At 48.2% G+C, this 142,128-nt stretch overlaps 4 protein-coding genes and 1 long non-coding RNA gene across 6 annotated transcripts; 3 read left to right on the plus strand and 2 right to left on the minus strand.

The window, feature by feature from the left end:
• The first annotated feature begins 25,228 nt into the window (after positions 1-25,228).
• Positions 25,229-49,220, plus strand: TNFAIP8L1 (TNF alpha induced protein 8 like 1). The gene is made up of 2 exons (XM_077331955.1): positions 25,229-25,491; positions 43,159-49,220. Exon 2 carries the CDS (start codon positions 43,164-43,166, stop codon positions 43,722-43,724), a length of 561 nt encoding a protein of 186 aa, XP_077188070.1. The 5' UTR covers positions 25,229-25,491; positions 43,159-43,163; the 3' UTR covers positions 43,725-49,220.
• Positions 49,221-53,518: 4,298 nt separating this feature from the next.
• Positions 53,519-64,054, minus strand: MYDGF (myeloid derived growth factor). Its single transcript, XM_077331956.1, has 6 exons — positions 63,806-64,054; positions 61,716-61,766; positions 59,602-59,663; positions 56,974-57,055; positions 55,264-55,336; positions 53,519-54,078 (listed from the first exon to the last, which is right to left on the minus strand). The coding sequence occupies exons 1-6, from the start codon at positions 63,971-63,973 to the stop codon at positions 53,999-54,001; spliced, it is 516 nt and encodes a 171-aa protein (XP_077188071.1). The 5' UTR covers positions 63,974-64,054; the 3' UTR covers positions 53,519-53,998.
• A 2,735-nt stretch (positions 64,055-66,789) lies between these two features.
• LOC143834962 (procathepsin L-like) lies at positions 66,790-83,236 on the minus strand. Its single transcript, XM_077331954.1, has 8 exons — positions 82,918-83,236; positions 78,757-78,893; positions 77,944-78,066; positions 76,395-76,550; positions 74,468-74,692; positions 72,006-72,174; positions 69,157-69,271; positions 66,790-67,178 (listed from the first exon to the last, which is right to left on the minus strand). Exons 2-8 carry the CDS (start codon positions 78,883-78,885, stop codon positions 67,079-67,081), a joined length of 1,017 nt encoding a protein of 338 aa, XP_077188069.1. The 5' UTR covers positions 78,886-78,893; positions 82,918-83,236; the 3' UTR covers positions 66,790-67,078.
• Positions 68,244-94,793, plus strand: LOC143834966 (uncharacterized). The gene is made up of 3 exons (XR_013229940.1): positions 68,244-68,376; positions 70,494-70,623; positions 94,298-94,793. It is a non-coding gene; the product is annotated as an uncharacterized LOC143834966 (long non-coding RNA).
• Positions 94,794-103,002: 8,209 nt separating this feature from the next.
• Positions 103,003-122,065, plus strand: CCDC124 (coiled-coil domain containing 124). Of its 2 annotated transcripts, none has more exons than XM_077331957.1 (5): positions 103,003-103,092; positions 107,806-107,981; positions 114,910-115,090; positions 116,312-116,426; positions 118,680-122,065. In XM_077331957.1, exons 2-5 carry the CDS (start codon positions 107,823-107,825, stop codon positions 118,882-118,884), a joined length of 660 nt encoding a protein of 219 aa, XP_077188072.1. In that variant the 5' UTR covers positions 103,003-103,092; positions 107,806-107,822; the 3' UTR covers positions 118,885-122,065. The 2 variants fall into 2 exon arrangements, with proteins under 2 accessions (XP_077188072.1, XP_077188073.1); XM_077331958.1 differs by lacking the exon at positions 103,003-103,092 and adding an exon at positions 103,196-103,386.
• Positions 122,066-142,128: the final 20,063 nt, after the last annotated feature.

The raw sequence follows: 142,128 nt of genomic DNA on the forward strand, positions 1-142,128 counted from the left end.
CCACTCAGCCAGGAAGTTTTGTCTGGGTCCTCGTGGGCCAAACATCCTCAGCCAAATTCACCTCATAAGGGTGTGGTGAGCATCAATGGGAAGGAACTCAAAAGTTGAGCTTTCCAATAAAATGATGTAAAACTTGTTGATTATTTATTATAGTGCACAATTCAAAACAGAATAAAAACTTTATAAAAACTATACAGAACTAACAGCACATTGGACCAAATGTGTTTTGATCCTACTGGGTCTTCCTCAGTGGTCAGAACTGTGTTGATACACTCTATACAAAATACCTATATTCAGCTCTTTATAAAGTGTAGCTGAGTGGTTGAATGGGATCTGTAAATTATGGCTCCAACAAATATATGTAAATTTTATCCTTTTTGAAGCCCACCTCCTATGATATGTACCTAGGGTCACCACTCTTTGCTATTGTTTAATTTCGTGCAGAAAGTGTATCACATGTGCATCAGAAAAAAAAGCTATCAATGGGAAGACAGCCTCTCACACGCCAACCCAAACTCCTTGGAGGAAGATGAAGATAAAAATCGAATGAATACATTATTAACAGAACAAAGTTTCGAGTCCAACAGCACCCTGAAGACCAACAAAATTTATTCAAGGTTGTTTTGTTTGCACGCACACTGCTTCAGACAGTGAAATGGAAATCACCATTTATTTTCATAGAAGCATAGATTCATAGAATGGAAGGTCATGGGTCATCTAGTCCAACCCCCTGCGCTATGCAGGACACTCACAACCCTGTGACTCATCCACTGTGCCTGCCACCCCCTTGAGCCTTCACAGAATCAGCCTCTCCATCAGATGGCTATCTAGCCTCTGTTTAAAAATTTCCAAAGATGGAGAACCCACCACCTCCTGAGGATGCCTGTTCCTCTGAGGAACTGCTCTAACGGTCAGGAACTTCTTCCAGAGGTTTAGATGGAATTTCTTTTGAAGTAATTTCATTCCATTCGTTCTGGTCTGTCCCTCCAGGACAAGAGAACACCTCTGCTCTATCCTCTTCATGGCAGCCTTTTAAATACTTGAAGATGGTTATCAGATTCTCTTTCAGTCATCTCCTCTCCAGGTTAAACAGACCAAGCACTCCACATGAGACCGAACCAGAGCAGAGTAAAGCGGTACCATTACCTCCCATGACCTGGACACGCTACTCTGTTTGATACAGCCAAAAATCCCATTTGCCTTTTTAGCCACTGAGTCACACTGCTGTATAATGATTTTATAATCATTTATAATGATTATGATGATAATGATTATTCTAATGATTTTATAATCATTTATTTACAATGGAGAATAAATTGGAGAATAAATTGGCAGCTAATTAGTAGACAGCATCAATGAAAACATCCAACATCTGTAGAAGTGTGCTTGCACACGAAAGCTCACATCTTGAATAAAACTTGGTTGGTCTTATAGGACTCCAATAATGTTTCGCTCTTAAGACCAACATGGCAACCCAGCGAAACATCCCTGGCCCCAAGGAGGTAGGTCTGGCCTCAACCAGGGCCAAGACATTTTCGGTCCTGGCCCCTGTCTGGTGGAATGAGCTCCCAGAACACATCAGGGCACTGCTGACTTGCACAATTCCGCATGGCCTGTAAGATGGAGCTCTTCCGCTGTACAGTTCCACAGGACCTGTAGTAAGATGGAGCTCTTCCACCGTACAGTTCCACAGGGCCTGTAGTAAGATGGAGCTCTTCCGCCATACAGTTCCACAGGGCCTGTAAGATGGAGCTCTTCCACTGTACAGTTCCACAGGGCCTGTAAGATGGAGCTCTTCCGCTGTACAGTTCCGCAGGGCCTGTAGTAAGATGGAGCTCTTCCGCTGTACAGTTCCGCAGGGCCTGTAAGATGGAGCTCTTCCACTGTACAGTTCCGCAGGGCCTGTAGTAAGATGGAGCTCTTCCGCCGTACAGTTCCGCCGGGCCTGTAAGATGGAGCTCTTCCGCTGTACAGTTCCGCAGGGCCTGTAAGATGGAGCTCTTCCACTGTACAGTTCCGCAGGGCCTGTAGTAAGATGGAGCTCTTCCGCTGTACAGTTCCGCAGGGTCTGTAGTAAGATGGAGCTCTTTTGCCGTACAGTTCCGCAGGGTCTGTAGTAAGATGGAGCTCTTTTTCCGTACAGTTCCACCGGGCCTGTAAGATGGAGCTCTTCCGCTGTACAGTTCCGCAGGGCCTGTAAGATGGAGCTCTTCCACTGTACAGTTCCACAGGGCCTGTAGTAAGATGGAGCTCTTTTGCCGTACAGTTCCGCAGGGTCTGTAGTAAGATGGAGCTCTTTTGCCGTACAGTTCCGCCGGGCCTGTAAGATGGAGCTCTTCCGCTGTACAGTTCCACAGGGCCTGTAAGATGGAGCTCTTCCGCTGTACAGTTCCGCAGGGCCTGTAGTAAGATGGAGCTCTTCCGCTGTACAGTTCCGCAGGGCCTGTAAGATGGAGCTCTTCCACTGTACAGTTCCGCAGGGCCTGTAGTAAGATGGAGCTCTTCCGCCGTACAGTTCCGCCGGGCCTGTAAGATGGAGCTCTTCCGCTGTACAGTTCCGCAGGGCCTGTAAGATGGAGCTCTTCCACTGTACAGTTCCGCAGGGCCTGTAGTAAGATGGAGCTCTTCCGCTGTACAGTTCCGCAGGGTCTGTAGTAAGATGGAGCTCTTTTGCCGTACAGTTCCGCAGGGTCTGTAGTAAGATGGAGCTCTTTTTCCGTACAGTTCCACCGGGCCTGTAAGATGGAGCTCTTCCGCTGTACAGTTCCGCAGGGCCTGTAAGATGGAGCTCTTCCACTGTACAGTTCCACAGGGCCTGTAGTAAGATGGAGCTCTTTTGCCGTACAGTTCCGCAGGGTCTGTAGTAAGATGGAGCTCTTTTGCCGTACAGTTCCGCCGGGCCTGTAAGATGGAGCTCTTCCGCTGTACAGTTCCGCAGGGCCTGTAGTAAGATGGAGCTCTTCCACTGTACAGTTCTGCAGGGCCTGTAGTAAGATGGAGCTCTTCCGCTGTACAGTTCCGCAGGGCCTGTAAGATGGAGCTCTTCCACTGTACAGTTCCGCAGGGCCTGTAGTAAGATGGAGCTCTTCCGCCGTACAGTTCCGCCGGGCCTGTAAGATGGAGCTCTTCCGCTGTACAGTTCCGCAGGGCCTGTAGTAAGATGGAGCTCTTTTGCCGTACAGTTCTGCAGGGCCTGTAAGATGGAGCTCTTCCGCTGTACAGTTCCACAGGGTCTGTAGTAAGATGGAGCTCTTCCGGCGTACAGTTCCACAGGGCCTGTAAGATGGAGCTCTTCCACTGTACAGTTCCGCAGGGCCTGTAGTATGCGCTTCGCTGGAATCTCTCCTTTCTTTCCCCTTAGACTTCCTGAGTCCCACCTGACACGAATGTATAAGATCATAGTGTGAGAGAGCCAGAAAGGTGCAGAAGTCTAGGAGAAGGGAAAGGTTGTCAACCTCTAGGAGGTACCTGGAGATATCCCACAATTAAAAGTCATCTTTAGATGATCAACATCTGGAGAAAAAGGCTGCATTGGAGAGCATTATAGGGCATCGTGCCCTGCCCTTCCTCAAACCCCACCTTCACCAGGCTCCATCCCCCAATTCTCCAGGTGTTTCCCAATCCAGAGCAAGCAACCCTAGACTAGGAGCTTGGGGACTCAGGTCCAAAGCTCCCTTCTTCCATGAACGTTTGCTGAGTCAAGTCAGAATCATTTATTGACCGTCATAAACCAGTAGTCATAGTACAGAAATAATACAGAAAATATCAAATTTACAAATAAGAACAATCTAATCGTGTCATCCTGAAATATAACATTAAAATAGCAGAGCCAGCTTGGTGTAATGGTTAGGAGTGCAGATTTCTAATTTGATGAACCGGGTTTGATTCCCCGCTCCTTCCCCACATGCTGGGTGACCTTGGGCGTGCCACAGGACTGAGAAAGCTGTTCTGACCGAGCAGTAATATCAGGGCTCTCTCAGCCTCACCCACCTCACAGGGTGTCTGTTGTGGGGAGAGGGAAGGGAAGGCGACTGTAAGGCACATTTAGACTCATTCGGGTAGAGAAAAGCAGCATATAAAAATCACTGATTTCTCTTCAGATCACAGAAATCTTTCCCTTGTTGGGTTACTGGGGGGTCAGTCACACACTCTCAGCCTAACTTGCCTCATGGGGTCCCTGTGGGGTTAAAACAAGAGAAAGAACTGTTGAGTCCCCATTGCGGGGAAACGTGGGTATCAATGACGTAAATGAACCCAAAGTTTCAGGAGGCATTGTATTATCTTCACCACAGCCCTGTGAGGTAGGGCAGGGTCCTTGCTAGAAGAAGGAAATTTGTAGGCAGGCAGGGTTTGAACCAGGATTCTTTGAGGTGGCAAAGATAATGGCACGAAGAGGCCTCTCTGGGCCCATGTGTTCAACAATCCACCGCTTGGAACAAATGGGAGGAAACACGACGCTCTCTCTTTCTCTCTAGCACCTGTCAAATCCAAAGAGATCACATGTGGCGCACACCTGCCAGAACAGGTGTACCGGCTCCTCCGGACGCCACTTCCGATATTTCCTTCCCAACTGAGCTGTAGGTCTGATCTCACCCCCACCCCCACCCCCACCCCCACCCCACCCAAACCTCTCTTCCCTCTAAATTATGGACACATTTTCCAATGTAAAGTGATATCAAAGGCGCAGAGAGAGAGAGAGAGAGAGAGAGAGAGAGAGAGAGAGAGAGGGATGGTGGAGGGGGGACTGTGAGTGAAGGGGGGGGGGTTGTATTAAACTGACAACCAGGAGACAGAAACACAGGCGAGGAAATTAGAAAAAGAAAAAGAAAGAAGGACCCTTTTCTTGCCTGGCAGCAAAGGCTCAGAGAACTGGTGATGGAACAGCAGGGGGATTCTGCCCCCTGGTGGGGCTTTTGATTTCCTTCCCCATCACAGCCCTGCTTCCGAGGGGCGTCCGAACAGCAAAAGGAGTGGTCGGGACAGCAAGAGGGGATCCCTCGGTGGCAAGGCACCCGGGATCTCGTCTGTTCTAAGGCAGAACTCGAAACAGACACGTCACCAAGGTGCTACTGGACTCTGATTCAATGGCTTGGTTGTTATTGTTTCGCAATTCCTCGATTGCTACGAACCATCCCGAAACGGCAGGAGTGGGTTATAAATTTAATAATAAATAAATAAACAGGCAGACAGAAGTAATCCCCAACTGGAACGGTGCATTCTGGATTTGCTTTAAGGTGCCGGTGCGGACCATTCAGGCCGTACTTGGCCAGAGCGTATCTGAGGGGCCGCTGAACGGACTGTGTGAGTTGGATGACTAAGATCATCCAAGCCAAATCATTCGGTGATCCCTGGCCCCAAAGAAGTACGTCTGGAGTCAAACAGGGCCAGAAACTGGAAACAGAGGTGCTCTGGGCTTGCCGCAGAGGGGCTAGGATTGTTCTGTTGCATTTTTAGCAGCTGTTTTTATGTACTATTTCATATAATAACTAGAGGTAAAGCCCAGGGCATTCAGGAACGCTCCGGGTGCCAGTTAGGGTCTGGGGGGGGGATTTAAAGGGAGCGGGCACAGAGAGGCATCTCTCTGAAGCTATCGGGGGGGGGGTAAAGATCCTGACAGGACTTCTCAGCACTGGGAGAGGCGGCGGCTAACTCCTTGGTCCCAGTAGCACCCTGCAGATTGAAGAGAGACTTCTCTCTGTACCCAGGGAGGGGGGGGGGGGGACTTGAAGAGCCAGGCAGCACTTATCCCCATCCCCCAGCCCTGCTCCTGCAGGCAAAGAGAGCCTTGTCTTTGCACCCTGGGGTGGGGGCTGAAAGAGCCGGCCAGCGTCTCTCCCCATTGAGAGAGGCCCTTGCCAACTCCTTCGACCGGCACTGCCCATGCAGGGTGAAGAGAGGCTTATCTCTGCAGCAAGGGGTGGGGGCTGAAAGAGGCAGCCAGCATCTCTCCCCATTCAGAGAGGCACTGGCCGCTCCTTCTCCTGGCGCCGCCCCTGCAGGGTGCAGGGAAGCTTGTCTCTGCCCCCTGAGAGGTGGAGTCCCAGCTAGCCTCTCGCCCTGTGCTCCACAGGGGCACAGGACTCTGGGAGCTACACAGCGTCCCTCCCCAGTGGGAGAGGAACTGCCCAGCTCCCTGGTCCTGGTGCCACCACCATGGAGCACTGAGCGCTTTCTCCCCGCACTCCATGGGGGTGGGGGACTTCTCCCGGCACTCTGAATGTTCGGAGGGCTCCTGGAAGGCAGAGCTAGCTCTGGAGCCTTTCAAACGTTCAGTACGTCATCGGAAGTATGAATCACACATTATGTATGGGATGTAGTAAGTTACCCTGAGCTGACGTGGCCAGGAGGGGCGGGGTATAAACAGAAACATTAATTAATTCTCAAGAGTTTTTAATCAAGAGCTGAGTTTCAACTCTCCTCGTTGTTATAGTCAAAAGCGGCTTAATGACTTGTGGGACCTTGAAGATCGCAACTCCCTCTCAGTGTTCAATACACATGGAGCGCACACCAGCACACGAGGGAAGGGTGGCAGAGCCCGAGGCAGCCCCCAAACACAGATTCAAACGCCCCCACCCCAAATCCGACCAGCCCGACACACCCCCATGCACAGATGCATGCGGCTGCATCCAGATCCTCCTTGGGTTTCTTTCAAAACCAGAAGCACACGAGCAAGCTCTCCACCAGGCTGACTGGCACCCAGTTTGGGGGCTTCACCAAAAAGGCAATGCTCAGAGCCCCTGAAACCACAGGGCCTGGAGCATATGCTACAAGTGCTACATAGACAAAACCGCTTCTGGCTATAATACCCAGTGTGCTGGCATGTTTTCTTTCTGCCCCTTTTCTGCTGTGACGCTGGCCTCTGGTCTCCCCCTCTGCCATTCCTAACCTTCCTTTCCTAGGCTCTGCTAGCTTTCCGACCCTTCTTGCATCTGCAGCAGCTAGCTTAGCCAAGATCAGAGCAGGTCAGCCAATGCCCCTTTCTGGGATCAGAGAGCTAGAGCAGAACAGCTAGCGGCAGGTGGCGTCCTAAAAGATTCTTGGGGTCAGCGATCTCAAAGCACAGAAGCCTGACAGGTCGTTCCTGACTTCCCGCCTCCTCCGTGACTATCAGGCAGCGAAACCAATAGCTGATCGCAATGTCTTTACCGTCCCCCCCCCCCATCATCAGAGTACCACAATACAGATTTCAAAGCATCACAACTCTGTTCTTGTTTTTTGCCTCCTTTGCTCCAAGCTCCCCGACAGGGATTGTGAAGTGTTTCCATTGGGCAAGAACCTGAAGAATAGGAGGCCAGCACCTAGAAACATTTAGCCTCCAGGTTCAGCGGTCTGCATCGGATCTAGTGCCCTACAAGGGATCACAAAGAGGGCACCATCAGTGTGTGGAAACTTGCCAAACAAGTGGAAGGGTAAGTGGATGTGGTTTAATTCACTTTACTCCAAAAAAACCCAGAATCAATGCCAATTTGAGGGGGAGGGTCGGCCTCCCCTAAGCCAGGGGTGGCCAAACTGGGGCTCTCCAGATGTCCCAACTGGGAGGGGCTCATGGGAAGTGTAGTCCATGGACATCTGGAGAGTCACCCTTGCCTTAAGCCAAACCACACCTCCCCCCACGCAAAACATGTCCCAAATAACTGACCTCTGGATTGATTCAAGTTTCAGTTTGATTAAAAAGCTTGAAAAGTTCCAAGCCATTTAAGTGAACTTTTTCATCTCCCTCCCTTTGGAAGGTGGGAGGAGAAAAACGAAGCCCTGAAATGGCTGCTGGACATTTGAACCATTTTGACTGTTGAGTTTAAATGGACGGCAGCCATTTCCCCCCCTACACACACATACACACAAACCAGCCCAAATGATCCACAGAGAGGTTTCTTTAGGTCCCTTTATATGCCTCCGACCCCAAAAATGCATCTTTCCCAAATTTTGCCAATCCCAACACCAATATTGATATTATTTTATGCCAATAAAAGGTTACTGACTTACTGGCAATACTGACATTGGTATTTGGGTGTATTCACATATACCAATTTTTTTCGGATTGAATCGACCTGACCTCGACACCAAATGATTCCTCCTCCCCTCCTTGAGTGGAAGGAGATTTTCAAGATTGATCAGGCCTGATACCCAGGACCACACAGCAAGAGGAAGGGGGGATACTTTTCACAGGGGGCAGATCAAGCTATTTCTTTATTGCATTCTTTTACAGCAAGCCTTTCCCCCAAGAGGGCCCAATGCAGCTTACATCCTTTGCCTCACCTCCATGTTACCCTCACAACAACCTGATGAGGTAGGTTAGAGGGAGAGAGTAGAGCTGGTGCAAGGTCATCCAGGAAGCTTCCATGGTGTGGGTGGGGATTCGAACCTGGATCTCCCAGATAGTCACCAGACTCTCTTAACCAGTGCACCATGCTGGTTCTCCCAGGCCGCAAAAAGAAGAAGACAAAGAGTTGGTTCTTATATGCTGCTTTTCCCTACCCAAAGGAGGCTCAAAGCGGCTTACAGTCGCCTTCCCATTCCTCTCCCCACAACAGACACCCTGTGGGGTGGGTGAGGCTGAGAGAGCCCTGATATCACTGCTCGGTCAGAACAGCTTTCTCAGTGCCGTGGCAAGCCCAAGGTCACCCAGCTGGTTGCATGTGGGGGAGTGCAGAATCGAACCTGGCATGCCAGATTAGAAGTCCGCACTCCTAACCACTACAGCAAACCTAACCACTACACCAAACTTTGGGTAGGTTTGCAGCTACCCAAAATGCTTTGTCAAAGGGAGCGCTCGGCACAAAAGCAATGAAGGGGAAACCAGAAAGGGAAGTAAATGTTGCTTGGTCTCCTTCATATCGCATTCTTGCATACGTCCCCGCCTACTGGGCAGAGGAAATGCGACAAAAGGCAGGAGGTCATAGAATAGTAAAGAAACAGCCTCAAAAGATGCTCTTTGACAAGGATTTGTTTAAGGGCTCTTCCTTTTTAGTCCTTCTTGTTCTGCTCCAGACATCTCCCTCTTTTTTCTCCTTCAAAGTACCCCCCACGCATTCAAACACACACCTGCCCATGTCCTTGCAACAGGGAGCAGTCATCTTCCCAGAATTCCTGTGGGTGCTCAGATGACTGAGGTCAGCTCTCGAAGGTGGCCTCTACGGCATCCGGTCCCCAAAGAACTCCCTCCCCCAGGCTCAACCCCCAAGTCTCCTGGAATTTTCCAGCCCAGAGTTGACATCCCAAGTAAGACCAGTAGATTTATTTGATTTATTATTTGCATTTTACCCCTCCATTCCCCAGAAGGGCTCAGGGCAGTTCACAATAAAACTGGATACAGAGCAACGAAAGTGATGCAGGTTTAAAATGAAAAAGCTGGATTTAGAATTCAGCTAGTCCAAAGGAAGATTAAAAACCCAGAGCTATCTCTTATCAACGTCTGCCCGAGGAGACATGCGGAGTTCTTAGATCAGGCTTTCTCCACCAAGGTTTTGTGAAATTCTGGAGTTTCTTGACAGCCCTGGAAGGGTTTCCTGAATAAGTGAGAGTTAATTAATTGCTTATATATTTTTTTAATTTGTTAAACATTTATCGGATGATATGACCATATATAGTCATGTTGATCTGCCCCCCCCCTTCCAAAATGGACAGTAATGGGCCTACAGGGGGTGTGTAGGGGATGTCCACAGCTCTGCTACCCAACCATATTCTGCATTATCGTGCCACTTCTGGGGTTTCTTAAAGCCTGAAGAATGTTTTAGGAGCTTCTCAATGGTAAGAAGTTGAGAAAGGCTGGCTTAGATGCTACCAACAGAGGGCACCACTATTGATATTTGCTCACATGCCAATAGCAAGACTTCTACTGAACTGGTCCATCTTCCCCAGTACCAGCGACTCTGATTGGTGGTGGCTTATGGTCTCCCCTCAGGGGGTGTTCAAGGCAGGAGATGAACATATCCCTGGCCCTAAAGAGGCATGTCGGGCCTCAGCAAGGGCCAGAGCCTTCTCGGTCCTGGCCCCCACCTGGTGGAATGAGCTCCCCGAAGAGATCAGGGCCCTGCCAGAACTTCCACAATTCCGCAGGGCCTGCAAGAGGGAGCTCTTCCACCAGGCATTTGGTGGGGCTGACTGAGCCACAACACCTACAGGTGCCCCCCAGACCGAAGGACCAAACCTACTGAGAGATTGTCAAGTTATTGTTGAAGTGCCGTTCTAATTGCTCCAGTTGATATGTTGTTGTTATTGTTATACTGTTATATTTGATTTTGATAGTGTTCTATGTGAATGTTCAAAAATGTTTTATGTAAACCGCCCAGAGCCATAGGGAAGGGCGGTATAAAATATAAATAAATAAACAAACAAACAAACAGACAGACAAATAAATAAATAAACAAATAAATAAACAAACAAACAAATAAAAAGTGGTTTGCCATTGCCTCAACTTCTTTGGTGGTCTCCTGTCCAGGTACTCACCTGTAACCTCATAGAAATGAAAGTTTCTTTAAGAAAATGAAAGCATCTACAATGAAGGCATAGTCAGGACTGAGATACAAAACACATATAGGGGTTCGTTCCCCCTTCCATGGGAATTTGACCAGGCACAGTTCAACGGAGTCAAAACAGGGAGATAACCATTTGGCCTTTCAGAACAACAAGTCTGGGAAATATGGATCCTAACAAAAGGCAGGGGGAGGAATGTGGAGAGAGGATAGGGAGTCATAAAACATAGCAGAAGGAAATGACCTTGAAGTATCAAACCACAGCATTTTTGTTACATCAGGGCCAGACAGGTCAAAGCAACACCTTAGCAGGCAACAGAATCAAATCAATGAAACAGAATAAAATCATGCTGGAAAACCTGGGGATTCTGACACCAACCCTGCTTAGTTTCCGAGATTTGACAAGATCAGGCTAGCCTAATCCAGAGCAGGGTGCTGATGGATCTCTTGCAAAGAAAGGTCCTTCCCTGCTACTGGAGGTCTTCATAAAAGGGCATGCCAGGGATTGAACCAGGGACCTTGGGTTTGCAAAACAACTATTCCATCACTGCCTTATGGACTGACCCAATACATTCTGCCTTACTGAGCATCCTCTCCCTTCAATTGGCATAGCAAAGAAGGAATATTTAACAATAAACTATGGAACAATGGTGGGGTTGCCAGCCTCAGGTTGGGAAATAACTGGAGATTTTGAGGGTGGAGCCTGAGGAGGGTGAGGCTTGGGAAGGGATTTCACTGGGGTATAATGCCACAGAGTAGGGGTCCCAATCTTTGGGCACATGAGGGCTGCATTAGTATGCCCAGTGCCTCAAAAGGGCCACATCTTAAACCAAAATGCAATGAAATTATTAACCTGCTTATTTAAAGCAAAAGTAAACATTCAAAGGTCAACGAAGAAACCTTAACTTTAATGCAATCCATTTTTGAACAATATTTTACAGTGGAATCCTTTTATTTAGCTACATACGCTCACTGTGATTTTTGTGGCTGTTTCCTGTTAGCCAAGGTATTGATGTCCAAGTCAAGGTTTGTGACACACTCTTAAAACATCATGTAGATGTTCATCTGGAAGCCTTGACCGACACTTCAACTTCGTTCATTGTGGAAAAGGTTTGCTCATGGATGCATGTGGTCTGCAAAAGCAGACCTAACATCTCCCGAACACAGAGACTTTACCTTCCTAATATACATACCTAGCTTCAACATGGTGATTCGTGGAGAGGGGGAGTTAAAAAGCTGAGTGGGATGGGTGCCTGAGCTTTGCCGGCTAGCAAAGCACCTGGAAGGGCCAGAATGCTATTAGGGAGGATGAGAATAAGAGGGGGCTGGCAGAGGGAACCAGGGAGACCCAAACAAACCATGCTGCTATTGTCTTTTTTGCAAGAAAGGGACAGGATGAACAGCAGTAGATGGTGCCTCCTGAGGCAGGAAGAACAGTATGGGTCTGAGAGAAAATGCCCTGAGGGTGATAACAGCAGACAAGCAGGTTGGAGGGCCACACAGAAAGAGGTAGGGGCCTGCACGAGGCCCGTGAGCTTCAAGTTGGGGAATCTATGGCATAGAGTCCACCTTCCCAAGTGGCCAGTTTCTCTAGGTGAATGGATCTGTTGCCTGGAAATCAATTGTAATCAATTGTAATCCCAGGAGATCCCCAGCTACCACCTGGAAATTAGAATGGGAAAGAAAAAAGGTTGAGGCAAACATGTACAGTTGAAATATTTAATAATCCTTTTGGAGTGGAAACTTTTCCCTCGAAATGATAAACTTGTACAAATGGCTTTTCCTTCGGAGTCAAGCTCCCTGCCATTGATTCTTGGAGTCTTTTAGTCTCCCTCATTCCAATATTGGGAAAACGTAAAATAGAAGCAAACAAACAAACAAACAGTCAGTATAGCTGATTCCAGTATAGTTGATTTCGGCTAAGATTCTAGTCTTCTTCAGGACGTATTTCTATAAAAGGACAGAAATAAACCCTTACAGTAATTCCTAATAATGTACCAAGTTTACAAAAGTCTAACATAAACACCTGGAAAGTGGCATCCCTAAATGGAGATTGGAATCCCCACTGCACCAATTCAGATTTGGAAATGCAAGATCTTGTGAGAAAGTCAGAGGAGGAGAATTTCAGAAACGTCCCAAACTTAAATCAAGCCCGTTCCCATCCCCCGGTGCTAACACGCTACAGAAAAAAGGCACTTTATCTAACAGATATTTCAGTGCAGCGTGAAATCTGGGCTAGCCTTGGGCAAGAGTCAGATATCTGTGCAGAAAATCTGTTTGGTCCGCAGGGGCCGGAGTCGTGTTTTGGAAGCTCCACCCTGCGGCTCTGTTTCCGTTCCGGCAACCCTTTTAATCCGGTTTCTAATCCCCCGTAAACCCCTGCCTGTAATCCGTTTAGATGCCACGGCTCCAAATTAGCCTTTTGTACGGCACAGCTTCTGCCTCCAAACAAGGGGCTGGGGGTGCAGGGTGGGGGGGGGAAGAGATAAACATATTGAGCTAAACAAACTGCTGCGTTGGGGAAGGGGGGGAAGTGTTCGTGGAAGAGTCAGAATTGGCTTGTCAATGTGCATTCTTGGTAAGGACTGAGAAGAAGCTAGGTTGTTTCTGGAGAGTTCTCTCCCAGGCCACATTGTGGGTTTATGATGTGCACATGAAGAAGTTGATTCTTATATGCCGCTTTTCTGAGAGAGCTCTGACAGGAACTGCTCTGTGAGAACTGCACTATCAGGGCTGTGCCTGGCCCAAGATCACCCAGCTGGCTGCATGCGGAAGAGAAGTAGGGAAGCAAACCCTGCTCCCCAGATTAGAAGCTGCCGCTCTTAACCACTACAACCAAGGTGGCTCTCCAAGCTGAGCATTATAGCATCCCCCCCCCCCTCCTGGTACTGTAGAGCAGTTTTATTCCTATTCAGTTCAAGGAGTCCCAGACTGGTGTCTGCAGATTTTCCCTTCCTGCTTTAATGGACTCAGTCCTAAGCTAGGGAACTGGCCATATCTAGCCCTCCCTCTCCTGAATATGCATGAGTTCACTCATGGTTTCTGCACCTGGGAAGAGCCTGAATGCTGTCTCCACCTTAAACTACCTCCTATCTCTCCCCTCCCAGTCCTCCTTGAGCTTGCCTGCTAAGGTGGGTGGTGATGGGCATCTGCTGATGTCACTTCCAGGGTGGGGCAGGGAGGCGTGGCCAGATGGCATCACTTCCGGGTCTCCTCGAAGCCTGAAAAAGTATTTCAGGGGTTCCTTGATGGTCAATAGGTTTTAAAAGGCCAACAGAAAGGGACAAGGTAAAGGTAAAGGTAAAGGTATCCCCTGTGCAAGCACCGAGTCATGTCTGACCCTTGGGGTGACGCCCTCCAGCGTTTTCATGGCAGACTCAATACGGGGTGGTTTGCCAGTGCCTTCCCCAGTCATGACCGTTTACCCCCCAGCAAGCTGGGTACTCATTTTACCGACCTCGGAAGGATGGAAGGCTGAGTCAACCTTGAGCCGGCTGCTGGGATTGAACTCCCAACCTCATGAGCAAAGCTTTCAGACGGCTGCCTTACCACTCTGCGCCACAAGAGGCTCATTAAGGGACAAGGTACCCCCCCCCCAAAAAAAAATCTAATCAACACTTTTACAGCCATTACATTTTTTTCATGAATTTTCTTGGAACATGAAGGCTAAACCAACACCTTGGAATATTTCTTCCAGACCTCCTGAAGACCAAACCCTCAGTCTCCCCCCTGGAAGAATTTCAGCTTGCAGGTTTTTTACTCTCCCCCCCCCTCCCCCTCCCCATCCCCTCACCTAGCATGGAGCCCTCCTTAGAAAAAGAGGTGCTGAAGTGCCATCTGCTGGTGAAAAGGATCATCACAGCCTCCACAAATCTGATACTCCAAAACCTGGCTTTCAACACATGGAGCAGGGGTAGTCAAACTGCGGCCCTCCAAGATGTCCATGGACTACAATTCCTATGAGCCCCTGCTAGCGTTCTGGCAGGGGCTCATGGGAATTGTAGTCCATGGTCATCTGGAGGGCCGCAGTTTGACTACCCCTGACATGGAGGGAAGAAGGGAGATGTGATCCAGATGTGATCCAGTTCACCCATATATTGCAGTTTGCACTTGGAATACATGACCTTAAAGCCAACATTTCAGATATATATATATATATCTTTTTTTTTAAGCATTTCTAGTCTGCCCCTCCAGCGAAATAGGGCCCCCAAGGCAGCGAACATCAAACGCAAAAACATTTCAACATTCAAAACATTTAAAACTAATTATATATACAATCTTAAAACACACACACACAAAATATCCATAGACATGGTGCTAGAAACCAAGGAGAAAGGCAGTAACAGTTACTGGAGGGTATGCCAAACAAAACATTTTTTTTCCCCTGCATGCTGGTAGAAGACTTTGGGGGAAAAATGTCAATGTGAACAGAGGCCTGCTGGATAAGAGGAAGGGCCGACTAAGTCCTGCATCCACATCCCCGAGAAACTAGCAACCAATCTGGGAATTCCACATGCAGGGCATAGAGGCAACAGTAAGGCCCGTGGGTCATCCCTAGCGACTGGCATTCATGACAGCAGGCTGTGAAATTGGGCAAGGGATCTACTGGGGTGCCTGACAAATGTCAGACAGAAAAGCTGACAAGTAAGAGTGGAAACATCCTCTGCCACCCTCTTCACTGTTGTTTCATGGCATATAATATTCAGAGGTATACTGCCATGAAACATGGAAGCTCTGCTGCACTAACAGCTGTGGATAGGGATGAGGCGAGTTTCATTCACAGTACAAACATATCCAGATAGCAATTTGGAAGCAAGGTGCATAAATAAATGTGTTTGTGAGCATGTCTGAGGGGAGGGGGGGGGGAGTTGCACAGAAATGTATTAATATACTTCATTTATCCCTTCTCTGTTTCCCCCGAAGGGGATCCAAACCAGTTTACCTAATTCTGTTCTCCATTCTATCTTCACAACACCCCTGTGAGGTAGTGAGGCTGAGTGCGACGACACCCAGCAAGCATCCACAATGGAGTGGGGATTTGAATCCGGGACTCTCAGATCTCAGCCAAATGCCGTAATCCCTACACCGCGCTGGCTCTCATGACGACGGTCCAGGGAAGAATTCTTGATGCACTGATGACATCTTGTGCATCAGAGCGTATTGTAAGGAACTCTGCACAGAAATTCTGTGGATTTTCAAAAGACCACTTCAAAAGACCACCCAGCCCCATTACCAGAGGGGTCTTCCCCTGTTAGCATCCCCAGTTAAACATGGGCTTTCCCATGAGCTATCACAGCTGTTAGCGCTTGAAGGACTTTTGCTCCATGAGAACCAAAGATCTACCTACCCCTAGTGTCCTTCTTCCTGCCTCTGGGTAGCTCACTGGCATGACCCGGAAGGAAAAGCCAGCCATTTATTTGGTCTTCAGCCACCTTGGTGTTGTGGTGGCTTCTAATCTGGAGAACAGTGGCTCCTAATCTGGAGAGCCGGATTTGATTCCTCACTGTTCCTCTACATGCTGCCAGTTGGGTGACCTTGAGCTAGTCATAGTGCTGGTAGAGCTGTTCTCACAGAGCAGTTCTGTCAGAGCTCTCTCACCCTCACTTACCTTACAGGGTGTGGGGAGAGGAATGGAAGGCAAGTGTAAGCCACTGTGAGGCTCCTTCAGGTAGTGAAAAGCAGCATATAAGAACCAACTCTTCTTCTCCATGTTGCAAGAGAGGTTGTCTTTAGTTATCAAAGCAAATAACTAGGACTCATATTGCCCTCTGACATAAATAATTCCTCTCAAAGGCCGAATCATGCCTGTGGCCATCCCGCAGAAACAAATTATTCAAGATGATTATGGGTTGCATGAACAAGCACTAGTTTCCGTTGCATCTCAATCCTGTAATTTCCAGAATGTGTGCTGGACCATGCTACTGAGATATGCAAAATACATACAGGAACTAATCAGAGATGTCTTCGGTGCCTGTTGCATCTCTGCAAGAGTCTGTGCTCAAAGATGACATCCTTTTGATCTACCTCTGTTGGGAGGAAGGGAGAATTCTGTACCATCTCAGCAGGAACGGGCCCAGCAGAACTTGCCCCTCTCTGAGGAGGCTGCTTGTTCCCTCTCTGCATGAGTCACCGCTCTGCCCCTCTTCTTCTTCCTGTCCAGATGCACAGTCATCAAATCTCTCAGAAAGACAGCGTGGTGCTGGATGACCTCAGCTGTGCAAGAAACAGCAAAGTCAGTGTGACCAACTTAAAACCTGGGGGTTGAGTTTCTGAACGGCATTTATTGGGTGACATCTGGTATAGCCTTGTTAGTCAAGAAATTAGTTTACATAGTCCCCTAGAGACAGCAAGTTCAGAAACACAAACACACATTTAAAATCTGAAAGAAAAGTGCTTCTTATGAACGGAAGGTGATGTTCTAGAACAGGGGTGGCCAAACTGCTGGCAGAGGCTCATGGGAATGGTAGTCCATGGACATCTGAAGAGCCACAGTTTGGCCACTCCATTTTAGAAAAACACAAAGGTATGGCCTATTTTAGTTAAGGTGATTATGGGTTGCATGAACAAGCACTAGTTTCCGATACATCTCAAACCTGTAATTTCCAGACTGTGTTTAGTCAAGAAATGAGTGTGCTCAAACACCTAGAGACAAAATAGCAAGTTCCGAAACGCACACACGTATTTAAAATCTAGACTGTATAGTCCATTTCCAACTAGACAAACATCCTTCAAGGTTTTGGTACTGACCTTTAAGGCCATTTGTGGCTTGACCCCTGCCTATCTGAGGGACTGTTTGCTTGCTTATGCCCACCGCAGAACACTGCTCTGCAGGTATGAATCTCTTGAAAGTCCCTGGCCCTTTAGGAAGCTGGGAGAGACTTCGATTCTAAATAAGGACACTCTTTGAATAAAGTTTCTTTATTAAAAATGCAAGCATCTACTTTGAAGGCATAGTCAGAACAGACTCACAAAGAACAGGGAAGGCAATATAGGGGCTCCCCCTCCCCTGAGAATTCAAACCAAGCACAGTTCAAAGGGAGTCATAATATGGAAATAAAAATCCAGACATCAAGGGATGGGAAGATGTGGGAAACAAGGAAAATCAAACAGGGGAAAGGAAGAAGAAGAAGAAGAAGAAGAGTTGGTTCTTATATGCCGCTTTTCCCTACCCGAAGGAGGCTCAAAGCGGCTTACAGTCACCTTCCCATTCCTCTCCCCACAACAGACACCCTGTGAGGTGGGTGAGGCTGAGAGAGCCCTGATATCTCTGCCCAGTCAGAACAGTTTTATCAGTGCCGTGGCGAGCCCAAGGTCACCCAGCTGGTTGCATGTGGGGGAGCGCAGAATCAAACCTGGCATGCCAGATTAGAAGTCTGCACTCCTAACCACTACACCAAACTGGCTCTCCAGAGGGGAATAAGGAAGGAGAGGTGACGAATGTTTGGAGAGGCTGGCATGCATGAAATACAACAGCAGGAAATCAACCTTGGGATGTTAAACAAAGGTATCTGGGTTACATCAGGCCATATGGGTCAGGCTAGCTAGACACACCGAATTACAGCAAAATGTAATCATGGCAGAAATACATGGGGGTTTCTGACAGACGCATGCTTGGCCTCAACCAGGGCCTTTTCGGTCCTGGCCCCAACCTGGTGGAATAAGCTCCCGGAAGAGCTGAGGGCCCTGACGGAGCTGTCAAAATTCTGCAGGGCCTGTAAAATGCAACTCTTCTGCCAGGTCTTTGGTTAATCCAGCCCTCTTTTTTACACAGGTCTTTGGTTAAGGCCAGTGCTGTTGCTACGAACAGCATGGCCCCTCCTTGGACTTACTTGTTACATCTCACACCTCTAGCGAGGTATAATCAGGGGAGGGATATTAGGTAGCCAATCTTTTTTGGGGTAATAGAGGGCTTAGAACTCTGAGGATAATGAGTTTTATGTGGGTTTTCATTGGGTTTTTATATTGTAAGCGGCAGTGAGTCTTCAAAAAACCACAGGATACGTCTAATAAGAAAAATAACTCAATAATTAATATTTTGCAGTGTCCATTTTACCCTCTTGCTGTATGTATTTCATGTTAATGTTCACATTTGGTTGCAAAGTTTTGCATTCAAAGGAGGCCACATGTGCCCGTGTGCCAAGGGAAAGTGCCCTGGGATTGATCCACAGACTTCACAGAATCCCCCACCTACCACAAAGGCACAAACCTGCTTAATTCGAACAAGGATAGGAGCATCAAAAGAGCTCTATGGCACCAAGATCAAGGCCAGCGTCTAAGCTAGGCATAAAGACAACAGCCTCCCCCAGGGTATTTCATCCCAGAATTTAGCGCTTGAAGATATACTGCCTCTGCACATGGAGGGCACCTAAAATGAATTTTCATTTTTAAAAAAAGAAATAGTATCAAAGGCAAAGCACTGCATGACCTTCACACACCAGTCCAAATTGCAGACAGGAGCTTATTAGGGTATTCGAATATGTGCCGTCACTAGCCCAACCCTTACAAGGAAGCGTACCCTCACTTACTGTCATCCACCGTTTCCTGCCCACAAAATAAACACAAGTCTGTTAGCTTAAAGACAATTCAGACATAGTGGAAGGTGCTGAAGCAGGGCAGGGAGAAGGATGTAGATGTTTGCAGTCCCTTTTAAAAGCAGAAGACTCATTGAAGTCTGTTTGCCAAGGGCTGCCGCACGGAAGCCCATGGGCTCATGATCCAGCACATGAGTCTTCTGCCGATAAGCAGGCATGTAGACTGATAAAACAAGCTGGCATATAGCAGGCATATAGGCCGACAAAACGAAGTCTGTTTGCCGAGGGCTGGCGCACGGAAGCACATGGCCGCATGATCCAGCACATGAGTCTTCTGCCGATAAGCAGGCATGTAGACTGATAAAACAAGCTGGCGAAGCAGACAAACCAATGTAGGGTCTTCTTGAATCAAATGCAAAAAAATATATAGTAATATAAAATATAAATAAAATTAAAAATATAAATATAATAAAAAATAATAATAAAAGAACCAAGTCTAAATGAGTCCCAGTATATAATTAATTATTTTCGACAGCACCTTCATCAGTGGCTATGCTGTAAAAATATACAACATCTTATCTTATATTATCATCTATCTATATACATATATTATCTATAGATACATATCATCTATATCCATTCATACTTCTGACAATGTGCTGAAGGTTTCGGAGGCTCCTATTGGTGGAATCCCCCCCCCTACAGGCCAATTGCTGCTCTCGCTCAGGATTCCGCACCCCCTTCCCTTCAGGCCTGCTGTGAAGAAGCCGCAAACAGCCCCTGACTGAGGGGAGGGAGGCGTTTCCGAGAACAACGCAGGGGAGACGGCAGACATGGGTGTACATCCCTTTTGAGGGGGAAAGCTTTCACCTTCTGCCTAATGGCTGGCTGACAGGGAGGCCACAGAAAAGCCTCTTCACACTTAAAATACTGCTGTGGCCGGCCTTGCTGCAGGAGGGAAGAGGCAACAAAGCCATGCGTGTCTCTTCTTCTCAACTCTCTGAACATTTGAGGCCTACCACACAAGGTTGCTCGGGATATGAAACACATGAGGCCTACTGCACAGGGTTATTGTGCAAATAAAACCATTGCAGGGGTTCTTTTGTCTCCTGCTTCATCTGCACAACAATCCTGTGCAGTAGGCTTCAAGTGTTTCATCTCCACAACAATTTGTGTGGGAGTCCTCAAATGTTTCTTTTGCACAATAGCCCTGTCTACGCCCCCCCCCCCCCCAAAAAAGCAGCCAATTCTGCCTGGAATGCTGATCTTTATAGTGTGGAGGTAAGATTTCCAGGCCCCACCTGGAGGTTGGCTACCCAGGGTTGGAGATATTCCTTGAGGTTTGAAAGAGGGGCTTCAAAAGGGTGCAATGCCTCCACAGCCCCCCCCCCCCCCAGCCACATAGTACCCCTGGCCTATTTCAGGACAAGAAAACATTGCAGAGAGGACATCAGGCTGCCTGATAGTTATGGGTTTATGGTCTGGAATTCCGCACTTCCTAGGTGTACTTGAACCTGACTTGGCACAGGAATGTTGTATACAGAGAGACATCCTCTTAGGGTTGCTAACTTCCAGGTGAGGCACAAAACCCACACCCAACTGTAAATTTGTGCCCGTTGTATTACAGCATGCAACATGCTTTACTTCTAGTAAAACACATAAAAACTTGTCACTGAATCATTTGTCGATTTCATTTTGCAGGTCCTATCTTAAATTAAAGATTCTTCCTAAAGAATTCTCTGTGTTTCTTTTCACACTTACTATATCTACAAAAGTAACAAATCCAATGAATACTGAGACACAAATTTCCATAGTCAATTTCATACATCACCCAGCAACTAACAAATGAACAAACAACAGACCTTAAAATAACCAAAAGACCAAAAGGATCAAACTCTTCACTATTATTTTTGAGAGATCATATGGCCAATGCTCATACAATTATGATCCTGGGAGCTATAAATGTGGAACATGACTTTTGTAATTATATTACAGAGACTAAAGAATTTCAGCATCCCAGTAAAACTTATATATTGTCAAGTCATTTATTAATTTTAATTCTATTCATGTATCAAGAATATGTAATAAAATCCAGGACGCTTCTCTGACTGAACAGATTGCATTAAAAACCCTCTTTGTCCTTTAAGGCTGCTTGGAGTGCAAATTAGACCTCCAGTCTCCTTTTATTAAGTTCATGGTTTTTATCAGAAACATGAACTATAATTGTTGTCCACTGTCCTGAGCTCTAATAATAGAGCCTCTTGTGGTGCAGAGTGGTATGCAGCAGAAATGCAGTCTGAAGCGATGTCCATGAGGTTGGGAGTTCAATCCCAGCAGCCAGCTCAAGGTTGACTCAGCCTTCTATCCTTCTGAGGTTGGTAAAATAAGTACCCGGCTTGCTGGGGGGTAAACGGTAATAACTGGGGAAGGTACTGGCAAACCACCCCGTATTGAGTCTGCCATGAAAACACTAAAGGGCGTCACCCCAAGGGTCAGACATGACTCGGTGCTTGCACAGCGGATACCTTTACGTTTACCTTTAATAATAATAATAAAGTTATTGGACTGAATGTATGCCCTGGGCCCGAAAACCAACCATTCTGTCATGATACAGGGCCTTGACCCTGGAGGAAGGGTAGAGGTCTTCCCTCCCCCCACACTCCAAAAAATGGGACTCCAAGGCTGCTTGTTAAGCCCCTGTAAAAGGGAAAGATCCACACAACATGGGGGCGTTTATTTTCCCTCCTAATGGGAGCATGGAACCTCCAGGTTTAAGAACAGTGTACTCCCGAATACCAATGGCTGGGGGCAGAAATTAGCTCCATCTGGCTTTCCAGACAGGCGGGATGGCTGGTGCGACTGTCAGCCTTCGTGCTTTTTAAAAGGAAGAGACGGTTATTTAAATCAGAGCCTATTCTTCCTTTTTCGTCAATGAGGCCAGTGATGGCTGAACCACGCTGGCAGGAATGGGGCCCCTGGAGAGGAGAGGAGGGATCTTTATAGTGTGGAGAGAGGCTCCTTGGGCTGGCCTGGAAATTCCTTCCTTCCTTCCTTCCTTCCTTCCTTCCTTCCTTCCTTCCTTCCTTCCTTCCTTCCTTCCTTCCTTTAGAAAAGAAAAGGAGGCAGGAAAGAACAAGGGTGCGGGAGATCTTTTCAAGCAGCTGGTTTGGAAGGCACAGCCCGGATCTCAGATTACTTCATCCACTGAAGCTCCTTGGCCCACCCCTCTTCCAATTCCTCCTGACCACAAGCCTGGGAGGCCGAGACTTGAACTCAGAGCTTCTCCCATGAAAGGCCCTTGGGCGGCATGGTCTGAGCTTCTGGGAACATCCTTTCTAGGGCTGCCAACTCCAGGCAGGGAAATCCCTGGTGGTTCAGCAAGTGGAGGCTGAGGAGGGCAGGGTTAGAGGGGGGAGCTCAACATGGTATGATGCCATACCCTGCACCCTCCAGAGCAGCCCTTTTCTCCAGGGGAACTGATCTCTGTCACCTGGAGATGAGCTGCAATTCCAGGAGAGACCCAGGCCCCACCTGGAGGTTGGCAGCCCAGATCTCTGCCCTGCAGTGCCGCTATCCTGGAGAGGCAATTCTTGGAATGATGGTCACCAGTGAGCAAAAGACCAATCGCCACACTCCAGCCGTCCGGGATAGCCTCTGCCAGTTCTCTCAAGTAGGCCTGGCCTCCAAACCAGGCAGCCTCTTCTAGCTCTGGTCCCTGAGTGAGGTTCACTCTGCTCACCCCCAGGGCCTCCTGCCCTTGAACACAAGGACTGTGGATCTCAGAACCAGTGGCTAAAACTGGGCCCGGAGGCCAGACCTCATAGACTGCCCAAGCACAGATGGAACCTCCCAGTAGCCTCCAGTTGTCGTCTCTGGCTTGGGAGATTCCCGGAGATTTGGGGGTTGCATCTGGGGGGCAAATCTGTTTCCCCTAGACTGGGGGTGGCCAAACTGTAGCTCTCCAGATGTCCATGGACAACAATTCCCATGAGCCCCTGCCTGGCAGGGGCTCATGGGAATTGTAGTCCATGGATATCTGGAGAGCCACAGTTTGCCCACCCCTACCCTAGACTCTGTCTCTTCTAGATGTGAGGAAGGCAGCTTGGGTTTTGAAAAGTGCATTCCCCGAATACCTTGGAAGTCTCAAAGGCGCTGCTCGAATCGAACCGAGCTGGTCTACTGCAGACCAAAACAGCCGCAGACGGAAACTATCCGAGACTCTCTGGCATACCACCCTTTGACGTGGCCTTCGTCTCCAGGAGAACCGATCCATGTCGACTGAAGATCAGTCATCATCTGACCATTCCGGGAGGACTCCAGCTACCACCTGGAGGTTGGCAACTTTAGTCCCTGCTTGGTCCACCGCTCAGGAACAGCAATGACCTTTCGGCCTCCAGAAGGAGCTGGCTTGCCAGGCGGGGGGGGGAGGGGGGTTGGGGTGGAGGCAGCTGAGAGCAGCCAGGATCGTGTTCCTTCACTTCCGACGTGGGTGAGGAAAGGGCGCAGCAGGCGGGGAGGGGATTCACGCGAAGAACCAGAGCAGGAGGCAGCGGAAACCAAACAGAACAGCGGAAACAGCCGCCTGAAGGCGGATATAAAGGGTCGCCAAGCGGCCTTGACCTCTGGCTCTGAGCGCAGCGTGTTGGTGCATGGCTTGTTTATGGGGAGGAATGGGTCTTTTGCACAGTCAGCCTATCTGGGCTGGGGAAAGGCAGAGGAGGAGAGGAAGGAAGGAAGGAAGGAAGGAAGGAAGGAAGGAAGGAAGGAAGGAAGGAAGGAAGGAAGGAAGGAAGATTTCCATCAGTTTGCAGATGTGGTATGGGGAGGGAATGAGGAGACAATGCAAGACACCCAATCCTAACCAAAAGCAGGTTTCTTGGTCCCTGGCCCATTGCAGCTGCCAGGCTCCAGGAATACACTAGTGCAGGGGAAGTCAAACTGCGGCCTTCCAGATGTCCATGGACTACAATTACCATGAGCCCCTGCCAGTGCTGGCAGGGGCTCATGGGAATTGTAGTCCATGGACAACTGGAGGGCCACAGTTTGACTACCCTTGCATTAAGGGGTTGCACAGTTCGTGGAAATAACACAGCAGATGAAAAATTGCTGTGCCCAGGAGCCTGGCATGTTTAATTCATCCATACCCCATTGTTTTTTGTATAAACAGATTATATTCCATTTTTAGAATATTTGGTGACAATACATAGAAAGTTACAGCGACAGTTACAATATTACTGTGAGTCTCTCGTTTCGGACCGCACCCAAAGATATTCTGGCAAGATTCTTGCTTTTTCAGCAGACCTGAGAAACCAAATGGAACCTAATAGGGGACTGAAAGAAAGGACCGCACCATTTCAAAGGCCCCAGAAGTATCTTTCCTTCTATTCAGCCCTTCCAGCTCAAAAGAACCTCTCTTATCCTAGAAACACCAGGCTGATCTCTGAAACAAGAGATTTGCAGCGATTTTGTCACTTTAGTTGCAAGTTTCTATGCAGATTCGGGTGGGTGGCTATGTTGGTCCGAGGCCGAACAAAAATTAAAACCAAGTTTTATTCAAGGTGTGAGCTTCTGTGTGCGGGATCGCGCTGCATATTTGTTGGATATCTCCACAATGCTGTTCACTGATTTACTCTCTCCTTGTCTACGTAGTCCGATGATCCCTTCTTTCACTGTATCTGGGGAAGCGTGCGCGCCCACGGAAGCTCCCACCCGGAATACGCCTTCGTTGGTCTTAAAGGTGCCACCAGACTCCGACTTTCTACGTAGCGTCCTTAAGGAGTCTCAAAACCGAATGCCATTTTTTTTTTTAAAAGATGCCATGGCGAATGGATTTCTCATAAAAAGCTTCTTGGGATTCTGGTGATTTCTGGTCGGCTGGGTCATCTCCAGGCGAGGCCTGGAGATCTCCTGGAATTGCACTAAGAGAGCAAGAACTCTGGAGCCAATGGTTGCTTTGGAAGGGGGGGGGGCGCCTTTCCTTCTCGGAAGCTATTGAAATGTGCCAGCCGGGAGTTGGCACCCCGACGCCCCACCGGGCTCCCTCTCGAAGACAAACCTGGACGGAGACCAAGAAGCCCGGCGCCTTCCTCCCGCTCCGATTGCAACGGCGGGCCCGCCCACCTGCCCCTCCATTGGCTGCCTCGTAGGTAGCTCCTCACGGCCATTGGCCGCTCTGCCCGTCACCCTCCTCTCTCCTCCCTCCCCCTCCACCCCGCCCGCAAGTCCGGGCAGAATTTGAAACTTTTCCTCCCCCGCGGGAGGCGTCGGGTTTCGCCCTCGCTTTGCGCCGGGCAACGAGAGCGCTGCAAACAGAGCGGCCGCAGGAACCACCGCCGGCCTTCCCGGAGGGGGGGAAAGGAAAGAAATAGATTTGTATTGCACTTAGAGACAGAAAAGGCATTTGTCTCTCCCGGGAGAGGGGCGGCTTTGCAGGGAGCCTTGCGAGTCCGAGGGGCCGGCTGGCGGGGCCTCTGGATGCCCCAGAGCAGGTAAGGGCTGGAGGGGGGCCAGGAGGAGTCCCGGGAGGGTCGGGGGCGAGGCGAAGAGGGGCCCGGGTTCCGCAGAGTTGTGCGCGCCCGCCAGGCTTTCTCCTTTTCCCTTTACGACGGGCGGGGGAAGAAGCGGGACAAGCGCCTCCGGGACTCAGTTCTCTTTGCCATCTCTCGGCTTGCCTGTAAAACTTTTCAGAAGAAAAGAGGATTTTATTCCGCTTTCGCATATTCAACCACATGCCTTTTGTCCTTTGTGTTTTTTGTTAAAAATGGTTCGAGAGAGCCGGGAGAAAGCACTTTGTGCATGCTCAGAAGTCAGCGGCCTTCTGTAAAATAGTGCAGAGGCCTGTGGATTGCGCGGCGGGGGTGGGGGCGAGCCTGCTATAGAGCAGGCCCATTTGATGCATCAAAACGGATTTTATCTAAGGGGGGGGGGGGTTCCTGTACATTGGAGGTGTTTGCATCAGACGTTTATTTATGTTTTGGTCCGCAGCACACATTTCATTTCATACATATATTATAAAACCACAGTTAAAACATCAGTCAAAACCGCCCTGAGCCTCAGGGGAGGGCGGTATATAAATGTAGTAAAAAAATAAAACCTTGACCTCCTCCATTGTTCCTTAATAGTTAGCCAATCCACCTCCTAGTCCCCCCTAGGGACAATATATATAATATTATGCAGTTTCTGGTTTAGTGAAGGGAATAACCTAGAGTTGAACGGATGGAGGCCCAGATATTTTATTGGCTATAATAGCTTGTTCCGGCCTCAACCAAAGGCCTGGTGGAAGAGCCCCGTTTTGCAGGCCCTGCGGAACTTGAGTAGTTCCATCAGGGATGGGTCTCAATTGGCAGCTTGTTCCACCAGGCTGGGGCCAGGTCCCAAAAGGGCCTAGCCGCCAGGAACCACCAAACATGTCGGTATTAGATCTTGAAAGTTCAAGGGGCCTCCTGGGAGAGGTGGTCACTTAGATCCGCAGGGCCCAGACCGCATCTGGCCTAGAAGGTTAAAGCCAAAACCTAAAACTTGATCTGGAATTCAACCACGGACCAATGCAAGTTGTTGGAGGGTAGGTTGTGGATGGGCTTCATGCCCATTCGCCTAACATCAGACCGGTTGAGGTTAGTCAAGGGAGAGGAAACGCACTCTGCACGTGCCCAGAAGCCCTATTAGCAATACGTTCTTCCTTTGGCAAGCACTTGTCAGTGCCTCCAGGGCCAGATCTCTCCTTCCTGTTCTTCCCATTCCTGATTTGTACAGGTCTTCCTTTACACGATCCATCAAAACAAACGGGCAGAAAAGAATCTGTCTACAAAAGGAAGGACAGAAACCCCAGAACATACACATGTCACAACATGTGCAGTTCTCACATTCCTGACCTGGGAACTCGATTAATGAAAAGGGAAACCAGGTAGATCTGTGGTTTAATTATCTCTCTTTTGTCTGCCAAATATGCAAAGCAAACATTGCACAAAGGGTGAATCACTGCTTAGCAACCAAAACAATTTCTCTCCTCTTCTGCTTACAGATATAATGACTTGCTAATGATCTGAGCCATATCAGGGGTGATAGTAGGAATTCATAGCCTTGAGTTATATTATTATTATTATTATTATTATTATTATTATTATTATTATTAAATTGTGTATGTGGAGATAGGTTGCAGTTAGAAGAAGAAGAAGAGTTGGCTTTTATACCCTTCTTTTCACTGCCTGAAAGAGCCTCTTGTGGTGCAGGGTGGTAAGGCAGCCGACATGCTGTCTGAAGCTCTGTCCATGAGGCTGGGAGTTCAATCCCAGTAGCCGGCTCAAAGTTGACTCAGCCTTCCATCCTTCCGAGGTTGGTAAAATGAGTACTCAGCTTGCTGGGGGGTAAACGGTAATGACTGGGGAAGGCACTGACCAACCACCCCGTATTGAGTCTGCCATGAAAACGCTAGAGGGCGTCACCCCAAGGGTCAGACATGACCCAGTGCTTGCACAGGGGATACCTTTACCTTTTTCACTACCTGAAGGCGTCTTAAAGCAGCTTACAATTGCTTTCCTTCCCTCTCCCTTGGGAGGGAGGTGGGCTGAGAGCTCTGACAGAACTGCTGATGAGAACAGCTCTAACAGGACTATGGCTGGACCAAGGTCACCCAGTTGGCTCCATATGGAGAACAATCAAACCTGGCTCTGCTAATTAGAGCCTGCTGTTCATAAGGAGCCAAGACAGACAGGGGCAACCACCTGTCCCCTCGATCCCTGTCCGTCTTGGCTCCTTAAGGGGAGGGATGGACGGATAGGTGAGCAGCTCAGGGATATTGTTAACTGCTCTCTCCAGTCGGGGGAGTTCCCTGAGGTGCTGAAGGAGGCGATGGTGTGCCCTCTCCTCATGAAGCCATCTCTGGACCCGCATGACCCTGCAAGCTACCGCCCAGTAGCGCATTTAGCGTTCCTGGGTAAGGTGGTGGAAAGGGCTGCGGCGGACCAGCTCCTAGCGTTCCTGGAAGATACTTCGGCGCTCGATCCATACCAGTCTGACTTCCGCCCTGGTCATGGGGTGGAGACTGTGTTGGTCTCCTTGTTGGATGACCCCTCCGTCGCCAGCTTGATCGAGGTGGCTCTGCTGTGCTAGTTCTTTTAGATCTGTCGGCCGCGTTTGACGTGGTCGATCACGAGCTGCTAGCGAGCCGCCTCGCCGGTACGGGGATAAGGGGTACAGTATTACGCTGGATACGCAGAGGGTAGCCGTAGGAGAGGAAGTATCGGGCCCTTACCGGCTCACTTGTGGGGTCCCACAGGGCTCGGTGCTCTCTCCTACATTATTTAACATCTTTATGCGCCCTCTGGCTCAACTGGTACGGAGTTATGGGCTGGGTTGCCACCAGTACACTGATGACACCCAGCTCTTTCTCCTCATGGATGGCCACCTGGACTCCCCCCCAGATCCATTTGCCAGATTTTTGGAAGCCGTAGCTGGATGGCTCGAGCAGAGTCGCCTGGAACCCAACCCCTCCAAGATGGAGGTCCTGTGGTTCGGCCGTAGGGGGGCAGATCAGGAAGCGCGCTTACCCTTTCTGGCCGGGACGCAACTTAATATCGCATCTCAGGCCAGGAATTTAGGGGTGACCATTGATGCCTCACTAACACTCGAGGCACAGGTTAAACAGGTAGCTAGCCGGGCATTTTTCTATCTTCGCCAGGCTCGGCTACTAGCGCCCTATCTGACCTCCGAACACCTGGCCACAGTGATCCATGCGACGGTCACCTCCAGACTAGATTTCTGTAACTCGCTCTACACTGGCCTGCCTCTGGGCTTGATCCGGAAACTGCAACTCGTCCAAAATGCGGCTGCTAGAGTCCTCACAGCTACACCGTGGAGGGCTCACATCCAGCCAGTTCTGAGGCAGCTGCATTGGTTACCGGTCGCCTTCCGGATCAGGTTCAAGTTTTTGGTTTTGACCTTCAAGGCCATCCGTGGTCTAGGCCCAGCATATATGAGGGACTGCCTTTCGCCCTATATCCCCCGCAGGGCTTTACACTCTGTGGGGGCTAACCTATTGGTCGTTCCCAGCCCCAAGGAAACCCGCCTGGCCTCGACCAGGGCCAGGGCCTTCTCGGTCCTGGCCCCAACCTGGTGGAATGAGCTCCCGGAAGAGCTGAGGGCCCTGCGGGAATTACCAGCATTCCGCAGGGCCTGTAAGACGGAGCTCTTCCGCCAGGCTTATAACTGAGGCCGGGCGGAAAGAAGATCAGCCCCCCCCTCACAAACTGGCGGTAGAGAGTGTCACCCTCCCCCCTCCTGTAGTTGAGGATGCGGAGACTAAATGAGTAAGATTAAGCCATCGTTGTTGCCACTATTGTAAATTATTGGATCTTATTGTTATTTTATGGTTTTTAGGGGACGGGGTTATGTAAGCCGCCTCGAGCCTTCGGGGGGAGGCGGGATATAAATACAATAATAATAATAATAACAACGACATCATGCTGGCTCAACAATGCGGGGAAAACACTTGGGGTATGGCCAGGAGTGTTGTACTAGGATCACATGGTTTTCTACTGAGCCCCTTGGCATTATTGACAGCTTCTTACTTTCAGAGAGGTGGGCTCAGCATAGCCTGGCTTGTAGCATTTGCCTTTCTGTTGCTCTGCCTGAAGGAACTGCCGTACAGCATGAATTGAGGAAGTGGGAAAATGCACATTTAACGGCATGTAGTTGACATCGTATTATTCTTGGATCTGATTTGGGGGATCCCTGGAGGTGTTTTTCAGGCCTACGTAGCATGGGCCGAGCCAGGGCAGAAGCACTGCTTGAGCGGGGTTGCAGTGGGATGCTACTATGCCGTCTTGATTTATGGGCCAATCTGTTATGGTGCCTAATATTTCCCCAGCTTGGTGTAACTAATTGGCTCATTAGCCGTGATATTGATGCTACTCTGGGGCCTGACTGCTGCAGAGTGAGTGGCCTGCCTCCCAACTGTGACCTGGACTGGCAATCCGGGCCAGGTTTTCCAGGAGAGTCCACCTCTCTGGCCCCATACCTGTTTGCCAGGTTGCAGTCACAGGAAGTGGAGGTGAGCCTTGGGGAATCCCTTGATCATTTATTCCTTTATTCTTCTGGCATTGCAAGGTCAGAGTGATTTCGTGGGAAGGCAGGAAGGGATTTGAGCCTGTATCCTGATAATTCATGACATATTTCATAGGGTCAGACCAAATCTGGTGTTGTTTCCTACAACCATTAGCGAGATGCTTCCAGAAAGCCCAAAAGATGGTTGCAGGTGTGCTGGCCTTCCATTGTGCGTCATCCTTGGCATTTGTTATATGGAATAGACTGCCTCTGAGCATGGGGGTTCTACTGGGCTTTGAGACTAATGGTAGTTCCTCATCCTATAATATCTGGTATCCAGCAACGGAAGGCTGCTCCTGAACATGGGGGTTCTGTTGACCATTAAGACTCCTGGCTGTCAATGGGCCTTTATCCCTTAAGAAAATAAGCTTGAGTTACAAAAAATCAGATCCTTGTAGAGTTGATCTCTCTCTTTGGAAACGCAGAAGCAGAACTGGGGGGACAGCAACCTTACCTTTTAAGATTAACCTCTGACCTCCAGCATCTTGTATTCAAGGGTAGACTGCCTCTGAAAATGGAGGTACTGTTGAGCTATTCTAGCTCACAGCTATTAATAAGGTACTTCTCCAGGTACATCTGCCTCAAAAATGAAATTTCAAAACCCTGTGAGGTAAGCTGGCATTAGATGTCTCACATTGGGGACGGCTATGAGTGCGAAAATGCATTTTGCAAAAGGCCATCTGTAATCTATCTGTAACAATAAAGCATGACTAGGGTGATGGGAGGAGTTGTGACAGACCGATCATCTACCTGATTGGGCCCCTGTGGAGTCACTCACCCCGGTGCACCAATCAGGCTGGGCATGCCCCGCCCCTGACTGCCTCCACCTCCCTGATTGACCCTTGGGGAGGGCACTTGCCTCCCCAGAAGACCAATCAGGTAGGGGATGCTCCGTCCCAACTGCTTCCCCCTCTGCCATCCAGCCACAGGAAGAGGCAGCAGCTAGAGCCTGTTGTGTTTTTAGTGCAACGGGCTTTTCTGCCTGGCAGACACCCACTGCTCTCTCTTTTAGCCACCACGCTATGATCACTACAGTCTACCTTGCAGGACTGTTGTACTGACATGAGCAAAGGGTTTTATTTAGACAGCTCTATGGGAATAACAATTAATGAGCATGCCTGCAATATCGCCACTTGGAATTCCCCTTGTGAGGGACTTTGGACCCAGACCCTACCCTGCAGGGTGGCAGACAGTGGAACCTAATGGGAGCAGAAGAGTCCCATGAACAAGGGGGTAGAACAAAGGGCCACAGTTCTCAAGCTAGGGAAACACCCAGCCTTCCCCCTGTGCTGAAAATGAAAACCAGCGGCAAAAGACCTCGTTTTGCACGCAGAAGGTTCCAAGTTCAGTTTCTGGCATCTCCAGCTATAGGGTTTTGGATGACAGGGTAAGTGGATCAGTGGTCTCACTTGGAGGTAACAGAACTCCATACACAGTCTAGCCCTTTTACTCCTCCCAGGGATCCCACTGACCTGGATGGTGCAAACAAGCCTGGATGTCAACAGACCTGGGAAGCTAAGTAGGGCCTGGGTGGGAGTCCGCCAAGGAAGCCCAGGGCAACTGTGCAGAGCCAAGCAATGGCCAACCACCTCGAACGCCCTGTGGGGTTGCCATAAGTCGGTTGACAGCCCAGGAGAGGTTTCCCAAATGGGTGGGAGTTAATTTTTTGATATATTTTTTTATTTTAACATGTTTAGGCTGATGCAGCCTGGCTGGCGTAGGATGGTGGAACTGAAGAGCAAAGGGGAGGTGCCTTCAGAGCCAGGGGTGGAGCTTAGAAAGCTGGGGCGGGGCTAGTGACCACGGGCAAGTCAGTGGAGGAGCTGGGCTGTGGTGGAGCTTGCTGGGCCTGGGTGGCTTCCCACCCCAGGTTTATTTCCTTTTTGCCCCTCACCAATCCTCCAAGGCAGTGGTCCCCAACCTTTCTGAGGCTGGGGACCGGCAGGGCATTGGGCCACTGATTGGGCCCTGATTCCCTCTCCCCGCCCTCCCGCAGTAAGAAGCTTCCCGGGCTGCAAGCTTGCAGCCTGGGAAGTTTTTTACTGCGGGGGGGGGGGGCGGAGATAGGGAGCCGCGGCCCGGCGCCATGTGCCAGGCCGCGGCCCGCAGGTTGGGGACCACTGCTCCAAGAAACTCATGTGGTTCCCCCCTCCATATTTTCCCTCACATCAACCTTGCAAAGTAGGTTAAGGATGAAAAAAGAAGACCCAAAGACACCCAAGAAGCTTCAGGAACGAGTAGGGGGATTTGAACCCATGGATTTTTCATCTGGGGACCCCACAAAAGGTGGCTTAAGAACCTTGCCATGTGTCAAATCTATTGTAAGGGATTCCAAGATAACCCCCCTGGCTAAAAAGACAGGCTCACATCTTCATCAGGCTCTTGCCGGCGGCTCCTCCGTGTGCATTCTGTCCCATCTCCCCTTCGCAGTCTGGACCGGTAAATTATTTACGCCCTTTTTGTGTTGCCCCATGAAAAATTCATCCCTGCCACTGAGAGAGTTTCGTCTGCGGTGGGGTTTACGATTGCAAAGCTCAGGTAACCGAGCCGGAGATTGTAGCGGCCAGAGCTAGGGGCCTAGCAGCTGTTGAAAGAAATTGGAGGGGAAGGAGAAAAGGCGGGTGCGTAGGGTGGAGGATCTTTGTACAGAACTCCAGGACAGTAATAGAGGTTTTTCACTTGTGTGGATTAATTACGCACCCAATCAATGTGCGTGTCAGCTGAACGGAGTGTGCGCACCAAGTGGGGTATAAAACCCATCTCTTCTTCTCTGTGTTGCCCTAAAACACATGAACACGGGAAGTTATTAATTTATTTTTTTCTTTTATACCCTGCCCTTCCCTAGAGGTGCAGGGTGGCTTACCCCCCAAAAACTTAAAATATGCCATTAATAAAATTAAAGACCATTGTAGGGAGGAAAATAGCAAAGAGAGAGGGAGGTAGAAAGGAAGAGAGTGATTAAGATAGAGAGAGCTTGGCATTGGGAAGAGTAAGAGGAGGGGTGGTCTAGTTTGTAAGATCATGAGGTTGAATATGTGTGTTGTGTGGGAGGTTGTGGTGGTGTGGTGGCAAATGAGGGTGTGGGTGTGGAGAGATGGGTGTCAAGAACCTGTGGTTTGGAGTGTTGTTGAGTGTGGGAAAGAATTGACCTTTGGGAATTGTGGCATAGTGGTTACAGATGAGCTTTCCAGAGCCGTTTCTTCACATATGTGAAGGGAAAAATCAGACTGGAGACTCTTCTTAGGGGGAGACTGCATGGCAATCAATTCCTCCCAGTTCTGCATTCAACCTCATTTCCCTTCTTGTGGGAATTAGGCCACGGACACCGAAATGTCCCCCTGCCCTAATACACATGGGGTAGTACACAGGCGGGCTCCTTCTGCCTCCATTTTTTTTTTACTGTTGATATATTGTTATGTGTCCACATGCCTCTTTTACTATTGCCCCTTAGAAGAAGAAGAGCTTGATTTTTGTACTCTGCTGTTTACTACCTAAAGGAGTTTCAAAGCCGTTTACAAACACCTTTTTCCTTCATCTCCTCACAGTGGACAACCTGTGAGGGATGTGGGGCTGTGAGAGAACTGGGACTGGGCCACAGTGACCCAGCAGGCCTCAGGTGCTTCAGAGTAGTTTCCAGTTGCCTTCCCTTTCTCTCCTCATAACAGACAGTGAGTGAGGTGGAGCTGAGAGAGCCCTGTGAGAACTGGGAATGGTCCACAGTCACCCAGCAGGCCTCAGATGTCTCAAAGCAGTTTAGAATCGCCTTCCCTTCCTCTCCCCATAGCAGACTTCCTGTGAGGGAGGTGGGGGGGGGGGTAGAGAGAGCTCTGAGAGAACTGGGGAGTGGGCTGCAGTCACCCAGCAGGCCTCAAGTGTCTCTAAGCAGTTTAAAACTGCCTTCCCTTCTTCTCCCCATAGACACCCTGTGAGGGAGGTGGGGCTGAGAGCTCTGAGAGAACTGGGAATCGTCCACAGTCACCCAGCCAGGCCTCAGGTGTGTTTAAGCAGTTGCAAATCACCTTCCCTTCCTCTCCTCATAATAGGCACCCTCTGAGGGAGGCTGCTACGGTGGTTGGCATTTCATAAATATATAGAGGAACCATGGATAAGGATTAAATACGTTTTAAAAATTCATAATTGAAATGAACCCCATTTATTCAATCTACAGGGCGCCTCCTCTTTATAAGGAGCTTAGATGGCTACAGAATTGGCGTGGTTGTGGGTTGGGAATTGTGCAGGACTTTCAAACAGGGAGGTTCAGCTCTGTTTTACAGGCCCTGCAAAACTGATTAGAGGGCAGGCTTCCTCAACCAGGGCTTCATGTAACCCTTCCTGACAGCCCTGGGAAGGTTTCCCGAATGGGCAGGAGTTAATTAATTTTAAAGATATTGTTAAATATTTATCTGGAGCTATGACAGTATATGGTTATGTCGATCACCCCACCCCCATGGCCACTGATGGGTCTGGAGGGTTTTGGGAAGGGGAAGGGCTGTGAGTGGGCATGTAAGGAGATATGCTTTTGTGACATATTCTGCAAGATTGCATCGTTTCTGGGGTTTCTCAAAGCCCAAAAGGTTTCTCAGTTGTCGAAAAGTTGAGAAAAACTTTCCACCAGGGTGTCATCAGTGTAGGGGTGACAGCCCAGCCCAGAAGTCTGGATCAGCTGGGTGAGGGGGTGCATGTAGATGTTAAAGAACATCAGGGAGAGAATAGCTCCCTGTGAGACCCCACATACCAGGGCCTGCCACTTGGAGGTTCTTACCCCGTCTGTCCCCAGCCTTGGAAAAAAGATTGCAGCTATGTCACCTAGGCATTGTGCTTGCAGCGACTGTGTAGAACATGGCGATTATCTATGGCAGGGTGGCCACATTGTGGCTCGTCCTGGCAGGGGGCATTGGTAATTGTAGGCCATGAAGATTTGGAGAGCCACAATTTGGCCACCTATGGGTGGTCTCATCTTCTCAGATTGGCAGCAGCTGTCCAGCATCTATGCAGTGGTCCTGCACATTACTTCTTTGCAGATTGCTTCACTGGAGGTTTCAAGGATTGAGCATGTGACCTTCTGCATGCCAAGCAGATGCTCTACCAGTGAGCCAAGGTTCCTCCATTAAAGCAACCTCCTCCCTCTTCCCCCATCAATCTAGTAAACATTTTTCTAGCCCTTTGTCGTAAGGAGCTTGTGGCTGTGCTTTCCCTGTTTCATCCGCGCAACACCCCAGTGAGGCAGGCCAGGCTGAAGGGGTAAGTTAGAGAGTGTGATTGCCATCCAAGGCCCCTCAGCAAACTTAATGGCAGGGCAGGGATTGCAACCTGGTCTCCCAAATCCTAGTATTTTTTTAAAATTAAAATTTAATAGAAATGACAAATTATAAATTGTACCTTTCTTGCTTGTCAGCTAACAGTGCCACAAAAAAATTTAAATCCAAATCTGCTGTTTTGCTTTTAACTGTCCATTTGGATCATTTCATACAAGACGTCAATACAGCAGTTATTCTCTCTCCCCTCCAAATCTCAGTTCAGGAATCCCCAGCCTTTCTTGAGCCTGCAAGCACCTTTGGAATTTGGGCACAGCAACAAAATGGATGCTGCAGGAGGCGATGCCAGTCACAAAATGGCTTCTACCCCAGCTTACCTTCAGTCATGCCATGAAGCTCTTTGTCCCTTGGTGGGAGCTGCTGCCAAAGCAACATTTTTAGAAATTTGCAGTCAATCAAATATCCAATGGCCAATCAGAAGACTTGCTGGGCAAAAGCCATACCCTGCCCCACCCCCTTTTTAAAAAAAACTTGGTGGCCACCTGGAAAGGTGTTGGCAGGCACCGCATGTGGGGACCTCTGAAACTCCAGCCACTTGATTGTATTGGTGTGCTAATCTGGAATGAAGATTCCTAAATAGGGACAACCACGTGTTCATCGTCTAGTTCAGGAGTGGTCAAATTGAGGCTCTCCAGATGTCCATGGACTACAATTCCCATGATAATTGTAGTCCATGGACATGTGGAGGGCTGCAGTTTGACCAGCCCTGGTCTAGTTCCTTTTGACCTTTGTATTTTTGTTAATGGGTTCAGTTTTCTATGTTTTATAGTGTGTTTTCTAGATTTGTTTGTTTGATATTGCTGGTATTCTGTTGTACAGGATATGTCATCTCTCAGTACAATACAGCTAGGGTAGTGAGGGGATTCCAAACCAGGGTTCTGGGGGACCCCTATGGTTACACGAGAGCTGCCCAGGGGTTATATGACCTCTCCCAGAGGTTTGGATGGACACTGACATCACTAGATGCCACTGGAGCCCATGTTCCCTGTTGCTGCACAGGCCTAGTCTCTTTCTCCAGAATGGAAACATGATTTTAAAAGGAGATTGATTGGCTGGCTGGCTCGCAAATCTTACTTCTGTGCCCACTTCTCTGAAGGGGCATGTCGCGCTACTTGTAGGGTTCCTCTAAGCCTGAAAAATATTTTAGGAGTTCCTCCACAGTCATAAGGTTGGAAGATGCTGGTGGAGTGATGAGAGGGTGGGACTAGAATCTTTGAGACCTTGCCATTGGTAGCTCTCTGGGTGAGCTTAGGCCAATCACCGACTTTCAGCCTAACCTGCCTCACAGGGTTGTTGGGTGGATAGAATGGAGAACAGGAGAACAGCGTCAACCATTTCCGGTGCCAATTGGGGAGAAAGCTGAGGTTTGAATAAAGTAAATAAATCATAGAGTTAGAAGGAACCTCCAGGGTTATCTAGTCCAACGCCCTGCACAATGCAGGAATTCACAACTACCTGCCCACCCACAGTGACCCCAATTTCATGCTGAAGCGATTCCCCCCATGAAAAATCTCCAGAATCCAGCCTGGCCTGGAGGGAATTCACCTGCCATCTCACAGTGGTATGCAAGGAAGGGTCAGAAGAGACAAACACTGGCACACACCTTCCTGCCCACCCACTCACAATCCAACTAACTTCATAAAATCAGCATTTCTGTCAGACGATTATCTGGCCTTTGCTTAAAAACTTCCAAAGAAGGAGACCCCCCCCCCACCTCCCAAGGAGGCCTGTTCCTCTGAGGAATTGCTCATACACAGTGCTGATTTATTGCCACTCAAATGGGTGCTGCTCAGATACATAAATATTATGATAAGGTTTGGCATTAAAAAATTAGAAAATGGAGAACTAGAGAATTCTGGGCCCGCCAGGGGGACGTGCTAGTGAGAAAATAGAACTCATTCCCACTGAAGTTCCCCCCTTCCTAAACACTGCCTGTTTACCCATGGACAAGCGCAGACAGAAGAAGAAGAAGAAGAGTTGGTTCTTATATGCCACTTTTCTCTACCCGAAGGAGGCTCAAAGTGGCTTACAGTCACCTTCCCATTCCTCTCCCCACAACAAACACCCTGTGGGGTGGGTGAGAGAGCCCTGATATCACTGCTCAGTCAGAACAATTTTATCAGTGCCGTGGCGAGCCCAAGGTCACCCAGCTGGCTGCATGTGGAGGAGCGCAGAATCGAACCTGGCATGCCAGATTAGAAGTCCGCACTCCTAACCACTACACCAAACTGGCTACTTGAATTAGCAAGGAACTGCCCCCTAAAGCAGGGGTAGTCAAACTGCAGCCCTCCAGATGTCCATGGACTACAATTCCCATGAACCCCTGCCAGCATTCGCTGGCAGGGGTTCATGGGAATTGTAGTCCATGGACATCTGGAGGGCCACAGTTTGACTACCCGTGCCCTTAAGCCTCAAGGATATGGCCTTGAAATGACATGGAGCCCCCCACCCACCCACCCACACATTTTTCCTTTGAGTACTTAAGCCCTGATTGTCACCTTTCCATCCACCTCTAGTGTCGAGTCCTCTATAGGCATTCTAATGATCAAAGTCACCCCAATCCACCCTGCAGGTTCACGGAGTGCCAGTCAGCAAAATAACCCAGCTAAAACTGGTCCCGTTTTTGCCAAAGCACAATGCCCCCATTGGACCCCCAGATTGCAGTCATTTTGCTATCAGAGGAGTACCAACCGCAGTTCAAGGGAAATTAATTACGTGGCGCGGTCCTTTTATCCATACGGCCATCTCCACCAAGTCCTCCGTTTCCCAGTAATTGCCTTCCAGATCCGGTGCATTTGATTGCAAAGTCTTATCCTTCCCCCCCCCCCCCTTTAAAAACTATTTTTTAAAAGCTGGAGCGCAGCTGGAATCGTGAGCCGTACCAGAAAGGAAGCTGGCTGCTTTGTGGTGTGTTGACTCCAGCCCAGCGGAGGAGATACGGGTGGGGCCGTCTGCTTGTCAAGAAAACAGATTTTCTCTAAAAAAGCAATAAATAACTGAGAGGGTGGGGAGGCAGGAGAGACTTACAGCGATCTCCAACAGACACAAGCTCGCTTCGGAAGAGAGAGAGAGAGAGATTTTTTGGACACAAAGCTACACCGAGAACGGCTGAACTAGAAGTATGTGTCAAAGAGGGAAACGGGTATCCTGCCTCGAAAATTTAGCAAGCTAGATATTAGGACACAGTTTGCCATAATTTGCTTTTGCCTTGCCTCTCCACAGTTACGATGGTGCTTTATTTAGTCTGAGGAAGAGTGCCTGCACTTGAAAGCTCACGCCTTGAATCAGTCTTTGTTGGTCTTAACGGTGCTCTTCGACTCTATTTTTTCAAGTAGTGCTTGATAACATTCTGAGCAGCCCGTTGGCCAATGCGGAGGTCGTCGCTTGGTGGCTGCACCCATGACGTGGGCCTGATTTCTTTGCTTTTTTGGGAAACCTTTTCTCTGTTCCACATAATATATTTCTGGTGAGGCCTTGGAGGAGGAGCATGTCTCATGGCTTAAGTGCCACTCAATGCTTAAGAGCCACTTAGGGTGGCTGTCCCACCCCTGAGTGCCTCCTCCTCCAACCGGCTTGCCTGTCTGTCCAGCGGCCAGCCAATCACCTTCGGTCCCCCACCCCTGACCACCCCCTTCTCCTTCCACTTCCCTCCAAGACTCGGAGGCTACAGATCCATGCCGGTGAGTTCCCTAACAGCTGCCTGCAGCCTTTCCAGGTCCTGGGGGGGAGAGGGGGAGGCTGTTCTTGTACCTAATGTCCAGGTGATAAAGAGCAGCCACTCTGGCGAAAATGCATGCTTTGGAGTGGGGACTCTGGCATTAGATCCAGTTGAGATCCATGTCCTCCCTAAAGCCCGGTGTGCCCCCAAGATCTCCAGAAGTTTCTCATCCCAGTGGTGGGGTCCCTAAACATCCTATGTTTCTTCCTCCGTTAATGTGTTTTGGGTACCAGTTGCAGGGAAATACCTTCATCTCCTGAGACTGCCACTGTCAAACATGATAAAATTCCTTAAAACATCAGATACCTAGGGTTGCCAACTCTGGGTTGGGAAATTCTTGGGGATTTAGGGAGAGGGACGGGACTTCATTGTGATCTAGTGCCAGAGGGCCCAACTTCCAAAGCAACTGTGTTGGGGAATTCCTGGGGAGGGTGAGATTTGGGGCAGGGTAGTAAATTCCAGTATATCTCCAGCCACCACCTGGAAAATGGCAACCCTGGCTCTCTGGACAGCTGGGTACTGAGGAGAACCTTCAATTCCTGTGATCAAAACACTGAGTGGGGGACCAGATGCAATTTATGTAGATTTAGGAATCCGCCCCAGAGGGACAAGGGTTTTCGTATGTGGGGTGTGTGCTTCCAGGTCTGTTTCCTTTCCTGAAAGACCGTGCCCTAGCTGGACTTCTTTGCCATATACCTGTCCTGCTGAGAATAAGACTGGCACCAATAATTTTACAATTTTATTAGGAAACCTTGCGGGCTTCATCTCAGGGGCTCCAGCTGTTAAAATCAATGTTTTCACATAAAAAAGCAACTCATACAAACGTTTGTGTTTTCCAGGGGCCGTATATATCACCAGCTAGAACAACCCTGGGCTTTCTCTGTGTGCTCCATTAATAACGCACTTAATTTATGGTTCCCGGGAAGCTCTTCCACCAGCTTTTCCATGACTAAGCCATACACCAGACAGGGCTCACGCTGGCAACTCCCTGTTACCTTGAGAGACCTCCTGGTTAGACTTGGCAGCATCTTCTTCTCCATCCCTATTCTCCACGGCAACCCCTCGCCCCCAGGTTGTGCATTTTTCCTCTTGAGGATTTGATTCAGGGGCAGTCCAGCAGTGGTTTCACTGCTGAAAACGGAAGGAAGAAGAGTTGGTTTTAATACCCTGCTGTCCACTACCCAGAGGAATCTCAAAGCAGCTGACTTATCACCTTCCCTTCCTCTCTCCTGGTAGGCAGGTGGGCCTGAGAGAGCTCTGGGAGGACTGTAACTGACCCAAGGTCACCCAGCTGGCTGCATGTGGAGGAGGAGTGGGAAATTGAACTCGGCTCTCCAAATTAGAGGCCACCACTCTTAACCGTGGCACCAAGCTGGGAGATCTGCCCTCCCAAGTTTCAGATACCCCTAACCTAAATTAACTAGGGATTACAGTGAATAGGAAATGTTTTACAGAATATTTTTTACATGTTTTGATGCTTGTAATGATTGTTGGCACATGGTGTTACCTGCCCTGAGCATTTAAGAAAGACGGGCTATAAAAATAAAGGTTTATATTATATTTTCCATTTGTGGAACTCTTTGATGTCTATCAAAGCCGAGGAATATCGCCGTAAAGCAGGCTTTCTCAACCAGGGTTTCTTGGCGGCCCTGGACAGGGTTGCCGAATGGGCAGGAGGTAATAATTTTTACACAACTCGGAGATCAATTCTTTGGGAGAAAAGGGATATGTCACAGGGTCAGTCCTGGGGCATCATACCTCACTGGAGCCCCTGTCCTCCTCAGCCTGCACCCCCAAATCTCGAAGTAGGACATGGCAACCTTGTACAGGCCGTTTGCTTTGATCAGCAGTCACAGTTTCAGATCGGGAGGCTGCAAGTTCATTTCCCCCATTCATGGTTATCTGAGGCCTGCCACTTGCAAGCTGACCAGCCTCACAGGATTATTGGAAAGATATAATGCGGAAAGATATAACCTGGCCATGAATCACTTGGAAGGAGCTCAGGGGAAGAATATACTACAGCAAGAGTGTCCAAACTGTGGCTCTCCAGATGTCCATCGAGTATGCTGCCAGGGGCTCATGGTAATTGTAGTTCATGGACATCTGGAGAGCCATAGTTTGGCCACCCCTGTACTAGAAGGCTACAAGAGGGTGTCCATGTTAGTCTGTAATAGTAGAACAACATTCAAGTCCAGTAGCGCCTTCAAGACTTCCAAGGAATAACTTTTTATGAGGTTGCCAGCTCTGGGTTGGGAAATACCTGGAGATTTTAGGAGTGAAGCTTGGGGAGGGGGTCTTGGGGATGGGGATGGACCTCAGAAGGGTACAATGCCACAGAGTCCACCCCCCCCCCCCAGCAACCATTTTTTCCACATGAACTGATTTCTGTAACCTGAAGTCAATTGTTAAAGTAGGAGATCTTCAGGGCAAACCTGGAGGTTGGCAACTGTTATGGTAGGCTGCTCTTCCACAGAAAATTCGGGTAATAAATCCTATGCTCCACTGTCAGCCCTTTTTTGTTGTTTTAAAGCAGGGCTGTCCAAACTGGCTCTCCAGATGTCCATGGACTACAATTCCCATGAGCCTCTGCCAGCACAGCTTACTTTTGTCTTCTTGTTTCCTTCCTTTGGGTTCCTTTTTCCATACCTGTCCCCAGACAGCTCATTCCTGGATTCCTCGGCCTTTAGCTTCCTGTCTCCCCAGATATCTCTCTTTGCTTATCTCTCCCCCCCCCCTCCGAAAGCACTTGGCTCTTCGAATTCCAACAGGTTGGTTGTCCCTGGCCCGAGGGAAGTTTGTGTGACCTCTTTAGTTCTGGCCCCTACCTGGTAGAATGAACTCCCAGGGCCCTGACGGAACTGGCTCAGTTCTGCAGGTCCTGAAAAATGGAGCTCTTCCGCCAGACCAGGATACAGACATAAATGTCAACCTGGGCCCCTCTAAGCCAAGACACCCCTCTGATGGTCAGCTGCAAAGTGTAATCATTCTTCTCTTAATTCTGTAGAGGATACTTTTGTTATTGGGTTGGTTTTAAATTTTATTGCATGGTTTTAAGGTTTGTGTATTATTTAAACTGTTGCACGCTCCCATGGGCCAGTGACGACAGGAGTGATGGGAGAAAAATCAAAAATATAAATAAATTAAAAAGTATTCAGCCTGAAAGGTATTTCTGTCATTAGGGCCTATGTGACACGGCCTCAGCCCAAAGCCTATTTTCTCTCGTGGTGCCCTCCCACCAAGTCTCTCTGCTGCAGAATAAATATTAGATGCATGTAGTGCTCAAAAACCAAATGTTGGAATCCAGGTCCTAGTAATTGGTGCCTTGACTTTGGGTGGCCCAGGGTAGCCCACTTTAGTGATATCTTGTAATCTAAGCTTGGTGACCTCCCATCTCAGCCTTCCTTGGTGACCACTACACTGGCCACTACACGATTGGCTAGCCACTGGACAGACAGGCAGGCAAGCCAGTTGGAGGAGAAGGCACTCAGGGGCGGGACAGCTGCCCTGAGTGGGTGTTAAACGTTGAGTGGCACTTAGAAGAAGAGTTGGTTCTTATATGCCGCTTTTCCCTACCCGAAGGAGGCTCAAAGCGGCTTACAGTCGCCTTCCCTTTCCTCTCCCCACAACAGACACCCTGTGGGGTGGGTGAGGCTGAGAGAGCCCTGATATTACTGCTCGGTCAGAACAGTTTTATCAGTGCCGTGGCGAGCCCAAGGTCACCCAGCTGGTTGCATGTGGGGGAGTGCAGAATCGAACCTGGCATGCCAGAATAGAAGTCCGCACTCCTAACCACCACACCAAACTGGCTCTCTTAAGTCATGAGACACACTCCTCCTCCAAGCCCTTACCAGAAATATTCAGTGGAACAGATATATATATATAAAATTAAATCCCCCCCCCAAAAAAAAAACCTGGAGTGACCCCTCTGTGACTCTGGAATAAACCTGGTGTTCTGCCACCATAAGTCAGCTGCAATTTGACTGCACTTTCCAGCAATAATCCATGTTCATTCCTGTTTCCAGACAAGATGGACACCTTCAGCACAAAAAATCTGGCTCTCCAGGCCCAGAAGAAGCTCCTGAGCAAAATGGCATCGAAGAACATGGCCAGCATTTTCATCGACGACACCAGCAGCGAGATTCTGGACGAGCTGTACCGGGTAACCAAGGAATTCACCCGGAATCGCAAGGAGGCCCAGAAGATCATCAAGAACTTGATTAAGATTCTCATGAAGTTGGGCGTCCTCTACCGCAACGGACAGTTCAACGCAGACGAACTGCTCCTGATGAATCGCTTCCGCAAGAAGGCCCACACCCTGGCCATGACCGCCGTCAGCTTCTACCAAATAGACTTCACCTTTGACCGTCGGGTCATGGCCAGCATGCTCAACGAGATCCGCGACCTTCTCCACCAGGCGGTCAACACCCACCTAACCGCCAAGTCCCACGGCCGCATCAACCACGTGTTCAACCACTTTGCAGACTTCGAGTTTCTCTCGGCGCTCTACGGATCTTCTGAGCCCTACCGCACGCACCTGCAGAGGATCTGCGAGGGGCTCAACCGGATGTTAGATGAGGACAACATATGACTCAAAAGTCACACCGCCCCTGGCGGACTTTGTTTCGCCGAGAAACATCCATTGACTTTGACGGTCTCCACTTTGTGCCTCCGTACGGTGCTAAAATCTCACCCTCCTGCTTTGCTTCTGTGGTGTTTCGGGACTCCTTGCTCCAACAGCAGCATCTGGAATCTCTTCCTTTCCCCTCCACTCAGATTGAATCTGCTCCGCAGCAGCTTCCTTCACCAGATGGAGCCGAGGGAAAGGAAACAGTTCTGAGCATCTGTGGATTTGCTTATCTTGGGTCTTGGATAAAAGTCACCTTTGCAGATCACAACGAAGATCCAAGTAACCCAACATCCTGGCCTGTGCCCTACCAAACTGTTAGTTGTTGTTTTTTTTAACGGTAGAAAAGCAGTTTCTTCACTCACCTTCTCAACGTTTTTCATAATCTTGGCAAACTCTCCCAGGCCTTCTCCCTGCAGATCCCTTTTTTTATGAAGCAATATAAGGAATATGGTTTGTTGCGTGCTGTACATTGAATTGAAACCCCCTTTGTTTTTGGAGATCTGATTTGATCTCCACTCACCCCTCATGATTGACAGAATCACCTTTGCCGCTTTCACAATGCAGTCCCAAAGTAGTTACTCCTTTGTAAGCTCATTTATTTTGGTTGATTTAGAAGGGCTTAAGTCTGCTCTGGATGGCACGCTTTAATAGTTCTCTGTGTTTATCGTTTCGGAAGAGTGCAACAAGCTGTACCACCTTCCATCAGGCGGTATAGAATCATAGAAACATAGAGTTGAAAGGGGCCTCCTGGGTCATCTGGTCCAACCCCACTATGCAGGACACTCACAATCCTATCGCTCATCCACTGTCACCTGCCACCCCCTTGAGCCTTCACAGAATCAGCCTCTCCTTCAGGTGGCTATCCAGCCTCTGTTTAAAAATTTCCAAATTAGAATTGTGCTTGTTTTCTTTCTGAGCATGGGTTAGTTCTCAGGGCTCCTCTTTCTATAATCAGTTCCAAGGGCAGATGAAAAACATTCAGATTTTTTACTTATTGGGATGTCTCTGCCATAGAGCCTGTAAATCCCTTGTAGCACTGGTTAGGATCCTTGACAATATTCCAGGGTGCCCAATAAGTTTCTAGTCCCTGCCAAGGACCCATACCCTAAGACTCAAGAGACTGTCAGTAACTGGGCTTGCCAATGGAAATATGAATATTTTCATACAACAAACAGCCTTTTCTGACTTTTTTACCATTGAGAAACCCCTGAAACATTCTTCAAGTTTGGAGAAACCCCAGAAGTGACATGATCATGCAGAATATGGTTGGGAAGGATAGCTGTGTACATGCCTACCCTGGGTCTATCTCCTCTAGGCCCATCATGGGCCATTTGGGGGGAGGGGGTAGGCAGGTCACCGTTCCATCAAGAAAACCCTGGGTTTCACAAAACCCAGTTTGAGGGAGACTGAATTAGACTGCTAAGCGGGCCTATGACATCAGTCATAATAAACACCTTGATACATAAACAGTAGGTATACTAATGAGAGTGAATGCAATTCCAAAGTGCAAACACATGAATATTTAGGACAGAAATAGCCCAGATGATTTCTCAACCCGACATGCATGTCGCTCTGTATTGAAGGTGCTTTCATTTATGGAACGGTGAAGAACACAAATGAGTTCCAAATGAACCGATCTGTTTAATCCATTCTAAAGCCATTTAGGTTGTTCGCAAGAAATATTCTCAGAAGGGAAGAAGCTGAGTAACGGCCTTTTTGACAGATGAGAAACCTCAAAATCCTTCAATAGGCGTCAAACATTGTACATATACTAAATTCAGTATTAGACAGGAGAGGACCGTCCCCTGAAGAAACCCCAGGGGAGGATGAAATGCCCTTTGGGTTGAGAGGTTGCCCTGGTTTGTTTCTGTCCTAAATATTATGCAATAGGTTGCTTAACATTTTAATGGGTGTGGAGCCCAATTTGTGGCTCTCTCCATCTCCCATGGTAGCTATTTTGTGGCTGCATCCCACCAGTGTCAGAATTCGAGGCACTCTCAGACAAAAAGACCATGGGCCTCCTGTCCCTACAGAGACAGTGGAGGTAGCAGAGCACAAGAGACTCCTGCCTTACCTCTTTTCTCTGAGCCTGTTTCATGATCTGGTCTCTGTAATACTGCCATTTTCCTTGTTCCTTTCAGACTCCCTCCCCAGTCTAGTCCCTCTTCAAAGCTACAGTGGGAGATTGATGGGATTTGATATTTTTGGAGTGGAAAAAGCTGCACCGGATACCATTGGACATGGCAGCCGATGCCTGAAGGCCAGTAAACCCCTGCAACCAGCTCTGGCCTCATTGTGCAAATGGGGGTATATGCTTCACATTGGCCTGCATCTGGGCTGTTCTTGATGGGGAAATGATCTTAAGGCTGCGTTGAGTACCCTTCCTTGACAATCACCCGTCTGAGGAGCTTTCAGAGCATGCCTTGAACAACCACCCATCAGCAGCTGGGAAATGGCCAGTCTCCATGTCCCATCACAGTCTGGAGCTGCTCAAAAGTCCATAAGGAAACTCAGCAGACCAAATCTGACTCCAATTCAGGTCTGTAGACCAAAGTGAAGCAACTGGAATGGGGCGGTGGTGGAGAGGAGGCCTGAATCCTGCCTCACGGAGAGGCCGAAGGAAGAGATTTTGATCAAATTCGATTCCCTGGATGCACGGAATTACTCCATAGAAGTGAATGGCTGCCATTCACGTTGGTGTAAATAAATTAAGCTCGACACAGTTTCCAGATAAAGACTGAAGAAATACAGGTATGGCTTTAAACCAAATAAACTTATGTTTATACAAAAGCAGTTTGTGTTGTTGATTTATTGCTTGAAGTATCAGCATGTAGAACTTGCGGTGTTTAGCAATAAACATCTGGATGGCTGGATTTTCTGTAGCCCTTTGGAGACCCAAAATCCATGTCGTCTGTGATAATTCCTGCATTAGGTTTGTTGTAGCCAGTGTTTTGATTTGATGCACCTGGTGAATGCACTTAAGACTGATGGTTTTCAGCCGAAATGTCTTTATCGCTAAACACTATGAATCCTGCGTTGAGGTTTTGAGCAGTAAATGGACAACACAACCTGCTTTTGTGTAAACCTATCCTTGTTAAGGGTATTTCGTTTCTAGCCATGCACAGTATTTCGGCAGTATTCACATTTGTGCAGTGGCAGAAAGGCAAAGTTCACATACAAATGACATTAACTCATGAAGCTGCCTTTGAACCATCTAGCTTGGATCATTTCTTTTGTCGGTCAAATGCTTTCCAAGGCCTCAGTCTGAAAAAAAGGACCTTTTCTTTGAACTGGAGGTGCCACCTGAGACCTTCGGTGTGCAGAGGAGGAACTCAAAACTTTGTGCCACAGCTCTCCCCCAAGGAGGGAGTCAAAACATTCCAGGAGAGGACACCAACCACCCCTAGTTGTTGATGGACCACTTTGTTTGGGTGAAGACCAGAGGTTGGGAGATCCCTACATGTCTCTCCCTGATTCAGTCACTGGGTCACCTCCACTTCACCAGTGGGTCACCCAGCTTCCTGGGACGGTGCCCTGGCAAAGATGGCATGATTTCCAAGTTCATTTGGCTCTCCTGACATTACATCCTTAATATTCTTCCACCCTGTCCAGATGTTCTTCACTTGGTTGGAAAGACGTACCAAGATCGATGAGAAAGCTCTTGCCTTTACAAAATCCTTGTAGCTGAGCCGTTTGGGGAGAGACAAAACTCTCTTTTCCTGCAAGACGATTTGCAGCTTTCAAAAATGGCATCTCATCACTGCATTACACCAGCCTTTCTCAATTTTTTTTTTACCGTTGAGAAACGCCTGAAATATTCATTGGGCTTTGAGAAATCCCAGCAGTGGTACAATCGTGCAGACTATGACTGGCAAGCATTGCTGTGTACACACCCACATGAGGCCCCTCCCACCCCCAGGCCCATCATTGGCCAATTTGGGAGGGGGTGGTCGACACGACCGTATGTGGTCATATTATCCGATAAGTGTTTTAACAAGTTTTTAAAAATATATTAAAAATTAATTAACTCCTACCCATTCCGGAAACCCAGGTCTGTCAAGAAACCCCGGGGTTTCGTGAAATAATTTCATATTGTTTCTAAAATTATGAGTCGTTATGACTGCAAAAGATGCATTTTAAGTCTTAAGAGCAAAAGTTTAAAACTTGGAAGACTGTGTGCCCTGTGTAACTTCTTTCTTCCTCTGCTAAGAACTGGAAGCAGATTTCTGTACTGAGGCAGTACAGTATAGTGGTTACAGAGTTTCCGAGCTTGAAAGTTTTCCGTGGATTGAAGATTGTTTTAGAAGTAGGAAAAATGTATGTGTTTTGTAGATGCGAAATAAAAGAGGGCTTTTAAAACCTACCTAGTGAATCTTTGAATCATATTTTCGCATGACATGGGTGGCATAATGTATCCGGTAGGGGGTTTCATATTTTAGCTGGAGATGCCACATCTGGAGAGATTCAGTCTTCCCTACAGTGAAAGAATCAGAGTTGGAAGGGATCTCCAGGGTCATGTAGTCCAACCCTCTGCAAAATGCAGGGAATTTGCAACTACCTGCCCACCCACAGTGACCCCAATTCCATGGCCAGATGATTCCCCCCCCCCAAAAAAAAAACAGAATCCCTGGCCAGTCTGACCTGGAAGAAATTCACATCCCGATCCTGAAGCGGCAATCGGCATTTCCCTGGCCATGCAAGAAAGGGCCACAATAGCCAGGCACGAACACAATCCCTTCTGCCCACCCACTCACAATCTGCCTAAGTTCACAGAATCTGCATTTTTGTCAGATGACTAGCTTCGGCTTAAAAACCTCCCAAGAAGAAGAACCCACCATCTCCCGAGGAAGCCTGTTCCAGTGAGGAACTACTCTAACTGTCAGGAACTTCTTCCGGATGTTTTCATCCCATTGGTTCTGGTCCAACCCTCTGGGGCAACTCTGTTTTAAAAAGGTAGCTTTTGTTCTTAAGATGTATTCCCCTATTTTTTCCCCTAATTCCCCTAAAGAAAACAACTCTGCTCCATCCTCCATGTGACAGCCCTTCAAGTACTTTAAGATGGCCATCATATCGCCTCTTAGTTGTCTTCTCACCAAGCTAAGACCAGTCTTTCAACCTTTCCTCAGATGTCTTGGTCTTCATAGCCATCACCATTTTCATGGCCCTCCTCTGGTTGCAAATGGTGGAGAGGGACATGCCCGCCGTGCATGGTTGAGGGGACATTGGAACCGAAGTCTGCCAGCCCAAGTCCAGGGTCCACAGTGGTGCCAAAGGGGCCCACCAAGTGTTTTTGGAAGGTGGGAGGAGGCCAAGTTTCTGACTGGCGTAGCAGAGTTTTGAAAACATCGTATGGGCAGCAGCTGTCACCACAGCTCAAAGAAGGTAAGCTGCAGCAGTGGTTTTGCAGCTGTGCCCCCCACCCTGCGTCAGAATCCCAAAGGTGCTCGCAGGCTAAGAAAGGTTGGATGGAGACTACTCCTCATTTAGCATGCAAGCAGCACTATCCTAGCACAGACACAAATGAAGCAGGTAGGATCTGTAATGGAAGGGGCCACAGATGCTCTGTGGGCAAGGACCCCTAAAAACCTGAAACCAGCCCTCCTGTATATTATAAAATGAGTCTGACAAATATTAGCCCCCTTAGGAAACCTCTGATTAAGAGGATGGAAGAACTCACTCCTCTTGCAAACTGTTTGTCGCCTAGCGGGAATTTTGCCCCACTCCCCTTAGGCCAGGGGTAGTCAACCTGTGGTCCTCCAGATGCCCATGGACTACAATTCCCATGAGCCCCTGCCAGCAAATGCATCTGGAGGACCACAGGTTGACTACCCCTGCCTTAGGCGACCGAGCGAGCGGATGGCATTCCCCCTTGTTCTGTGTGGTCCCGTTTGATCTGGAAACCTTTTTTCTGTTTGCTTTACAAACTGCCTTTCCCAGGTCCAGTTTTTACAAGCCAGTGCCGAGAACTATTCCAGCAGCCACCCGAACCCATCGACAAGCCCCTCGGAGCTGTCTTCGATTAAATTAAAAAATTCTGAACAGCAGGTAGCTTTCATGACCCCTTTAAAAAAGACTTCTCCCCCGCAGGGAGCCATTGAAGCAAATTGGGTAATTAAAAACTTGGGCCTCTGCCGATTCGCGGTGCTGCTCTAACTAGTGCTGAGTTCCAAGGACTGCAATTCTTCCTTGTCCTTACGCATTGCGTCTGCAGAGGGGCTCTGCTAGAGTGTTTGGGGTGCCTGCGTTCTTCAAAAGCACGCCAAGATTTCAATGTCCCCTCATTTGCAAAGCAACCTTTTAAAAATTGGACGTTGCAACTGACTGGTAACTGGTGGGATAGTTCTGAGGGCCTGGTGGGCAGGGTGAATTTTACATTTGCAGCAGTGCCAATGCGCAAATGGGCTTTTAAAGTAGGGACTGGTTAGACCAACACCCAGGCCAGGGACCGGGACCGGTCCGTGGATCAGTCGGTACTGGGCTGCTGCTCCCGACTGCTGCCTTGGGGGCTGGCCTGCCACTCTGTCGCCAGCTCACCTTTGGTGCTCTCCAGCGGCCGCCATGGCTGGGGCTCCCCCTCGACGTGGCACTTTGCAGCTGCTGCTGGCAGCACCCCCCAGCGGGCAGTGGGAAGTCAGGGGCACGGCAGGAAAGCAAGTGGAGCAGGGGTTCAGGCGGTGTCAGCATCCCTCGGCAAAAGACTACCCCTCCCCCGGGCCTCAATAAAATTGTCAAGTGTTGACCAGTCCCCTGTGATAAAAAGGTTGGGGACCACTGGGTTAGACTGCTAAAAAATTAGATTTTTTCCCTTTAAAAATAGGGGAATACATCTTAAGAACAAAGGCTACCTTTTTAAAACTTGAAATCTTTGTCTAATAAATACTGTATCACACTAGGGATGCTAGCCTGCAGGTGGGACCTGGGGATCCCCCGGAATTACAGCTCATTTCCAGAGATCAGTTCCTCTGTAGTAATTGGAGGGTAGACTTTGGCCTTGTTCCCCACAAGAGGGCTGTCCTTATTTCATTTTAGAAGGCAGGGCACCCCAGTTGTAGTAGGGGGAGAGGAAAAGCCTCTCTCGGCCTCAACATCGCCAGCTTCTAGGGTTGCCAGGCCCAGGTTTCTCCTAGGGCTTGGTCTCCAGGCCCCCGATCATCCTCGTCGCTCTCCTCTGTCCTCTCCCTTTTATCGGCCTCCTTTTAGAAGCGAGGCCTCCAGAACTGCACACAGGGCTCCAGGTGGGGTCTGACCAGTGCGGTAGACAGCAGGACTAGGACATCTTGTGATTTCAATGGGATGCCTCCCAACCACTGCTGAACCTTTGCAAGGAGACCTTTTCCAATACCGTCGCAAAGTGTGGCAACTACTTCAATAGAAAGGTTTTAGATGTTTCAAATAAGCTATAGAAATGAGCTCAGGGATATTTAGTGCAAACTCTAGGCTCATAGCATGAGTCACAGACCATCTCATTTCCCACCCCCAGCAATCTACAGCACATGCGGAGGAAAGCATGCATCCAACATACCTGCTGTTCGCCATGGATAGTGTGATAGCTTATTAGGGATGCTAGCTTGGAGCCAGCTTGGTGCAGTGGTTAGGAGCATGGATTTCTAATCTGGCGAGCCAGGTTCAATTCCACACTCCCCCACATGCAGCCAGCGGGGTGACCCTGGCCTCGCCACAGCACCGATAAAGCTGTTCTGATCGAGCAGTGATATCAGGGCTTTTCCCTTCTCAAGCTGGAAGCTAAGACTGGGCCATGTACAGTCTGAAAGGGAAGCCCCAGGAGGATGCTCCAGTGTGGCCAAGACTTTTAGTGTAAGGTGACCAGATTGTCCCACTTTTGGAGGGACATCTGGGAGTACCTGGCAAATTGTACTTATGTTGAAATTAAAATATATATATTACAATACTATTTTTGCATTCTATGAAACTTTGTTGCTCCATATAGACCACATTTTAAATCAAGAACCCCCCCCCTCCCCGGTCAATGGTGTCCCACTTTATCAATGTTAAAATCTGGTCACCTTAATTTAGTGGTATCTCTCAATTCCTGTCCCCAGGCTGCCAAATCATAACATCAAACAGGCACCCAAATCCGGCTCGCGGTATAGAATCATAGAGTTGGAAAGGGCCATACAGGCCCCCTAGTCCAATCCCCTAATCAATGCAGGATCAGCCTACAGCAGTGGTCCCCAACCTGTGGTTCCCTCTCCCCGCCCCCCCCCCGGCAGTAAAAAACTTCCCAGGCCGCAAGCTTGTGGCCCGGGAAGCTTCTTACTGCGGGAGGGGGGGAGAGGGAATCAGGGCCGCAGCCGCGCATTGCGCATGTGCGGCCAGGCCGTGCATGCGCACACGCGCCATGTGCGGCCGAATTGCGCATGCGCGGGTGCGGCCGCAAATGCGCGATGTGCGGGGGCAGTTGCCCTGCCGGTTCCCAGACTAAAAATGGTTGGGGACCACTGGCCTACAGGATTTCTAAGTCCGTGTTTCCGAGAGAAATATATTCACATTTCCATGTATGGAAATGGTTTACCTCCTGGTACCAGTTGCAGAGTGGTGATAGGCTACAGGGAAGTTTTTGCCTACAGTGCCCCTTTGTGGGCCTTTTGGGAATATCAGGCTGGTTGCTGTATGAAGCCAAACACTGGATTGGGTAGACTTTCAGTTTGAGTCAACAAAACCTTTCATAAGCTCTTACAGGGCAGGGACAGAAGTGCGGAGGCTGAACGACAGAAACCTGGTTTGCATGTTACAGTGAACGCATGTACACTTATTGCATGCACGTATATGTATTGTGGTATTTTATTTGTTGGAATTCACTGGTCAATGGAACAGAAACAAACTGTATGTATGTCTGCATGGACATGAGAATGCCTGTTTGTAAGAAAAAGTCATTTTCTAAAATGAAACGAGGGATCTGAATCTGGATAAATGTGGGGTTCATAAACACAGGTCAGCCGTTCATGTATTGCGTGTCACATGAAAACAGGCAAAGAAATGCCTACCATACACAGATTCACTGTAACTTGAGATAGGAACAGGAAGGGGATGGGGGAGTCAGTGTGCTGCAATCGCTTCCATATGGGATTCCTGAATGGAACAAAGGAATCGCTTCCGCCAAGCACCCTTCTATCTTGTCCTTTGCCCAAAGAGCTGAGAATATGTGGTTCTCTCCTCCCGTATTTTATCCTCATAACAGGCCGACAGTCCACACAACAAACTGCAGAGCAGAATGGGGATTCAAACACAGAAACTACCACATGGGTTCTTGTCCGCATCCGTGGTTAAATATGGAATCTCAGAATCACACAGAGCTGGAAGAGGCCGCAAAGGGCCATCCGGTACAGCTCTCCCCCCGCCTGCCACCTCCTTGGGGACTCAAAATCATACACAGGTGCTCGTCCAATCTCCTCCTCCAAGCTTCCAGCCAAGGAGACTCCGCCACCCTCCGAGGCAGCATGCTTAATCAACCAACAGCCCTTGCCATCAGAAAATGCCTCCGCGTATTGAAGTGGAACCTCCTTTCCCGTCATTTGAAGCAGTCTCCACAACTGCAGTGCTTGGCCTCTTATCAATGGCATTTCAATGGGGAAACCCAGCTTGGATCTGTCTCAAAAATTAACTGCCAAGACCCTCCCATCTTTGTGCTTCACCCAATGACCTACCCCAATCCCCGTTTAGGAGAAGCAAGCCCATCGAGAGTGCATGCTGTCTACAAATCAAAGGCCATGAAGAGAAAGAAGCACAGAATCTGATTTCAGAGATGTGTTCTGATTTATTCCAAATAGAAAAATCTGGAGTCCCTTTATAGCTATTGAACCCAATTATGGGGGGGTGGAGAGGGAGGCAGGGAGACGGGGGGTGGGAAACACGCTTTGGTTTGAGAATGCTCTTGAGGAGCCGAAACGGTAAAGAATAATTTTGTGACATTCCACCTTTGCAGCAACAGGTTAACAAGGTAGGTGAGCACAGAAGGCAAGGGGGTCCCCTTGCATATTTTCCCCACCTGGAGCGGTGCTTTTTGCAGTTGCTGGATCACCGAAGCGGACTGTAATAGATAGTGCACCCCCAAAATTCTCACAGCAGTTTGGAAAAATTGGGGCATGCCTCCGAGTCCCAGCACACAAAAGCGAAGTCCCAATCTGGCAATCCTCTTCAGACAAAATACTAGCTGATGCGTCCCTTTCTTCCGTTGTATTGTTCCCTTCAAGGCCCGGTGCTTCCTGGAGCAAGAATCACAGCTCGTCGTGGGCTGTTTTTGCTACAATCACCAGCTTGGAGAGTTCCGAGCGGAACGTGCCTTCCTTGTGGGAGACTGAAAAGAGGAAGGACAACAGAGGTATGAGACACGTGGGAGAGGCCAGATGTGGAACTTTTTCACAACCCGCAGCCAAGAGTTCTCCCTCGTGCATTAGGGACAATAGGCCTTTGTCAATAAAATGAAAAGTTTAACTTTTTAGATGGCAGTGGTTTTTTCTTCTTCTCTGGACATGACAGCCCTTTATACAAACATTCCTCATGAGGAAGTGAGATTAGTAGTTCAGCAAGATTCAGAATCTAGGTCACATTTAAAACCATTGACATTTTTTTTCCTCATGGAGCTTTTAGACATTATACTTGAAAATAATTACTTTAGATCTGAAAAGCCATTTTATGTCCAGATGCAAGGTGTAGTAATGGGCCTCATGAATGGTGAGCCTCTTTATGACTCACTTGGAAAATACTATCATACTATCATACGCAATGATGCAATTAATCCTTCGTTTGAATACATCCAATTCTACAAGAGATTCACTGAAGACAGCTTGCTCGTCTACTCTGATGAAAATACATTTCCAACAGTTTTTTGCTTGGATTAATAGGATCCATTCCAGTATTAAATTTACTTGCCAATCAAACAAGAATACAATATCCCTGGGTGGGCATGTACACAGCTATGCTTCCTAACCGTATTCTGTACGATTGTGGCATATTCTGCACGACTGGGTTTTCTCAAAGCCAGGAGAATGTTTCAGAGGTTTCTCAACAGTTAAAAAGTTGAGAAAGGCTGGCTTAAATCATCCATGAGATGTATCTGTCCAGCCGCTGCTTAAAGACTGCCAGTGAGGGGGAGCTCCCCACCTCCTAAGGCAGCCAATTTCACTGCTGAACTACTCTGTGAAAAAAAATTCCTGATATTTAACCAGTACTGTTCTACACATAGTTTAAACTCATTACTGTGGATCCCATCCTCTGCTGCCAACAGGAATCTTTTAAATTAAAAGAAGAATTAGCTTTTATACCCCACTTTTCATTACCTGAAGGAGTCTCAAAGCAGCTTCCAATCACCTTCCCTTCCCCTCCCCACAACAGACACTCTGTGAGATAAGTGGGGTTGACAGAGCTCTGACAGAACAGCTCTAACAGGACTGTGACTAGACCAGGATCACTCCATTGGCCACATGTGGAGGAGCAGGGAATCAAACCAATGTTTCTCAAGTATCCACCACTTTTGGCTTACCAGCTGTTTCTGTCACGTGGAATTCTTCCTCCTTCAAGGGAACGTCTTTCTGTCCTCTGGCTGCAGCAGCAGACTACAAAGGAAAGGGAAGGAAAAGTGAAGAAATTCCAAGAGGCTGTGGATGCTTGTGTGTGAATATATTTAAATATACGCAGTCTGGGCCCAGCATACCTGAGGGACCGCTTAACTCACTATACCCCCAAAAAGCAATGCGCTCTGCCAATTCCAATAGGCTGGTAATCCCTGCTCCAAGACAAGTATGTCTGGCCTCAGCCAGGGCCACGGCCTTTTCAGTCCAGGCCACCACTTGGTGGAATTAACTGCCCCAGTTCCACAAGGCCTGCAAAAGGAGCTCCGCTGCCAGGTATTTAGTTGGAGCCAATGAATTCCTGCACTAATAATATCCAGAAGGATGCCCTCCCTTTGGAAAACAGATCCAGAATTAACTAGAACTGCCTCAACAATACCCAAGAATATATGTCATCCATTGGATTTATTGCTTAGTAGGTTTTAATGTTATACGAACCATGAAATGCTGCTTTTATTGTTTTATGAACAAATTGTTGTTTTATTGATCTGTTGTAAACTGTCCCGAGGCAGGTATGCTGGGAGGGGCAGTGAATAAATCACAGACAGACAGACAAATAGACAGCCATAACATTTCTAGTTTGCAGATTACAGATTTCTTGGGCTTAAGGAAGGACTTGGTGTTGCAGCTTTTATGGAAGCTAGGCAGGTGTAGAGCGAGTTACAGATGTTTAGCCTGGAAGTGACTATTGCATGGATCACTGTGGCCAAGTGTTCTGTGGATAGGTAGGGCGCTAGTAGCCATGCTTGGCGCAGGTGGAAAACCGCTGTCTGGACTACCTTTGTGACCTGAGCCTCCATAGTTAAAGAAGCATCAAAAATCACCCTTTGCCCTCACAACCACCTTGTGAGGTGGACTAGCTTTTGAGAGAATGACTGGCCCACGGGACCCAACGAAAAGAGTTTCATGGCAGAGTCAACATTCCAAGGAGCCTGCAAAACTGCACATTCCACACGTATAAGGTCCAGGCCAAGGCTAACACTTTTTGAAATTTGAATGCCGCCACCAGGGGGGTCCCATCCAAGCCTGGGGAAATGGATCCATCTGTCTGTAGGCGGCTTACATTTGCCTTCCTTTTCCTCTCTTCACAACAGACACTCTGGGAGGGAGGTGAGGCTGAGCGAGCCCTGATATTCCTGCTTGGTCAGAACAGCTTGATCAGTGCCGTGGCGAGCCCAAGGTCACCCAGCTGGCTGCATGTGGGGGAGTGCAGATTCGAACCCGGCATGCCAGATTAGAAGTCCGCACTGCTAACCACTACACCAAACTGGCTCTTCTGAGTGTGTATGACAGTTTAGTGTATGACATTTTAACTTCTGTGAGCCGCCCTGAGACTGCTGCAAGAGTGGGGCAGCCCAGAAATAAAATCATCATCAGCAACTTTGGTCTTCGGGGTTCGGGTCCGACAGTACTCCACGTGCCCGGCAAGAGCCCAAAGAGTCACTGTCGCAAAAAATATAAAAAGAATTCCAGCCATATCTTGGAGGCAAACAGATTTCTAACAATCCCTAAGATGTCTTATTAAATGAACCAAGGGAACCACTCCATACTACAGTCAACAGTGCTTTGCATGAAGCCCTCGCCTCCCAACACAGTCTCGCCAGCCGCTGGAAGAGACTTACGAAAGCCATGCCGTACTCAATAGTTGCTCCCTTCACCTCGGCCTTGAACTGGGTGAAGAAAAGATAGGATTTTCCCTGGGGCCTGGAAAGCGAAGAGAAAGATAACTGTGATGCCAAGGAAGGAAGATATTACGTACATTCCTGCCTAGGGAATTAAAATTGCAGGGAGAGGCCCTCCTGACTTTCCCATCAATCAAAGAAGCTCCTCTGGTAGACCCACGAGAGAGGGGGCCTTTTCAGTGGCAGTCCCACGATTACAAAACAGCCCCTCCAGGGCGCCTGACCCCCCCCCCACCACTTTTGATCATCAGGCGACAGCTAAAGACAGGATGTTTGGTTTCTTACTTAAAACAAACAGGGCTTCCCCCACATTGTATCAATCTCTTTCTCTTCTTTCACTTATAGCTTGAAATACTATCATTCTCCTTCCCCGGTCCTCCGTCCCCAGTTTTAATAGTTAAGGTAGAAACAATGCACTGGATGTTGTTAAAGTAAAAAGAAAGAAATAGTGCATATATTTCAATGTCTTACCCACCCCCCCCCCCACCCCATTCCCATTTTTTCAGGGATGGGACAAAATCATTCTCCCCCCCCCCCCTAACCTATGTCAAGATTTGTTTCTTTATCTTAAATTTATATACTATCCTCCCTTGTGGCTCAGGGTGGTTTACAGAGAACATCAAACAGTGCAACTAACGCAATATTTTATTTATGTATCATATTTTTGTACCGCCACTCCCAGCATAGCTGGCTCATGGCGGTTTACAATCAATAAAACAGAACAGGGGTAGTCAACCTGTGGTCCTCCAGATGTTCATGGATTACAATTCCCATGAGCCCCTGCCAGAGTTTGCTGGCAGGGGCTCATGGGAATTGTCGTCCATGAACATCTGGAGGACCACAGGTTGACTACCTCTGATATAGAACATAAAACATCGGTAACACTAGAAAAAATCATTAAAAAACATACTATAAACCCTAAATGTTACAGTAACTATAAAAATCACAACGAAATATGAGTTTGGTAACTACATCCTCAACATCAACAATAACAATAACCTCAACAACTTTGACAACAACAACTGGTGACTGCTGGGCTGAAACTTTTAACATTTCGATCTCGACCCCACAGAGTACTCAGATCAGAACTGCCCATGATGGGATTAGAGGGCATATCAGAGTAGGAGGAGATCCTGGGGGCCAGACATTCTCTCTCTCTGAAGCTGAGCCAGAGAACCAGATTATCCAGGAGGGCTCCAATCTGAATATTATCTCTGCCACAAAATGCAACCGGTGGCCTTAGCAAAGGCCTCTTCTCGGATCTCATCTGCATCATGGGAGATTAAACCTGGCCTACCTTTCAGGGACGTTGTAAGGATGACAAGAGAACGCACAGACAACAACCTGGCCGTATAAATGTTAAGTTCTTAACCAACACATGGCACCAGCTTCCACGCTGCCCTTTCGTCCCCACCACCACCATTCCTGGTGCTATAAGGGAGAGCAAGGTCTTACAACTCCCTAGGTTAATTTCACCAGTGGGGAAATTACACAGACTTACATAAAAATAAGACTCTCATCCCACGGCAGGGATTAGCTTGTTCAGTCTCTGGTTGTAATCCTTACAACAGTTTCCCAAGGATTAATGTCCCAATAAGGAAGGACTATTTCCTTCCATGTGTCCCTGGGCTCTAACTACAGGCATTGGGCAGCTTTGGGTGACCCATCTGGCATTGACCAGAGCCCGGGGCCTTTTCTGTCGTGGCCCCGGTTCTGCAGAAGGAGCTCCCGGAAGAAGTGAGAGGGGCCCCTTCCTTGGAGATTTCCAGGAGGTATTGAAATCCTGCCTGTTTGTCAGGAGGTCGGGGGAGAGGGGGGGGGCAGAGATTTGGGGTTGGCTATTTTAATTTTTGCTATTCTAATCTTGGCTTCAAACCATTTTTAAGTATTCCTGTAGGCTGCCTTGAGCCATGAGGTTTAATAACCATGAAAGGTTTAATAAATAAGTGAAGCCAATAAACCCTGTGGGGTGGGTGGTGCTGAGGCGGGGGGCTGCTGAAGGCCACCCCAAGAGTTCACAGCACACATGATTCTATATATTGTTTCAAAAAATCCATCCCACTGTGCCAGCAATCTGCTCTCCCTGTGCGCTTGGTCTCCAACTGAAGCACGGGATAATGCCGGCTTATTTCCATAACTTGGCAAATCCCCTCCATCGCAGAGCGTTTTCGCTTGCTCGGCTTAACGCCTTTCCATCCAAAGTATTACAAGGGAGATTTGCCAAGATCCCCTTCGGAAACAGACTATACACCTGTGAATCAAGTTCTCCTGACACCATCCAACATATCCTACTGGACTGCCCCTTGTTCACTCAACAGAGAAGGCATATCATACCTCTCATACCAAAACGGAGAAACCATTCAAGAGACCTGATTTGCCAATTTTTACTGAGTGATAAGGATGCCGACGTCACTTTTATTACGGCTGAATTTCTGTCCTCAGTTTTTAAATTTAAACTGTCTGGCATATCCTGACTAACTTTGTTTATCCTGCTTATCTGCTTTATGCCAATAAAGGTATTGTATTGTATTGTATATATTGTTTTAAAGGAAAGCTGTTTGAACAAACCTCCAGACAGAACATGAGAAGAGTGAGTTGTCTTCGCTGACTCCGACACTCATCTGCCATTGCTAGGAGGAAAAAGGGACAGGGGTCAGTCTCAGGATCCATCTGCATTCCTCCCTCATAGCCCTCTCTGGGGTATTCGACAGCTGCCAGGCACGTCCCAAGGCACAGTATCAACAAGGTTGGTTGAGAAGGCTGCATAACCCTGAGAGTGAACCATCAGGTTTTTGACATAAGTTTTACGGAATCGTAGAGCCAAAGAGTTGGAAAGGGCCATCCAGTCTACCCCCTGCTCAATACACGATCAGCCTCAAGCATCCAGGATAAGGATCTGTCCAGACGCTGCTAGAAGACTGCCAGAGAAAGGGAGCTCCCCACCTCCTGAGGCAGCCCATTCCACTGCTGAACCACTTGGACTGTGAATTTTTTTTCCTGATATCTAGCCAGTACTGTTCTATTCATAGGTTAAAGTCTTTACTGCACGTCCTATCCTGTGCTGCCAAACAGAACCTTTCCCTGCCCTCTTCCAAGTGACAACCTTGCAAATACTTCAAGAGAGCCATCATGTCCTTTCTCATCCTCCTCTTCTCCAGGCTGAATATTCCCAAGTGCCTCATCCTTTCCTCCTAGGGCTTGGTCCCCAGGCCCCAGATTTTCCTTGTTGTTCTCCTCTGTACCCTCTCCATTTTGTCCATGTCCTTTTTGAAGGTGGCAGCCAAGGTTCTTATGGAAACACCTTGGAGGGCACATATTGAGCATGCATTCCAACAACTTCGCTGGCTACAAGGTTGACTACCGGATCAGGCTTAAGGTTCTGGTTTTAAGGCCATACACAGTCTGGGCCCTGAATATCTGAGAATCCGCCTCTCCACCTTTGCCCCCCAAAGAGCTTTACGCTCCTCCAACACCAATAAACTGATGATCCCTGACCCCAGGAAGCATGTCTGTCAACGACTAGAGCCAGGACTTTCTCAGTCTTGGCCCCCACCTGGTGGAACAAGTTCCTAGAGCCGGAGCAAAAACAATTCCACAGGGCCTGCAAAGTGGAGCTCTTCCACCATTCAGCCAAGACAAGTAAACAAGCTGCTAATCACCAACCAGAAGCCCCATAATCTGCACTAACAGAAAACCAGACCACAGTGCAGACAGACCAAGCTGTTGTTTTTTATTGAATACTGTTATATCACAGTGTTTCTCATTGTTGTTATTATGGACTGTTGTTATATTACACTGTTTGATACAAGTTCACTGTTAAATAAGTTTTATATTGAATGTTCATTGTACTGTACTGCATAAGAGAGTTATAATGTAAACTGCCCTGAGCCAAAAGGGAGGGTGGTATATAAAATGAGTGAGTGAGTGAGTGAGTGAGTGAGTAAATTCCTAATTCCTGTAAAAACTGCACCATGCACCCCACAGTTAAGTTTCAGCTTCTCTTCCCTGAATGAATGAATGAATGAATGAATGAATGAATGAATGAATGAATGAATGAATGAATGAATGAATGAATGAATGAATTCCTCGTCCCTGTAAAAACTGCAGCATGCACCCCACGGTTAAGTTTCAGCTTCTCTTCCCTGAATGAATGAATGAATGAATGAATGAATGAATGAATGAATGAATGAATGAATGAATGAATGAATGAATGAATGAATTCCTCGTCCCTGTAAAAACTGCACCATGCACCCCACGGTTAAGTTTCAGCTTCTCTTCCCTGAATGAATGAATGAATGAATGAATGAATGAATGAATGAATGAATGAATGAATGAATGAATGAATGAATTCCTCGTCCCTGTAAAAACTGCACCATGCACCCCATGGTGAAGTTTCAGCCTTTCTTCACTTTCCACACTCTGGCTGGGAGAGTGGAAGCAAAGCAGAGGTCTCTTGGGCAGCCCAGAAAGACCGTTTGCATCACTCCCAGGAACCCTACTCCATGTCAAGATCCTATCACTGCCATTTTCCTTTGGAGCAGCTGAAACAAGGGTTTCTTCTCACAGAATGAGCAGTTGGCCATAATGGAGAAAGGAACTAAGTATCAGAACACAGCGGTCAGGTGGAGGGAATGGATTTTAAACAAAAGCAACACAGCAACACCCAGGATGAAGGAACTTACCTCATTTGTCCCGCCCTGAGCTGCATAGGTAAAAGTGCATTCATAATCTCCCTGGGGGGAACAAGCAGAAACAAAGGCGTTAGACAGTTCACTGTGTATCCTCTTATAGCTGTAGTGGGTAGAATGTCAGCTGAGGATTTGGGAAACCCAGGTTTGAATCCCCAAACTGTCACAGAAGCTTACTGGGCGACTTTGGGCCAGTTACATACTATCAGCCTAACCTACCTCACAGGGTTGTGATGGGAAAATGGAGGAGCGAACAACATAAGCTGCTTTGGATCCCCATTGCAGAGAGGGGCAGAGTAGAAATGAAATATAGTTTTAAGACAAATATTAGCTGACTACTCAGCAAGCAAGAGAGAACTAAGGCGTGTTAATGGTGTGTGCAATTAATATGGTTGGAGTGAGGAATGAGACGTAAGGAATTGGTTGCTTTCCATTTTGGATAGCATTTAAAACAAAAATCTGCCCTTTCCCCATCCTACCCAATAAAGTTTCAGATCAGACCCCAAGATCTGGCTAACATCCTCCTGACTTTGACAGTTTTATTTCTCATATGTTTTTGTGAACTATACATGAATTGGGGTCTGATTGACTGGTTTAGCAAAGAATTAACATAAGGCTGTATTTGGATGCTGTGACACAGTTAATTAATGTAACAGGATTAACTTTTGTTTATATATTCCCACTGTCATGATGGTCAGTTCATGAAGGCTTGGAAGAATGCTTGCACTCAAAAGCTCACGCCTTGAATAAATCTTTGTTGGTCTTAAAGGTGCTACTGGACTCTGATTTTATTGTGCTACTTCAGACCAGCACGGCTACTCATTTAAGTTCTCCTGACGTGTCTTTGGAGAAAAATCCACAAACATTGGTGCTGAAAAATCACAAATTGACATGTAGGAAGTAGTAGTAGTAGTAAGTAGACCTTAACATCATATGACAAATTAAAACAACAGTAAAATGCAATAAAAAATACCGAAGGAGGTGACCCTAAGTGTAGCAGATGGATAGTTTGTATCCGCCAATAAAAAACTAATGTAGTCCTCTACGATTCCAAGAGAAGATGGAACGGCCTGATACAGCCTGAAACAAATGGCATCATACAGTGACCAGTGAAAAAGATAAAGACCAGTGAAAAAGATAAAGAGGAAGTTCTTCAATATGATTGAGAGCACAAAGACAGGGAAGACTGATATGTACATTGAGTAGCAAATGCTGCACTGGCAGACGCCTGGGATTCTGTTTAAAAGCTCAGCCAATAGTCAGACAAAACTAAGAACCAGTGTGGTGCAGCCGTTAGAATGCCAGATCAACCTGCTCCCAATAAGCTATGGTATTTATATGCAAAAACAAAAGGGAACACCTGGCATTCAAAACCACCCTTAGGCTACAGAGGAAAAGCTGGAATTCATGAGCAGCCTAGTGTGGGATGGCTTTGCCCATTCCTTTTATTGCTTTTCTTGTTTACTCAGAGATTTGTTTTTCCAATTGGGTGTTAGATATAATAGGTGGGGAGAGGTCCTCTTTTCCCGCCACCTCCCACTTTTCCTAGTATTCTTGCCTTTTCGGGTGACCTGTCTTCTCTTTGGTAATCCACCCTATCCCTAAACCTCTCCTGTCACACAATTGTATTTATTTTTGTCACTAAATATCACAGTGAAACAAGCTTATCAAGGCATTTAAAGCATGGGAGTGTGCACCGATTAAAAGTCAATCTGCAGATAGTATTGCGGGGGGGGGGCACACTGTGACTCGCCAGATGTCAATTGACTACAATGACAATGAGTCCCTGCCATGGACACCTGGCGAGCTACAGTTTGACCATTCCTGCCCTTGGTGGTCAGTGCCAGCAACTCACTTGCCCAAAACCAAGCAAGCTGGCCAGCTTGGTCACTTTCTACAGAGAGCCAGCAGGCCCAAAATTGCTAGACGTCTGCAGCATCCTTTCCCGAATAGCGAAAACACTTCCATCGGCTAGTCTCTCTTCACCACGGTAACCAATCAAAAAGCGCGGCTGGCGAGTTGCCAGGAGAGACTCGACCAATCAGCTATCTCCACCTGGCTCGCGCGTTTACCCCCGTTCTCACCAGGCTCTTGGAGAAAGAGTGGACCATTCCCCCAGGGTTCACGTCGAATTCGGCCGTGCTGGCGCCTTCTTCTGTCCCGGCTGCAGGGTAAAAGACGTGCGACAAGAGGAAGAAGGCAAGAAATCCACCCCAGAGCCACCGCTCACTGAGAGAGCTTGCCGTCGCCATGTTGAGGAAAAAAAAAAACCTTACAACAGCTGCTACGGAAAGCCGGAAGGGTCAATTTATGACCCCTCTTCCTGGAGCAGTCTGTCCTTTTCGCGCAAAGCTCCGGGAGCCATATTTGAAACGGGCGAAGCGACTTGGGTCACATTATGAGAAGAGCAGCGGTAAGTCCGTCGGCGACCGTCGCACAGAGACTGCCAGTCGTCTTCGCCCGGTTCCAAGGTGGACATGTTTGAAATGGGCAACACTAGTGACTGCCTTAGAACTTGAATAAAATGCGTTTTGCTATTAGTCGAACCCATGCGTACAAGAAGCGGTCACAGTATTTTCAGAAACTTCGTGAAACTTCTTAATTAGTTCTTCCTCAGTTTTTTTCTTGAATTTTTAGGGTTTTTTTCTATTATTTTTCTATCTCCTCCCATTGTTAATAGGTTTTCCTTGATTCAATGAGTAGCTTTTTTGTATCATTTCATTTATTTAATCTCTTTTTTGGGGGGGAGGGGAGGAATTGGAATACATTCCAGAACTTTTGTTATACTTCTTAATGAGTTCTTTTTCACTGTTTCTTTCATTTTTAAACTCTCTTGTCTATTATTTTTCTCAACCCATTGTTAGTAGGTTTTCATTGATTCTTCAGTTCAAAGGCACCTCAGAAACTATTGTGAATTGAAAAAGATCGACTCTGGGTTGAAACGTCTCCCTTTGTGAACCCTACAATTCTTTTCTGATTCCTTTAAGAAGCAATAAACTTCCTTTTTTGGGAAAAAAATCAATAGTTTTTGTCTGTAAATAGTTTTTTGTTGTAAGCATAACTACCAGCTTTGCCCACTGCACAGTATATTTCTGTAGTCTCTTCAACAGTTTCTAGTCATTATCGGGGACAACAGGGATGGTTGGGGTCTGATGTGTATGTTCTTATGAAGAAGCTGGACTCCCACCACTCTTTAGCGCTTTTACAGAAAAGTCAGTGTGAAGAAGCATTTAAACAATTGCAAGCCATGGAAGCTAAATGGAACCTCTGTGTACAGCTGCAGTATACCTTTGAATACCAGACGCTGGGGAACAAAAGTGTGGGGACTTGTTACCTTCATGTTTTGCTTATGGGCTTCTGAACATAAACAGTGATGTTACTTGTACTGATCCTCTAGTAATCCATTGCAATGCTACCAAATTTCACAGAGCCATAAGCATTGATCTTGAGTTGCATTTTTTTCTTTAAAAAAAAATCTTGATGACCACATAGCTGGCCATGATACTATGTTGAACATTAACCTAGGGCGACCAGATTGTCCCACTTTTGGAGGGACATCTGGGGGTACCTTGCAAATTGTACTTATGTTGCAAGTAAAAAAATATATATTACAATATATATTTTTGCGTTCTATGCATTCTATGAAAAATTTTGTTTCTCCACATAGACCAAATTTTGAATCAAGAACCCCACTGGTCAATGGTGTCCCACTTTACCAATGTTAAAATCTCGTCACCTTAAACCTGAGTCCTTAGAGAGGATGCAAAATTAATAAATGAACAGACAAGTTCAGAGAATTATGCAGAATTACCCAGAGGGCAGCTGCCACGAAAATACATTTTGATGCATTTAACTTTTAAGGAGGAGAGGTGTTTTCCTACTTTGCAAGTGCAGCTTGTTGTGGATGGGAAGAAAGAAGCATCTGCTACATGCCCCCACCCCCAGGAATCTCAACTTTTCCATTGGCCCCTCTGTTGCTGTTCTCTCTCTGGCTGCAGGGAGCGTATCCCGGAAAGATCCAGAACTAGGGCCTCCACCCTTCAGACCTTGCAGACTTGTGCCCACCTGCCCTATGCCTGCTTGCAAGCCCAAAGTCAAGACCCTGCATCTACATGCTCTTGCCATGACTAATGTGACTCCATTATGGCTGTTTTCTCTTTTAGTGCCTGCTTAGCACTGTAGTAGCTGGGACAGGTAAGAGAGGGTTCAGAAGGTGGGGGGTGCAGGGTTGGTCCCTGCTACTTCTGCTATTCCATTGGGAAGGGCAGTTAGTAAATCTGTTGGTACCTGGGCTTGGGTTATCTATATTCTTGGAGCTCAGGCAGGGATGCTGTGTCTGGCAGATAGTTTCATTTTAAGGAAGTCTGAGAAGAGAATTGGAGGAGTCTCATCGGGGTTTTTCGCGCCTGAATTTGGAAATTGGGAAGATGTGGGTTTGGACACACAGGCGTGCTTACGTATCATGTTTTAGTCTGAGCAAGATATTGGAGAAGTTCTATTTCGCTTGTCCCTGAATAGATTTTCGTCACCAAAGTCTGCTTATTGGAAATATTGATAGGAACCTCACAGATTGCTAAGACTCCAAAGAACCGATTCCCGACACCTTGCCGTACACAGCACCATGTCCAACAGCCAAGGTGAAGGGCCAAAGCCTTTGAAGAATGGGGTGGCCGCGATTGTTGGCACCACCACCAAGGAAGACACCAGTGCTAAGATGGGCAGAAGGCCTACCCGTGGGCACCCCATTGTGGAGGTTGGAATGACAGTCACATGACCACCTGCAGCCTTACTTTCCCTGCTGATCATGTGGTGGGATTGTGAGTCACCAGCCACAAAGGGTGTGTGTGTTTGGTGGGGACAACAGCGGGCCCCACTACAAATCTTGGGCTCTGGCAGCTGCCCTCCCTTTGGGGGTATGTTGCTGCCAGCCCTGATCCAGAAGGTATCGAGGGCTTCGTGGGAGTCTTCATGCCTTGCCCTCACAGTTCCTTCCTGATGAAAAACACACATGCGGATACATCAGATGAGACAGCGAAGAGGGTTGGTTGCATTTATTCAGAGGGCTTCATAGGAGAGAAAGATAATATTAACAGTTTTCTGTGTTTCCAACCCCAGCTGATATTCTAGCTCAGCGCCCACCGGTCAACTACCAGCTGATGTAAATTTACACATGGCGGCTTCCAGGGAACATGCAGTCCATTCTGAGAACGGCTGTCAGCAGACACGGTTGGTCGGTGAGGATGCTTTGGGCCATGGCCGTTTGGCGGGAAGAAAAGCGGTAGAGAAGTCGTGTGACATTCAAAGGTTCAAGGCACCGAACTCTGAATCAGACATCATTATGCAGATTCCTCGCCGGCTTACATGATTGGGAAGCTTGCTGCTGTGGCAACGCCGCAGATGTTGTTGGTTCCTTTTGCGACTTGTATGTAGCCTTCTTCTCCCCATTCGGTACCCCAGCTGTCAGAGAATTTGCATGAGAGTGAGATCCCATGAACACATGAAATATGAACAGAAGAAGCTGTCTTGTACGGAATCAGACCCTTGGTCCTTCAAAGCCAGTCTTGTCTACTCAAAATGGTTGTGGCTCCCCATGGACTTTGACAGAGGACTTTCCCATCACTTCCTGAAGCCTTTTTCAACCTTTTGGCTGTGGAGTAACCCCTGAAATAGTCTTCAGACTTGGGGTAATCCTGGAAGCGATGCCAACTGCCTCTCTGTTTACAGTGTACATAAACTCATAAAATAAAATGCTTGTTCAATAAGAAGTTACTTTCATTTTTGTGTGTGCGGTACCTTGCCTGAGCAAAACAAGGAAGCATTCATCTCAGCTGATATAAAGCCCACCATGCAATTAGCAATTATCCTCAGGGGAAATTATCTATGTGATTTGTAGATCACTTGCAACTTTGGGATATGCACCAACAGGAGGATGGCAATTCTAGCAAGACCTGAGAATCTATTTTCCGAAAGTTGGAAATGGCTGCCAAGGTAAGGAGACACTTGGGAAGAAGGGAATCCTTGTGCAGGCTGTGTACAGTCCTTGCACTGGATCCAGATATATAAGCTCTTGGCTAGGGAGGCCAGCCCCAGGTGGGACATGGGAATCCCCTGGAATTACAGTTCATCTCAAGACTATGGAGATCAGTCCCTGGAGAAAATGTCTGCTTTGGAGCGTAGACTCAGGCATTGTACCACACTGAGATTCAGGGACACCAGCCTCCAGGTGGGACCTGGAGATCCCTGGAATTGCAGCTCATCTCCAGACTAAAGAGATAAGTTTTCCTGGAGAAAAGGGCTGCTTTGGAGGGCAGAGTCTGTAGCACTGGACACAGTCCTCTCCTGCTTGAACACCTGAATCCCTTTCCTTGAAAAAGCCTCCCTCCAGCACTTTTCTGCTGATGGGGCTCTGAGGAGGGAAATGGGAGGAGCCAATGGAGGGAGTGTGGCGGATCCAGCTCTTCCCTCCCACTCCTTTTTTTATTGTGTGAATTCAAGAAGGCTACCACAGACCAGACAGATGAGCAGAAAGCCACTCTCCTCCTGACTCCTCCCTGGGTTAGTTAATCTGTAACAGAAAGCCGGACAGGGGTAGTGGGAGGAGTTGGGACTCATCATCTACCTGATTTGGCCGACCATCCAACAACCAGCAGATCAGGTAGGCTGTCCCACCCCTGACTGCATCCCCCTCAAACGTCTTCCACCTGGAAGATGTGCCAGTTTGCTCTACTATGCTGATGGAGGCAGGGGGACCTGGGACCATGGTCAGAAGGGAGGGTGGTCGCCCAACCAGCAACTGGGGACTGGGAGGGAGGGGTGGCCAGCCTCAATGCCTCAGGGAGGGGGGATGGCACTGCAGAAAGGCAGGGAGGAGGTCGTGGGGGAGGGGAACCCTGTAACGCCAGGCCTCGCCACCACCTGCCCGCCCACCTGTGGCCTGCATCCACCTGGGCTCAGAGGGCCTGGGTGGGGAGGCCGGGAGGAGAGCCTCACGGCGGCTGGGGGAAGGGGGTGTTGCCGGCAGTGGCCTCAATTTATGGATTTAGATATCTGCAGATGGGGATCACACATTACTAATAGATATATAGAAATAATACTTGGCATTTGATATTTGATATAATACTTAATATTCAAGACATCCTGTTTTGGTTTCCTTATGGTTTTTGTTAGCTGCCTTGCTGGAGAGTGGGGTGCAAATCTTTCAAACTAAATAACCACCTTCCTTATTAGTTTTCAGCCTGCCTACAGTTTTAGGCTAGCCTCTGGGCCTCAACAGAGTGCAAATTAATTTTTTTTTCCATCAAAGCCATCAATTTTACTCTTGGTACCTATGGAAGGAGGCGTATTTCACCACAAAGGAAATAGAGATACAAAATTTATGTATTGCTCCCCCCCTTTCATTTGAGGACAGATGCTTTCTCCCTTTTCTCTTTCTCACCTGTTCTTCAGGAGCCAATAGCTTTGCCTGTTCCAGCCATTTTGAGATACGCCGTAGCCAACCACCAGCACACCATGATTCAGTTTCTCACCGCAACTTGGAAGGGAAAATATTCCTGGATGGGAGAATTCATATGGAGGGTGGGGGTCAAAGATCAAGCATCAACCCCCTTCTCCGCACAGCTCCTCTCCAAAGAGAAATCCCAAAAGGGGCATAGGTTTGGGAGCCCGAACATCCTAGAATAGTCTAAGCAGTGGTCCCCAACCTCCAGTCCAGGGACCGGTACCGGTCCATGGATCAGTCAGTACCAGACCGCGGCTCCTCCTCGTCTTCCTCCCTGACTGCTGCCTCTTGGGCTGCCTTTGGTGCTCTCCAGCAGCCGCCATAGCAGATGCTGCTGGCAGTGCCCCCCAGCGGTCGGTGGGAAGTCAGGGGCACCGGCGGGAAAGCAAGTGGAGCAGGGGCTCAGACGGCGGCAGCAATGTCCCTCAGCAAAAGACTACCCCCCCCCCCCGGGCCTCAGTAAAATTGTCAAGTGTTGACCGATCCCTGGTGATAAAAAGGTTGGGGAACCACTGGTCTACAGGATACATTTAATCACTTGTAGACCAAAGTGTCAAGGGATAACTTGTCATTGTCATCTTCTGCCCCTTTTCAGTATATAACAGCAAAACACTGAATCCTTCTCTTTTATTGTATTGACTACTGCAGTGCCTGGTTGATGGGGCTTCCTTCTTCTTGGCCCTTTCTGGGTGGGTAATACCACTTGCTATGGAAAGGAGAAGGGTGAAGGAGCCATGGAAGGAGCCAAATCCTCTTCTTACCAATGTTTGAGGGAAAGATCTTTCCGTGGTAGCACATCATCTTTATATGGCTTTCAGAATAATTTTTATTTAACCAAAGGTACACCTAAAATTTGTAATTAATGTAATAGGAAATAAGAGTACAGATGCTACTCAAAGGTTTATGCTACAAGTCTATGTGGTCAAGGCCCTTTCTGCATGCACAGCTTACTTCTGACTATCACTGAATTGAAGTCATAGAATCATAGAGTTGGAAGGGACTTCCAGGGTCATCTAGTCCAACCCCCTGCACCATGCAGGAATGGCAGAATCAGTATGCCTTTAATTTGAATCCTCTGCCAGCACTCTGCATCTTTTTTTAAAAATCCAGCTTTTTCTTGGGAATTGTGGAGTATGTGTTCTGCACATCAATGAGAAAAAGTGGATATTCTCACAGCCCTGAGGGCTTGGGGGGGGGGGGGGTTGGTCTGCCCTTGTTGGTCAGTTTAATTCTCCTTTTGTTCAGCTTTCCCTGAATTTTCTTTTCCCCACCAGGGATCCAAATTTTGAGAGGCATCCATGTATCGCTAGACTTATTCCAGCTTTTTAAAAGGAAAATGACAAAACGGGGAAAGCAAGCAATGATGAAGGAGGAAGAACCTTCTGCTAAGGTGGCTACTGGACAGTAAGTGCAATTTGAAGAATTTCTTCTTACAATTTCATAAAATATGCCCAGCATAAAACTGACCAATAAGGAGAGACCAACCACAGTGCACTATGTGAGCCGTGAAGGAGTGGCTTCTGAGGACCAAAGAAAGTGCAGGGGAGGGGAATCTGAGGAAATAATTTGTTTTTAAATTACCTTCACCCTGGGAGCAAAGCGGGGGGGGGGGAACTGGAACAAAACTGACCTCTAGATAGAACCATGGGAAGCTTCTCGCTGTCAAGTCTAGGCATGGCAAGTTATGATTTTTCCTGCTGCCAAGTAATGGTAAAATAATACAACTTCTTAAGCAACTTTATACTGCTATTAATGTTGTTTTATTTGTTGGTGAATGAAATGATTTTACAAAAGGTTTTAACTAGGTTTTCCTGGCCATTTTGTTGATTGGGCCATGATTTTAACCAGTTTTTAGTAAGAAGAAAAGTTCCTTTTCACAGATCAGTTCATCAGTTATTTTCTGAGATGTTTATCCCGCAGAGCTTTTGACAATAGCACGGATTTGATTTGAACTAGATTTTTTAGCAAGTTCATTGTGCACATTCTTAACTGGTACCAGTTCTGCCCCCAGACAAAGAGTTCCTCCAGGCCCACCCCTGGTATCATAGAATCATAGAATCCTAGAGTGGGAAGGGGCCACACAGGCCATCTATTCCAAGCCCCTGCTCAACGCAGGATCAGCCCTAAGCATCCTAAAGCATCCAAAAAAAGTGTGTATCCAACCTTTGCTTGAAGACTGCCAGTGAGGGGGAGCTCACCACCTCCTTAGGCAGCCTATTCCACTGCTGAACTACTCTGTGAAAAAAAAAATTCTGATATCTAGCCTATATTGTTGTACTTGTAGTTTAAACCCATTGCTGCGTGTCCTCTCCTCTGCAGCCAACAGAAACAGCATCCTGCCCTCCTCCAAGTGACAACCTTTCAAATACTTAAAGGGGGCTATCATGTCCCCTCTCAACCTCCTTTTCTCCAGGCTGAACATTCCCAAGTCCCTCAACCTATCTTCATCCAACCCCTTCATAGGAAACCAAATCACATGACATATTCAGTTGCACGGTGACAAACAGGGGTTCCAACATGGTGACACTCTAGGAATGCCACCAATCTTTATGATAAAGACCATGGAGATGAGGGGAATTCCGGAGCTTCACCATGGAGGCCATTTTTTTCTTTCTTGAGGGCAGGAGATTGGGGCGAGAGGAAATGAATTTTAACCACATAATCCTTCCCTGACTCTTGGCCGTGATAATTGCCCTCTGTTTTGAGTATCATCCAGTGGTCTTCCTCATTGTCATGAGGAAGAACAGAGGCTCAGATGTCTCTACTCCATTCAAAGAATTCCTTACCAGATGAATAGAACTGGAAATGGATACTGGCGGCATCCACAGCAACCGAAACTGGGCCATAAATAGCTACAGCTTCTTCCAGGGCTTCCTCACTGCCGCTTTGGACCGTCACCAGGGAATTGCAGGTGGCTGCTCGATTCCAGCTGCTATACCGGCAAGGGAGCCCGCTCTGCAGAGAAATGGCAAAAGCTAGCTTGTTCTTGGGCTGGTTTTTACAGCCAGCTAACTGTATGGGGGCAGCACTGCAAGGTGAGCATCCACCCTCTGCAGGGGCTAAGCTTGCTCCTAGTCATTTGAGGGACTCACACGAGGACTCCTGGGCTTGCCCATCCCCCCCTATAATGCCACAATTAAACAGCGTAATAGCTAATAATCAAGAATTATAGAGGATGTCGAGACCATTCGGCACCTCTGGGAATTGGAGCCCTGAGATGCCTGACCAGGTGGGGGGTGGGGTAAGATACAGAAAGATCGGGTGAGGGTTTTTTCCTCTTGTTGCCAGATTATGTCGTTAGCTAATTTGTAATGGTTTTAATGTTGTATTGGGGCTTTGACTTTTTATTTGTGACCTGCTACGAGATGATTCTCAAGAGCAGCGGGTAAAAAAATATAATAAGTAAATAAATAAAAATAACTTTGAGGTTAAACTGATCTGACCAGTGTCAGGATGAGAAGAGACAATGGATGTACCTTTCTTGGGCAGACAAAATTCCTTCAATAAGGAGCTGGTTTGTGCTCACTGTCCAAGTGGAATACTCTACTGAAATTTTATCCTTGGGGAACTTGTAGGTGCAACCACCCCAAGCTTCCATGTCAATGGGCCATAGGCAGCCACTGGCTAAAACCGCCCCCTGTTCATGACTAAGCCTTGTTTTCTATCCTTCTGGACATCTAGCAGTATTCTCAGTCTTATGGGCAAGAACAGGAGTCGATAATTGGTGGGCAACTCTAGAATTCTGATACAGCATCATGGGCACAGCTACAAATTGGCTGCAGTCACAGCTGACTTTCAGTAGCACAGCAAAGACCCCTTGAGCTGTAGTGGCAGCTGCTGCCAATACAATGTTCTCAAAGATCTGCATACCCAGACAAATCTCCTATGGAAGCGATTTTTTATGCTAGCAAGGCTAAACCTACTAACGGCAGTGACTAGAGTTTGATATGCTAAAATCCGATATGCTGACAGACTCTGCTCATGTCCCGCCAAGAAACCTGAGTCACTGAAGCATGTTCTCCTCCTTTGTGAACAACACAACCATCTTAGAGAACGCTATATATCTCCTCTCATGTGGGCGAGCAAGATCCACGATCCCTCGACAGTAGTGCACTCTCTTTTACTGGATCACAATCCTCAAGTAACGGAAGGCATTGCAAAATTCCTCCATGGGATTTTCTGCAAGTGATCTGGGATTTGAATTGCTTTGTCTTTTATATACATGTTTTGCTATTATGCCAATAAAGGTATTTTAAAGATTTAGAGATTTAAATCTCCCATGTTCCATCAGAAGCTTTATGCAGTAGAAGCACCACTTGGCCATGCCAGCTCTCTAAAAACACAAGGGAAAGTGTCAGCAGGTACCACAGGGCCCATGGGACCACGTTGCGAATTCCAGGGGTAGAAGCTTGCTCAGTTCTTTCAAACCAAAAGTCGAAATAATCAGAGCTGAAGGGATGGTGCTCAACCCAAAACAGGACATGGGAAATAGTCTGACTCGGTAAAGACAAACCAGTTTAACATCATCTGATCTCGCTGGCTGGGGCTCAGTTCATTCTCAGCAGGTAAGATGCTGACTTAAGCTGTCATAGGGGTGTGCAATTCAGTTTAGCCGAGCCCCCCAAAACCTGAATCAATGCTGATTCAGGGGTTATTTTGGCACCTCCTAAACTGAACTGTGATTAGTTTTTCGATTCAGGTGATTTGGGTTTCCTCAGCCAATGCTCTGCCATTCCAGTGATCCTTTTGACTTCCCTCCCTTTGGAAGGTGGGGGGTATGAAATGGAGCCCTGGGCTGCAGACATTTGAACCTTCCATTTCACTTCTCCCCTTCCAAAGGGAAGAAAACAAATGGGACAGCTGGCTCCCAACCACTGGGATCTGCAGCAGGAGAGAAGCCTCTCCACAGGATCAGCTGTTCGTCACACAGCCAATCCAGTCCCAGGGAGAGACTTCTCTCAGCAGAATCAGCTGTTTGGCAGGCTCTGGATGCATTGAAATCAGAACGGAAAAATTCGCCTTCCCGAATCTTACCGAACCCAAATCCCTACACCGATCCTGGGAGTTGAGTGATTCAGAATATACCAAATTGGTTCAAATTGATTTGACCTGAACATGAAATAAGCTGATTTTTTTTTTCATGTGCTCATCGCTGCAGCCATCTGCATGCCAAGCGGCTGCTCTGCCAATGACCCACTGTCTCTTCTCAGACTTTGGGGCATGCCTGGATTCACTGATTGTATCTTACCTGCGCCTGATAGGGGTAGCTTTGCTCGGAGTCGATGCCGTTGTTCTGCGCAACGTATTCAAAGGCCAGTGGCATCCACCCCCCACCACACCCGTTGTTACCGAGGTATGTAGAGCAGTCGATAAGATTCTGCTCGCTGAGTGAGACCAGGTTTCCCGTCCTCCTGGCGTGCAACCCTTCCAGGGCCCCGGTGGCACTAAAGGCCCAACATGACCCACATGAGCCCTGCAGACAAAGAAAACCAGCATGATCCTGTTAGACATGGGTCCATGGCCCCCACTTTCACCATCAGTTTCTCTTTAAGGTCTTGAACAAGCTTGGAGCCGCCTATAAACAGGTTTTAAAGTTATGCCTGGGGTGGAGAAAGGGGGAAAAGAGAACTTTTTTTTTTAGCCCTCCTCTGTAATTCTAGAACTCAGGAGGATACAATGGAAGTGATGGGTATTAGACCAAGGACAGGCCAAAGGCACCCTTTGTTCAATGCATAATTAACTTCTGGGACTCAGGGTCCCAAGCTGTAGTCATAGCCACTGGAATTAGATGGCCTTTGGTCCTCAACAAGGGCCTGAGGCTTTTCGGTCCTGGCCCCCACCTGTCTGAACTTCCACAGTTCTGCAGGGCCTGCAAGAGGGAGCTCTCCCACCAGACTTTCACTTGAGGCCGACTGACATAGAACAGCTGCTGAACCCCCTGACTGAAAGAACCAACCCATGACTGAAAGAACCAACCCCCAATGTTACTGTTAATTGCTATTTATTTTATAATGTGTTTTTGCAATGTTTTGATGCCTTCTTTGAAAGTTGATGTTACATATTGTTGTTACTATATATCCCATGTAATTTGTATTATATATTGTTCAATGTAAACCGCCCAGAACTGCAAAGAAATGGGCGGTATAGAAATCTGAAGGAAGGAAGGAAGGAAGGAAGGAAGGAAGGAAGGAAGGAAGGAAGGAAGGAAGGAAGGAAGGAAGGAAGGAAGGAAGGATGGATGGATGGATGGATAGATGGATAGATGGATAGATGGATAGATGGATAGATGGATAGATGGATAGATGGATAGATGGATAGATAGATAGATAGATAGATAGATAGATAGATAGATAGATAGATAGATAGATAGATAGATAGATAGATAGATAGATAGATAGATAGAGCCTCACAGGCAGTGTAGCTCAGAACACTAGCCAATAGGGGTAAACAGGGGCCAGAACTTTGGAGAAGAAGTAGACCACTGGCGTTATCCCGCAGAGCTCTTCTTAACCTTCCTAAAAGTAGCAAGAGTATCTATGTCCACTGGAGATCTAACAGTTCTGATTGGCCAGCAGGCTCCTTGGTCATTCCAGTTGGTCTAATTCTGCCTTGTAAGGAATTCAGCTATTAAATTGTGCTGATGTGCTGAGCAAAGGCTTAAGAAGGACTCGATCGAGATTTTGGGATTAATTCCAAATTCTTACTAGACAGTTGCAGGTTCATTCATTTCCATATTACCACTTGCATTCAAGTAGGAGTGAGCAAAGTGTGGCTCTCCAGGTGCCCATGGCAGGGGCTCATGGTAATTGTAGTCCATGGACATACAGAGAGCCTCAGTTTGGCCACCCCTGCACTGGAGGGTGCCCGTTCCATTTCAGTCCAAAATCCAGAGAAATTTCATGCGCAAAGCTTAGAATCATAGAACCAAAGAATCATAGAATCATAGAGTTGGAAGGGACCTCCAGGGATGGATGTCCAGTGTGTATTATGGAATTTCCAGCCACAAACAGCTTGTCGCTGTGATCAGCAGAAGGCCACGGAAGGTTAGTCCATTCAAAAGTTGCCTCAACATTGGCCCTATTCAGGAAAGCTCAATTTTCCAACAAGACCACTGGAGATTCTCCCCACGGTGACAATCTCAATCCTGCCTTGACTGACAAGGATTCCTGACTCACCTGGTTTTTCACTGGGGTGACATATCCCTTGTTGCGCCAGTCCACGTAGGGGGGAGGCCTGAACATGGCTGATCTCTGGAGCACGTTCTTGTAGCGACGGTTTGCACCCAGTTCGGGCCGCGCGCCGTTGACCTTCTGATTGTACTCTTCGTTCGTCTGAAGAGAGAGAAAAAAATCCCAAGACTTCCCTCTGTTCCATCAGAAAAGCTTTGAAGAGGGATGCATCCAAAGACGCACACAAGAAAGGAAAGAGGCAGCAAGGGAAGTTCAATTAGAGAGGAACTGTAGGTCAAGCTATATGTTAGGGTAAGATGAGTTCACCCCAGGGACTGCCAGCCTGTTCTGTAGCTTCAGGACACCAGTGGCGACTCGGGGTGAAAGCACCACCAGGACTTTAGTAACTGTCCTATTGTCCCCCTGCCTCATGCCATCCCCTCCTGAGCAGCCGAGGCACTGCTCCATCCAGGCCGCCCTCCAGGATCAGCCTCAAGCATCCAGGATAAGGATCTGTCCAGCCGCTGCTTGAAGGCCGCCAGTGAGGGGGAGCTCCCCACCTCCTGAGGCAGCCCATTCCACTGCTGAACTAGACTCATAGAATCATAGAGTGGGAGAGGGCCATGCAGGCCATCTAGTCCCACCCCCTACGCAATGCAGGATCAGCCTCAAGCATCCTGGGTAAGGATCTGCCCAGCCGCTGCTTGGAGACCAAGCAGTCTCTTCTGCTTAAGGCGAGGGGTATGTACTAGAAATTCACACAGTGTCATGACAAAAACTAGGATTCCACTCACTGGGGATCTCTCCAATCCTAGTTTATCACAACAAACTTTGGTTCATTGTCTTCATTCCAGCCACGTGGCATGCAAAGGTAGAACTCGGATGAAGCTGGGATGTCCACATTCCTATGAAATTAAGCATTGCCTGGTCAGAGCAGGGGTCCCCAACCTTTTTTAAAGCCTCTGGGCAGTTTTGAAATTCTGATCCAGGGTAAAGAGTGATGCTGCAAAATGGCCGCCGGCCACAAAATGGTATCCTCCAAAGATCACAAAACGTTAGGAAATGAGACCACCTATACCGTTAACAAGAATTCTTCTACATTTCAGACCAAAATTCTGCATACCAGGATGCCTTGCAAAATGAACATGCTTTTGTTTAAAGTCTTAAATGTTTTGGGAATGCAGGGGCTGGAGCACACCTTAAAAGATTTCCCAGATGAGAAAGCCCAATAATATTGTCAGTTTAAAATAGATAATTCTGGGACTCTTCAAGATTCTGAGACAGAACTGTTTTTGACCAGTATAAAGTTCTCCTCCGATTTACTGGCTCACTACTTTGCATATGGTGTTTTAACAATGAGTTTTAATGATGTTTTAGGTTTTATACTGTTGGTTTGAACAGGTTTCTGTAAACGCATTTTTCAGCATCTACTGCTATTTTAAATGTATCTTTATAGTTTGGTCTGTAAGACCGTAAATAATTTTTTAATGTGACCATTATAAAGAAGTTTTGGAGATCTTAAATAACTATTGCCATACAACGATAGTTCACTTACTAAGTCACCAAATTGGTTCATCCCCAGCCGGAAAGTGTGTTTCCCCTCAGAAGCCTCTTGATTATGATGTCTGATTAGATGTACGTTCGACTCCCAAATGTTTCTTCTGAATTCATCTTCTCCCTGGGAAGAAGAAAGGGTGCAGGTCACAGGGCCCAGTGTTGAGTGAGCCCTCCTCACCTTGAAACGTGATACTGAGGAGGACTTCCAAGCTGGAAGAGATCAGCCCTGTAGCATAGTTCCAAAATCAGGATCCTCCATGTTATTTGCTGCTGCAGGATGGCTAAAGAAGATAATATTTCTGAGCATGGGCAGATCCATTCGGGGCTAGACGGGGAAAGGGGTTTTGATTTCAAAAATGTTGTGGCACCGATTACTTCGTCCAGCTGAAGCTTTTGTCCAGCTTCCAGTTTCCACCAGAGACCAACCGATGGGCTCCCTTCAATAGCTCTATTTCGGCAGTAGCAGCTCTGGAATATTTTGCAGGCTTTGCGGTAAGCAGGAAGTGATGTCAGCTGGCCATGCCTCCCTGCCACGCCCCTGGAAGTGACATACTACCCCATCCTCGCCTACCAAATCAAACAACCCCTCCAACCAACCCCAAGTGGACTCACCTAGCTGGAGAGTGGCGGCCTGCTCTGTCCACCGCTGGAATTGAAATGCCAGGCCGCAGCGGCAGGCGGAAGATAGTAGCAACATAGTGACACTTAGCACAAATACACAACAAAATTATTATTGCTCTCCAGGACTCTGCTCATGCTCAGGAGCTATTACCTCCTTGGGCTGATGTTCAGTATACCAGAACAGACTTACCTTGCCATATACTCTACCATGAGAAGTCTTCCAATCCTTCCATATTTCATCTAGGGATGCATCCAGCGCTGTGGCAAAGGACCCCAAGAAGGCCAGCAGGGTCACTGCTACCAATAGGACTGACGTCATGTTTTCCTCTAGAAAGACAAAGCACAGTCAGGATGGATCGTGCTTTCCAGTCCCCCCACATCTGGTAACCCCCCGAAAAAAGGTTGTGCCACAAGGCTATCATGATTCGTAGCTCCCTATGGACCATTTCCCCATGTATTGTATTCGAATCATAGAGTTGGAAGGGGCCTCCAGGGTAGTCCAGCTCCCTGCAGAATGCAGGAAATATACAACAACCTGCTCACCTACAGTGACCCCAATTCCATGCCCAGATATAATCCAGTTTTAAAACTTTGTCTGGCGACCATCAACATATCCTGTGGCAGAGAGTTCCACAGGTGGTTTGCGTGCTTCATTAAACGCTTCCTTTTCTTGGCTCACCTAACGCATCTGGGTATAGCAGTGGCAAAAGATGTGATGTGGTGATGAGTATGTTGGACAAGGACTGGGAAGACCTGGGTTCAAATTCAGCTTCTGCCATGAAGCTGACTGGCTGTGCAGGTGGTCCAGCCATATCCTCTGACTCCCATGAGGGTTGTTGTGAGGTTAACATAGGGAGTGGGAGCATGGCATCCTGAACTCTTCAATGGAAAGCATGGGATCAATAGATGAAATCAATAGACAGACCAAAGTCTAATTTGCTACGTAATCACTGCACTCATCTTTTGAAGAACGCCGGATAATATCTATGGCAGGGGTGGCCAAACCGTGGCTCTCCAAATGTCCATGGACTACAATTCCCATGAGACCCTGCCAATACTGGCAGGGGCTCATGGGAATTGTAGTCCATTGACATCTAGAGTGCTACTGTTTGACCACCCCTGCTCTCTGGTCTATCATATTTTCAGCAAATTACACTGTACATACCCGTCGCTGAGCTGCAACCAACTTAAAAAAAAAGATTTAAAACATTTATTAGTCGCCTTTCTTCCTTCAGGAGTAAGGTGGCTTACAACACAGGGGGGAAAATGCATAAAATAAGACATTAAAGCATAAACCCCCAAATTAAAAATCACCATTCAAGATGGCCAATACGCTTAGCTACGTGCAGTCCTTACGGTGACCCCAGTGCAGTCCTTACGGTGGCTCCAGCAAAGAGCTTTTGATAATGGGGAAGCAGAGGTGCTTTGCAGCTGCCGTCCTCTGCAGAGTCTTCCTCAAAAGCCTCCCCTGCATGTACCAGCCGTGCTTAGTAATAGTTGAGTGAACAAAACAAATCCCGGATCACTTTTGTTGGAGTGCATTGGCGGTTTAACCAGAGACAGTCTTTAAAGTCTGCTTCACGAGTTATGTGTAAGAAAGCCAGCAAAAAAAGATAAAGATCCTCTGCCTGACAATTCTGCATTTCCGCCTTTGTATCTCTCTCCCTTTTCTCCATCCTAGGCTTTCTCAACCAGGGTTTTGTGAAGCCCTGGGGTTTCTTGGCGGCCTTGGAAGGGTTTCCTGATTAAATTTTAATATGTGCCCATGTACATACAATGAAAAAGAAATACCAACTAAAGCCTGGCGTGCAAGTGACTGCACCCAGCATCAGATCTGGATTTCCAAAATATAAAACAGAGCAAGGGAAAAGGCAAGGGATTAAGTCGGGATCTCTCAACCAGGGTTTTGTGAAACCCTGCGGTTTCTTGATATCCCTGGAAGATTTTGCGAATGGGTGGGAATGAATGTTTTATATATTTTTAAGATTTGTTCAACATTTATCAGGTGATATGACCACATATGGTGATGTCAAATCCACTCACCCACCTCATCCCAAAATGGTCAATGATGGGCCTGGAGGGAATGGGATGGAGAGGGTCCCTGGGAGGCCGGGTACACCGCTATGCCTTCAAACCATATTCTGCAGGATCACACAACTTCTGAGGTTTCTTGACTGTTTCAGGGGTTTCTCAATGGTAAAAAAAGCTGAGAAAGGCTGATCCATCCAAATGCGAGTTGCAATCTAAAACTCAGTTCACGTGAAAACCGGATTCTGAAGGCACTTGGCTTTACATATTCATAATCAAACATTGGTAGTGCAAAAGAATACCGATTCTTTTGGCATTTGGGTCCTCTCAAGATTTACATTTAGTTATTTTAAGGAACAAGAAAAGAGGGGGGAACCACACCAATCACGGGGGATGAACTTTCTGCATACCAAACAGATTATTGATTTATTTATTCATTATATTTATATACCGTATTATATACTTGCAGCTCAGGGCAGTATACAAGTAAATACAGTTCAACAACTTCAAACAACACAATAGTAACAATATCCGTAGTTTCAGCAGCCAGGAACAACAATTCCAGCACCAACGATGACAACATGGTCAACTAGGGTCCCAAAGGTTGGTTGGTCCAGGGATCAGTTTATTGGGAAGAGTTCGGGAGGGGGGGGCAGTAGGTGTTGTTGGTTGGTCGACCTCAGACAACAAGAGATACTGTCTTGTAGGCATATGCAAGGAAAAGAAGATTCGGACCACTTTCGATTTATCCAAATCACGTATAGTGTCGTTTTGAGTCGGCCAAATTGATTCTGATACAGGTGAATCGATCCAGTGCCATGGAAACCCATAGTGCTACTCAAGTCTATAGGGATTTCCCCCTTTCCTTATTTTCTGAGCTTGGGGGGGGGAGGGTTGAGGTAGAGGCACCAAACTTGCACCATAGCTGTGGAAGCCTCTCCTCAAATGAACCCCCAAGTTGCAAAAAGATTGGACCAGGGGATCCAATTCTAGGGGCAGCCAAAGAGAGTGCCCCCATCTGATTGCCATTATTTCTGATGATGATGAGGAGAAAAAAGCACATTCTTTGGACTGTTTTCACCATAAGAAATAATGGAAGTCAGATGTGGGCACTCTCTTTGGGTGCCCCTAGAATTGGACCCCCAGTCCTATCTTTTTGGAACTTGGGGGTTCTTTTGGGGAAGGCTCCTGCAGCCATGCTCCAAGTTTAGTACCTCTGCCTCAAACCCCCACTCCCCAGAGCCCAGGAAAGTGTCCTTTTGTGATTGGGCAATTCATGCAAAGTCGATTAAACTTATTTGGAAATGGCAATTCGGACCAGATGTCTCCAATCCATGCCCAAATCAAGGCTAATTCAGGTACTTTTCAGCCGTAATGAATCTCACATGCCTAATCTCTTGCTGAACCCCAGTCTCTTCAATCAGTCTGTCCCTCCTGAACTGTTTAAATAAATTCAAGTGGGCAGCCGTGTTGGTCTGAAGTAGCACAACAAAAATAGAGCCCAAGAGCACCTTTGAGACCAACAAAGATTGATTCGAGGCATGTCTCGAATCAATCTTTGTTGGTCTTAAAGGTGCTCTTGGGCTCTATTTTTGTCATTTAAATAAATAAATCTTTATTCTTAGCCTGCCCTTCCTAAAATCTCAGGCTCTGGTGACACAAAATAGACAACTCGTCATGGCAAAATCACATCCAAAAATCACCGCGTACCTGTAAAATTGCATAATAGCTGCCGGTAACTAATTTAGGGAGGGGCGGGATCTTTGGAGGGTAGATCTTCCCTCTGTTCCTGGTAGATGACATTACCTCCCCAAACCGAGCTTACTCCACTTTGTCCTGCCAGACAGAAACAAGCCATATTCTCTGGGCTAAGGCCGTTTCCCCCTACTATCCCAGACGTTTCAGAGGCACAAAGGTGCAAAGGCTCCATAACTTGACTGCACAGTTATTTTGGCCAGAAAGGAGATGTTAGCAACTGGTCAATGGTATAAAATACCATTTAGGTTCAACAAGGGTGCTGTGACCCTCATGGCCCAGGCTAGCCTAATGTCATCAGATCTAAGAAGGTAAGCAGGTTCCACCTTGGTTAGTACTTAGATGGGAGACCTCCAAAGTAGTTCAGGGTTGGCACAGAGGCTGGTGATGGCAGGGCATCTCTTGTCTTGAAAGACCTATGGGGGGTCACCAAAAGAGTCTGTTCCTCTGAAGGAATTCATTACAAGGAATTCAACCCCAACAGGATATTAATTCTCTCCTAATCAAGACGGGTAGGCTTCCCCCAATCTGATTTGTTCAACCGTCCCATTTTTCCTTCCACACTTACATGAGCAGTGAGGGCCCCTGAAGACCGGTCCCTTCCTATCGATCTGGCTGCAGCCTTGGAATCGCTGGAGCAATCCAGAAGTTCAACGCCATCTGATAGGAGGATCAAGGGATTTATATTCCGCAAGCGCTTGTGGTGAGAGAAGGGGGTGGAGAGAAGAGGTGAGCAAACAAAGGTGGGGCAACTTCAAGGAGAACACGACTCAGATCCTGACACAATCTCAAAAGACAGGCGACTATATAATCTTGCCTTGTGATCAAAGAGATTGACATGGAGCTTCATGCATGAATGTTGGTTTGGATTGCAGCTTTTGGCTACAGTCCCAGTTACCCCTGATTTCTCTAGCTCTCGTCTCTAGAAGGATCTCTTACTTGGAAGGGGTGGAGAGAATGGGCAGGAAAACACAGGAAGGACACCTAAGGGAAAACACCAGACGTCATCTATCAGCCCTTCAGGAACTGACTGGGAAAGGGAAGGTTCAGGCCGATCCAGGCTGATAAGTAAAAGACCCTGGGTCTTAGTGGAATGTGCAGGCTCAATGCCCAAGTATCTAAAGGGACCTTCACACTTAATACGGGTTGTGGCCAAGGCAGACAGGAAATTAGTGGGAGCTGAGGGCCAGGACACATGCTATTCAGGTGGGGGGCCATGACTGCAAGGGGTCATGACTCATGGCTCATTGTATGTCACCCGGTGGCGCTCATCCCTGGGGGGGGGGGGGGAGGTACTATGCATGACCCCTGAAACAGCAGGGGCTGTAGCATATGCTACTTGGATAAGCCAGTACTGGGTTTCTGTCCTGAATGCGAGTTTCCATGAGCAAGTTTCAGTTCCGCTGTGAATTTGCTGCAGCATTTTAAGAAGATACAGGATTGCAACATCTGATCCGGGAGAGTTTGTCTTCAAAAAAGCTGATAAGGAACCACACCTTAGCTAAGTGTGTGGATACAGATCCATTTTGGTCTCAGCTTCTGAACAGGCTCGATGTCCCAATACAGGTTATCCTAGGGCTTGGTCTGAAGATCTGAGATGCATTTGCCGACCTTGAAAACCCCAGGGCTTGCCAAAGGAAGGAGGAGAGGAAGGAATTTTGGAACCCGAGCCAGCTGGGGAAGATCTAAGAGTATGCCCCTCCCTCCTCGGGTATTTTGAGAAACTCAGGGCTTGTGGAAAGTATGAATGTGGGAGGTATTTGGGGACTCGAACCAACTAGGAAAGACTTGCTAAGCATGAGCCCCCTTTTCAAGTGTTTTGAAGAGCCCAGGACATGAACCAAGGGAGAAGAGCCAAAGGGCTTTGGGCCTTTGAACTTGTTCTGTCTTATGGACTTAGAGGATCACCTTGGAGCACTAGTTAGTGAAAAAGGTTTATTCACTATCCAGGGGAAAAAACAACCTGGATTAGTTCTGTGCCATTCATTTATGGACAGGTTTTCTTCACCTTTTGTGCAGCTATACAGGGGATTGGTACAGAATTCTATATTTATTTTATTCATAGTCACATTTATTGACTGCCCCACTTGGGCCTGCCATCTCGGGCCAGTTCAGAACATAAAATAAATACAAACCATTCAGCGTTAAAATTTATGAAAACACATTAAAATGCCAACAACTTTTAATGTCTACATTGATGTTCCTCTTCCTGGGGTAGCCAGTGGGAGCTGTCTACATTTATGTTGATGGATTCATTTGTCCAAACAAGCCTCAACTGTTCCATCTTGCAGGCTCTACGGAATTATACTAGTTCCGTTAGGGCTCTGATGTTCTCCAGGAGCTCATTCCACCAGGCAGGGGCCAGAGCCGAAAAAGCCCTGGCTCTGGTTGAGGTCAGTTGGAATTCTTTAGGGTCGGAGACTACCAGATGATTTGTGGACACTGAATGCAGTGCCCTCCAGGGGACATCTTCATATATATATTTACTTTTCATGTATTTACTTTAAATGTGAGTCCCATTGTTGCAAAACAGTGTAAAAATATGCAGATAAATACATTACATTTGGTGGAAGTTAGACTACTCTAGTTCAGCTTCTACCATCCTACCCCAGTAACTCCACAATGTCACCTTGAATTCTACAGAGGAAAAAGAAAAGAAGTATAATAACATAGAAATAAACTGAAATTCTAGACGTATTTAAAACATGCATCAAAGGCAAGGGTGTTTCCCCTTGCTTTTGCTATGTATGTCCATTTTTGTTCTGCATTGACTTTCTTCCCTTCAGCACTCAGTTTGTTTTCCAGTCACTGTTTCCCCGGGTTTTCTGAGAGTAGTTTTGTGGAGGCTTTCCCCCTTGTTTCACTTCCAAAATGACAGATGTTTCATTGCCCTTTCTCCACCCCTTGGAGGCCACTCCACTGAAGTTGTCCCTCCCACTCTGCATCTTCCACCACTCTACCCTCCCCACTATTACTTAGTTTTTCCATCATGTAAATTTGTGGGGATTCCAAGCCAGTTGAATCTAGTGATATGAGTATGTTTGAGTTTGCAATTATCATCCCCTCAGTTACAAAAGGATTAGCTGAAGTTTCTGTAGCAAATTGATACATGCTACTCAGCCCATACACAAGGTGTGGAATTTTTGTTGGGGGGAGGAGACTTCTTTTTGTTCTTAGGGTCAGAGAGAAAGAGAGAGAAGGAGCTGTGAGGGAAAAAAAAGAGTAGGTCACAACGAGAAAGATGAGTTAGATGGTTGTTTTCTTTCCATGCTGCCCTTTCCCTCATGTTGTCGGAATCTTTTCTTAGAAGTCTCTGGGTTGCTTCATTTCTGCTGTGCTATATTTGCTCTGCTAAATTTTTACAACATAGTTCCAAATACTTTTACAAGCAGCCATGTGTGTATTAGCTTACAAGCAACAGAGAGTGGAATATTTTTGAGACGAATCCATCTCCTTTTGAGTGCATTTTCCCAAGACCTATTGGAATTAAAAGCAGAAAGGAGTTTTCCCTAGACCTTCTTTGATTTCAGACAACAGGAGATATCCTTTATGTCTGATTCATGCCAAAGCAAGGGGAGCATACACAGCAGCAGCTGAAAGAGAATTTAAATTGTGTGCCAGACAGAGGAGAAGCCATGTCTACTGACCACAGAAGGAATGCAGCTCACCAGCCTGTAAGTGAAAATACCCCTTCCGTTCTTCAGGTTCCAAAGTTAAATGATTGGAACTACGTAACATGGAAATTAAGAGTTCTCTGTACACTGGAAATTCAAAAAATATTGAATGCTATTAAAGACGACCCCCCCCCCCCGATCAGGTTTATGAGATTCCCATTAAACTCCCCAATAAGCAGATTCTTCAGGGTGAGAAAATCTCTTTATTTAGGAAGGAAACATGCAAGACTGCTCTGCTTTTGCTAAGACTAAAGATGTCCTGGCTATCAGGCTCAGCCAGAAGTGTTGGGTTTCAGCAGGTTTAAGTGGGAGAAATAGCAGAGAATAGTCAGCAAAGCAAGGTCAGAAAGCCAGAGGTCCAGTCAAGCAGGGAAAGGAGATCCAAAGAGGGTGGTCGAAGTTCTGGTTTCAGCTCAGAACATCCAAGACGCCTGGAATGTCTTCAGGCAGGGGTCAGCCAAAGGTAGGTTTGAGTTTGAGTGGTATGCACAATTGTGTCTATGCAAGTCCAGGGCCTCAGCTCCCCTCATAAAGCAGATAGCAGAGCATCTAGGTCTCATCCTGCAAACATTCTCCCTGTTCTTCTAATTGACGGTGAGACCACATGCAGGCACTCCTTCTCTGTTCTGATAGTTCCCTTTGTTATCACTGTCAGTAATGAGCTACAACTGTTTTGGACAAGCTTTCAGGAGAGCTCTCAGACTGATCACTAGCAGCTAGTCCTGACTGCTTCTGCCAGTATGTCTGGCTCTAAAGCAGCCCCAATTAGACGTAACTATGCTCCATTTTATGAGCCCCTTGTGGTGCAGAGTGGTAAGGCAGCAGAAATGCAGTCTGAAAGCTCTACCCGTGAAGCTGGGAGTTCAATCCCAGCAGCCGGCTCAAGGTTGACTCAGCCTTCCATCCTTCCGAGGTTGGTAAAATGAGTACCCAACTTGCTGCAGGGGGCTGTAAACGGTAACGACTAGGGAAGGCACTGGCAAACCACCCCGTATTGAGTCTGCCATGAAAATGCTAGAGGGCATCACCCCAAGGGTCAGACATGACCCAGTGCTTGCACAGGAGATACCTTTTCCTTTACCTTTACCTTTATGCTCCATTTAGATGCTGAGAAATACAAAAACACACTCTCCTATTGCATAGTATGCCTTCACAGAAAAATGGTTTATCACAAAACATACCTTTAAATGTATATACACATGAGACTCCTTCGGGTAGAGAAAAGCAGCATATAAGAACCAACTCTTCTTTTCTTCTTCTCCTCCTCCATGATTCCACAAATTGGCTAAATACAATGAAAAGTAGTACTATTATTACTTGGTAAAAAGCAAATGCTAAGAGTTTAGCAAAACAGGAACCTATCCGAGGCCTGTCTACCTTGCCTTGTTTTGGATTCTGCACTAGAATATCCAGAAACTGGTCTTTGCCAGCTTTCTTCTATTCTCCTAGGACACATCTGAAATTTCCCATAAAGTCCACAGGGAGAAAGATTTGAATGGATTTTTCTGCACATTCGTGATAGTATTTCCTCGATCCGTCCTGGTACTATGTGACTGAATGTGAGGGATTATGCATTTGCTCCTTACCAATAATTAATAGTATTACTTTTCACTGTATTTAGCAAATTAGTGGGATCAGGTGCATATCCATTTAAATGTATATATAATAATCAAATTTAAAGAAACAGTACTGACATCCCAAAATAACAGCAGATAGACTAACTCAGGCAGAATATAACTTATCCAAAGAAGCCCCTCTTCATTTTTTGGGTGGAATTGTCTATAAGTGGGATCCTAATTTTTTCCCTCCGAGACAACCTGCCAGCTTCACATGTGTACACCGTGAATTTCCCCGCACTATTGAATCACGTGCTTGGATTTTATCCATCAAATACTGGCTCCATCTTTTCTTTAGCCCTCCGCCAAATAGTCTCCTTGCACTGCTTCCATCTGATCATTAAACTTCAAAATGGTCTCAGGCCATTGCCTCTAAAATTAAATCCATAGGCATTGACCTTGATTCTTTAGCTAACTCTGGAGAGGATCATATTTTTCAAACCATCCAAAGAAGAATCCAGGATATTGATCTCCAGATAATTTACGCTGGTGCAGGGGAGCCATGTTCTCCATGAGCTCTTGGTCTATCCTATACCCTAAAGTATGGCACATTATTTTTCCAACCTTATAATACCTTCGAATTGCAGAGCATTTATGTTAGTCAGACTAAACGTATTTCCCCCTGCAATGGTTGAAGGCAGGTATAGGAGAATTCCCAGGAATGAAAGAATTTGCAGGTATTGCCATACAGAACCAGAATTTGCCATATCATTCTGCAGTGTGAGTTGTATAACAACCAACGTTCTGACGTGATCTCCCCACGTCTACCTTTTCCTAATGTCACAGATGCCAGGTCTCTTGAATTGCAGCTTATTGATAATTGCTCAGAGACCACTGAACGGGGTAGCCAAGTTTTCACCTATACTTATGACCCACAGGGTAAAGCAGTAAACGTCACTGGCTTCATCTTTTTGTATTTGCTGCTCCCTTGTCTGCTGAAATTCTTTGCAGCTTTATAGATCTGTATTACAAAACTAATTTGTATACTGTTTTATATTTCTGATGCCCTAAAAGGCTCTGTATTGTATTGTATTAAATTTCCTCACCCTCCAGCTCAAAAGCAGACCTCTGGGAGGTAGCAGTCATGCAGGAATTGCAGGTTTGGCATCAAGCTTTGCTCCAGGAAGTTATCAGCATGAGTGATCGCTGCCATGTTATGGAGAAGGAGACATTCCAGAACTCTGTTTACAAGTCTGGTGGCTGCCAGAGTTTTTGTCGGTCAACGTGGCTTTACCACAAAGTCTCATCAGACAGGCCCAAACCACAGAGGGAACAGGCCCATGACTGTGGAGGGGATGCATTTCACAGAAAAGAACATTCCACAGAGCTATTTCCAAAGTGTCACCGGATGATGCTTCCAGTAATGTGTGTGCCTTTACCGCAAAATCTCATCAGCCATGCATAACACACACACACACACACAAAAACACATCCATTGGGCATTTATTAAATTGCCAAAGTTAAGATCTAGCTGACTGCATGCTGGCATAGAGCTTAAGAGGTCCAAGAAGCCCTCTACAGCAGTGGTGCCCAACCTTTTTATCACCGGGGACCACTCAACGCCGGGGACCACTCACCGGGGACCACTCAACACCTTTTACTGAGGGCCGGTGGGGGGGGGGACAGTTTACTCCTCTACTCTCAACCACTGCCCTAGCGCTCTCTGATCACTATGGTAATGTTTAAACATCCCTTCAAAATAAGATACAGACACGCCACAACAATGAACCTAAGGAACATTTTATTTTCATGGACATTTTAACTCATGACAATGACAAATCAATGGGAACCCTGAGCTTGTTTCTCTGCAACGAGATAGTCCCATCTGGGAGTGATGGGAGACAATGACACCTGAAGTGTGTTGTAAAGGGCCGGGGGGGGGGGTGAAGTAAAGGGCCGTGGGGGGGGGAGAGAAGGCGTCCTTCGGGGCCCAGCTCCAATTAGTCGATGGACCACATGTGGTCCGCAGCCCACAGGTTGGGGATCGCTACTCTACAGAAAACAAAGACAAGAAAAGGATTAATGAAGGAGTTGCACATGGGGTACTTCTGTACACAAGCAGTAAGTTTTCCATTTCTCCAGGTGGCAAAGAAAAGACTGATTAAAATGTGGTGTGTATTTAAATTGCCTATATCAAATATTTGGGTAATCAGTCATGTGCTGGTGATAAGGACCTGGATGCGATTTCATTTCAGGAATCTCTGAAATTCGTCAAAACCAAAATGAGACCCATTATCGCTGATTATTGGCAATGGCGACCCGAACTTAGCAAACAAGGTGGAAATGAGTGATCATTTTTTTCTTCCTTGCAGTACTGGAAATCATGCAGAAAATAGCACATCATTTTTAATGGGGCATCAGTCATAATTCCTCTCAGCAGAGCTAAGCCTGCAAGAAACAAAAGCTGTTGACTTCTTTGTTCTATCCAGGAAAGCGTGAGAGGGAATGGATATGGAGGAGCATTAATAAATATGACCGATTATGCACGGCAGCAGCCATGCCAGGCTGCTGCCGGGTCTTTGTGGCAAGCTGGCATGCCCTGTTGCTTCCCGCATATGCACGGGGGCGGGAATCCCCTGGCGTATGCAGACTGCCCCGGCGTAGCACACACAACATTGGGGCCAGAAGAGCCTGGTGCACTGTGCAGCAATGGCAGCAATGGGGGAGGAGCGAGGGGGCAGGGGGCCTCCACAGCACAATGGCTGTAGAGTGGCATGCTGCTCTCCCACCAAGTTGGGGGTGGGGGAATGCCCTGTCCAGCTCCATGGCTCCATAGAGCTAACAGTAGCATGTGGTATCCCAGCAGGATGGGGCTAGCACCACAGAGCTGCAGATGGTGCCTGTAGTATCGGGGGGGGGGGGATGCGGGAGTTCCTGCATTCGCATACCACGGGCTATCTGGGGCTGGGATGGTAGCAGTGTCATGCATAATCGGGGATTAGCCCCACTGCCCTGCTGCCGCCAACCCGGACTACTCGCCCCATGCATAATCGGTCTATGTGATGCCTCAATATAAAATGGGGGAGACTGTGAAATGTGAAAGGGACTTAGGAGTCCTGGTAGACATTAAGATGACTATAAGCCAACAGTGCGATAGGGCCATTAAGAAGGATAATGCGCTATTAGGAGCATAGAATCGGGAAGTTAGAATCCCACTCTATTCCCCATTGGTTAGATCTCATTTGGAATACTGTGTCCAGTTCTGGGTACAGAGGATCTTGACAAGTTGGAACGTGTTCAGAGAAGGGCAACTTGGAGGGTTGAGGTGTTGGAATCCGTGCCTTAGGAGCAGAGGCTGGGAGAGTTGGGTCTGTGTTGCTTGGAGAAGAGGAGGGCCAGGGGTGAGAGGATAGCTGTGTAACTACATAAGAGGTAAACATGCTTAACTCGTTTCTGGCAGATTTTAGAGACGAGGACTAGGAAAAGCAGCATATAAGAACCAACTTTTCTTCTTCAGTAATACCAGGGCTCTCTCAGCCTTACCCACCTCACAGGGTGTCTGTTGCGGGGAGAAGAAAGGGAAGGCAACTGTAAGCTGCTCTGAGACTCCTTCGGGTAGACAAAAGTGGCATATAAGAACCAAAGTCTTCTTCTTAAATGTATTTCTATTTTGCCTTGTTTGAGCAGTGTGACTCAGGCTACAGCACAGTCATTACATCTGGTAGCAATTAACAGTAATAGTTGAGTTCTTCTAAGAAGAAATGCAACTGTCACACATCCTCCTGACTGTGGATGCTTCAGGAATGGCACAGTCCACTTGTATTCATGAGCATAAGGGTAAGAACGTACCGTAATCATTGAGCACGTCTAAGGAGGAATGTAGCTGTGGCACGTTAACTGGTGTAGATGCTTCAAGAATGACACTTTTGTATTTTAGAGCAGGGCTAGTCAACCTGTGGTCCTCCAGATGTTCGTGGACTACAATTCCCATGAGCCCCTGCCAGCGTTTGCTGGCAGGAGCTCATGGGAATTGTAGTCCACGAACATCTGGAGGACCACAGGTTGACTACCCCTGTTCTAGAGCATTAGGGATTTACCATAATAGTTGAGCTCTTCTAAGAAGAAATGCGGTTGTGAAACATTCTCTCGCGTCGGTGCTTGAAGGATGGCACCATGGTGGCTGCTTAAAAGGAGAGCCCTTTTGAATTTCATCTGCCAAGGAAATTGCTTTCTGCAGGCCCAGGATAGAAACTAGAGGCTGCTTTTTGGAATCCTAGAATCCTAGAGTGGTAAGGGACCACTGAGGCCATCTAGTCCAACCTTCTGGTCAATGCAGGATCCTCCTCAAGCATGCAGGATAAGGATCTGTCTAGCTGCTGCTTGAAGACTGTCAGTGAGTGGGGAGCTCATCACATCCTTAGGCAGCTGATTCTGCTGCTGGATTACTCTGAATTTTTTTTTCCTGATCTCTAGTTGGGGTACCATTCTACATGTAGTTTAAAGCCATTGCTGCGGGTCCTCTCCTCTGCTGCCAACTGGACTCTTTCCCTGCCCTCCTCCAAGTGACAATTTTTCAGATACTTCAAGAGAGCCATCGTGTCCCTTCTCAACCTCCTTTTCTCCAGGCTGAACGTTCCCAAATCCCTCAGCCTTTCCTTATAGGGCTTGGTCCCCAACCCCGGGTCATCCTTGTTGCTCTCCTCTGCACCCTCTCAATTGTATCCATGTCCTTATTAAAGTGAGGCCTCCAGAATTGGACACAGGACTCCAGACGGGGTCTAACCACTGCAGTATACAGTGGGATTATGACATCTCGTGATTTTGGATGTGATGCTCCTGTTGATACAGGCCAAGACTTCATTTGCCTTGTTTACCACCACATCCCACTGCCTGTTCCTATTTAGCTTACAGCCCACAAGTATCCCAGGATCATGTTCACACACACAACTACCCAGAAGTGTATTTCCCATCCAGTATGCATGTGTCTCATTTTTATGATTCAGTTGTAGAATTCTGCACTTCTCCTTATTGAAATGCATCTTGCTCTCATTTGTCCACTTTTCCTGGAATCAGAACTGATCTCCAGGTGACCACTTGGTTCTCCAGATGAAAACACTATGACATCTTAATATCAAATCAGGGGTGGCCAAACTGTGGTGGGGGCTCATGGGAATTGTAGTCCATGGACACCTAGAAATCCACAGTTTGACCATCGCTGCACTAGAGGGAGCAAAACACATGTGGAGCAGGACCTCCCCCCCCCAAAAAAAAGCAATAGGAACATGCAAGAGATGAAAATCAGAATGAGGAAAAGCCCTATATCTCACATGGCAAGATTATATGCATGCTTTTGTTACAGCTTCTGACTGCTAATGGTGCATATAATTAAACAAAAACTGCCAAAATAACATTTGCTTTGATTCAGCCTCTGTTAGATCCTTGAGACAGATAAGTAAGCATTAATGGCACTTGCCTGACCGGAATTATATCTAGGAATGAACAGATCATAGGTTTGAAACAATTATTTTTGTGGGAAATGTATTCTAAGATGTGGTGACAGGATGCCTGCCTTCAGAGGGACCATTTAAATGGTTTTGCCACTTAAGCATTGCACATAATTGAACATTTATAAGGGAACCCCACCTAAAAACATCCTTGAATCTCTCAGATGTGGGTCGCATGACATGATCTAGTGTTTTTTAAAATGTTTTGGTGAGAATGTTAAAAAAACTATCTTTTACATTTAAGCTAGGTAAGATAAGAGACCAAAATGTATGCTTTCCTGTTTATAATACCATGGGGCAAGTGTGTTTTCTATCACTGCATTTCTTTTTATATTTAACCATTTCAAATGGTTTTTAGATTGATTTTAAATAAACAAATCTTAAAACATTATTAGTGATCTTTGGCTGGGTCACAAGGTTTTGACTTGACACATGGAATAAATAAACATGACACATGATTTCTCTTCAGTTGGAGGGCTGATTACCTGCAGGGGCTGACTATAGGAGAGAATACTAATCTCAGGACTGCCCTGTGTTTTAGATGTTAACACATTGCTTTAGAACAGCCTTTTTCAACATTCTGACTGTGGAAATATTGATGTGGAAACACATCTACTGGTGCGCTCCCTGTAACGGAAATGATAATGGACGTGACATCTCTTTGTTCCACCCCCGCTCATGAAAGACAAGCAGAGGAAAGAGGGAATGCACCAGTAGATGAGAAAGACGCCAGATACAAGGTGTCTGGCTGAGGTGGCAGCAGCCGAGAACTAAGCAGGGTGGAAGATGGGTGGCGGATGCAGCAGCTAGCCAGGGTTGGTGCTGAGCCCTGCTTGCTGTGCTGCCACCCCCAGCCACTACACCCATTTGTCCTCCCTTCACCCAAGGTCAAGCACCCCACTCTCCTTCTCTAGCTTTCATGCCAGGATGAAGGAGTTTGCTTTGGGGGTAGGGACAGGCATGGAAGACGGGTGGCAGTGGCATGAGGCGGCTTGGTGCTGGGCCTGCCAAGCCACTGCTATTCCCCCTTCTTTTTCCAGCCATCCCAGCCTGCACTGAAGCCAAGGGCAACGATCTCCTCCTGGCTTCATGCCAGGACATGTGCCATGTGCGGACGACAGGTGGTGGCGGTGCGAGTGGGGCTGCACCCATTATGTGGAATGTGTTTCCACATCATGGATGAGAATCTGCTTGTCACTAGATTTCTTTTTCAGGCTTCAAGGAACCCAGGAAGTGCATAAAAGGGCCGCTTGATTGGTTGGAGCAGTTGCTGCTGAACTCCGCCAACCACCAAGCTGAGGACGCCTACACCAAAACTCAAGCCTTTTGAAGCCAGTGAAGAGGACTTCAATACTTATGACATTACAGATCCAGCCAAGAAGTGAAGCATGCTCCTCAGAGAATGTGGGCACTCTACTTTTGCCCTTCCTTTTGACTTTCTGACTCCCGTCAGGCCATGAGATGGAGACTACGATACCGTCATCAGTGTGCTCAGGCAGCACTTCATGCCCCAACCAGCAGAGATCACCCAACATGACGCCTTCTATTGCCACAGTCAACAAGAAGGAGAATCCATCAACCGGTTCCTAGCTGCTTTTCATCTGGCTGCCCGGAACTGCGAGTTCGAGGACCTTGAAAAAATGCTGAGACCAGTTGGTCTGTGGCCAATGATACATCATGTTCTTTATACAAACTGACATAGTATCTATGAAAAGCTTTTTGAATAGCTCCATTATCCATAAAAATCTTGTTGCCTTAAATACTCAGTCTCATTTTTTTTACTTTCTTATTTTATACGCCAACCACCTTTCAGGCTTATTTGCATGCTCAAAATGTCATTGTTTTCCATAGTTCAATTTAACTTCCATTTGTCTTACTGTCAGCATGGAAAGTTGCAAAAGTTTTATCTCGCAGGAGATATTAATATTTCGAAGTAACTTTCTTAACGCCCCTTCTTTTTCCTTCATCTCTTTTTGTACTTTCTCTTTTGTTCTAAGTTCAGCATTATGTGTTATGAAGTAACTTTTTATGTAGGCAAGATGTTGAAAAAGATGTTTAAAAAGAGGAGGTGACTTCTTCGGGTAGTAAAAAAAGAGAGGATGTTTGGGTTCGTTTGTTTCTTAATTTATATGCCACCCCTCCCAGCAAACCAGCTCAGGGTGGTCTTCCGACAGATATCTGGGTAATTGAAATCTCCCATGACCACTCAGTCCTCTCTCTCTGAGAACTTTGTAATCTGGTCTAGAAGCATCTCATCCAAGTCCTCCGCCTGGTGGTCTATAGCAGATACCCACCATAATACCACTGTTATTTCCTACTCCTTTTATTGTTACCCAAAGACTCTCAGCTGAACTCTCATGCTCAGACACATATATTTTCCCATCCTCACAAGTATATATCTTCTTAACATATAGTGCTACTCCCCCCCCCTTCTTTCTTTGTCTGTCCCTTTTAAATAAGTTGTACCCCTCCATCCTATTATCCCACCAGGTTTCTGTAACGCCTATTAGATCATAGTCCCCTTCCTTTATTAGGACTTCTAGTTCTTCCCGCTTGTTTCCTATACTCTGCACATTAGTGTAGAGACATCGTAATCTTTCATACGAGTACCCCAGGCTTTTAGTTTTTGAACTTTCCTGTAAGATAATAGTTCCCTGCATTTGTGCCATTCCCTTTAAATTTGCAGTGTTCCCATCTACAGTTATGAGCATCGAACTATGTACATCTTGCTCCCCAATTGGACTTATTTTAAAGCCTTTCTTGCCAGTTCTGCAAGACTCTTCGCAAGGACATTTTCCCCACATTTGTGAGGTGCAAACCATCTTCCAATAGAAAAGCCTCCTCACAGTAGCACAATCCACTGCTCGAAAAAAACAAATATTTCCCAATGGCACGAATGACGTAGCCAGTTTGGTTAGGAGTGCAGACTTCTAATCTGGCGAGCCGGGTTTGGATCTGCGCTTCCCCACATGCAACCAGCTGGGTGACCTTGGGCTCACCACAGCACTGATAAAGCTGTTCTGACCAAGCAGGAATATCAGGGTTCTTTCAGCCTCACCCATCTCACAGGGTGTCTGTTGTGGGAAAGGGAAAGGGAAGGCCATTGTAAGCCGCTTTGAGACTCCTTTGGGTAGAGAAAAGCGGCATATAAGAACCAACTCTTCTTCTTCTTCAGTAATATCAGGGCTCTCTCAGCCTCACCCACCTCACAGGACGTCTGTTGTGGGGAGAGGAAAGGGAAGGCGACTGTAAGCCTCTTTGAGACTCCTTCAGGTAGAGAAAAACGGCCTAGAAGAACCAACTCTTCTTCTTCTTCTTCAGTAATCTCAGGGCCCTCTCAGCCTCCCCTCCCTCACAGGTTGTCTGTTGTGGGGAGAGGAAAGGGAAGGTGACTGTAAGCCGCTTTGAGACACCTTCGGGTAGAGAAAAGCGGCCTAGAAGAACCAATTCTTTTTCTTCATTTATCTGCCTTATTTTTCTTTCCCTTCCTAAGCCTCAGCCAATAACAGAAAGAACCAACAAACACACAACCTGTGTTCTCAGGTCCTTAACTTTTCCCCCCAAGGCCACCTAGTCTTGTTTCATATGCTCCAGACTGCACTGGGCAGTATCATTTGATCCCACATTAATTGCAGTCTATTTCTTTTGCTGAATCAACATAATTCACTACTCAGACATAGAGATTGTATACACGCACGCACACACACACGCAAACACACACACACACAAACATATATATATATACATACATATTTATTTGAAACATTGGTATATATATGGCTATATATTTAGAAACATTGGTATACCCCCAGGCAGTTTTGTAAATTAAAAAAAAAGACAGAACAACCTGCCGGTGAGTTTTTAATGCTTTTCCTCTTAAATTATGAATCAGAGGATATTCTTTATTTGTAGCCTGTGTGTCTTGCTGAATCAGCGTTATGTATTACTCAAACAGATCTGTATATTTGCATACATGTTTCTAAAGGAGAAAAGGAAACAGGACATATTTAGTGGAGGGAACTATCCAAGAATCATCAGTGTATTTCCTTTCAGAGCATTTCGGGGGAGGATAGGGCCCAAGCAAACAGGAGCATATTTAGATCCCATTCACATTTCACGTGGGATGATGCTGTTTCTTCCTGAGCTGTGGGACATGAAAGGTTACCTGGGCAAACCAGTATCTAGCTGCTGTGTGGGATCCTATTTCCATATTGTGTGGGATGTGCTATCTCCCATGCTCCCAAGATCCGAAAGATTAACTGAGAGAACCAGTATCTGGAGCATGTTTTGAAACTCTCAGAAGATTATTTGAGCCACTAAGTCAGTGGTTCTCAACCTTCCTAATGCTGCGACCCTTCAGTACAGTTCCTCCTGTTGTGGTGACCCCCAACCATAAAACTACGCAAGTGTTCTTTCCCGGAAATTAAACCAAAACTGACCAAAGGCATGAAGATCCATTGTTCATGATTATGTATAAACTAGAAATAAAGCCCGCTGTAATGTTAATACAGCGGGCGCTAGAGCCTGGCTCCCCCCCCCCCATCGTCCCCATAGGGCCTCCCCCCACCAGGGACAATCTTCTGCAGCTCTTGCGGAGGGCCCCCCCCCCCAGCAGCGACCATCTGCGGCAGAGCAGCTCCCCCCCCACACCCGCGGCCATCTGAGGCCTTCTCCGGGCCACTGGAGGCCAGGAGAAGGCAGAGCGGCTCCCCCCCCCCACAACGATGGCCAGTGGCTCTCCCCCCCCCCCCCCCCACAACGATGGCCGGTCCTGCGGGCAGGAGAAGCAGGAGGAGGAGTACGGCAGCTGGAGGACTCACCGCGTCGGCTGCTAGGTCAGTCTCCGGCCGGGGGGAAGCAGCCGGGAGAAGTCAGAGCAGCTCCCCGCACCCACCCGCGGCCATGTGAGGCCTTCTCCTGCTGCTGGCACAGTCGTCACAAAAGCTGTCCAATCTTAAATGAAGCTTGTTTTGTGGGCATTATTTTTTCAAAAAGAATTACTATCGTTTCTATAATTCCAGGGGATAACATAATCCCCTTCCCATAGCAGAGAAAAATATGTTTGCAAGACAACACATGTGTCACTATGCTTGCCTGTCTCAGCTTCCAAGCATACCTTTCATCAAACACAGGTGTCAGCCAATCAGAATCAAAGATTTTGAAAGTGACAGTTGCCCTGCCCCATTAAGGGCATGCCATCAAATGCCTGGCAACATGTCAGAAGCTGCTGGCCAATAGGATTGCAGGAGGCAGCGGGATTTAGGTTGTCACAGAGGTGCCTTCTCCCAATGGTACAATAATGGCGTTGCCCTGAGAGGTGTGTGCTGGCAGAGGGGGTGTTCCTGGCCCCCCCAACTAATGGTGTTCCAGGAGAGGTGGCTGCTGGGATATTAGGCTGTAGTGTGGGAAATACCCCCATCCCGCTTCCATTGTTTCATATGGTGGGGAAGAAGGCCTAAGCAACACAAACTCAGAGAATCATTGTAGTGAAATTGAAGGGAGCCATTGTTGCAAGACCATCCCAACGGGGGGGGGGGGGGGGAGCAGTGCTACCCTGCCCATCAGAACCAGTCCCACTGTGGCAGTGCCAATAGGACCAATTTCACATCAGGAAATCTCTGGAATGAGGAGGCAGGGACATTTCTACAGGGAAAGCAGAACCACTGCAATGGACCTATGCGAACGTAATACCACCCAACTCAACAGCACAACCCAGAGCCGGGCCAACCTGCTAGTGCCTAACTAGCATCTGAAGTGGGCAGACACAGTGCCCTCTAATGGCGAATGCCATCTCAAGTCAGAGCTGCAGCACAGCACACAAACCCAGCCAGGGGAGAGGGCTAGTTGCAAAGACAGGAGAACCGGTGCATTGCACTAGAGCAAAACATCTGCAGAACCCAATGGCAACTGACCCGTGCCATGGCCATCAGCAGAACCCAGCAGCCCAGCACAACACAGGCTGCAGCACAGAAACGGAAACCCAACAAGGGGGAGGGGACTAGCAAGGACAGCAGAAGTACCAAGGCCAGCAGCAGAACCACCCATTGCAATGTGACCCAACACAGAGAACCAACCAGTCTTCTAAGTCAAAAGATTTTTGATGAAATATCAAGAATATGGGACAGTTATTGGTAGGATCATTCCACTATTCAATAATTACTATCAATTAAAAATAATAATAAAGAGGCTCTTGTGCACTGTTGCCAATTGTTTGGTATTGAATGAAAAGGAACTACACTGTTGATTTCCGAATGTTACAGATAAGAGAAAAACGAAATCAGCAGGCCAAAATGATAAGGTATGTTTTTCCCGTTTTCAAATACTTCTTCAATGATTGCCACTGCAGAGTCTGATTTCGTTTTTCTCTTAATTGGCTGGTAATGTACAGGAACTATTTATCACAATAAATAGTGCAGTCAAAACAGAGGATGATCAATTGACATTCAATATACATACCTCTGGAGGAACCAAGTCCTCCCCTGGGGACATTAAGGAATGTTAAGGAATTAATGTTTAAGGAATATTAAGGAATTAATCAGCTGTAGGAATTAGGAACTAATGTTAACCAAGGAGTTAATCTAATATTAACCTATTGTTAAAGAATTAATCAGCTGTAAATATTTGGAAGGTGAAATAGAATCCCAGGAGAGAAGAGGATCCAGAAGTGTATCCCAAAAAAAGGGAAGAGACAAATCAGAGGTGGTATGGTCACAGAGAGAGGAGAAATTGTAGTTCCAGGATCCAGCTGAGATGTCAGAGGGTAGGTCATTGTGATTCCCAGCCTTGCTGCCTTGTGCAATCAGCTTCCAGAATTTCTTATCATTTTTCTGAGAGATAGTAAGTTTCAACTCCTCCCAGAAAGAGAAATTATATAAGGAGTTTCTTCCTTCTCAAGAAGGTTTTATAATAAGAGTGAAACTGGAGAATGGATTGGGCAGAATGGGCTGATTTGGTTAATCCAACATCATTTTGAATTGAATTTGGCTTAGGGGTTGGTCAAACCAAGACTTCCCCTGTGGAGCACGGGTATTAAGGGCGGTTAAATAATTCACTGAAGAGGGAAGTTCCATAAAGGAACTGATAACATCAGAGCGATCTTCAATAAGTTGATCTCCCAGTTCCAGTCAGGGCAGAATGTTGAGGCCTTTATATGCTGATCCAGTTGTTCATTCCATTGCTGATGGCATTTCATGCCCTTTGAGCCTTCCCCTCTCCATCATTATGGTGACTTAGGAATTTAGTATTTAGAGTGAACAGGAGGGTGAGGGGTAAATGATCAATCTCCATCCAATTAAGTCAGCCTTTTCCAACCTTCTGATTGTGGAGTAACCCCTGAAAAATTTTGCAGACTTCGAGATAGCCCGGAAGAAATGTCAGCTGGCCACACCTCCCTGTTACATCCTCACAAGTGACATCCAGCCCACCCCCCGCCCAGCCTTCCCCTTCCCCTCTCACCCACCCAGAGTGAAAAATTACGACATGTGCTGGATTCTGGGAAAGTCTTGGAAATATCAGAAGGATGTCTACATCTGTGGATCACAACAAATTGTAGGAAGCCCTGCAAAATTTGGGAGTGCCAATGCATATGGTCAAACTGATTCAATCGCTCTACGCAAACCAAGCCGTTGTACGTACACCATTTGGTGACACTGACTGGTTCAGAATAGAAAAAGGAGTGTGCCAGGGTTGTATACTTCACCCCTTCCAGTTTAACTTGTGTGCTGAGATCATTATGAGAGAACTTGATCTCAAAGAATCAAACACTGGAATTAAGATTGGTGGAAGAAATATAAATCATCTTCGGTATGCTGATGACACTACCCTCCTGTCAGAAACTAAGGAAGGCCTAGACTAGTTGATTACAACTGTCAATGAAATAAGTAAGAAATCTGGCCTTTTCTTAAACACAACTATGGCAAAAATATTGACCACTGCAAAAAACAGACAGATCACAATAACAACTGATGGTGAAGAGATAAAATACCAGTTCATGATCTGAACTGCAATCTGAACCTGGATATGTGTTGATAGCAAGGACTGAACTGGGCCATTGTCAGCTGCATAAGATCTAGTCCACTTGGTTCCTGTGCAGTCCGTTTGATGTCCAAGTCTGTAGGTGACATTTAAGCTGTTTGACCTAAGTGTTCATTATGCAAAAACGATTTTTATGACAGAATTCTGCTGGACAATCACCTGCATCATTCCTTTATCCAAGTCTGAAGTTGCCAGTAATGTCTCTCTCTGCTTGTGTGCCAACTTTTGCATTAAAGTTATCCATTATGTAAATGACATGCTTCTGGGTTACTTGTTTTAAAGTGTCTTGCATGGCTGTATAGAAGGCTTCAATCTCCACTTCTGTTACATCAGTTGTCGGAGCATAGACTTGGACAGCTGTGATATTTATTGGCTTGGCACAAATTTGAATTGTATGATTTGATCACCGATTGTCAAAAAACTTTCCACTGGTTGAAATTGTTTTTTGCTTGCAATGAAAGCCACACCATTCCTTCTTATGGAATTGTATCCTGAGTAGTAGATGGTAAAATCCTCCTTGAAAGAACCCATCATCTGTCCGATGTAATTCACTGATGCCAAGGAGGTCAATGTTCACCCTGACCATTTCTCTTTTGACAATTTCCAGTTTGCCTTGAGTCAGTCCTCTAGCATCCCAAGTTGCTATTTGGTGCATCTTTGAAGAGCTTGCTTTCACCACTGGCAGCATCAGCACCTGGGGGTCCTCTGGATTTGCCCCAGGCACATCAAAAAGTCCAGGGCTACTAGCTGCAGGTCCTTGCTCCTTCCCAGTCACTTGTTGGGTACCTTCTGCCCTGAAGGGTTCACCACTGGACACCTTATCAAAATCGTTTGAGAGCTGTACCATGGAATTTTCTTGGCAACACCAATAATATCTTGAGCATGATGTGCATTATGAAAAAGTAGGCATAATATTCCTAAAGGTTACCTTGATGGGATAAAAGTCTAAATTTCAAGCTAAGAAAAATCCTTGCTCTGTCAAGGATGGGTAAATCTTCAAATACAGTATTCAGATGTAACTTTATAATTCAAATCCCTACCAATTACTTACAACTGTGCTAAAACGAAGACACAATTAAAGGTACAGTAATAATATAAAATCCCTTTTATTCTTATAGAGCAGTTCTATTTCCTGCCATATACCTTGTTATGTTACCAAGATCAATATTCTTAAAGCATAATCATTAAACTAAAAGAATTAGTTTGCAGTATATTTTTAAATGCCCTCTGCAGGCTGGTTTGACACACGCTAACAGGGCCTCATGGGAATTGCAGTCCATGGACATTTGGAGAGCTTCAGTTTTAAAAGCCAGAACAGCTCTTTGAATCCATCTTCGCCATCTTTGTCATGGTTGCCACACTTAGGCGGATTTCTTCGTCTTATTTGAGCATCGCAGCCTTTCTAAAAGGTCAAGATTTTTTGGAATGAATATCATGAAAAAGTGTAAGGCCATATTAGCTTTGGCCAGTGAAACCTGCCCCCCTCAGGAAGTCTTCTTACGTCAGAAAGGGGATTCTCATTCACGCGCATGCGTAAAAGGTAGATCATAATCCGCCATTTTTGTACCGGGCACGAAACAACCGAAACGTGCAGCCATCGCCGTTGCTGGCAAAATTTCACTTTTGCCCGCATTCGAACCGTCCAGTCGCAAAGATCGCCATCTTTCTTTAGGTCAATTGTTAAAAAAAAAAAAACCGCTGATTGGCTTAAACAACAAGCAGAGGTTTTCCCTCCTCCCCCGACATTTATTAATTCCTTGGGGTAAAAAGGATGCAAAGGAAAAAAAGGAAAAGAGAGAGAAAGAGTTGGGCGGGGTCTGCCATAAACAAAGATGGCGAGCGCCCTGGACAAAAATGGCGAGAGAGGCGTCTACAATGGGTGTGGCCTTGAAGAAATGGACGCCCTCCCTCTTTTTGCAAGCAGAAAAAGCGCGTGACGCGATAAGGCTGCGACGCCCGGCGGTGGAGGCGGCTGGTAAGGAGGGGGCGGGATGGCCATGGTTCCCCCCCACCTGGAGCGGGACGGGGGGAGGAGAGGGTTGCCACTTTCCAGACGGCACCTGGAGATTGCCGGGGTTAGAGGCAGCTGATCCCCCGAAGATTAACTGCTTTGGAGGGGGCGGAGGTTCTGTAGCATTGACGCCCCTCGGCTTCCCCAAGCCCTGCCCTCTGCAGCTCCCACCCCCAAAGCTCCAGGAATCTCCCGGCTCGACCCTGGCATCCCCAACACACCTACGCCTGGGAGCGAGCGAGTAATGCACATTTGTGGGTATGAGTGACATCTGTAGGGTGGCCAGCTCTGGGTTGGGAAATACCTGGAGATTTTAGGGACAGGCATGGGAAAGTCAGGATTTGGGAGATCAAGGAATGCAGGGGCCTCTGCAGGGTATAATAGCACAGAGTCCACCCTCCAAAGCAGCCCTTTCTCCAGGGGAAATGATCTCTATAGTCTGGAGACGAACTTTGGTTCCAGGGGTTCCCCAGGTCCTGCCTGGAGGCTGGCATCCCTGCATAGATTTCCCCCCTTCAATGTAGCCATGTTCTCCAGGGGAACTGATCTCTGTCGCCCGGAGATGACCTGTCATTCCGAGGGACCCTTAGGTCCCACCTGGAGGCTGGCATTCCTAGTCCACCCTCCAAAATAACTATTTTCTCCAGGGGAACTGATCTCCGTAGCCTGGAGATGACCTGTCATTCTGGGAGATTCCCAGGTCCCACCAGGATGTGGGGAGCCCCAGGTCCCACCAGGATGTTGGCATCCCTAGTCCACCCTCCAGAGCAGCCATTTTCTCCATGGGACCTCATCTCTGTAGTCTGGAGATGAGCGGTGATTCCAGGAGATCCCCAGGTCCCATCTGGATGTTGGCAACCCTACACGTATCTCCCATTATTACTCTTACTGTATGAATATTTTCATTATCCCTATTGTGTGTGTGTGCATATAAAAGTGAGGGCTCTGTTAGTGTATAAAGAAACGTAGTTCTATGCTATCCATGCACAGAAGAGAGATATTCTGTATGTCCGTAGACAGGAGAACTGTGCTATATACACAAGGAAGTCCTATGGGAGGGAGGCTGTTTTGAAATCTCATAATAATAATAATAATAATTAAAATCCATGTGCTTCCTCCCCACCCCATTCATAGTCCATGAATGTGGCCTGCAGTTAATTACTAAATCACCCCTCCCATGTGATGTTTTCATATTTGCACACCCTAGCCTTACTCTTCAGAGCAGCTATTCTGAGTAATTTATGGGTTTTTTTTTTTACAAAATCTTGCTTCGATAACCTTATCATTATGAATACAAAAAGCATTTGCATTTGCGCTGTGGATTTATTACTTTAAACACCAAAGATTTGGAACATAGTGCTTAACAAGTTAGAGGTTTCAGCTACAAGCTTTCATCAGGATAAATGCGCTCACCAAGTTCATCAAAATCCATTCATCCTTTTTGTCAAAAAGCATCTCAAGTTAACATTGGCTCCAAAGAACATAATGCAGGGATAATCAATGTTAACTTCAGATGCTTTTTGACAAAAAGGATGAATGGATTTTGATGAACCTGGTAAGGGTATTTATACTGATGAAGGCTGGTAGCCAACATCTTTTAACTTGTTAAAAACGTGAGTTCCAATTCTTGATATTTCAAACAATAAATCCTTAACACAACCGCAAATTGATTCTTTGTTAATAATTCTCAGTTTATTTGTAGCCCTACACTGGGCTTTCTAAACCAGGGTTTCTTGATGTCCCTGGAAGGGTTTTCTGAATGGGTGGGAGTTAGTTGATTTTTTATTTTTTTGAAAATTTGTTTAACCATATAAGGTCATATCAATCCCCTGCCCCGCCCCCCCACACACACACAATGGCCAATGATATGGGCGTGTCCACAGCTCTGCTTCCCAACCATATTCTGCATGATCGTGCCACTTCTGGGGCTTCTTAAAGCCTGACAAATGTTTCAGGTGTTTCTCAATGGTAAAAAAGGTGCGAAAGGCAGCCCTTTGAAGTATTTTCTCTTGTATTTAGCTCGAAGCTGTGTAGACCATATTCTGTTTGGTTGTGTAATTAGCATGTCACCTTTGCCAACTTGCAAAATAGTGGCAGCACGCCATTCTCAATCTGGGAGCTATAGATTTGCTTCACTGGCCTTCCCTTAGCAGGGCCTGCAGAGCAGCTTTTAAAAGGAAAACAAAAGCAATTTCCAGAAACACTTTAATTGTTGGTTTTTGTATCACCACTGATGTGTTTTCAGACGTCACAAAATTTCAGGAAGTACCCAGCGATGCTTAAAGATCTGAAATCTTTTAAAAGATTGTATGATTTATATGCCGTCTTTGTCTCCATCGGGACCCAAAGTGCCTCATATCATTGTCCTCTGTTTTATCCTCACAACATCCCTGTGAGGTAGGTTAGGCTAAGAGTGTGTGACTGGCCCCAGGATCACCTGGCAAGCTTACAGTACCAGGAAGAATTCGAACCTGGGTCTCCAAGACATTAATCTGATGCTTTAGCCACTAATTCTACTGAGAGATTGGGAAGGAACGCTTCTATTTGGCAGTTAGCATGCTCATATTTATTTTATTTACTAGGGTCCAAGCCTGTAGCATTCAGGAATACAACAGGCGCTAGATAGGGGGTGGGGGTGGAAGAACTGTGCAGTTGGCCTCCCCCTCCCCCCAGGATCTAGAAAGGCTGCAGGCAACTGTTAGGGAACTCACCGGCAGGGGCAGTTCTCATGCGGCTGGGATTTGCAGCCTCCGAGCCTCGGAGGGAAGTGGAAGGAGGAGGGGGTGGTCAGGAGTGGGGGATGGAAGGCGATTGGCTGGCTGCTGGACAGATAGGCAAGCCAGTTGGAGGAGGAGGCACTTAAGGGGTAGGGCAGCTGAGTGGCACTGAGTGGGTGTTAAGTGTTGAGTGGCACTTAAGCCATGAGACCACGCGCCTCCCGTTACCAGATATATATTATGTAGAACAGATTTTTGGATTTGGGAGAAGGCAAGATTTTTGGACTTGGTGTAGTGGTCAAAAGTGGTGGAGAACCAGATCCGATTCTCCACATCTCCACATGAATCCTGCTGGGTGACCTTGGGCCAATCACAGTTCTCTCATAACTCTCTCAACCCCACCAGCCTGTTGTGGGGAAAGGAAGGGAAGGTGATTGTAAGCCACTTTGAGACTCCTTCAGAAAATTATGGTATAAAAATCAGCACTTCTTTTAAGGGGGTTGTACCTACGGCATCACCAATTCATATGGCATAAATCAGTGGTCCCCAACCCTTTTATCACCGGGGACCACTCAACGTCTTTTACTGAGGCCGGTGGGGGGGGGTAGTTTACTCCTCTACTCTCAACCACTGCCCTAACGCTATCTGATCGCTATGGTAATGTTTAAACATCCCTTCAAAATAAGATACAGACACGCCACAACAATGAACATAAGGAACATTTTATTTTCATGGGAAATTTTAACTCATGACAATGACAAATCAATGGGAACCCTGAGCTTGTTTCTCTGCAACGAGATAGTCCCATCTGGGAGTGATGGGAGACAATGACACCCGAAGTGTGTTGTAAAGGGCCCGGGGGGGGGGTGAAGTAAAGGGCCGGGGGGGGGGGAGAAGGCGTCCTTCGGGGCCCACCTCCAATTAGTCGATGGACCACATGTGGTCTGTGGCCCACAGGTTGGGGATCGCTAGCATAAATGAAGGTCAATTGAATAGGAGGGTGAAGGGTTAGAAGTTTTCTGAAACAATGCAGAATGTATAGAAACACAGATGGAGAAAGCAGTTTCTCCTCTCATAGTCCGGAGATCCATGAACAGCAAAGAGGACGTTACACCCTTTAACACGATTAGTTTATGGAACTTGCTGTCGAAAGATAGTGCAGTGATTATGAGCTATAAACAGGGGGAAAGACAATTCGTGGGTGGATATATTGACTATGAATAGTTAAGTGGACCCTCCGTGTTCAGAGGCAGTCTATCTGTTAATGCCAGTCTCAGGGAGACCTTAGCAAGCATGGGCTGCTGCCTTCTTGCCATGGTTGCAGACCTTTCAGAAGTGGCTGTCCAATCATTGTTGAAAACCAGATGCTGGACTAGATGACTCTCCCCCCCCCCCCAAAAAAAAACAAAAAACAAATGAATCTGTTTCTCGTAAATAATCATTTAACGATTCACATTTATTATTTTACAATGCATTTGTAGGTGAAAGCAATTTCCCATAGAAGTTCAAAGTCATCCTAAAATTTCACATCCAGAGAAAGCTGGTGGGGGGGGGAGGGGAGAGATCTACTGTGGTGAACCTTTGATAAAACACTTTTCTGTACTTGGCATATGACCTTTATCTCAGTTTCGAAGTGCTCTCCCCATGCACCGACTAGCTGCAGTCTTTGCAACCACTTTGTGAGGTGGGCTGATTATATTGCCCCCCCCCCTGTTAAGGAATGGGGGTGGGAGAGGGACTATTGTGTTTATGGCGGAGCTGCAGAGGAAAAGCTTCCGGGTTCCTGCTGCCGTCCCCTTAGATCAGGGGTAGTCAAACTGCGGCCCTCCAGATGTCCGTGGACTACAATTCCCATGAGCCCCCGCCAACGCTGGCAGGGGCTCATGGGAATTGTAGTCCACGGACATCTGGAGGGCCGCAGTTTGACTACCCCTGCCTTAGATGGTTTTCTCCTTTGCAGAAAGAGCACCCTGAGGGATGCCCAAGAAATTCCAGGGGGAGAACACTAAGTCGGCAGCCGCCCGGGCAAGGAAGGCTGAGGCCAAGGCAGCGGCCGATGCCAAGCGACAGAAGGAGCTGGAGGATGCCTTCTGGAAGGATGAAGACAAACACGTGATGAGGAAAGAACAGCGGAAGGTAAGCTGCGGGCTGGGGAGCAGGGAAGCTTGGCGGGGGTGGCAGGAGAATCTCAAGAGGGACCTGACCTAGCCTAGCCTAGCCTTGCTGCTCAAGATCCCCCCCCCCAGACCTGCCTTTTTCACTCTTTCAAATGTGGAGTAACCCCTGAACAATGTTTGCAGGCTTCGAGGTAACCCGGAAGTGACATCAGCTGGCCACACCCCCCGGAAGTGGCATGTCACTGGGAGTGACATCACCCAGACACGCCTCCTCTCCTTCCCATCCACCCAGAGTTTAAAAAAAAAAAAAAGCCTATGCAATACCTCGCCACCCCCAACCGGCCTAGTGGGCAGCTCCGCTGGGTCAAGCCTGAGGCCGGGGTAGGAATTTCAGTGGTGCAACCGTGTTGGGGACCCCTGCGGAGGAGGCTTCCTGTTGTCCTCTGCTTTCAGGTTTCTCGTGGGTCGTGCAGGGAGGCCTGAGCGTTCCCTCTTGGCCCTGTTTTCTCATCCTTTCTGCTTCCCACATCTGATCAGTTTGAGTTTTCCAGCTGCAGATTTTAGCTCCTGAAGCATTCCGCTCTCTGTTCCCATGCTGGGTTCCCCAACAGGCCTCAAGGGGAGATTTCCTTTCTTGCCCCCTTCCGCAGAGTTTTGGGGCTCATCGGAAAGGTTCGCCCCTCCCCTGATGTCTCTCTTCCCGCAGTGCGCAATACAGCTGGCTGTGCAGAGACTACCCAGGTCTTCGTGCACATGGGGTCCCCATCTTGAAGCATCTATCTTGTTGTTCTTGGTTGCTGCGGCAGCGGGACAGTTCCCACTTCTGGCCAGACGATGGCAGCAGCGGATCAGCTGTCTGGATCGTTAGCCTCCTCCGGGTCTGGCCCCTCAAGGCTTATGAATGAACAGCTAAGCCAGGGGTAGTCAAACTGTGGCCCTCCAGATGTCCATGGACTACAATTCCCAGAAGCCCCTGCCAGCATTCGCTGGCAGGGGCTTCTGGGAATTGTAGTCCATGGACATCTGGAGGGCCGCAGTTTGACTACCCCTGAGCTAAGCCATCCCTCTCCCTCTCTTTTCTGATGTCCTCACAGCAAAATCTTGGCCATTCTTTCAGGTTTTCAAGGTAAGAGATGTTCAGAGGTGGTTTGGCGTTCCTCGTCTCTGCAAAGCTACTCTGGGTTCCCTTGGTGGTCCCCCATCCAAAGAGGAACCAGAGCAGACCTTCGAATAAACCTGGCAGGATGCCTTATTCCCTTAGGCTTCCTTGGGAGGTGGTGGGTTCTCCTTCTTTGCAAGTTTTTAAGCAGAGGATAGATAGAGATGCTGATTCTGTGAACTCAGGCAGATGGTGAGTGGGTGGGCAGGAAGGGATGTGCCAGTGTTTGTCTCTTGTGGCCCTTCCTTGCATGCCCAGGGAATTGCTGACCACCACTGTGGGATGGTAGGTGAATTTCCTCCAGGCCAGGCTGGATTCTGGAGATTGTGTCAGCACTTGGCTCTTGCATGCCCAGGAAATGGCCAGTTGGCACATGGGGGTCAGGAGGTGAATTTCCTGCAGGCCAGACTGGCCAGGGATTCTTTCTTTTTTTTTGGGGGGGGGGTTATCATCTGGGAATGGAATTGGGGTCACTGTGGGTGGGCAGGTAGTTTGTGAACTTCCTCCATTCTGCAGGGGTTGGACTAGATGACCCTGGGAATCCCTTCCAACTCTAGGATTCTATTACACAGTGGGAGTTAGTTTTCATAAGTTTTCATAAGTGTTCAGCATGCAGCCAGGCATGTGTACTACCTTTTTAAAGGCAGTAAGTGAACAAAGATCCTGGAAAACTACTGCCAAACAGAGTAGACAGTTTGGCCCTTGGTAGATCAAGAGTTTGACCCTGTATAAGATAATGTTCAGAGGTGTGCGCATGTATGTGTGTGTGTGGGGGGGGGGAGGTTCTTCCAACATCATCCCACCCTGTATGCCAATAAAGGTTTTCTGAGTCTGTGAGTCATCCAACCCTGTTCATACAGGATGTAGTAGTTCTGATCAGCAGCCTCTAATCTGGAGTACCAGGTTTGATTTCCTGCTCCCCCACATGCGGCCAGTTGGGTGAACTTGGGCCAGTCACAGTCCTGTTAGAGCTGTTCTTACGGAGCAATTCCCTCAGAGCTCTCTTGGCCCCCGCCGCCTCACAGGGTGTATGTTTTGGGAAGAGGCAGGGAAGGCGATTGTAAGCCGCTTTGAGAATCCTTCAGGTAAAGGAAAGCGGGGTATAAAACCCAACTCTTCTTTTTCTTTAGAAAGAGCCCATTGAGGTATTGGATGGAGAATGAGCTATTTGTGTAGTATTGGAATGTGAGCAGAGCTGGCAGGAAGAACCAGATTTCTGTGTTGGTAAAGTTCCATGCGGAACAGCACTGCTCTTTTAAACTGATCTTAAGATTTTACAAACCGCCCCAAGCCTGGCCGCGGAGAAAGGCGGTATATAAATTTAGTAATAAATAAATTCTTTCCTCTGATCTGCTGATGCTGCGAACTTAGACTATGAGTGGGTGGGCAGAAGGGACTATGTCAGTGCTTGGCTCCTGTGGCCCTTTCCTGCATGCCCAGGGAAATGCCAATCCCCACTTTGGGATTAGGAGCCAAATTTCCTCCAGCTTGTCCTGGGACTCTGGGTTTTTTTTTTGGGGGGGGGGGAGGGCATCAACTGGGGATGAGATTGGGGTCACTGTGGGTGTGCAGCTAGACGTGCATTTCCTGCATTGAGCAGGGGGTTGGACTAGATGACCCTGGAGATCCCTTCCTACTCTATGATTCTGTGATTCTTCCCTGGCTATCCCTCCCGAGAGTCCCTCGATGCTTTCTGAGGTCATCCTCTGTTGTCCCGGACCCTCCGAGGCACTTGCCGGAGGAGCAGGGAATCGGCTGGCATCAACCCCGAAACCCTCTCCCCACGTCAAGAAGGCAGCCCTCCCCAGAGGCGCCCGTGTGGAACTCTCTGTGCCCGGGGAAAAAAGCAGCAGCAGCAGCGGGTGAAAGCCGACCCTCCCGGATGGTCTCGAGTTTCAGACTGTCTCCCTGTGACATTGCCGGGACTCCGTGGCCAGACGCCCCCCCCCCCCCCGCTGCTTTGTCTCGCTAAAAGCGCAAGCCTTAATTGGCTAATGCAGCTGGCTTTCTCCTGCTATGGGAGCAGTTTGTGGCTGGGAGCTGAGAGCGTGGATGGCCTTTTTGCTCCCCCCCCCCTGTTCTTCTTTCTTCCTACTCCCCTCCCTGTTCTCCCCCACCCCCACCCCCTTTCATCCTCCTTCTCCATCCCCTCCAGGCCTTCTGCTGACTTTCCCTGTTTCTCGGTGGTCACGCTTTGCCACCCTCTTAACGCCTTCTAATGCATCCCATTTGAAATTACGAGTGGGAACGGCGCTCCAGGTTGGTGGTTGTTGGCACTTCTAGACAGATGCCTGTGTGCAAGGGGGGGGGGGAGGTTTTGTTTTACGTGGCTGCCTTTGCTCCCCTGCTGCTCTCTTTCCCCCCTCCCAACCTGCTAGCGGAGAAGGGCTGGCAAGCACACGGTGGAGGGCTGGCTGGGGTTACCTCCTGAGTCCTGTGCTTTGAATGAGTCGTAGTTTCCACATCTATTGCCAGGGCTCAGGGCTGGAGGCTCTCGTGCAGCTGTCAGGCACCCTGGGAGGCCTGAAAGCATCAGGAGGGCCCCGCTGGATCAGAGCAGGGGTTCATCCAGTCCAGCATCCTGTCTCACACAGTGGCCAGTCAGTTCCTCTGAAGGGCCAACAAGAGGGCACAGAAGTCAAAGCCTTCATAAGAACATCAGAAGAGCCCTGCTGGATCAGCCCAGTGGTCCCTCTAGTCCAGCATCCTGTCTCACACAGTGGTCAACCACTTCCTCTGGAGGGCCACAGGGGCCAAGGCCTTCAAAAGAACACCAGAAGAGCCCTGCTGGATCAGACCAGTGGACCTTCCAGTCCAGGATCCCATCTCACACGGTCACCGTCCAGTCCTGGAGGGCCAGCAACACGGCAGAGAGGCCAAGGCCTTCATAAGAAGATCAGAAGAGCCCTGCTGGATCAGACCAGTGGTCCAGTCCAGCATCTTGCCCTCCTCTGGAGGGCCAACAACAGGGCATAGAGGCTGAGGCCTTCATAAGAAGATCAGAAGAGCCCTGATGGATCGGACAAGTGGTTCATCCAGTCCAGCATCCTGTTTCACACAGAGGCCAACCAGTTCTCCTGGATGGCCAACCACTGGACCACTGGCGAGGCCCTTCCCTTAATACTGCCTCTTAGCTGTGGGATTCAGAGGTTTAGTGCCTCAAGACCAACTCGAGGGAGCCCCATACCACCCCTCCTGCCTCTGAAGTTCAGTTCTTCAGGAGGCCGGGAAGTCACGGGAGTGCTGTGAAGCAATGGGGTCACTTTGTCTGCAGAGATGGGAAGGGGCCAGCCGGAGGAATTGAGGAGGCGCCGGGGAGCAGCTGCAGCTCTTTGAACGTGAGGTTGGTTCAGATCTCAAGGATCTGCCTTGCTGTCAGATCTCTCCCCTGGTGGAATGGAAAAGGAGGAAATAATGGGAAAGCAACACTTTGGCGTTTCTTTGTACACCCGAGGACGGAGGCTGCTTGTCTTCCTTCTCCCAGCGAGCATTGGAAAATGACCAAATGGGTCCTTTTATAAGGCAATCACCACTTTAACCTGGATAAATGCTGGACTGCAGAGCTGGGATTCTCCGGCAAACTTGGCATGATGGACCCCAAACTGGGCAACTCTCTCCCATCAGGAAGGAGCCGTTCCCCTTCTGCTGGCTAATCTGAACCTTTCTTGCCAGGCTGCTGGCAGTGTCGGTCGGACCAGCGGTCCATCTCATTGCTGCCGGGCGATGGTTGGTTTTAATGTTTGTATCTTTATGTGGGGTTTTATAGTTTCATGTTTTTTATGGTCGCAACCTGCTGTACGATGGCTCTCCGATAGTGGTGGGAAATAAATCTCATCTAAATAATAGATAATAAGTAAAACTGTCCCCCTTCCCTCTTTCCAGCAGTGGGAAGGCAGTAGGGGCTGGGCATGAAGGCACCTGATAGTCAGAGGTAGACTACTTCTGTATCTGGAGGTTCCATTGACCCGTCCCAAGTAACAGCCATGGATGGTTTGAGTCAAAGAATCTTGTATTTCTACTGGTTGGATTCTGCCCTTCCATTCCGTTAGTGGGGGTGCATTTTTCGGGGGCGAGATGCCTTCCACTGCTGCAGGAGACAAAGGCCCTTTGTGTGGGGGGAAGTGGGTCAGTTCTGTGGGATCCACTCATATGACCACCTTGGAGCAGTGATTCAGAGCAGCGGCTTCTAATCTGAAGAGCCGGGTTCGATTCCCCACTCCTCCTCCATATGCAACCAGGGTGACCTTGGTTAGTCACAGTCTTGTGCGAGCTGTTCTTGCAGAGCAATTCTCTCCGAGCTCTCTCAGCCCCACTGACCTCAGAGGGTGTCTGTTGTGGGGAGAGGAAGGGTAGGCGATTGTAATCCTCTTTGAGATTCTCTCGGGTAGGGTAAAGCGGAGTATAAAATCCAACTCTTCTTTGTGGCTTTCCTTTTCCCCAAAGGGGATCCAGAGGAGATCAGGGCCCTGACGGAGCTAAAACAGTTCCGCAGGGCCTGCAAAAGGGAGCTCTTCTGCCAGGCATTTGGTTGGACAAGGCACAAACAAAAACATCTGCAAGGCCCCTGCTCTCTCCCTCTCCCCCCCCCCCCAGAAATCCATAAAGGCATTCTGCTCCTCATTACAGCATTATTACTGTTTAATGGTGTACTGTTACCCTGTTATTATCAGTAATATTAATATTATAGTTATTTATTTTATTTATTTGGATTTTTATACCGCCCTTCCATATGGTTCTGGGCGGTTTACAGAAAATGTTGTAAACATAGTTACATAGAACTTTATAAAAATCTGTCAGACAACAATCATCATCATAATATAACATAGCATGAACAACAACACTGACATATCCCTGGGGAGGTCAGATTGTTCAGTCATGGATCTGAGGAGGAGAGACCAGCAGATGTTTTGAGTCGGTTGGCTTCAAGCGAATGCCTGGTGGAGGAAAACCAGGGATTCTGGTTCTGCAAGGGGAGGGGGGAGGACAACATCTGGGCATGGAATTGGGGTCCCGGTGGGTGGGCAGGTAGTTGTGAATTTCCTGCATTCTGCAGGGGGTTGGACCAGATGACCCTGGGTCCAGTTCTTGTTTTGGCGCATGCTTCATCCGGCAGCACTGGCTGACCAGGTTGTGCATTCTCCTTGTGTGGCGGCAGCCCTGGTGTGCATGTGCATGTTTGTGACTGCGATCCCCAGCTTCCCAAGTGGCGACCTCTTTGCATTATCTGCTACCTGATCCTTTCAGCCATTAAACCTGGGAGCTTGGGCATAGGTAGAAGCTGCCCCCCCCCCCAGACACACACACATACCATCGTTATATTAAATTGGGATTAACATGCTTCAGTCTCCCTCTTTCCCTTTTGTAAGGGAGTCAAGGCATGCAAACTTATTCTATGACATTCCAGAGAAACAGGATCAGAGCACCGCCTGGTAAAAACTCAATACTCAGCCTTCCTGCCCTTGAAATCCCTTTTGAAGAAACCGACCTCGTCTGGGCTGTCCTTCCAGATCAAGGGGCGGCAGTGAGGGAGCTACTCCGGGAAAGGCAATCCAGTGGGGCCAAGGCGGACCGCAAAAGTGGAAAGACCATCGAGAGAGCAGAGTGAAGGAGCTCTTGTGCTCTGTCCGGCTGGCCCAGCCTGCAGATTTCCAAGCGAAGCATGTTGGAAACGCACATTCAAAAAGGAGCGTAGAAAACACGATTTCTCTAGGATCTGCGTGGCGGTAGCAAGCTGCTCAAAGTTCTTTCGCAGGAAGGCTGAGTTGTTCTCTTCCTCTGTCCCCTCTAGGAGGAGCGTGAGAAACGGCGTCTGGAGCAGGTCAGTCGGAAAAAGGAACTTCAGCGCCTCCTGGAAGAGGAGGATGCCATGATGAAGGGGAAGTCACCGAAGCCGCTAGTCCCCAATAAGGTCACTCGAGCCCAGATCGACGAGACGCTCCGGAAAGACCAGAAGGAGAATGGGGATGCCGGTGAGCTCTCTGTATACTTTGTGTCCGGTTGACTGCTGTGGGATGCCCGACTAGATGGAGCCATCTCAGTCTGATCCTAGTGTGGACAGGCCGTGGTGTGAACAAATACTGCCTTGTCATGTTTTATCTCTTTTCCCCATGGCCAAGAATATCAACTTAGATAGGGAGATGTGTGAAGTATCTCATTTTTGGGTAATAAAAACGTGATGCGTGATTCTAAGGTAGGGGATACCTGGCTTGATAATAGTACATGGGAAAGGGACTTAGGCATTCTGGTGGACAATAAGTTAATACTGCTCTATTCCGCACTGGTTAGACCTCAGTTGGAATATTGTGTCCAGTACCAGGTGCTGCGGTTCAAGAGGGATCTTGACAGGTTGGAGCGTGTTCAGAGAAGGACGACGGGGATGGTTGAGAGGTTGGAATCCGTGCCTTAGGAGGAGAGGCTGGGAGAGTTGGGTCTGTGTTGTTTGGAGGAGGGCCAAGGGGGATAGGAGAGCTGTTGAACTAAACCTGTTGAAAAGGGGGCCAACTTGTTTCCTGCAGCTTTAGAGCAAGAGGTTCAAATGACAGGAGACCCAGCTTGAAGTAGTGGTTAGGAGTGCGGACTTCTAATCTGGCGAGCTGGGTTTGATTCCCCGCTGCCCCACAAGCAGCCAGCTGGGTGACCTTGGGCTCTCCACAGCACTGATAAAGCTGTTCTGACTGAGCAGTAATCTCAGGGCTCTCTCAGCCTCACCCACCTCACAGGGTGTCTGTTGTGGGGAGAGGAAAGAAAAGGTGATTGGAATCCGCTTTGAGACTCCTTTGGGTAGAGAAAAGCGGCATATAAGAACCAGCTCTTCTTTCTCAGTAATATCAGGGCTCTCTCAGCCTCACCTCCCTCACAGGGTGTCTGTTGTGCGGAGAGGAAAGGGAAGGCGATTGTAAGCCGCTTTGAGACTCCTTTGGGTAAAGAAAAGTGGCATATAAGAACCAAATCTCCTAAGGAAGTTCCCCTTCAGCATTAGGAACCATTTTCTGACAGCGAAGGCTGTTGGTAGATGGAATACATTGCCTGGGGGGGGAGGGGGGGAGTCTCCTTTGTTGGAAGTCTTTAGGAGGTGACTGGATGAGCGCCTGTCAGGAGGGTGTGATGTTTAAGGAGGGGGGCTGGACTGCATGGCCCTCGGTGGTCTCTTCCAGCTCTGTGTGATGCTGATTTCTCCCCCTCCCCTCCAGTGGAAAAACAGAAGAGCCACCTTGAGGTGCCCTTGGAGGAGAACATCAACAGGAGGGTGCTGGAGGAAGGAGCTGTGGAGGCCCGAACCATAGAAGATGCGATCGCCGTGCTCAGGTACTCCCTACAAGCTAGGGGGCTGCTTTGCCGTGGGGTGGGGTGGGGCGGGGCGGGGCGGGGCGGGGCAGGCGAGCGGATCGTTTATGGTTTCCCATTCAGACCCGCATTTTTTCATTCGTTCGTTCATTCATTCATTCATTCATTCATTCATTCATTCATTCATTCATTCATTCATTCAGATTTTTATACCGCCGTTCCCTATGGCTCTGGGTGGTTTACAGAAAACATTTCAGAACATTTACATGGAACAGTATCAGTATCAATATCAGCATCATTCTCCAAAGCCTGGGTTTTCCATTTCGTCTATTTATTTACCTGATATATCTTCTCCCTTTATCTCAGGGACTCAGAGTGGGTTCTGCATAGTAAATCAGTCCGAGCACACAAAACGGGGTGCCCAAACACCGAGTTATTTGGGTTTTAGAGGTCTGGAATCCCCAGAAGGAAGCTTAGGATTAAGCATTCACACTCTTTACCTTTAGAGCCTCTTGTGACGCAGAGTGGTAAGGCAGCCACCTGAAAGCTCTGCCCATGAGGTTGGGAGTTCAATCCCAGCAGCCGGCTCAAGGTTGACTCAGCCTTCCATCCTTCCGAGGTTGGTAAAATGAGTACCCAGCGTGCTTGCTGGGGGGTAAATGGTAATGACTGGGGAAGGCACTGGCAAACCACCCTGTATTGAGTCTGCCATGAAAACGCTGGCGGGCATCACTCCAAGGGTTAGACATGACTCGGTGCTTGCACAGGGGATACCTTTAAGCATTCACACAACACAATAAGTAGCACAGAAGTTGTTTAAATAGGATCCTGAATACGATCAACCAAACGCTAGACCGCAGTCTTTAAGCGTTCACGAGCCAGTGTGGTGTCGTGGTTAAGAGCGGCAGCCTCTAATCCGGAGGGCTAGGTCTGATTCCCTGCTCCACCAACTGCAGTCGGCTGGGTGACCTTGGGCCAGTCACAGTCTGGTGAGAGCTCTTCTTGCAGAGCAGTTCTCTCAGAGCTCTCTCAGCCCCACCTACCTTACAGGGAGTCCGTTGTGGGGAGAGGAAGGGAAGGCAATTGTGAGCTGCTTTGAGACTCTTTCGAGCAGAGAAAGGCAGGTTATAAAAGCCCGGTCTTCTTCATCATCTAAGCAAGTTTGTGAAACCAGTTATGTACAAGGCAACCATGTTACCTGTGCAGAAAACCTGCTTGAATAGTTCACTTTTCCCACAGTTTGTGGAAAGCCAGGAGTCCATGGGCTTTTGTGGCCTCCTTGGGCAGGCATTCCCACAAGGAACGGGAGCCACAACCAAGAGAGCAGATGTATAGGCAGTTTTGCTGATGGGCAGGCTGGCACCCGCAGCAACCCTTGCTGACTTGAGCAAACCAGAAATTCCCGGCCATTATCCCATCCTATGCTGGCTAGCGTAGACACCTGCAGGGTTACACTTTGCAGAACCTGCAGCAGAGCCCTATGCAGAATGCGTGCAAGTAATGCCAAAGTGCCAGTTGGGTCTCCTGCACCACATTCAGAAAGTTTCATCTAAGTTAAAAAGATCCCAAGCAGCAGCTGGGGGGTGGGGTGGGGTGGGGGAGCCCTTTTTCTGCCTGCAACCCTACAGAGCTGGTTGCCAATCCTAGACCAGACGGATCGGTTGTCCAACTTGCCAGCCTGGGGAGAGAAATAAAAAGCGGGCTTGAATCCTGAAGGCCGCATTTGCGTTTGTGGGAAACATGCTGTGAATCAGGTCCCCAAGAGAGGGGTCTGGTCAGGAGTGGGGGGGCCGCAGGGACCAAGCCCTATGAAGATAGGTTGAGGAACTTGGGAATGTTCAGCCTGGAGAAAAGGAGGCTGAGAGGGGACATGGTAGCCCTCTTTGAGTATTTGAAAGGTTGTCACTTGGAGGAGGGCAGGATGCTGTTTCTGCTGGCTGCAGAAGAAAGGACACGCAGTAATGGGTTTAAACTTCAAGTACAACGATATAGGCTAGATATCACAGTCAGAGTAGTTCAGCAGTGGAATAGGCTGCCTAAGGAGGTGGTGAGCTCCCCCTCACTGGCAGTCTTCAAGCAAAGGTTGGATACTCACTTTTCTTGGATGCTTTAGGATGCTTAGGGCTGATCCTGCGTTGAGCAGGGGGTTGGACTAGATGGCCTGTAGGGCCCCTTCCAACCCCATGATTCTATGATTAAGTCACCGGCTGCAATCCCACTAAGCTGAGCTTTCTGCTCTTCTTTCCCCGCCGCCCCTCCCGTCCCCCTGAACAGCGTCGCCGACGACCTGGACCGCCACCCCGAGCGCCGGATGAAAGCCGCCTTCGCCACCTTCGAGGAGGCCAACCTTCCCCGCCTCAAGCAGGAGAACCCCAACATGCGCCTCTCCCAGCTCAAGCAGCTGCTGAAGAAGGAGTGGATGCGGTCCCCCGAAAACCCCATGAACCAGCGGCACACCGCCTACAACAGCCAGAAATGAACTCTGGGAGGAGGGCGGTCAGGAGGGGGCCCGGAGAGAGCAAGCCCCATGCCCCCTCTTCCTCACCCCCCCCCCAAAAAATATCTCCAAGGACCGCAGATGCTGCTGTGACAGCCCTCCATGCTCCACTTTTGAGGATCTGAAACCTGCAACAAATCCCTCCCCTTTTTTCTCTCCCTTCCTCTGAGCCTTTGGCTTTGTCGATCTTCCTTCTCCCCCACTTGAAGTCCCCCCCCAAGAGGCTTTTCCATCTTAAATCAAGAGGCTTTTCCATCTTCACGGGGCTTCCTGAGCATCTGGGGGGGAGCAGAATCTGGTTGATTTCCGTGACAGCTGAGCCAAACATGCTCCCCCCCCCCCCCCCCGTAGACTGGCAGGCAACAGCCTGGATAGACACCCCCTCCCCTGTCCAAGAAGGTAATGTTTGCAAAGTTTGGGCCGCTTTTCTAAAAAACGGCTTGCACAACAGCCCTGCTTGGCTTTGAACATGGGCAGCCCTTCACTTCTGAAGGTGTGTGTATGGGGGAGGGGGGGGGGGCTCGACAAACGCCCAGCTCAAAGCAGGCCCTGGTTCTCAGGGAGGCGACCCACTCCTGCCAGGATCAGGCTTCTGCAGTAGGCTGGCGTCCATGAGCTGCCCTTCGTACGAAACAAACCGCTTCCTGCGCTTTCGAAGACGGGTGTTTCAGCGGTGCAGAGGGCCTGCAGGGAGAGGACGGCACTTGATCCGTTCTGCCAGCATTTTAGCCTGGCGCAAGGCACCTTCTTGCCGACACGAGAGGTGTGGGAGGACTCGTGCCAGAGGAAAGCATACTCTGCCGGCGGAACGGACCACTAGGATCTCCCCCGACTGCGAAACACTTGAAGCCTCTTTTCCCCGGCCTGCTGGGTTTAGGCGAGGATGGCGTTTTGACCGCCCTTCTAGACAAGAATGCCCCTCGCACAGGGAAAGTTAGGAGCGTTTCTCCCTGAGCAGCTCCTTTCTTACTCTCTAGGGCTGCTGCTGATTTTTGGATGGCACATCCAGTCCTGAGAGCCCTCCTGTAGTCCTGAGTCGTGCAGCCAAGACCCAGGGAGAACTCGGCTAAGGGATTTCATTAGTGGGAATTGGCCCACCACTGTTCCAGCCGGACCCAGTTCCGATGAAGCATTTTGCAGTGAGGGGAGATCCCGGCGGTCCCTTCTGCCGGCGGAGGGTGCTCTCCTCTGGCACCAGTCTTCCCATACCTCTCCCGCCTTGTGCCAGGCTAAAATGCCAGCAGAACAGATCCATGGATCCGATCCTTAGGCCATTCCCGATAGGCCCTTTCCGTAGGAAGAGAAGCTGAGATTCCGACCCCGAGAGGTCCCTGTGCCCGTTTTGCAGCCAGGGCTACTCCAAGAGACTCGATTCCAGTTTTGCCAAGAGGCTGCTGTCCTCAATCCTGGACCGGGACCTGTGGGACCCTGGATCGGAGCTCCGGCCTGGCTCTTCTGGCTGTCGGTGCCCTGGCCACTCTTCTTCCCTTGCGTTCCCGCTGCGTTTCTCCGCACCTTTTGATGCTGTGATTTTACAGCAACTGCAGTTCCTCTTTCCGGTCTTCCTTCTCACAGCCCTCCTCCCAGGCACCCGAGACTGTGCCCCTGGCTTCTCCAGACTGCCACATTTGCCGCTTCCAGCGGGGCATGAGCCGGTTAGGGATGTCGGCAGAGGTGGGCCTGCAGCCCCCCCCCCCCCCCAGCTTCCCGGAGCCCACCCTCTTGATTGGCTCTTCCTCTTTTGCTGCAGCAATGACACAGCTGAAACGACTCGTCTTCCTTGGGGAATGGGCCGTGGTGGGTTTCCATTAACAGCGCTGCAGCCCCCTCGAGGGGGAATCCCAAGCCGGTGTACGTTTCTCTCTTTGATTCTCTGAAATGGGCGCTCTTTCCCTTGGTCCACTTGAGCTCTGGGTGCCGCCCCAGGGTGCATTGATACCCCCCCCCTTTCTGAGTTCCACCCCAACAGCATAATTAGATGCTGGCGGGGCAGTGCTTCAGCCCCAAGCCGAGGAGGGTGGCATCCCAATTAGCCGCTTCTTCCCTGTTCTTGATCCTATCCAGCTCCTTTTCATGGCCACTCTGAAAGTCTCTCCCGCTGGGGCTCCGTACAGCCCCTGCAAGAGTTGCTCTTTGGTGTCCGGTGACCTCTTGGCCAGAAGACGGGCAGCGGACCCGGGACTCCCTTGTGTCCAGAAGGCTTCCTATTTCCTCCGGCTGGGACAAAAGCGGGGCCATCTTTTTCTCTTTTGCCTTGCCCGTTGGCCTCCCTGTGTGGCCTGCTCCCCTTTTCAAATCTGCCCCCCCCCACAGTTCCCCACAGTTCCCTTGGGCACCTTGTGCAACTCTTGAGTGCATCTTTGGTCGAATGGGAGAATTCAGAAGCCCTTCCTGGGCATTTTGTCCTGGCATTTTGTCCCTGGGGCGTTTTAGAGGGGTTACGGATCAATGAAATAGGCCCTGCCCGATCCTTTTTGGACACAACAGTCGTAAGAGATCCAAATGTCTTTATTAAAAAAACAACAACGCACAGACGGCACCCTCCTCCGTTTCCCAACTTTTCAGCCCACGCGCCCCCTGCGCCCCTGCCCATTTCCGCATTGCTGGGACAGAATCGGGTTGCCTGCGGTGAAATGCAGAAAGCCGTCATTACGCCTTCCCTGTCGGCGTGACTTCTCCAAGGTACTCGTCGAGAGAAACACGCACGCAGGCAAACCCTCTCACCGCGTCGTGCCGCAATTAAGTCGGCTCTGCTTGATGGCATTGCCGGGAAAAGACCCCAGCTGACGCGCGCGCACGCATTCTGACTCCAGGACTGTCCTTTCAAAGTCTTTGCTCTCGGAAGGCAGGTCTGCCGGCTGTTCGGAAGGCTTACGCAGCAGGAGGCGAGGCTGCCGAAAACCAAGGTCAGCCTGAATGCCCACTTGGGTGGCCTCCTTTTTAAAAGAAGACCCGTCTTTAGACAGTGGGCCTGCCTCTGCAGAGGCGGTCGAAAAGTGCCCCTGTCTGGCCCTGAATGAAACAGAACACCTCTCCCCCCTCCTCCTTTCCCCACCCCTGTTGGATTTGCTTCCAAAAAGGGGGGGAAAGACACATCTGTCTTTGAATGAATTCGGCCCATTTTGTGAACTCTCTCCAAGGAATAAAGTATTTGAACCATGCTGTCTTCTGTCTTTTCTCTGTGGCTTTGCTTGTCGGACTAGATGCCCATTGGGCCAAATTTTGTCCTGAGCCATAGGTTGAGAAGCTGCCTAGAAATGCCGTCCCTGGGGGCCACTTTTCTCTTGGAGGGTCAAGCCAGAGTTGGGAGGGAGAGCTCTGATTTGGCAACTTTGCCATTGAATTCAGGTGTGCCTAGCATGGATTGGCTAGTGGTGGTGTCCTCAAATGACCATGCGCACCCCCCCTCTTCCCCTTGAGCAGCTTGACCGCTTTACAAACATGGAATTTCCTTTCCCCACCTCCCCCCAAAAATGAATTTCAGTGAAGAGCACGCAAGTAAAATGTGAACTAAGTAGCGTTGGGCTCAGCCTAACTTTGCAGAGTCCGAAATGGAGAACGGAAAAAGATGTCTTCTGTCCTCCCCGGGCAAAGAGGAGGGCAAAAAATGTGGTGGACTTTAGGCTGAATTGGAGGCATTGTGGGGAGGGGGAGACCTACAACTAAATCAGCATTGCAACGGGCCAATCCTTTGCCTCGAAAAGGAAGCCAGCAAAAGGCTCTCTGTGGGAGGGGAATAATCTATTGCAAATCCTGTTTCCCCAACCTGGGTGGGCCAAGCTAGCCTAACTTCGCAGATCTCAGAAGCTAAGCAGAGTTCTCCCTGGTTTATGGCCATGGCAAACCACCCCGAAATGTGCCTTGAAATCCCCCGTGGCTTAATGGCCCCAAAAAAGGCCTGTTTTGCCTGCGTGCAGCCCTAAGAAAGTGGCAGACCCTTCAGTACTTCCAGGAAGAGAAAGGTTTGCTGCAGGGGAGAAGTGGAGTCTGCTTTGTGGGAAGGGATCCCAAATACAGTCCTTAAAATCTTTTAAAGGATCTCCAGCAGGAGGAGGGGGGGGGGACGACCTTTCTTTGCCTGAGCAGGCGCTAGCCATGAGCCGACAGCACAGAACTTGATGGCTCCACGCTCTGAGTCTGCTCCGTATGTTCCAAGAGTCTTTGTTTTCAACGTCCGTCTTCCTTAAGGTCAAACTTTCCTCGCCTGAAATGATCCCTGGACTGATTGAATACCTGTTCAGAGACCCCAGCTGAGCATGGGTCATTTCGAAATCCTTTGTTTTGATTTGCTTTTGTTTTTTGTTGGTAAAGCAGAAGCGAAGAGTCCGGTGGGCAGTCTCTGACATGCCTTCCCACCATCAGCTCTAGGGATCGGAGTAGAATTCTGCCCCCTCTCAGCCTGAATCACAGAAGGCGGCTGACTAACCCCTCCGGCAGCTCAGCTGAAGAGAGGCGGGGGGGGGAATTTAATGCGGACAGAATTGGAAGCATTTGTCAGCTAAGCAGTTTTCTCAAAGGCAAGACCTTGGCAGGAGACCTTTCGCCTGGCTCTGCTCCCTGTCTTGCAAAAAGGAAAGCACAGCTTGGTGGATTGAGAAATTGTCGGCACGGAACCAAGAGACAAGCTTTCTCTGCTGTTCTCCTTCCAGGTGCCTTCTTGGAGGGAAAGAGGCCAAGTTTTGTTCAGTGGAGATCCGGGACAAGGGGGTGGCTTTCAGAGGGAGGTCATCAATGGTGTTATTTCATACCTAGAACTTCCAGCTATAGAGGCAGTCTATCTCCAAATATAAGGAGGGAATGGAATATCCTCCCTCGGAATGGCCTGGCTCTTGGACCAGTGTGGTGGCTTCTAATCTGGCAATCCGGGTTTGATTCCCCACTCCTCCACATGCAGCCACCTGGGTGGCCACAGGTGAGTCACAGTCCTGTAGCGCTGACCAAGCAGTTCTGTCAGAGCTCTCTCAGCCCCACCTACCTCACAGGGTGTTTTGTTGTGAGGAGAGGAAGGGAAGGCGATTGTGAGCTGCTTTGGGAGTCCTTCAGGCAATGAAAAGCACGGTATAAAAACAATTCTTCTCTTAATAGCCGATAAGCCATACATCTTTCGTTTCACAAATGTTAAAAGACAGTAAAACAGGAGTTAGCTATGTCAACAACACAATTTTGAGATAAAATGCTCAAAAAACCATCTCAGTCTGACATTAAAAGGTAAAGGTACCCCCTGTGCAAGCACCGAGTCAGGTCTGACCCTTGGGGTGACACCCTCCAGCGTTTTCGTGGCAGACTCAATATGGGGTGGTTTGCCAGTGCCTTCCCCAGTCATGACCGTTTACCCCCCAGCAAGCTGGGTACTCCTTTTACCGACCTCGGAAGGATGGAAGGCTGAGTCAACCCTGAGCCAGCTGCTGGGATCGAACTCCCAGCCTCATGGGCAGACAGCTTCAGACAGCATGTCGCTGCCTTACCACTCTGCGCCACAAGAGGCTCTGACATTAGAGGATGAATATTTCAAAATCAATTTCCTCAAAAACAAATCTCTGCTTCATATTTCAGACAGCATATCTCTAGAGAGCCAGTTTGGTGTAGTGGTTAGGAGTGCGGACTTCTAATCTGGCATGCCGGGTTCGATTCTGCGCTCCCCCACATGCAACCAGCTGGGTGACCTTGGGCTCGCCACGGCACTGATAAAACTGTTCTGACTGGGCAGTGATATCAGGACTCTCTCAGCCTCACCCACCCCACAGGGTGTCTGTTGTGGGGAGAGGAATGGGAAGGCGACTGTAAGCCACTTCGAGCCTCCTTCGGGTAGGGAAAAGCGGCATATAAGAACCAACTCTTCTTCTTCTTCTAGATGAAGTTGTTCACTTGCTACCTTCACACCCTGCTTGGGACCTTCCAGAGGCATTTGGTTGGCAGCTGTGAGTCCGCCGCCTTCTTTCCGTATTTTTATGAAACTCCTACCTCACAGGGTGAGCAGCCCCACCTCCTTCACAGGGTGCCTGTTGTGGAGAGAGGATGGGAAGGCGATTGTAAGCTGCTTTGAGACTCCTTCAGGTCGTGAAAAGCGGGGCATAAAAACTGACTCTTCTTCTTTTTCTCCCTGTCATTGGCCCTCCAGAGGAACTAGGTAACCACTGTGTGAGACAGGATGCTGGACTAGAAATACCACTGATACAGTCCAGCAGGGCTTTTCTTACATTTCCCCAACCACCAATTTCTATTACTGGCAAATCTCGTCTTCTCTGCCTGAAAAAGGGGGGAAATGCCATTGTTAATTAGGTGGTGGCTTGAACAGTAATTGCAGGTTTACAGAACGAGCTAGATATCAACCCTCTTGGATGTAGGGGAGGGGGAGGACAGAGTCTGTGCTGAGCAGAGCCCATGAGGAATGGCTTGCAAAGGGGTGCATGGGTGGGGGGAGGTACAGTGGAAAGCCCCCCCTTCCACTCCCTGAGAGATGGAAACATGGGCACATTTGCAAGGTGCCAAGGATCCTGGCCTGAGGGTAACCCCATATCGGACACTAGGCTCCTTTCTTCTCAGCGCTGGTGCATTTAAAATAATAATAATTATTATTTTAATATATTTTAATGACATCTTTCCTCCCAAAGTAGTGAATTCTCAATAAACCTCCACATCAGACTTAGAAATCCACCTACAGAAACACTTAAAGATAGCAATGAAACTAAATGGGCTCCGATTAACAGGTGCTAACATTTTACAATATCTGGCTGAGCTGGGAGCCAGGAAAGTTAGGGAGGGAGGTCAGCTGTTAGCAGACTACAGGCTGGCAATCTCTGACCCGGAAAGCCTGGCCATGCCCGATCAGCCTCCCTTAGTAGTTGGATGGGAGATCTCCAGGGAACACTAGGGTCATGGCATGGAGGCAGACCATGGCAAGCCGCTTTCCAACATCAGTCGCTTGCTGTAACACACACACATGCCATATGATAAATAAACAATAGCGTGCTAGCAGCCATCAGCTGTGCAGGCTCCTCTGGCTTCAGTGCTCCAGCACGGTGGGTGGGCTTAGCATGATCTGTTAGGCGAGTTTGATTCAGTCGTGGAGAAAGGCAAGTCAAGCCCAGCCATTTTCAACAGGAGCCTTATGGACTCCTGAGGAGTCCTGACATGTATGAAGGGGGCCACAGACTGGAAAATGGGAGAAGGGAAGCACAAAGTGTTTATGGGGGGGGCTGGTAACTGAGCCAATTAAATACCCTTTTTATAGAACCACTAATAGTAAAGCTCGTTGTGTGCTGTAATGCAATGGGCACTAGCTCATGGTTCGGTGTGGGTTTAGTGACTCACTTGGGCTGAATCTGCACGGAGCTTTTATTCCAATCCCAGGTCATAGAATCATAGAATCATAGAGTTGGAAGGGACCTCATGGGTCATCTAGTCCAACCCCCTGCACTATGCAGGACACTCACATCCCAATCGCTCATCTACTGTAACCTGCCACTCCTTTGCCTTCACAGAATCAGCTTCTCCGTCAGATGGCTATCCAGCCTCTGTTTACAAATTTCCAAAGATGGAGAACCCACCACCTCCCGAGGAAGCCTGTTCCACTGAGAAACCGCTCTGTCAGGAACTTCTTCCGGATGTTGAGATGGAATTTCTTTTGAATTAACTTCACCCCTTTGGTTCTGGTCCGTCCCTCCGGGGCAAGAGAGAACAACTCTGCTCCATCCTCAATATTGCAGCCTTTTAAATACTTGAAGATGGTTCTCAGATCCCCTCTCAGTCGTCTCCTCTCCAGGCTAAACAGACCAAGCTCCCCCAACCTTTCTTCATATGTTTCAGTCTCCAAACCCCTCACCATCTTTGTTGCCCTCCTCTAGACACATTCCAGTTTGTCAACATCCCTCTTCAACTGGGGTGCCCAAAACTGAACACAGGACTCCAAGTGACGCTGAACCAGAGCAAAGCAAAGTGGTACCATCACCTCCCAGGATCTGGACACGATACTCCATTTGATACAGCCCAAAATCCCATTTACCTTTTTAGCCACTGAGTCACACTGCTGACTCATGTTCAATGTCTACTAAGACTCCTAGATCCTTTTCGCACATGCTACTGCCAAGACAAGTCTCCACCATCTTATATTCTTTTATTTGGTTTTTCCTACCTAAATGCAGAACTTTACATTTGTTCCTATTGAACTTCATTTTATTCAGTTTAGCCCGCTTCTCGAGCCTACCAAGATCATCCTGTATTCTATTGCTGTCTTCAGTTGTGTTTGCTACCCCTCCCAGTTTAGTATCGTCTGCAAATTTAATAAGTATCCCCTCTAATCCCTCATCCAAATCATTTATAAATATGTTGAACAACACAGGCCCCAGGACAGATCCTTGGGGTACTCCACTTGTCACTCTTCTCCAAGAAGATTCCAAGGTTGATTCAATCCCTGCTGTCTATACTGAATGCGATTTCCATTTTGATTTTGGGCCATTTAAATTTTTCAGCTGTAACATGCATGACTGATCTGGAATGATCTACCTTCCCCCCCCCCCCCCGTGATATCCTGGTGTGGATATAGTCCTTGATATTTGAAAAATCAGCATAAGTAAAGGTGCAGCTGTCTGCTTTCCCTGAAATAGCTTGCTGCAGAGCCACCAACACTGTAGAAAAGCCCTGATTGGCCAGGGCATCAGTTCCAGGTTCCCAGGTTCCAAGGCTTCCCTTAAAAACAGGTGAACCTACACCTGTCTGGCAACCTTACCACTTCTCTGCAATGTTTTCTTGACCTGGAATAGGCTAGGGGCATTATACCCTCCATGCGAGGCCTGGAGATCTCTTGGAATTACTGCTCAACTCCAGCTCCCCATACAGAGACCAGCTCCCCATACAGAAATGGCTGCTTTGGAGGGGGGATATCTTTAGAACTGTACCCCAGTGAGATTTATGGATGCCAGACTCCAGGTGGGATCTAAGGATCCCCTGGAAATACAGCTCATCTCCAGGCAGTTAGGGTGAAGGGGAAAGCTCTCCCCCATCATGTGCACCCTTTCAAAAGGAATGCATGTGGCCATAGGCACCCCTTGGGTAGCACAGTCTGTTGGTCGGCTGGTGATGGCTGATTCTTCTGAAGCCTGAGGCAACTGCAGTCCCTGTTGTTGTCCACAAGATCAAGTCATTGCCTAATAAAAGCGAATCACCTAATCCCCCCCCCCCAAAGTCTCACTGTCTCCTTTCCTGGAAAGCTAGCGCCACTAGAAATTCTGGGCCACTTATGCCTTTGAGTTCATAGGACCTTCCTGGCAAATACTGTTTTTTATTTACCAGGCCAAGCTTGAGAAAAGTGACACAAGTTCCTACGACTCTCTAGCCAGTTACTCGTTTACCATTTACAGTTACAGGCTCAAAATGTTCCTTATTTAGACCTTCCTGCACTTTCCAGACTCGCAAGACCCATGCTGGTCTGTCTGCCTGTTTGCATCCAAAAATACCAACTGTTGCTGGTAAGGGCTGGCCAGAGCCCCTAGCCTGCAACCTCAGCCTGCAAGCCTCTACCATTGTCTCTACTATCACTGCTCATCTCTAGACTATAAAGATCAACTCTGCAGGTATTTTACTCTGCAGGCATTGTCATGTTGACCCCACATACAGACGCACACACAATGATGGGCATGGAGGGGGTGGGAAGGGGAGGGGCCCCAGGTGGGCATGTCCACACCTATGTCCCCCCAACCATATTCTGCCTCACTGAACCCTTCTGGGGTTTCTCGAAGCCTGGCAATTGTTCCAGGGGTTTCTCAATGGTAAAAAATATGTTGAGAAAGTCTGGCCTATCCTGACCCTGTCAATATTTTGCGGGTTTTTCTCTCTGCCATCTTGAGCAGGTGACCTTAAATTGGGAATTGTCCTAGTCCTAGAGCCAGTTTGGTGTAGTGGTTAGGAGTGCAGACTTCTAATCTGGCATGCTGGGTTCGATTCTGTGCTCCTCCACATGCAGCCAGCTGGGTGACCTTGGGCTCCCCACGGCACTGATAAGACTGTTCTGACCGAGCAGTGATATCAGGGCTCTCTCAGCCTTACCCACCCCACAGGGTGTCTGTTGTGGGGAGAGGAATCTTCTTCTTCTTCTTCTTCTTCTTCTTCTTCTTCTTCTTCTTCTTCTTCTTCTTCTTCTTCTTCTTCTTCTTCTTCTTCTTCTTCTTCTTCTTCTTCTTGTGTTCCCACCCACCCACCCGCAGTATTGTTCCTGGCACTGATCCTTCCTGCCTGGCAGGGATCTCAGCTCAGGTTTTCCTTTCTTTCTTTTTTTGTGTGCCTTATCTCTCTCTCTCTCTCTCTCTCTCTCTCTCTCTCTCTCTCTCTCTCTCTCTCTCTCTGTAGCAATGCCAGCTCTTGCTGCGGGTAGATAGGATGCCTTCCAGCATCTTCCACTGCAGGGGCTGAGATAACGGCTTAGGAGTCCAAGGGGCTGCTGCGGGAGCACCGCACCAAGGTCGCATGAAGGGCAAAAGGGCTTTTAATCCGCTGGTAATTGGAATAGATTTTAAAGCTGGAGCTATGTCGAAACCCTCTCCCCCCCCCCCCCCAAATAAACACCCAACAACCACGATGGAAAATTCCACGGTGTGCTATTTTTCCGCGATAAAAGCCATAAGGAGTCTGGTGGCGTTTTCAAAGTTGCACACTCTTGGAACCAAGCAAAAAGAAAAAATCATGGGTGAGAAGCACCGGGTGGATTCTTTTTTGAAACCCTGCCAAAAAATACAAGGAAAATTGAGACCCTACCCCTAAAGGAAGAGCTGGAATTCCCCAAGTTTTATCAGAAAGGGGCTGCATGTAAATTATATTTGTAATACTCTTTTATACTAGTTTTAAAGAATGGATTGTTTGGTGGTGGTAATTGTTGTTGTTATTAATTAAAATTTTATACCACCCTCCTGGGACTGGGGTACATAGCAGTTAAAATCAACAAAATAAAACACGAAACATTAACAATTTAAAAACTTATTATCAAATTAGCGGCATCTGGATCAATAGCATTGATTCGTTGTCTTAGTTTTTTCCTGGCTGGGTGTCTCTATGGGAGTATTTTTATCACAAAGGGCCCATAGATGTTATTAGAATCACTGCCCCCAAGTAATACTTGGTGGAAGAGCTCCATCTTACAGGCCCTACAGAACTGGACAGCTCCAACAGGGCCCTGATCTCCTCTGGGAGCTCATTCCAGCAAGGAGGGGCCAGGATGGACAATGCCCTGGCCCTGGTTGAGGCCAAACCGAATTCCTTGGGGGTCAGAGCCCCCCAGTCGGTTGGTATTTAGAAGAAGAAGAAGAAGAAGAAGAAGAAGAAGAAGAAGAAGAAGAAGAAGAAGAAGAAGAAGAAGAAGAAGAAGAAGAAGAAGAAGAAGAAGAAGAAGAAGAAGAAGAGTTGGTTCTTATATGCCGCTTTTCCCTACCCGAAGGAGGCTCAAAGCGGTTTACAGTTGCCTTCCCTTTCCTCTCCCCACAACAGACACCCTGTGGGGTGGGTGAGGCTGAGAGAGCCCTGATATCACTGCTCGGTCAGAACAGTTTTATCAGTGCCGTGGCGAGCCCAAGGTCACCCAGCTGGCTGCATGTGGGGGAACCCAGCATGCCAGATTAGAAGTCCGCACTCCTAACCACTACACCAAACTGGCTCTAGGACAAGGACAATTCCCAGTTTAAGGTCACCTGCTCAAGATGGCAGAGAGAAAAACCCACAAAATATTGACAGGGTCAGGATAGGCCAGACTCCATTTACAAAGTGAAGCGCTCTTTGGGGTGCATAGGCAGAGAGGCAGTCCCTCAAGTATGCTGGGCCCAGACCATGGATGACATTAAAAAAAGAAGTCACAGAACCTTAAATGCCAAACCACTGGACAAGCTGGGCAAGAGGGTGCCAGGACCACAGGAAGCACACCTGGCCTCAACCAGGGCCTATTTGGTCCTGGCCCCTACCTGGTGGAATGAGCTGCCTGAAGAACTGTGAGCCCTAATGGACCTATTTTCAGGCTTCGGGAAGCCCTGGAACTGGTCCAGATATGATGTCAGCTGGTCACATCTCCCTTCCACATCTGGGGAGGACTGAGTGGGGGAGACAAAGGAGGTGGTTTGAGGCAGCTGTCCCCAACCCCCGGTCTGGAGACTGGTACTGGGCCGCATCTCCTCCTCGTCCTCCTCCCCGGCTGCTGCCTCGGGGTCTGCCCTGCCACTCTGTCGCCGGCTCGCCTTTAGGGCTCTCCGGGGGTCGCTATGGTTGGGGCTCCCCCTCAGCATGGCACTGCGCAGATGCTGCTGGCAGCGCCCCCCAGTGGGTGGCGGGAAGTCAGGGGCGCCTGCAGGAAAGCAAGCAGAGCAGGGGCTCAGGCGGCAGCAACGTCCCTTGGCAAAAGACTACCCCCCACCCAAGCCTCAGTAAAATTGTCAAGGGCTGACCGGTCCCTGGTGATAAAAAGGTTGGGGACCACTGGTTTGAGGCAGGAGCAGGCATGCAGGCCCCACCCACTTTACCAGGTGCAGTAACCACATGAGAACACCACCCCCGGGTCAAGGGAAGTGACCAGTTCCCTGCTTTCATGGCAATGCTTGTGGCTGAGTCTATAATGGCAGGATATAGGGGAAAGGCTGGGAAGCTCTCGTGAAGCCCCATGACTCCAGGGTGGAGGGTGGACTCTATGGTGTCCTCTCCAAATTTTCCAACCTGGACCTGGCAACTCAATCCAAGGAATATCTTTTTTGCTTTGAGAACCCCAAGGTGACCACAGGTTGGCTATGATTTGTCAACGTCCAATTGTTAATGAGCAAGCGTGAGAGCTTTAGCCTAGATTCAGACCTAGGGAAATGATCAGACTTCCTTATGAATTCCAATTGGATGATTTTATGCTGAGGATCTCCCTTCATTTGAAGAAGGATGGCTTTCATGTCAGCACAAAAATGTTCGGGGGAGAGTGAAATGCTCTCCGGATGGGTTTTGAAAGTTTCCATTAAAAAAAAAAACGTTGCATTTGAGTCTATTAATTTTTTTGTGTAGTGCAGGGGTAGTCAAACTGCGGCCCTCCAGATGTCCATGGACTACAACTCCCATGAACCCCTGCCAGCGAATGCATTGGCTGGCAGGGGCTCATGGGAACTGTAGTCCATGGACATCTGGAGGGCCCACAGTTTGACTACCCTTGGTGTAGTGTGTTGTTTGGTCCTTCTATAGACATGTGGACAAACAGTTTTATTATTATTGTTGTTGTTGTTGTTGTTGTTGTTATTAAACTTTGCTGGCAGGTGGTGGAATTATTTTGCTGGAGGAGAAGCTAGAGAATGAACTGCATAGGACAGTGATCGTTACACAGAAAACTTGAATGTATTTTGGGAGAAGGTTCCCATTATATAGCATGGATGGATGGAAATGGTGTGTTGTATGTTGTGATGGGAAAGGCTAAGCCTTTGTGCATAAACCTGGGTCTGATTATCCAGTTATACGATGTCAGTCCTTACGGTTTTAGAAAAACCCTTCTCGGGAACTTCTATCAAACCCCTTTTTAGGAGATAGTATTTTTAAAAAATCTCATGAAAGGTCATTTTATCTAAGGTTATCGCTGGCGATGGAGCCTGCAGGCTTGAAAGCAGTCTATCTCTGAATGCTAGATGCTTACGGGAATGGCCCCAAAGGGAAGGCTATGTGAGAAATAGGGTGGTGATCATGGTGTTTCACTCGCTGTCTTATCCAGTTGTGTTCACTTGTCGTCTTATCCAGTCTATCTCCGATAGCTAAGTAGAACCTTCATGATCAGAAGCAGTCTACCTCTACATGTCAGCCACTGAGGAATGGCTATTGTCTTCTTTGAGCCCTACATTCAAGGCTTCCTGGCCACTGTAGGAAATAGGTCTGATCCAGCAGGGAACTTTTCTCACGTTAAACTCATAATGGCAATAGAAACAGGAGGGCCAGGATTCGAATACGTCTCCTGTCATGAAGTTCATGGGACGACTTCTAGAACAAGCTGTTTTTCAGCAGCCAAGGTTACCATGCAGGGATGTTTGTGAGGATGACATATGTTAATTGGATCAAAAAAAATGTGCACAAGTCATTGCAGATTTCTTTACCGCCTTCCCCTTGCTGTGTACAGTTTGGCACTCCATCCTTCTCTCTCTCTTGTTTTTGCTGTCAGGACACAGCTACCTTGCGGTGTAGGGTTTTGAAGGCAAGAGACATTCAAAAGTGGCTTGCTGTCGCCTGCCAATGCCTACTGACCAGGCCGGGACTTCCTCGGTGATCTCCCATCGAAATACTAGTCAGGATCAACCCTGCTTAACTTTAGAAATCCAATGAGGTCATGCTGGCCTGGGCTATCCTGGGCCTGTTCTGCACACAATAGATAATGCACTTTCAATGCACTTTAGATTTTCCTGTTCTGCACTGGAAAATCCAGCTGCCAAAGCACATTGAAAGTGCATTATCCTGTGTGTGCAGACTAGGCCCAGGTTGAGGTACTGCATCATCCCACTCTATACCACATGGGTCAGAATGCACCTGTGCAGTTCTGAAGGCCTCGCTTCACAAAAGACATGGGCACACTAGAGAGGGTGCAGAGGAAAGCCTCGAGGATGATCTGGAATCTGGGGAACAAGCCCTAGGAGGAAAGAAGAGAAGATTGAGAGGGGATATCATGGCTCTCTTGAAGTATTTGAAAGGTTGTCACTTGAAGGAGGGCAGGGAGCAGTTCCTGTTGGCAGCAGAGGAGAGGGCCCACTGTAATCGGTTTAAACTAGGTGTTGGCTAGAAATCAGGAAAAAAAATTATTCACAGTCAGAGTAGTTCAGCAGAGGAATGGGGTGCATCAGGAGGTGGGGAGCTCCCCGTCACTAGGCAGCTCCCTCTCTTTAAGAAGCTCCCCCTCTTTAAGCAGGAGCTGGACAGCTACTTATCCTGGAGGCTTAAGGCTGATCCTGCATTGAGCAGGGGGTGGAACTAGATGGCCTGTGTGGCCCCTTCCCACTCTAGGATTCTAGGAGTCTATCCCAGGGGAAGTCAAACTGCGGCCCTCCAGATGTCCATGGACTACAATTCCCAGGAGCCCTTGCTAGTTCCTGGCAGGGGCTCCTGGGAATTGTAGTCCATGGACATCTGGAGGGCTGCAGTTTGACTACCCCTGGTCTATCCTTTTGTCCTGAACAAAGGAATCTGTGTTAGATGTCAACTCTTTGGGGCTTTCCGCACTCCTTCAAAATTGCACAATGGTTGCCAATTGAAATCGCTACTGATTTGCCGTTATGCACAACGTCGTTGACAATCTGCAACACTCCTGAAACCGATCTGCAAAAAGTGTTTCGTTGTAGCGCTTTCAGGGAAATCCCAAAAAGTGGATTCACCCTCCGGAAAGCGCTACACTCCTGCAACCAATCTGCAACACTAGCGGGAAAGTTCTGTGCATTACCATTGTTGTGGTTTCTGCAAAGTCCCTCCCCCTGGCTCTCTCCTCTGATCTTCCGGGAAAGTGATCGCCATTTTTTTTTCTCCGAGCAAGCGGAGATCAACATACCAGCGAGCCTTCGTTTACCCAGGGAGGCTTCCCCAGCTGCAGTCCCTCTGTTTAAAGTCACTAAGCACAAGCAACACAGAAGCCCGTTTGCTGGTTTATTTTCCTTTTATTTTTCACACTGTTTTCTGCCGAAAATCACGCCCATGAGGGGGGGGATTTTTTTTTCACTTGGGGGGGGGGGAGCATGGCAACGATGAAACGGCAGCTCAAACACCACCTGCCAGCTGGATGGGTCTCTCCGTTGCAACGAATCAATGCATATTCGTTGCAACGGGTGTTTTTTTTTTTAAACTTCCTTAAAGGGAAAGGGGCTGTTTGGGACCATGCTAACGGCCGCCCATTGGCTGCTTGACGGCCAGGGGTGGGACGAGCTTGGCAATAGCGCTTCCTTTCTAGCAATTTTTGCCGAGACCGGAACCCTGTGGGAAACGATAGAAACGCAACTGGATTCCACTACAAAGGCAGGTATGCATAACGACGAATTCCACTATTTTAAATGGTGATTTTTCGTTCAGCAAACAATTTGCTACATGGATCCCGGTGCAGAATGGCCCTTTGTCTTGCAGTTTTCATCAGCACCAGCACACAAAGAAATAAAACGCTGCCCTCTTGCAGCTCCTGCCCTACACACAGCGTCAAGAAGCAGACTATTATTTCCTGTTCTTCTCCCCCTCTATCGAACTCCGACCTTCTGGATGCCTATTTTTGAAGATAATGGCTCCTGGGGAGTTTGGGTCACTGACCACATAGTCGTCTTGCTTCCTTGGTCTCACAATCTCTCAGCATTCCACCGTTAAGAAGGTTACATCAGCCCATCAAAACCCAATGCTGACATAATTTTTTTTTTAATTTTATTATGCCCCCCCCCCCAATGAAACCCAAACAAAGAGTGGCCATACAAGCTAAGTTTGCTATTTCAATTTGGTCCTTGCATATCCCACCTGTGGCAACCCACCTGACTGTAGATTTCATTTTCCAGTTTCACTGAGTGGGAAGTGGTGGTGTTGCAGAGATTGGTCCAAAGGGAGTTGTACAATTTGGGTTGATTGATGGCTTAGAAAAGCCCCCAGGTGGGGGGGAGGCCCTCACACTGCTCGCCCCATTTGAGAACATTCTTGTTGGAGGTTTTCTCTGCAGAATCTTCTGGACCAGGGGGCTCCAACCTTTTTGAGCCTTCAGGTAGAAGAAGAAGAAGAAGTTCTTATATGCCACTTTTCTCTACCCGAAGGAGACATTGTGGCCTCCAGTTACCTTCCCTTCCTCTTCCCATATTAGGCACTTTGTGAAGACAGTGGGACAGAGAAATCCCTGAAATCCCTGTTCTCTGTGAGAACAGCTCTAACAGGACTGCGAGTAGCCCAAGGTCACTCAGCTGCATGTGGAAGAGTGGGGACTCAAACCCTCAGCAGCCCCCCAGTTTAAAGCTCTTGATTTGGCTGTGAATCTTCGGGTTGTGAAACAAGAAATGAGAGGCTGGAGATTAAAAGGAAAGGCTCATATCACATCTTCCTTGGTTTTTAAAGAAAAAGGTGAGGTTATATTTTGTATTTATTGCATTTTCTATATTGTACTCCTAAGAGCCTCTTGTGGTGCAGAGTGGTAAGGCAGCCGTCTGAAAGCTTTGCCCATGAGGCTGGGAGTTCAATCCCAGAAGCTGGCTCAAGGTTGACTCAGCCTTCCATCCTTCCGAGGTCGGTAAAATGAGGACCCAGCTTGCTGGGGGGTAAACGGTAATGACTGGGGAAGGCACTGGCAAACCACCCCGTATTGAGTCTGCCATGAAAACGCTAGAGGGCGTCACCCCAAGGGTCAGACATGACCCGGTGCTTGCACAGGGGATACCTTTACCTTTACCTTTATATTGTACTCCCTATCCAAACAATAATAGCTGAATGCCAAGGTATGTTTCCCTACCCCTCGGCCTGGCCAAAAAAATAACAAATACTTTCACCCATGTTGGAGAATGTACATTTGATGTGCTTTTGCTGCTTCTAAAATGCATTATCCCGTGCAGGGGTAGTCAAACTGCATTCGCTGGCAGGGGCTCTTGGGAAATGTAGTCCGTGGACATCTGGAGGGCCGCAGTTTGACTACCCCTGATCCAGTGCATGCAAAATTTCTGTCTTCTCCTGTTAGGGTGAGTTGGTAGGCAAGGCAAAGACATAGAGGTGGTTTGCCAGTGCCTGCCTGCTGCATGGTGACATTGGACTTCTTTGGAAATCTCATGTCCAAATATTAGGCCAACCCTGCTAAACTTCTGAAATCTGACCAGATAAGGCTGTCCCTGGGCTATCCAGGTTTGGGCTCATGCATATGCTTTATGATCAGGGGACGTTTCTGCTCATGTCTCCCACTTTTCCTTTCCTTTAACCCATTTGTATGTGAGTGATCCCTGGGTGGCTGGGGAATAAAAAGCATTCCATAGATTTGGAAGAATGAGGGAGTGGGCAATGGAGTGGAAATCATAGAACCATAGAGTTGGAAAGGGCCACACAAGCCATCTAGATAACCCCCTGCTCAATGCAGGATCAGCCTCAAGCATCCAGGATAAGTCTCTGTCCAGTCGCTGCTTGAAGACCACCAGTGAGGGGGAGCTCCCCCCCTCCTGAGGCAGCCCATTCCACTGTTGAACTAGATTCATAGAATCCTAGAGTGGGAAGGGGCCCTGCAGGCTATCTATTCCAGCCCCCTGCACAATGCATGACCAGCCTGAAGCATCCTGGAGAAGTCTTTGTCCAGCCACTGCTTGAAGATTGACAGTCAGGGGGAGCTCACCACCTCCTTAGGCAGCCCATTCCACTGCTGAACTATTCTGAATTCGATTTCCCCCCCCCCCTAATATCAAGCTGATATCTTTCTAGTTTAAACCCATTACTGCAGGTCTTATCCTCTGCTGCCAACAGGAACCTTTCCCTGCTCTCCTCCAAGGGACAACCGTTCAGATACTTCAAGGGAGCCATCCTGTCCCCTCTCAGCCTCCTCTCCTCCAAGCTGAACATTCCCAAGTCCCTCAACCTTTCCTCTTAGGGCTTCGTCCCCAGCCCCGGATCATCCTTGTCACTCTCTTCTGCATTCTCTTCTAATGTGATGTCTCTGTTGAGACAGCCCAAGACTGCATTCGCCTTGTTTACCACTACATCCCACTACCTGCTCCTATTTCGCTTATCCTCCACGAGTCCCCCAAGATCCTACCCACTGCTCCCCAGCAGTGTCTCACCCCCTCCAGTCTGCACGCTAGTTCTCAGTCGTGCGGCCCAGGCGCAGCACTCTGCCCCTCTGCTTGTGTAATCCTCGGAGCGTTGTTGTGTGGATGGTGGGACTTTGAATCCTGTAATTTATAATTTCATAGAATCAGAGTTGGAATGGGCCATACAGGCCATCTAGTCCAACCCCCTGCTCAACGCAGGATCAGCCCAAAGCATCCTAAAGCATCCAAGAAAAGTGTGCATCCAACCTTTGCTTGAAGACTGCCAGTGAGGGGGAGCTCACCACCTCCTTAGGCAGCCTATTCCACTGCTGAACTACTCTGACTGTGAAAATTTTTTTCCTGATATCTAGCCTATATCGTTGTACTTGTAGTTTAAACCCATTACTGCGTGTCCTCTCCTCTGCAGCCAACAGAAACAGCATCCTGCCCTCCTCCAAGTGACAACCTTTCAAATACTTAAAGAGGGCTATCATGTCCCCTCTCAACCTCCTTTTCTCCAGGCTGAACATTCCCAAGTCCCTCAACCTATCTTCATAGGGCTTGGTCCCTTGGCCCCAGATCATCTTCGTCACTCTCCTCTGTACCCTTTCAATTTTATCTATTTTCCTAAATTGCTAATGTTGAATTGTGTAATTTGTAAGCTGCAGTTAGTTGCCTGAAAGATCTGTACATAAAAGAGTTACATGTATTTTGGAAAATCAGCTGTATAGATGGGGCTTTGTTGTAGAATGGAGATAATTTAATCAAAACAATATTTTACTTCCAAAAATATTTCAGCCTCTCCTTTTCCCCTCCCCCCTTCCCCGGCGGGTTCAGATCTTGTTGAACTCTGCCTCCGACTCCCGCTGGGATGCTGCTGCTGGCTACTCCTCCCAATTTGGAACCCTCTGCAGAGAAGCATGGAACCGGGCGCAAGGGCGCATGTGGCTGGGCGCGCACTGAATTTCCCGAGGCTCTGGGCTGCAGTCACGAGCTCCCCCCCCCTCCCCGCGCGCCCGCCCGCCTGCCAGGCGCCGGGGAGACCCCATTACGAGTCTCTGCACGCACGGCTCGGCTATTCCTAGCGCCGCTCCCTGCGGCGCTTTGTGCGCGCCCTTGCCTTGCTGCAGTGGCTGAGCTGGGCGGGGGCGGGCAGGGAAGCCCTCTCCCTCCGACTCCCCCCACCTCCCTCCCTCCCCAGCCAGGCACGTCCCAAATCGAGCTGGATTCCTGCAAGGGAAGAGACAAGCAGCATTGCCCCTCCTTGCGCCCGCCCTCCCCCCCCACTCCTCCCCAGCCACGATGCAGGCTATTTTTGGAGGCGGGGAATCCCTCCTCCCTCTGCGCATTTGGGGCGGGGGAGGGGGCAGGGAGGGGGAGAGGCGAGGGAAAGCCGGCAGGCATGGCAAATGAATTATTGATGCCTGCATCTGCCTGCCTTTTGATCCTCCCCGGCGCAAGGATGGGGCTGGGAGGGAGGGAGACGGGGGAGACTGGTCCAGGCCTGCCTCGTCGCCATGACAACGGGGCATCTCTCTGCAGAGGGGGATGCGTGGGCCGAGGGAGGGAGGAGAGGGGGAGGGAGGAGAAGGGGGGAAATCCGTGTTAGGCGGGCGAGTCAGGCAGCCTGCCTACCAGGAATCCTCGCCTGAGCCGGGCTTCCCCGAACAGCGCGGGGGCGGGGGTAGCCGCCATCCTGCCTTCCTGAAAGGCAGGAGAGATGGAGAGACTGGCAGGAGGGGGCCCAGGGAGGAAGGAGAGAGAGGGGGGAGTGTTCCTTGGCGGGAGGGGGGTTCATGCCACCCTTCTACGTGGCCGAGGCCTGGGAACTCTTTTTATCACGGCCTGTGATTTCATAGCCAGAAGACTATGAGCCAATCCACCCAGCAGACAAGGGTGTGTGTGTGTGTAGTGTGTGTATGTGTGTCTTTTGGGTGGGTTCTGCAGCTGAGAACAGACATGTTCGCCTCCTCTGGAGGCGAAATTGCTGTCTGGGACTCAGAGTTGATCCCGAAGAAATATCATGTTCCTGGTTTGATGCTTTGAAATTGCTACAAGTGGCTAAAATCCACCCCTTCTATGCTTTTACAGAGATGTGAGCCATCCCTTTGTTTTGTAAGCAGATGCAGGAAGTATTTTTTTTAATTTAATTATATTATTTTGCTTATACCCTGCCATTCTCCTCAAAGAGGATCCAAGATGGCTTACATACATCTTTCTTTCACAGTGTAGCTTCTGATCTGGTGAGCCGGGTTCAATTCCCCACTCTGCCACATGTGGCCAGCTGGTTGACCTTGGGCTCCTCACAACCCTGATAGTGCTGTTCTCCCGGAGCAGTCTTGTCAGGAGTTCTCTCCGCCTCACCTCCCTCGCAGGATGTCTGTTGCGGGGAGAGGAAGGGAAGGCTATTGGAAGCCGCTTTGCGATTTGGGCAGTGAAAAGCGGGGTATAAAAACCAGCTCTTCTTCCTTCACAACAACCCTGTGGAGTAGGTGAGACTGAGAATGTGACTGGCCCACAGTCCCCAGCAAACTCCCATGTCTCAAGTGGGGATTTGAACCTGGGAATCCAAGATACTAATCCGATACTCCTACTTTGTGCACCACGGAGGATCTTAATGAGGCAGGGGCATTGACAGGCATCCAAGTGCTGCTGATTCAGTTTAGAGTCTCATAATCATGTGGCTAAGAATCACAAATATCACTAGACCTGTGCTCTGTGCTGAAGACTCTTTTGTGATACCTGCTGTCAGGGGGAAGCTGAGATGAAGAGCTCTGTCCTAAAGCCACCTAATCTTATATTTGCCCCTGGCTCATGCCATAGCAGCTTGACGAAAGTCCCAAGACGCCCTTTGGGCAGCTGGCTGGTTTCGCTCCTCTGAGTTCTCCATTCCTGTGTTCTCAAGCGCTCTCCAGCCCCAGGGACCATCTGGCTTCTTAGCGCATTTTATATGTCATGAGTGCTCTTTCTGCTTCTAGGTCAATAAAATCAGAGTCCAGTAGCACCTTTAAGACCAACAAAGATTTATTCAGGGCATGAGCTTTCGAGTGCAAGCACTCCCTGAATAAATCTTTGTTGGTTTTAAACATGCTACCGGACTCTGATTTTATTGTGCTACTTCAGACCAACACGGCTACCCATTTGAATCTATGCTTCTAGGTCAGTAATTCCCAAACTTTTTCAGGCTGCTAGCCCATTGGCTGCCAGACCACATCCCTAGTGCCCCCTTCCACATACGAACACACACCTCTTTCCTGGTGTTAGGTCTCCTGCAAATTCAAAATACACGATATTGCCTCCACTTCCTTTTTGGTTGTTGTGCAGTGACCATACTTTAGTCTGGGGAAAATATATATCTTTGTCAAAGTCATTTAGAAAGCCACTTTGAGTCCTCATTGGGAAGAAAGACAGATGGGAAAAGAAAGAGAGAGAAGCAAAGAATGGGAAATCCCATGACCAGGAGCAAGCAGGAGAAGGCTTTTCCAGCCTGCCAAAGATGGAAACTTTTGGGGAAGGGTTGATAACCCTGGGTTAAGAAATTCCTGGAAATCTGGGGTGGAGACTGGGAAGGACAGTGTCTGAGAAGGAGCTCAGCAGGAATATAATCACATCCAGCAAAGCTTCCAGGGTGTATGTGTTCCAAACTCAAAGGCCCCTCGTCAGACGTGGTGAAGAGAGTTTGATTCTCAAAAGCTTAAACGGCAGAAGTCTTCGTGTTCTTTAAGGCTCTACTGAGCTGTTCTGCCTCAATTCTCAGGTGGTAGTTTTTTGGTTGCGTTTTTTTCCCCTTCACATCGGTAAAAGATTTATTAAAACAACCATGTTTAAAAGCATATCTTTGCACAACACAGATTTAAGCAAAAGAAACTGGGGGAAACACAGTCCTTCTGTCCCTCTGCTAAAACTTATCCTATCTGATGTTAAAAATAGAATAGGCACATTGCTTAAGAGGTTACAAGTCCTTAGTAGATATTCATCTGCTCACTTGGAAGCCACATGAAGAAGAGTTGGTTCTTATATGCCGCTTTTCTCTACCCAAAGGAGTCTCAAAGCGGCTTACAGTCGCCTTCCCTTTCCTCTCCCCACAACGGACACCCTGTGAGGGAGGGGAGGCTGAGAGAGCCCTGATATTCCTGCTTGGTCAGAACAGCTTCATCAGTGCCGTGGCGAGCCCAAGGTCACCCAGCTGGCTGCATGTCGGGGAGCGCAGAATCAAACCCGGCTTGCCAGATTAGAATTCAGACATGACCCGGTGCTTGCACAGGGGATACCTCTACCTTTATCTTTAACTACTACACTGAGGAGCAGCTGCTGAGAGAGCATAGATGCAACTACCCTGTCAGGTTTTATAGAGCATTGTGGGGCATTCCAGTGACCTTGCCACATACCTTAAAATGGTAGGGCAGAGGGGCACAAGTGATGGTGGGCAAGGGCAGCAGTTGGTGATAAGGCCACATTCTTAGCTGGCTGGTGTCTTCAGAATCTCACAATAACTGACGGCACATTTGTCTGGAAGGTCACTAGG

The sequence above is a fragment of the Paroedura picta genome, chromosome 4, assembly GCF_049243985.1.
Source record: "Paroedura picta isolate Pp20150507F chromosome 4, Ppicta_v3.0, whole genome shotgun sequence".
In the NCBI taxonomy this organism is placed as follows: Eukaryota; Metazoa; Chordata; class Lepidosauria; order Squamata; family Gekkonidae; genus Paroedura; species Paroedura picta.

Excerpts from the sequence above, each read along its gene's own strand:
- TNFAIP8L1 (XM_077331955.1), top strand. The coding sequence starts at position 43,164 with ATGGACACCTTCAGCACAAAAAATCTGGCTCTCCAGGCCCAGAAGAAG.
- MYDGF (XM_077331956.1), bottom strand. The coding sequence starts at position 63,973 with ATGGCGACGGCAAGCTCTCTCAGTGAGCGGTGGCTCTGGGGTGGATTT. Across the intron at positions 61,767-63,805 it reads ACTCTTTCTCCAAGAGCCTG|GGAGATTATGAATGCACTTT; the intron begins GTGAGAACGGGG and ends TGTTCCCCCCAG. Across the intron at positions 57,056-59,601 it reads TTCTCATGTTCTGTCTGGAG|GCCCCAGGGAAAATCCTATC; the intron begins GTTTGTTCAAAC and ends TTCGCTTTCCAG.
- LOC143834962 (XM_077331954.1), bottom strand. The coding sequence starts at position 78,885 with ATGACGTCAGTCCTATTGGTAGCAGTGACCCTGCTGGCCTTCTTGGGG. Across the intron at positions 74,693-76,394 it reads TCACCCCAGTGAAAAACCAG|GGCTCATGTGGGTCATGTTG; the intron begins GTGAGTCAGGAA and ends CTTTGTCTGCAG. Across the intron at positions 69,272-72,005 it reads TTTCCAGTTCTATTCATCTG|GAATATTTTCCCTTCCAAGT; the intron begins GTAAGGAATTCT and ends TCTCCCATCCAG.
- CCDC124 (XM_077331957.1), top strand. The coding sequence starts at position 107,823 with ATGCCCAAGAAATTCCAGGGGGAGAACACTAAGTCGGCAGCCGCCCGG. Across the intron at positions 107,982-114,909 it reads TGAGGAAAGAACAGCGGAAG|GAGGAGCGTGAGAAACGGCG; the intron begins GTAAGCTGCGGG and ends TGTCCCCTCTAG. Across the intron at positions 115,091-116,311 it reads GAAGGAGAATGGGGATGCCG|TGGAAAAACAGAAGAGCCAC; the intron begins GTGAGCTCTCTG and ends CCTCCCCTCCAG.